The sequence below is a fragment of the Misgurnus anguillicaudatus genome, chromosome 11, assembly GCF_027580225.2.
Source record: "Misgurnus anguillicaudatus chromosome 11, ASM2758022v2, whole genome shotgun sequence".
Lineage (NCBI taxonomy): Eukaryota > Metazoa > Chordata > Actinopteri > Cypriniformes > Cobitidae > Misgurnus > Misgurnus anguillicaudatus.
The window spans coordinates 37,680,895-37,825,073 of NC_073347.2; the positions used below are offsets into that span (position 1 = coordinate 37,680,895).

Consider the following 144,179-nt stretch of genomic DNA (forward strand, 5'->3'; position numbering starts at 1 on the left):
TCACGAGTTTCATCTAAACGTCGACAGCGCCACCAAGTGGTTAAATATTTCAAAGTTGATCTTTTTGTGTATTATTGTTTACAAATTACATTAGGATCTACAGTAGCACTTATAAATCCGTCCAATCAACTCGTAACTACTGTATACTGCACATGGGTTAGTTAAAGTGTGACCGCTCATCCTTATTTTCTAAATAAAACGTCATTTTCCCCCAGATTTTTTTTTATTTCTTTTTAGTCTAAAGCAGGGGTCTTCGACGTTTTTCGGGGCAAGGAGGACCCCTCAGACGAGAGAGGCATGGAGCAGGTCACCCCTGATACTAATTTACAGAGATATTTAAGTAAGCAGTAAGGTACGAGACGCTGATTTATTTTATTAGGCAAAGTTGAGTAAAATACAACTATTGATCAATCAGAATGAAGGACTGGAACTGTTTTATAAATAGAAACAAACCATATTGTCACACAGCCATACTATCTTAAGACAGCTAAGTACATTAGCACAATTATGCTGTTGTTGTACATGCTTCATTTTCTGTGTGTATTTATTTATTTTTGTTAAAGTAGATTTAGTTTCATTATTATTTTAAGGTATTTGCAGTGTAATCCATAACACTTTTCCTCTCAAGGACAATAACGTATAGCCTACTAATACTGCAATACATTTTGATTTTACTGTGAGATAGACAAATACACATTTACCCGAACTTGGGCTTTCAGTTTATATAGATGAGTGATCATGTTAAATGGCACAAAGACTGTCTAATATTCTGGTGGGGTTGTGCTATAATCTGAGGTCCATTGCCTTTCTCGTGGGTCATTATCATCACGAGTTTGAGTAACGCAGGTTTATTTTCTTCAGATCATCATAATATCAGATTCAGGAGAACAAAGTCCGCGCGCATCTCTTTGGGGCAACTTGTGTCGAACTCAGTTCCCCCTATGTTTCCCTTTAGTGTAGTGCTTTTATAGCGTTTTCATCACGTTACATTTAGAAAGATTAAAGATTTGAATTGGCATAATATCATGTATTTTATAATACAATTTATTAAATATTTCATGCATTTGACAGTTTTCTATTAGGGTATTTCTTTTAAAATATAGCCTGTCTTTTTCTTTTTTTCTTCTTTACTGGTTGTTTTAAAAACGTAATGTTTGCATACATAATTAAATAAATATTATACACATATAATATGATTCATACTGTAAAAATAATTGACTTACCATTAAGAACAATACAGATACATTACAGAAATGCACACATATACATCTCAGTAGCCATTAAAACTTTAAATATATAAATAATAAACCCTATAACGTGATAAAAACGCCATAAAAACACTACACTGAAGGGAAAAATAGGGGGAACATAGGGGGAACAGACTTCGACACAACACCGGATTTCAACCCGACTATGAATCTTGAAGCAAGCACAATCACGGCGCGAGTTTCATTGATTTTTAAATGCGAGCGATATTTTTGTCAGAGTTTATAATGCAGACGCGGTGTGAAACTTAGTGGTGTCATTTGCCTGTTAAGTTAGCAATTACAAATCTGAACAGCGTGAAACAGCCGCCCAAGTTCAGAAGATGAGATAACATGTCGCACTGATTCTAAAATAACATTCTGAAAGAAAGACACACATGCCTATAAGATTTACCTGTTTTATGATGCTTTTCTCTCGCCACCGCTGCTTCCTGAGTGGACATTTATCATCTTTAGATATTTTATTTTGGTCTTAACTTGCCCTGAAGGCGGATTCATTAAAGCCTATTCTGCCGCGCACGTGCACAACTTAAAGGGGTCATATGATGAAAATGTTAGCATTGCCACTTTGTAGGTGTAAGCAAAAATAGGTCATTGAAATTTGGCTTTCATTATGATGTCATAAGGATATCTTATTAGAATAATACCGCCTCCTTAATCTGAACTCTCCAACCACTGCACTGCCGTTTAGTGCAGAGAGAAAGAGAGAGAAAAGAAGGACTTGACAGCACAATTGAGTTTGAATTACAACAAACCACCATCATTGTGATCAGTGTTTGCACTTTATCCGCTCATTTGCATTTTAAAAAAACACACCCAAAACGACACATTTTTGCTCAGACCTACGGGGTGGCAGTGCTGACATTTTCATCATGTGACCCCTTTAAAGGGGACATGTAACGTTTTGTACATACCGGTATGTTTAACTTTTTTTTTTAAAATAGCTCGTCTTATAAATAAATATTACTGTTGAGACTATTAATATAATGTGTTTTGGCGGACACCTCACAGACTCTGTGGCGTTGGAGACCCCTGATCTAAAGTGTTTGTTTGTGTGAAGCATGGATTATAAAATCATCTCATTTAAATTTTAGTCTTCTCTTAGCTTCTCAAAGCCAAAGCTTTACAAGTTTGGTAATGGCTGTCACTATAGGGACATGTTGTCCCTTATCATAACATAGATGTAAAAACATAATAACATCATTAAATTGTCATTTCATGGATTAATAAAGAACCCATTTAATAACCAGCTATCACCATTGTTTAAAGTAAATACTACAGTCTATATTTGATCTGTTCTTGTGTTTTTAGTATGCCACGTAAGAAGGAAAAACAACAGATATTCTGTTCAGAATGTAAACAAATATATATATATATTTGATATAATAATATTCTGCAGTTCAAATTGATTGTAATAATTCACTAAAACATTGTTTTTCTTTATACGAAAAATGATGTTGAAGAATGATTTTTATGATATCTTAATAAATGCTGAGAAACTGTTCTCCTGATATGGGGTCAGTTGTGACATCTGACTTTGTATGCATCATATTTAAACATGGAACCGCAGGGTGGTTTAGGTAGCTGACAGATTTCTGTTTACTGCATTAAAATTTTGGCCTTCCAATGCAAACCGTCTTCTAAGAAAGCTCTGAAGGACACAAGAAAAGTGTTGCAACCATTGCCGCTCTCCCATACTGTGATGTCTCGTTTCTCATATCAATATAACAATAGTCAGTACAGATCCACTAATACTGAATCTGAAACCTTATATTAAATGTCTTGTCTTGTAAATCAGATTTTATAGATCTTATTGACAGCTGTCAGTCACTGAATGATCTTTACAGGGAGAAACACACGACATATAGAGCAGCTATATAGCAGTTAGTTCTTTATTAAAATTATAAAAAATAATAACAAACTGTGAAAAAATATAAATAACTCATTTCTTATTTACATGACTAACATTAGATAACTTTGACAGGGAGAAATGCAAAAAGCGGATTATCCATGACACTGGCAGAGAAACATTTGGGTTTCATACAACATTGAAATATGAAGCTAAATTCCAAAAGTCTGTTTGCTCGAATGATTTACAAATAAGAATAAATAAATCTACAACATTACAAAGCAGTGACTGTAATCCAAGCTCAACCTTTAGGTGATGAGGTAGTTTTATTTCACACAAGCCCGCTTTCATTCGACAAACTCGCTTTCATATTTTGATGTTCACATTAAACTCTAACAGGACGCCACAAAACAAACAAACAAAAATAAATACATTCTTCTTAAGATGAGAAACCTGTTCTCACCTAAACTTCATTTCAATTTACTCAACGAGTCTTTGAACCTTCACTTAATCCAGCCACTGGTTGCCATGGCAATATGCCATACTGGGATTACTGTAAATCGGGGACTCGTTTTAGTACATGGATTCTTCAGTAAGCCCATCTGGAAAAAAAGATCAAACCGAATCAGTATATTTACTGCAGTGCACACATGACTTTTATAATGTCCTCAAGCAAAATGTATATATTTTTCATTTATGATATGATGCAATATAAAGTGCTTAATCTGAGATGATGAATTACCTTCCCGGATGTCACCATACAGACAGTGATTGAGTTGATGCAACTCAGAGTTTATTTCACAGCAGTTTTGTGTGTTGACCGCGGACTCCAGAGACCCAAAATGCACCAGTGTGCCCATGGAAAGCGCTTGTACCCGGGAACCTGAGGCCACTGGAAGGCCCTGGACGCCATGCTCTCTCACAGAGACATCATGCAGGACGCCATCTATGACTCTCTCGTCCAAAAGCAGTTCGGGAGCGTGCGGCCAGCAGAGGGCGCCATTCGGTTGAACTGACGTTTGCGTGCCGTACACATCAAAGCTGCTCGCCAGAGAGCATATCTGACGAGCCAGGACGCTGATCTCATCTCGTTCGATCTCATTGTAGTGGAAACATCTCTCTGCGGTGGGCGAGGACTCTGGTGTGAGCGCTCTGACCGGGGATGAGACACTTTCCCGGTATTCTGGGTAAACGCCGGCCCGGTCGTGTGTCTGGTGCAGAAGAAACGAGCCGAGGTCGTCGGGATGAAGAATGCAGTCCGACAGGCCCTCGCACAAGTTCGGCACGGGCCGGTTACCGGGGACCAGGTGAGCGTCGGGCACGCTGGTGTGGAGGTCGCAGGGCGAAGCGGAGTACGGGTGAGACCCCACACTCAATGAGCCGAGAGCGAACGCCCGAGATGAGACATCAGGAGAAGATGGAGAAAAATGATGCAAAGCGGAGGTCCCATCACATATCAGCAGATCTAAAGCATCATAACCTTCAGACAGGAAATCAGAGGAGTGAGATGAAGTCGGGCTGTAAGGGGGGGTGCAGAAAAATGTTGGCTCTTCGGTTCTGCTGTCCCTGTGCGTTACGCTGGGGTGACGGTCGTCCAGTGAGGTCCTCGTGGATTTCCTCCTCGGCTCGTCTCCCGGCGTTTCACGTTCTCTCTGTCTCTTTGGAGAGCGGCGGGTCCCCGGGCCCCACGGCCCCTGTGATAACTGAGCACCGCAAACAGACTGCGACGAGGACATCGACGCGTTGCCATAGAGTTTTTGTTTGAGGTAGATGGCCTCTGTTTCACTGCAGATGAAAAAAGCAAAACAAACGAGAAGATCAGTCACCATCACTAATGCGAAACAGACTTCAACTATTGGATTGGTAAAAGTGACAGTGGACAATGCCAGGAATCAATCTGAAAGGATTACTCACCCGATGATGTAGTTTTTGCAGGCAATCACCTGTTTGCCTACTTCCATATTAGCCCAAATGTAAATCCAGACCCATGAGAGATCTTTACACTGCAGTCTGACAACCATCTGAACATCTGCGTCTCCATCATCTACTACTGAGAAGCAAGAAAGGAACCGCTTGATTAACCCGTAAAGCAAAATGTTTATCCTAAATTAAAAAAAGAAAATCTAATCTATTTTAGTTGACTTACTCAGACTCTTGTGCAAGGTAGCGGTGAGCGTGAGGTCATCAGGGTGCAAAAGGCCGTACCACGATTGACAGATCAGCTCCTGTGCTGAGTAACCCAAGTGGAAGAAGACACTGAGAAAACAACAACATATATTAGTAAAGTTTTCCAAAACACTCAAAAAACCTCATTTCACATAAAACAATGTTGTTTGTAAAACATTGTGATCTTAGTAATACAAGAAGCTGTTTGTACCTGTGAGGAGCGTAAGCGAAGTTCATGTCTGGTTTGTGGAGTGTTTGAAAGTACGTGGAGTCACTGAGAAACTGGAAGTCCCTCCGTCTGTTAACTGTAGGCGTACAGAGACCCACGAACAGAGCGGAGTTTGGCGGTCCGCCCTGGAAACGGCCGCTCACCAACATAGAACAGCAGCTGCCATACTGGAGCCGGAAAGCTTTAGAGGTGACCATCCTGCACACGAAACTCCTCTCTGACAGAGAGAGAGAGAGAATTACAACCCAACATCTACAAACACCACTGAATAATTACATCAAGTGTTCATTTAGATTGCACAGCGAACGGTTATGCACCTTCTGAAACATTGCCGTCGTCTTGCAAAATGACTTTTACACTTTCCACATCTTGAGTGTCAATCATATCGTAGAAAGAGTCTCCCTGAAGCACATCCACCTATGAATCCACACCACACTTTTAAACTTTAAATCTGACATAGAAACTGTCTCACTGATAGTATCAGTAGAAATACTTTAAATGCATGTGTGTGCACATCAGACAGAGCAATCAGTTTCTTACCATTGACAGTCCAAGATACTCAGACACATTTTCTGAAACATAAACCAGTTTCCCATCTTTGGTCAAAGCAACAATAAATCCAGGCAGTGCTTGCAGGATGTCATCGTGGGGTAGAGAAAGATCTCGACTATTCTCACAAACACCTGGAGAGAGAGAGAACGCGCGCGCGTGACTTCACTGACAACAGACCTTCGTTCACGTGTAATTGAAAAGTAAAAAAGAGACGCGAGGTTACCTGTAAACAGCACAGATTTGCGGATGAAGGTGCAGATGATGGACATGGAGTGCAGGTACGACAGACGCTCCTGATCTTCTGCGCAGATGGGAAGCAGCGCGCGCAGACTCCTGATCTCTCCATTGATGTGGTCGCGTCGCGCTTTAGACGCGCCTTTAGTGGACCTGTGTCAGAACATCAGGACATCATTATGCTGAAGACATCAGAGGAAATATCTGCAGCAAGCAGAAACTTTCCATTTTTAGCAAGTTAATATAAAGCAAATAAGGTAAATAAAATGCCATGCAATTACCTCATAGATTTAAGCATTTATTAGAAATGATTTATTCCTGGTGATTGCGCGCTCGCACAGACGCTCTGATCACATTGAGTCTCGAGGCCTTGTGACGCGAGCTTTTATAGTCTCAGTGAATGACAGTCTACGTTGAGCGTTGCGTCACACACACACACACACACACACGCGCGCGCTCATGAAATCTGCGCAGCAAACTCAAACTCTATTTTGTTGTATGTGTATTGTGTATTTTGTTGATATTCTGACTGAAAACGCGCTGAAACTCTGGGGACGCGCGGGACTTTCGCAGCCGACGCTCATTGTCAAAAGTGATCATAATAAACAAAATAAAGTTACATGTGATGTACTAAATGAATATGAAACGAGCCGTCTCTCACCTGTAACTTGAAACGTTTTATTTTATAGCTTACTGTAACTCCTAATCAACTCAAGCTGACAAAAAATAAACCCTCTTCACACGAGCTGCTGTGACGATATGAAATATTTTAGTGCATATCAGCAGACAAACGATGAAGAAATTATGTCTTTCATTTACCCGTTCGGGTTCTTCTGGAAAATCATTACACACATAGGCCAAAATTACTTCTAAATGTGTAAAAGTAGAAATACATTTATAATAATAATAAAAGAAACAACAATTTAAAGACACTTTAATCAATTATGTGAATGAAAGGAAGGCTGGGTCCTATTCTGTGTCAATTGCATTTAAAAGCGTTGTGCAAACACAGTTTATGTGATTTAGTGAGTAAAGAGTTAATTTGCCTCAAAATGTGAAGAATAAAACACAATTTTAACACACAGGAGAAAAAAAACAAGTGAATGTCAGTAATTATCGATTCTGCACTCTGAAAAGTTGTTTGTGGACGAAGCCATATTTGACCCAACAATGATGATACACCTTCAGTCAGATCTCTGTTAATGAAAGATCCCTGATGAAGACCCAGACGGCCACTGAAGCCTCAACTCTGATGGATTCTTCCTCCTCTTATATCCACGCAGGCACAAATAAAGTCTCCATGTCCATCATCTGTATGATCACTAAGATGTCTGTGCTCTTAAAGAAAACTTTTATATGAAAGTCTGTTGAGGGTCATCAGAATAAAGTGGGTCTGTTGGATTTCCTGTGTGCAGCGCGACACTCGTCTGCGGTCCACACTTAACACCGTAGATAACGCATGACTTTATAGCAGCAACTACTGACAGACATGAACAGACGGAGACAAATATCACTGATGAACTAGACGCTCAAAAAGAGAGACAGGATGAGACAACTCTAGCTGGATTAGATGCAATGGTTTTCATACTGAGGTCAAATATAAACGACTCCTTACCGCACATCAGATGCTGCACTTACAAAAAACATCTTTACTTGTGGGTGAAAAGCGTTCATACGGAGATATTTAGCAAATTTTATTTGGCTTCATCAATTCGTGTCATAACAAATCTCAGCATCCTTGCATCACTTTCCTCTTTACAGCTAATAGACGTTCTTCCAATTCTCTTTGAGTTTGATTGAGTCTTTCTCACTTTAGCCATCAGTGAACACTCAGAGATGCAACGGCTCATGTAACAATATTAGGTAGGCTATTATTCGTACGGTTTTAAGGGCTTCCTTCATAAAACACAAGCAGAAAAAAAGTATATAAAGTAAATACTTGCATTGGATCGAATGTGACAATTTGAATGTGAATAATGGTCTCACAAAGGATTGACAGTTAACAAGAATTGCTTTGCTTGTGTTTCTTGAATAAGGCCTTTAATATACAGACGATCCTAACCAAGATTTTATATTTATGGAAAAAAATTAGGAAAAAGTCACAAAATTCCCAGATGTTGTGCATAAAAGATGAGAGAAAAGAACACGAGGTGAATGAGCTGTCAGAGGTGAGAAGAGAAATCATCTTCAGGTAATTTATCACAATCTTTCAGCTTCTTCATCTGATGTCGTAGCGTTTGACTCCGGGGAGCTTCATAAAGCAGCCGCAGGTCAAAACAACCATCAGCTCGTGACACGACATGACTTTTAATGCTCTGTTTAGGTCTGGAGACCCTAGTCTCAGCTTATTGACATCTAACATGCAATCTGTAGTCACTAGCAGCCATTAGCATCCACGTGAAGTTTAAGCTTTCCAACAGGTGGAGTTTGTCCCATCACAATTCTGCCACCATTTAACCTCTGGCTTTCGCAACCTTTCCTAAATAAAACTGCATGAAGGTCACGTCTTCTGAGACATCAGTTATACGGCTAAACGCATTTAAGCCTCGTACGTTATTCTGGCATGAAGACATTGACTTACTTTCTGGTTTACAGCAGGACAAAATAATACAAAATGAAATCATTTATAGAAGACAATCAATCAATGCTGTTTTATATAAATGTTATTTCGTTAGCACCCGACTGTACAGTAAAACACTTTTACAGTTAACATTATCATTTAGACAGTAAGTAAAGTTTTATTCATTTGGAAATCAAATTTTCTATATAATAATTTAAAACCTAATTACATTTCATGTGAAAAGATTCATTTCCAAGCATTTTGATACTGAAATAAAAATAATCATATTCGGAGTTCCAATTTTGAAAATATTGTTTCCTCTGAACACTAAACACGATTCTGGTGACTCACAGTAAATGATAACCTTTTGCCGGCACATACAAACAAATAAAATTGCTAAAAACAAATGAAATCCGCCCAATGAGTTTGTTCTGCAAACACATCTACTCGTGTTACCCGTGGCAGTCTAAAGGATCAACGTCACTGTTCAGTGATGGATTTGCCTGCATTTCAATATCTAGACATTTTTGTAAAAAGACCAAAGATTCTGCAGAATAAGAGAAATCACAAACAGAAAAATCTGACTTCATCTGTCAGTCCTGGATATAAACTGTGTGTGATCTGAACATTCAGACCCATTTCCTTGAAAAGCTGTGAACTACACATGAAACAATATTTAAAGGGAAAAGATCAGAGCTAAACAACAACTGCTCTGAAACAGATAATGAATAAAAACACATTCATATATTTCTGCAGTTGTAAAAGCACCACAGACAAACAAACATTTGCACTCATTGAGATTTGCTGTATTGACCGTGTGTAAAGTGAAGAGGGCTGAAGTTGTGCGTGAACACAAAGAGATTTCTTTCTATTGACTGCAGAGTCAAAAACTTTTATTGTCGGAAAAAAACAAAGAAACATCCAACAAATCTGTTTAAAAAAAGAAAATGTGCCTGATGAACATCAGAAAGTGAAACATTCAACCTTTCCGCTCAACCAAGCTATTTGAACAGAAATCTTATGTTGTTTTATTGTCTTTGCCTTGGACAGGAGCGATGACGCAAGATCGATGAGTAATTACGAAGACTTCATTTCACTTCGATGTCTCATAAAAACATAGTAACACTGATGAATAACTGGACTGAATTAAAACGCGGAGGTCTGTGTCTCTTCAACATGAAACAAGTGCAGTTTCTCTTCAACAATGTCCTTCATCAGCACGAAAATTCGGCTTGGTGAATCCACTGGTGGGCACGCAGACAGAAATGTTTAGATCCAGAATATGCAGGAGATTCTTGCGTGAAGTTTGGTCGTCAGCCGTGAGAGGAGAATATGGGCCGACTGATGGTACTGTTGGTGGTCATGGCCGTCAGCTCCCACCTGATGAACAGAAAACATGTTTTTATGAGATAAATGCACTAAACACATGATGTTGACTCTCTGTAGGAGGGGTGAATGCGTGTTGGTGCAGTAGGAGACTCTGATTCATTAAGATAAGAGCTCACTTGACCATTTGTATCTATTTGTTACTATTAGATTGTCAATCTACTTCCAGCTCTTGCTATAAAAACAACATTCATACTTAAACATCACAATAAACTAGAATAAAGGGTTCCATGTTTTTAGGGACATTTCATAGACGCAATGACTTTTATACTGAACAAAACTACATATTCTAACCCCTAACCTAACACGCACACACGCACGGACACGCACAAACACGCACACACACGCACGCACGCACGCACGCACGCACGCACACACACACACACACAGACACACACACACACAGACACACACACACACACACACACACACACACACACACACACACACAGACAGACAGACAGACAGACAGGGATGTTGGTGTTTGGACTTAACCTGTGTGTTGTATTTTGTCTATGGTGAGAATAATCATTAATTTCACTAATTGTTTGAATTAACGGTCTTACTGATTCTGTGCAGTATTAAGACAACTTGAGAATGATCTGACCTCTCTCTCTCTCTCTCTCTCTCTCTCTCTCTCTCTCTCTATCTCTCTCTCTCTCTCTCTCTCTCGTGTGTGTCTGTGTAACCTGATCTGTAAAGCTGCAAATGAGGGTCAAGGGTTGATGGTCAGATTGTTGTATGTGTCTCTGGTTTCACACTCACTCACTGAGAGTAGCTGTGTGTGTGCGTGTGTGTGTGTGTGTGTGTGTGTGTGTGTGTGTGTGTGTGTGTGTGTGTGTGTGTGTGTGTGTGTGTGTGTGTGACGCTATGATGATGAGAGCTACATTTTTGGAAATGTCCTCACAAAATGTTATTTCTATGCGTGTGTGTGTGTGGGGAGAGAGAGATAGAGAGAGAGAGAGAGAGAGAGATGACCATAGTAAAAATGAAGCAGAAAAAAAGTACTTTTATTTGCACTTTATATGTTTTTGTATTTCTTATGCTCCAACAGGGGTAAACAATGTCTCTGTAAATAATTTTTATTTTAAATTTGTATTCTGACACTGGGCAGGACAATGGTGGATTATGGGATTGAGACGCAGACGAGACTCAAACCTGTTAGCTCGTGCAGGTGCATCCCAGCACTCATTTACTCTTGCACCACAACTCAGACTCTCATTCATCGTCACATTGAGTAAATCTCACCTGATGTCATGTGGAAGTCCGGTCTGCTCCAAACTGTACTGAATCACTGCTAGTTTGCATAAAGTCTTTAAATTAGGACCTTAAAAACAAATCGACACAAAAAAGTCATTCAGTGTGCTTTATAATCGAGCTACAGTCTGTGAAGGTGTAATGAAACATCTAAAGACTTCAGAGGACACAAGTAACACAGACAGCAAGTCAGCAATTCAAATAACAAATTAACACATTTATCAAGCCTGTCTTGTTTTTTTAAATGGAAGCAAAGAAATTGAAAAATTGAAAATATAAATATGTTTAAAAGAAGCACTTTGCACAAAACTGCTGCACATCTGTGTCAAATCGAGTCAAACAACTTCTAGCACCTAGAAACAGATATTTCAGCGCAGGAGCCAGAGTTCCTGTCAATCTTTAGGTCTTGTTTCAGAAACTGTATTTTCAATGTCACCTCACAAGTTCTCAAAGGGGTAAAGATCCGGGGATTGAGTTGGACACCCCATAACTTTAGCTGCATTTTAGCTGAGCATCCTAAACTTTAAAACAAAGCTGCATTTCTTAATATGTTTTCCCCTCTTAAATCAACGTTTTAATCAAACTACACTGTTGCTCTGAGCAATGTATGGAAGGCTTATTTTACTTAGAAATTCAGCAGCAGATATATTTTACAAACTCATTTTTTAATTCATATTTTTTGATCACACCACTTTCAATAAATGAGTCTATAACTCAGAAGAACAAGTGGTGTGAATATCATTACTAATAGCTCTATTGTTATTCTATTACACCAGTGTTTCTCAAAGTGTGGGGCGGGAATAGGATCATTACAAGTGGGGCGTGACAAACAGGAGGAAATTAGGTAATTTTTGTGCCCATCTCTATTAATTCCTTTATTTGAAGCTCAATACGACACATTTTATAAGTCTAACTTATAAAACGGTTAGTTCCAATCCTTGATTCTGATTGGTCAATAGGTGTGCTTTATTCACGATAAAACACTGCTATGACCGCTTCACCCAACGGTTCTATTTAATATCACTGCGCCCTTAGCAACACCCTTAGCAACACATAAACATATAATGAGACAAAGTTTGAGAACAGTTTGTTGTTTTTATTTGAGCTTTCATGTTGTTGTTCGCATTCAGGGGCTATTTTTTCTAGCGGAAGGAATGCTTTTATTGATTTAACTTCATGGAAGTTGCACTAATATTTTTTTTTACTTTAATATTGTGTAGTAACCGTTTTATGAAAGCAATAAGGTACTCGAGGCAACGGCTGAAGGGCGTTGTTAGGCACGACGCGGATACAGCACAGCCTCTCGTACCTTATTGCTTACTTAAAACAACATCAGACTGTGAGGAAAATGTCATGCAGAACCCTAGTGAAGGATCCTACATTAGATCCTCACGTGCAGAATGTTTTTATTATTGTGTTTTTTTATGTTTTATCATTTATTTACATAATCATCATAATCATTTTATAATCATTAGTTATTATCCATTTAATTATTGTTTGATTATTTTATATTATTTTATCATTATCAATTTCATTATTCTCATTTTTATTATTACATTATTGTTTATTAATTCATTTATTCATTATTGTTTTTATTCATTTATTCATTATTATATTTCTGTATTTTATTATATCATTCATTAATTCATTGTATTTCTATATTTTATATGTCTCTTGGTGGTTCAGTTTCACATTTGGGAAGTTTCATAGAGCTGTTCTGTCTGTGTGTAAACAAGATAGATAAAGAGAATGTTTATGAAAGCCCAAGGTCTAAGGGATGATGCAGCTGAGCAAATTTGGATATAACAAGGTGCATGCTGTATTCCTGGGTAGACGGGGGTAGACGGGGTGGACGAGGTTTGAACATTGAGGCATATGCAACTGAAACTAACTGTCATCAATAAAACTCTGTTCTATTTTATCATCTAAAACCTCCGTCTCACGACTCTGTTTACGCCTCTGTTTATGCTCTCTTCTAGCAACAATTGATCAGCCTTGTATCTGACAGATACTTTAACAAAGTAAACTTATATTTTCTGACGTGATCTGGTGTCCGGGGCTGGATCGTTATATTTTTTCTGTGGTGTGGAGACCAGATCTAACACTAGCCTACAAGAATGAATTAAGACAGTGGACCTAATCAAAGAAAAATAAACAGCCGAAAAGAAAGCATGATGACTTTTGTCAGAGACAAAATGCGCACCGAGTTGCTTCATTATTATTTACTTTTGAACAAAGTCTTATTTCATGCAAAGTGATAATACATTTGCATGTTGATTTTCTCTGTTGAAAGGCTTTAATGCTGTTATGTTTTAAAATGTAATGTGATCAAATACATTACAGTTAAACATGCGCACATGGACAAAACCATGAGAAAGCCATTTATGGTGTTTACATGCTACGCGAAATCGGCGTAATGAGCCAAAAACTACCTGTGCAGAACGTTTTTTGCTTACCCTGTTTATGGGCTTTCCCTGATAAAGGAAAACCGTTTTACGTGTTTACATGACCCCACACGTTATCAGTTTATTAAGCATAATCGGCTTAAGACACTAATACATCTGTAAGAAGAAATATTACTAAAATGATAAATGGCCATCCAACATATTTACATATTGCTCTTTACATATTGCCTCACATTCACCCATTCACTCAAACATTCATACACCGACAGCGGTGTCAGCAATGCAAGTTGACCATCCAGCTCATTGGGAGCAGCTGAGGTTAGATGTCATGCTCAAGGACATCTCGACACTTAATCAGGTGGAACCGGGAGATTGAACCACCAACCTTCTGATTTGTAGACAACCTACATGAACCACTAGTAGTAGTGCTATACAAGTTTACCATGATGTCACACTAACCCTAATAAGCGCAGGCCTCCAGCACATAGGAAAGCCTTACATGATCTTCTGTCGCAGATGGGCCGGCATCTGCTAGTAAAAGTGATGCCAACGGCTTACTGCATTTCCCTGCCCTATTTTTTTACCCGCTGAGCTGCTCTGACGACCTACAATCATATCACAAGGAAGTGCTTTATTTGGTGCCTGGCACCTAATGCCGGATGCCCGATTAAGACAGAGAGAGAGAGAGCAAGCAAATAGCATTAATCTTCTCCTGACTTTGAATTTTACTACTTATTTTACCTTATTGTACATTTTTACAAATACCTATTAAACATGTATTTATTTTTTATTATTTTATAGAAGTAGCTGCAGGTCTTTTGAGAACGTTAGGACTGTCTGATTAAGTCAATGAGACTCAATTCAATCTTAATTTACAGGTTAGGGTTGGCACTTTTCACAAAGAGCATTGGTGCAAACTAAGCAGCTTTACATTGTAAAACTGAGAATAAAACATAAAAAGGAATTATTTTTACAATTTCACACTGCAAAAATAATCTCGATCATAAGTTCTAGGAGCGCAGTCACGGCAGAACATTTATATTTTGATGTCGTCCAGTGAGCAGCCAGAAGCGACTGTGACCCGGACAGAAAAGTCAAATGGTGAACAGAAAACCTCAGTGAAGAAAGTAGGTAATCTGACAGATAATCTATTCGTAATCAACTAATAAGATGTAAAATATTTTAAGTACAAATCTATAAGAGATCCAGCACGTGTTATGTATGTATCACAAGAGTCCCTGAAGTCTTTATTGGTCATACTGGTTCATGTCAAAGAGAAGAAAATCTTTTAACGTCTAGAAAGACAGACAGAAAGACAGACAGACATAGACTCTACTTTACTTATTATTTATATAATTATTTCACGTTACGTTACTTCTATCTATTTTCACTGAATGCAAATGTCCATGTCATGTCATGTAAATAAAGCTTTAAAATGTAAAGAATAAAGTAAACTCACTGAAGTCCAGAATGTACAGGTCTGAATGATCCATGAGGTTAAATTCATCGCCCATCCCCTGTTCTGGACACGGGCTGTCAAACACACAATCAGACACGTCAGACAATCCCATAATGCCTCTTTAGTCTCACACAGGAAATAAGGATATAAACTTCCTGTCAATTAAAGTCATGCACTAAAGTACTTAAACACTATGAATGAGACTCATAGAGATGTCAATAGTGTATTAATGATCAGATGCTTTTACAGTACTCTCACAACACCGCTTTAAGATCTTCAAGAAACTCAAGAGCAGCTCAGGTCAGAGCAACGTGCACAAGTACATGTAGATTATTAGAGAAGCAGAGACGACATCTCATGTTTCAATAAACCTAAACGAGCAAAGCTTTAAAACACACACGCACGCACGCACGCGCACAGGTTATCAGGACACACAGTAGAGGAGCAGGAAACAGACCGATCGTGAGCCGAATCTCTCACAAACATCTGTTTCCTGCAGACAACACCTGCACTTAAACAAAGTCACGTGACTTCTTATTCATGCTTTCAGACATATAAAGGTTGCAAACGTCATTACTACAAACACCAGCGTCCAGCGGCTTCACTAATGTCCATTCGCTCGGTGTTGCGACTCGATCCTCCAGTATCACCCTATGACTTCTCTTCTCGAGTGCAGGATGTTGTTCGGACTTTATGTTTCTAATCTTGCTTAAACAAACGGGTTGCTGGTTTAAAGTGAATCAGAGAGGTTTGGGGTCCCGGGGGGCCAGCTGTGGAACTCATTACATCCCCCGACCCCCGCCAGGAGGTCACCCGCCCCGGATTATGCCGAGACCTTTATCAGACCTGCGGTCCGTTACATTAACGTACGCGCTCTCCTATTTATTTACTTTCATTGGCCTCTGCATTGGTCAGAGTTAATGAATCGTGGCCTATGAACCCGCTGGACACTCACAGCAAAGTGGCAGATTTTAAAACCCCCCCCCCCACCCCCCCCCCCCCCCACCCCCCCCCCCCCCCACCCCCCCCCCCCCAGCCCCCCCCCCCCCACCCCACCCCCCCCCCCCCCCCCCCCCCCCCCCCCACCACCCCCCCCCCCCCCCACCCCCCCCCCCCCCCGCCACCCCGCACACCCCCCCCACCCCCCCCCCCCCCCACCCCCCCCCCCCCCCACCCCCCCCCCCCCCCACCCCCCCCCCCCCCCACCCCCCCCCCCCCCCACCCCCCCCCCCCCCCACCCCCCCCCCCCCCCACCCCCCCCCCCCCCCACCCCCCCCCCCCCCCACCCCCCCCCCCCCCCACCCCCCCCCCCCCCCGCCCCCCCCCCCCCCAACGCCCCCCCCCCCCCCCCCCCCCCCCCCCCCCCCCCCCCCCCCCCCCCCCCCCCCCGCCCCCCCCCCCCCCCCCCCCCCCCCACCCCCCCCCCCCCCGCACCCCCCCCCCCCCCCCCCCGACCCCCCCCCCCCCCCGCCCCCCCCCACCCCCCCCATACACCCCCTTTGAAAATTAAGATTTTTCTCCATTTGTTAGTAAATATGAGACCAATTTGCTGTATTTTCACACACCAGTTTTATTAAACATTTATGTTTCTTAACATAAGAATTAAAGTCACTTACCATTTTAAGGATACAAAAAATAACATTTCAATCAAATGAGGTGATGCAAAAATGATCTAATATTTTGTATGGCCTCCATTTTTTTTTTTTTTAAAACAGCACTAATTCTTCTAGACATTGAATAAACAAGTTGACAACATACAGTTACATCTTTAATTCTCCATTCTTGAACAATGACCACTTTCAGATCCTAGATGCTGGATGGAGAATGACGTTCTGCTCGTCTTTTCAGAACTCCCCATACCTCAACCTGGGGAATCACTTTTATCATGTGCTTCTTCTAAAATGAATTAGTGACCTTCGATATTTGTTTTGGGTCACAATCATGTTAAAAGATTGCCCAGTGACCAAGGGCACAGAGTGATGGTAGCATCTTCTCTTTAAATATTTGACAGTACATCTGTGTATTCATGATGCTGTCTATAAAATTAATCTCTCTGACACCTTCATGCAAGCCCGCAGAAGAACAATGCCACCACCATGCTTTACTCCTGGTACCATGCATTTTTCATTGTACTCCTCACCCTTGCCACACCATATAGTTTGGAGCACGTCAGAGCCACAAAGATTAATCTCTGTCTCATTACTCCAAAGTATAGAGAGCTAGAGACCCAATAGTCTTTACCTTTCTCAATATGAGCTCTAGCAAAAGGGTTTTTGTGCATTGGCTTTACCAGTGGCTTTTTTCTATGAATGACAGCCATGCATGCCTCTCCTTTGCACTGTATGTCCGTCGTGTGGTGTCACAGAAAACACCCCAGATTGACTTTCTAATGATTTAGCCAACTGTGCTGAACTTGCATGATGATTTTTTTTAACATCTCTCATCACAAAACATTCTTGACGAAGTGTTAACTTCAGTAAACGTCCTGGACACCGCAAAGAGCTTCTCACAAGTCCATCCTTTTTTAATTTTTGGATCCCTTTCTTGACAGTATTCAAACTTATTAGCAATGGTTAACTAATTATCTTGAAACCTTGACCATTTTGTGCAAAGAAGTTATCTTTATTTCTCATGTCTTGAGACATTTCTTTACCATGCTATTTTGTCACCATTACATGAGAGTGGATTTCTCAATTGCCAGTTATCCTGTGGCCACCTGTGTGATGATTCATTATATTCATCTTTTCCTAGTGAATTCCTGTTCATTTCACTTCATTTAATTTTTTTGCTAACATATTCATCAGGGTGTACTCATTTTTGCATCACCTCATTTGATTTAAATGAGTTATTTTTTATGTCCTAAAGATGGTCAGCGACTTTCATTCAATAAAACTGTTTTGTAATAAAGGGGGTGTACTCATTTATGCTGAGCACAGTATGTGTGAAAAAGTATACTTGGGCCTTAACATTGAATCTACTGAATCAACACTTTCACATAGGATGTAAAGACACTTTGGAAGGCTTTGCGTTCTTAAGCATACTTGGGTCTTATCGTGACAATCATTTCTGGAAAAAAATACATGTTCATTTTAGGCAAAAGCAGACAGAAGGTCTGCAATATGGATTTGATGCATACATTTAGGATGTGAAAGTGATTCGGAATGAAAAAAAAAACACAATAAAGATTGAATCTATAGCCTACATATCATTAAACTGAAAGTACTGCATCACCTGACAGTCGAGACACTGAGGTGTTCCTGTAATGCTGGGTATCTCTCTATTCACTATTAGCATCATTAAAGTCCCTGTAAAGTCAGATATTAAATGTGTTTCAAGTAAATAAAAGGGATCAAAATCTTTGAAAAACGGGCAGGATTCTCTGCTCTCAATCGGTGGGGGCGTGTCTGCTGACATCACTGAAACCACGCCCACTCGTAGGAAAGCTGCCGTCTCTCTATACTTTCGCAATGCTCAATGCTCATGATTGTGTTAGGGGCGGGCCATGCAACAAACTAGATCACTTTCTAATGCATATAGGGGCGGTTTCCCAGACAGGGATTAGACTAGTCCTAGACTAAAAGAAATGTAAGAGCTGTCCAAACTAAAAACAACTTGCACTGACATATCTTAAAATACATTAGTGCCCTATATTTGCCTCATAATGTAATGTTTGAAGTAAGGCATGTTAGTTAAAACTAGCTATATTTCCTAATTAAACTAAGACCTAGTCCAGGCTTGAGATAATCCCTGTCCAGAAAACCACCCCACAGGGATTTATTATAGTCCTAGACTAAAATGCATGTTTGAGCTGGCTTAATTAAAAAAAACATTTTGTACTGACATATCATGTATCAGTGCCATTGTTTTGTCTTAAGATGCACACCAGTATTGTTTTTGGTAAGGTTTGTTTGTAAAAACTACTTGAATGTAAAAAAGCAACTTTAAAAAAATGTTATGCATTATTACATTAAGGCGACGTTTCCCGGACTTTGGGTTTAGATTAATCCAGGATCAGGCCTTAGTTATTTTAGGACATTTAAGAAGTTTTTACAAAAAACCTTACAAAAAACTATACTGGTGTGCATCTTGAAATGAAACAATGGCACTGAAATATGTCAATACAAGGTGTTCTGAAATTAAAGCAGCTCAAACATGCATTTTAGTCTGGGACTAGGATAACCCATGTCCGTGAAACAACCTCTATATGTAATAATATAAAACATAATAATATGAAACGATTATATTTAGAGTAAACATCCCCAAAATAGCCCCTGTAATGCTTTCTTAGACTCATCTCATTATTTATTCAAATACAATCTCCAGTCTCCAGCAGTATGTCTTTCAATACGTTTATATTTTGATTTAGAAGTAGTTCTGTTTATTAAAATTAAATGATGGAGTTTGGCTGTAGTATAATACATACTAGATATAAATCTTATAAGATGGTTATACAGTAAACATTCAGTATTGTAGGTTTAAACATCCTTTGTGATTCCTTCTGCGCAGCTGCGCAATGCTTGCAGTCTTACAATCAAATTTTGGTGCTTTTGTGCCATTACGAGTCTAAAGATGAAGTTCTTATACGATTTTACTCCGCAACCCATCGCCTTTAGCTATTAATGGTGAGTAGTAAACTTTAATAAGTTTGTTTATTGCTATCTGGTACATATTATTATTATTATTGAAGGCCCTTGTTTACATGGTGTATAGGGGTAAGGTATGTGTTTTATTGTAGTTGTAGCTTTGTGTTTTGCCATTTGTTGTAATTAGTGATGGTCTGGCCGATATATCGGGCCAATATTTGCGAGTTTTATGTGTATCGGCATCGGCCGATATCTGGCTGATGTGTTCGCCGATTTTTTCCGGCATTATTTACAGACAGAGTGCTGGAAGCCCGCAAGCGATTGCAGGTCATGTGACTAAAAGCATCCAACCTTTCCATGACAACATCGAAAGCTCGGCCTAACAACTGATCATAGCTGGACAAAGCGAGTTTTTATTTCTCATCTCTCTATATATTTGTAGTAGTAAAGTGCTAGAAATTAATATCCTTTCATATGCTGATAGTTCCTCGTCATTGTGGAGAGTGCAGTTCATGGTTCCATAGCACCCTCACCTGTTTTTACTATTTGTTCAATACAGTTTTTTTAAGTTCAATAAATGTTACTTTTTTAAATTGAGACTTGTAACATTTGGCATCATCTTTTCATTTTTATGATGTAAATTTGGTGAGCAAAAGCAGTATCGGCTTCAAATATCGGCAGCCTGTATCGGTCATCGGCTAAGGCAGATGAATCAAAAATCGATATCGGCACTAAAAAAAAAAAAAAAATCCATATCGGTCGATCCCTAGTTGTAATAATGAACTTGGTCTATTTCAAATGGGTTTTAGTTGTTCAGGCGGTTTCTCACTTCATAAAAAGTGTGCCTTCCAATAAAAATGAAATTGTTTCCTGCTGCTAGGACATATGTGCATAAGATTTTCCTTTCTTGTACACCTGTGTCAATGATGAAAGTAAATCGATCGAGACGTTCTTTAACGTGTCCCAGAACCAATCAGACATCCAAACCAGTTTACTATCAGGTGTCCTGATTGGAGAAGTGTTAATGGTTTGTACTGGGATATTCTCTTTTCAGGTGCGTGGGCTGAGGATCATTAAATGATTTCAGCAGTATGGTTAGCGATGTTGCTCTGTTATCTGTGAGACCGTGTGAGCTGGTTATCCAGCTGTGTGTGTTTGTGTCGAATAGGAGGGTGCGTGAGGTTCTAGGGCGCTCATAAATCAAACCAGTGGCTGAATTTCACGCCTCTCTTTAGCTCAGCACGCTTGTTTGCTCTTCTTTAAGTGCTGTTGAACGGGCCTCCTTGGGTCTGTGCTAGGGGTGGGTGATAAACCGGTAGAAATTTGTCAACTTGTGGAAAATTTCTATTGAGGTTACACATTCACGTCACATTGCTGTGCGCATAGTCACGAAAACGTAATGTTTGTACCAGTATTTAAGTACCGCAGTGATTTTTAGCCATCGAAACAAACAGTCATATATGTGCACGCTGTTTCTGTGTGTGCAAGTTGCGCATCCAGTGCTTATTAAGCTTGTGAGCATTTTTGTAAACAGCTGAAGAAAAATGTATATGTAACAGTAGATTGGTCTTAAAGGGGAAGTTACCTAATTTTGCTCCTATCTGTCACTCATGATTTTGTGAACATCTCTAATTGCTCTTGACTAAATCACTTTTCTACCTTTAATAAGGTATGTAATGTACATTATTATTTAATCACTGACTGTTTATCTTCAGTGGGCTTAATTTTTGTTTGTTTTTGTCTTCTTTTATGCATGTATACGTTTTTTTGTGAGAATTATGAAAATTCAATGGCATTAAAGATTTTAATAACATAAAACCTTATTAAAAGATAAAAATACTCTACCACGATACATATCGTTATCATGATATAAAATGAATCCTATTGTGAAATAAAATTTTGGTAATATCGCCCACCCCAGTCTGTGCCAAACAAACTGAAAGAATTATACGTACACAACACAACATTCTGACAACAGTAGACAAAACACCTATACAAACGTTACAGAATACAATATTTTAATATTTTCTATATTTTGACCTAAAATCCCTTCTGTACACAAATATTAATATAATAAATGTGATTTTTAGAGGGGGCAAAAAATGTTGAAGGAAAAGCAGTCCAGCACACACACAAGATCATCTCATGCTTTACATTTGTGTTGGTAAGGGTTTGAATTGACTTTGCTATTGTCCTACTGAATAATACTGTCAACAGGAGCATCCGAACATTTGAATGGTAACGTACGGGCCCAGCAGGACACCTGTAACATTAGACAGCCTCTCACAGTTCGACACCACCGCCGCCTGATGATGCACCGCAAGAACGGTGATTATGGGATAGCACCATGGTTTCCCACACACCTCCAGGGTTCTGAAGACCCTGCGCTCTCTGGAGCGTTGAGAAGTTTATTGTGCTTCACTAAAGCCATAAATTTACGCTCAACAAATTCCTTCAGTTTAAGTAAATATCATAAACGCTGGAGTAATATCACTGAGGTGTCTGCTCAGCATCAGCTCGCTCTGGACACTATAAATCTGACGACTGTTTCCTGCGAGCGAAGAATACACAAGCGACGTGTCGGCAGTCTGATTCACGATGCTCACCGTGAGCATCACCCAATGTGACCCTGCTGCAAATAAACAACATTAGCTGCCGCGTTGTTTCGCGTGTTTACGTTTGCGATAATCATTAACAGCGGTGACACTCATCTGAGCTCATCTCAACTTTACATTTTCACGCAACATAAATCCAAATGCAAACAGACTGTGTTTAAATGCATCTTACACATAATGCAAAGACACGACCGATAGATGAATAAATAAATAAATAAAGAGCGTGTGTGACATTATAACGACACTGTGATAAACATCAGAGGCAGAAACAGACAAAGAACTCAATTCCACCGATTTCACGCTCGTCTACATGAAACGCTCCTCAAATAAAAGGCGTGAATGAATGAATCTGTTCTGAGGTCAGAGGTCAGCTTTTACTCACCTCACCACACGAGGCGAAAGTCTCGACCCTCGCATTTCCAACCTCACATCACGTGCAGAAATTCACACTAATGTTCATGTACAGACTGAACCGAATCCATGATGAGACGAAACAATTCGACTAACATTAAACCACTGCACAAAACTCTTCATCTGCTCGGGTTAGAACGAGGCTGTGAGCGATCCCTTCTTCAAATAACTCAGGAAATCCTGCTCATACCCCACAGCATCAGGTAAATGAAGGATATTCGTCTTACGCTCGCTCTCCAACATTAACCTGCTTAAGTGCTCAGACACACAAACAAACCTTCAGTGTTATTGTGTCAGGATTCATGCTGTGTAACTGTTATGATTAAATCTATATATACTACTTTCTTATTCTACAAACATTCTGTCTATTGCAATCAGTGACACCATACTGGAAACAAAACATATTTAAATGCATTAAAAAGATTGATAGTCATAGGTTTAAACAAACAAATAAAAAAAAAACAATAAATTGTCAATTTATAGAAATCGTTCCAATAAACCAATTTTATTTTCACTCTAGTGGGTGACTGGAGCGATCACGTAGACACATTTACTGAACGTATAAACTCATGACAGTATATTTCACTTCAGCACAATGAGCAAACTAAAAGTGCATTCATGTGAGAGACTTGTGGTACGGTCAACTGGCTGAGTGGCCGTCTGATTACAAGCTGCAGTTATCTGCCGCTGTGGACCACACCGGCGCAGACTGACGCTTAATCCAGCTGAGCCACTGGACGATTAAAACCCAGCAGGACGTCCGCGATAAGAGCCCCCGCCCCACCTCATTACATTGCTGGCAGGGTATCAGAGCAATCACGGGAGTCTGGAGTCTGCCCCGTATCACCTGGATGTAGCTCAATACTAATGGGCTTCATTTGGAGAATCACTCCTAAGGTACACTTCAGTGAGACGGGCGGCTCAGACGGACTCACATTCATTTGCCCTGATTTTGTGGGAAACACCAGAGCGGATTTAACCCCGGTTAGCAGCGTTAAAGACACATAAAAGTACGACTCTCTTATTAACAGCTTCAAGCACTGACAAACAGCAAAAAACTACAACTGAAAATGTGCAGAAGTTTGTAAATTAAGATAAGATAAACTTTTATTGTCCCGAAGGTAATTTGTTTTGGACACACAATACAGCTGCTGCACAATAACATACTACATTCATACAGTGCAAAGAGAAGGCCAACACTGCCTTACTCACAGTATACATTGAACAACTAAGTTGAACCCCACCCAGTGTTCAACATAACATATGTTGTTACACACACTAGGGATGGGGAAAAAAACTATAACTGTTTACCACTACCTAACTTATGGTTTAGTGCTTTAATGGACAGTGGGACAAAATAATTTTTAAAGCGGTTAAGCCTACATTGAGGGACTCGAAAGCGTCTTCCCGAGGGAAAAAGTCGGTACTCGGAGTGAAGGACGTGAGTAGGATCTGAAATAATTTTTTGAGCCTGTCTAGTAATGGTTTCTTCAAAAAGAGCCTGAAGTGTGGGATGCTGCTTGACCCCCATAATTTCCATGTCTCTCTGTATTAACCGTGTAATCTGGGCATTTAAGTGTACACCAAGGTTTCCCAACCAGGCTGAGATGCCGTATCGTAAAATGCTCTCGATTACAGCATGGTAAAAGAGAAACAACACTTTCTGATTTACACCAAAGACTCTCAACCTTCGAAGAAAGTACAGACACTGTTGGACCCTAATACAAACATTTTCCACCTGAGTATTCCATGTAAGTTTATTATCAATATGAATGCCCAGATATCTGTAAGAATCCACCTGGGCTATATTCTGACCGTTAATGACTACTGGTGAGTGGTCTCCGGTGGATTTAGGGTCAAACACCATCTCCACTGTTTTCTTTGTGTTGATACTAAGGAAATGTTCATCACACCACTGGACAAAATTCTGCACCTCATGTTTATATGTAATAACATCTGATGTTCCAGATATGAGGCCTAAAATAGCTGTATCATCAGAAAATGTTAACATGTAATTGTTATTAGTACTGCCTGTACATTCATTAGTGTATAATGTGAACAAGACTGGAGAACTAACACACCCCTGTGGGGCACCAGTGCTAATGTTCATAGGTTCAGACAGTGACTTATTCACCCTGACCTGCTGACTACGGTTGGTCAAAAATGAGTGGAACCACTTAATAACAAAGCCAGGGATTCACTTTCATCTGCTGCATTTTTTTCAGAAGAATATGAGGCTGTAAGGTGTTAAAGGCTGAACTAAAATCGACCAACAGCAGTCTGGCATATACCCTATAAGAGTATCAAGATGTTTAGCCACTAGGGGCACTAAACTGTTGATTGCATCATCAGTGCCTCTGCGGTGTTTATAAGCGAACTGATACGGATCTAACCGTGGGCCTACTTCCAGTTTTAGTTGGCTTATGATAATTTTTTCCATGCACTTCATCACAACAGAAGTCAAGGCAATAGGTCTAAAGTCATTGTTTTCTTGTGGGCAGGATTTTTTAGGAACCGGAGTAATAATTGCCTTCTTCCATAGAGTTGGTACAGTGAATTAAGTTTTTTTGGCACAGATCCGTAGCCGTCGGTTTCACGCGTGCATGCTGACGAGTAGTGATCTATTCTTACACAGTTCTAGGAAGGTAGCAAAAAAAGTTGTTCTTGAACATACGATTAGCCACAACCTCATCAGACATATCTGAACTTATCTGTAAAAACACTAAATAATTCACTTAAACGTAAAAAGCAAGACACGTTATGATCAGGCTCATCACGTGACGATACACACAGAAACAAGTGTTCATCTGAGGCCTTTCAATCCACCATCTCAGCAAATATCAGAGACAGTTTGACTCCTTGATGCTTAGTAAATTCAGCTCACGTTTTTCAAAGAACAATCAGATCTTACCTGGTTCCTCCAAACAGGATGATGCGATCTCCGACCATACAGCAGCACTGTCGTCTTCTGGGACAAGGACCTTTACCTTTCGGCTCTACCTTCTTCCAGGAGAACGCCTCTGTAACGCAAGACATAATATCATTGGGCAAGAAATAAATATTATTGTGCACTGACAATGACACGCTGACACTCATTTGCCTTCAGTTTGAGCTCTCAGATGCTGAACTCTCATAGGCGCATCTCACCGCTCGCTTCAAATACAATCACACAACATTTTAATGATCAATCTTTCTGCCATCAGTTCAACTGTGAACCGTAATAAAATCATAGAAGACAAGAATTCCAAAACATCAGCCCTGATCACTTATAACAAATAACAAAATGTGACCCTGCCTGAATATGTAATATAATGAACATTCAGTGAAAATATAACATATACTGTATATATATATTTAATCCTGACTGAGTATGGACCTCTCAAAGATTGAAATAAATGAGTGCTCCTAAACTCATTATTAGATTATGAGACGTTAGTCCTATACGAACAGGATTCGTTTTACAGGGGGACCTCTGAGAAGCACAATTTTCTCAGAGGTCCTCTTTGTTTTTAATCCCGTCCGAATCGGCCATGTCTGTGTTTATATCTGACGACCTCTGTAAGAATTCCAGAGCAATTTACCTAATAACTGTTTTTCGCTGAACTCAGAGAAATTTAATCCCATCCGGATGCAATGTCGGTGTTTGCCCGCAATGTCTCTTGAAAATGCGGTTCTTTTAGTGTTTTGGCCAACGTGATCTGCCGTAAGGTCTTACTAATGTGCTTATATTGTAATTCCTGAATCCCATTCATTCAGACATGGATGTTTTTTCCATTCGGTGAAATAAAATAATTAAATCAAGACGAGCTGAATATCAAACACTGTTAAGACTGGCTACTGTTATATCAGTATAAGGTAAACTTAACCTTATTTTGTTCAAATCCAGATGGTAATGTTAATTCATAAAGATAATAAATTGTTATTAATCATTATTTCTTCATTTCTTTGGGTTTATTATAAGCAGACAGTTATATAAAACATGTAGGCTACTCTAGTAGGATTTGTATAAGTTCTTTTAATTTGTTAAACTTCATGTTCTGTAACAATTTTACATTTAAAGCAAAATATCAAACATTACAAACACGCCTATCCAGAGCATGTGATCTTCTGCAACACCCAAACACATGAAACAGACACTCCCATCTCTGGAACAGCCTGAGAATTTTAATCCCGTCCGAATCGGTCCATAAAATCACAGACATGTCGCGAGGGACATATTGAAACTCTAACGGCGTTTGGAAAACTAATCCCGTCCGAATAGTGCTATGCATGGATTTCACATACAGGGTCACAAATGATATACAGAGTAATGGTTACTAAAACAGAACATAAAAATATGATGACCACAAACAAGACAATAGTCACCTGGATTAAACTTCCAAAGGTCATTAAAATGCCGGTCCAGACGAGCATTATAGCCACCGAATATGTACAGTTCACCGTTGTAAGCAACTATCATAAAGAAACAGAAAATTGGACAGAGAATCAGTTCTGTGATTGACATTTCATGTATATATACACACTCACCTAAAGGATTATTAGGAACACCTGTTAAATTTCTCATTAATGCAATTATCTAATCAACCAATCACAGGGCAGTTGCTTTAATGCATTTAGGGGTGTGGTCCTGGTCAAGACAATCTCCTAAACTCCAAACTGAATGTCAGAATGGGAAATACAGGTGATTTAAGCAATTTTGAGCGTGGCATGCTTGGTTGTACCAGACGGGCCGGTCTGAGTATTTCACAATCTGCTCAGTTACTGGGATTTTCACGCACAACCATTTCTAGGGTTTACAAAGAATTTTGTGAAAAGGTAAAAACATCCAGTATGTGGCAGTCCTGTGGGCGAAAATGCCTTGTTGATGCTAGAGGTCAGAGGAGAATGAGCCGACTGATTCAAGCTGATTTGGACTGAAATAACCACTCGTTACAACCAAGGTATGCAGCAAAGCATTTGTGAAGCCACAACACGCATAACCTTGAGGCGGATGAACTACAACAGCAGAAGACCCCACCAAGTACCACTCATTTTCATTACAAATAGGAAAAAGCGGATACAATTAGCTTGAAAAAATGTTGCCTGGTCTGATGAGTCTTGATTTCTGTTGAGACATTCAGATGGTAGAGTCAGAATTTGGCGTAAACTGAATGAGAACATGAATCCTTCATGCCTTGTTACCACTGTGCAGGCTGCTGTAATGGTGTGGGGGATGTTTTCTTGGCACACTTTAGGCCTCTTAGTGCCAATTGGGCATCGTTTAAATGCCACAGCATTGTTTCTGACCATGTTCATTCCTTTATGACCACCATGTACTCATCCTCTGATGGCTACTTCCAGCAGGATAATGCACCATGTCACAAAGCTCAAAACATTTCAAATTGTTTTCTTGAACATGACAATGAGTTCACTGTACTAAAATGGCCCCCACAGTCACCAGATCTCAACCCAATAGAGCATCTTTGGGATGTGGTGGAACGGGAGCTTCATGCCCTGAATGTGCATCCCACCAATCTCCATCAACTGCAAGATGCTATCCTATCAATATGGGCCAACATTTCTAAATAATGCTTTCAGCACCTTGTTGAATCAATGCCATGTAGAACTAAGCAGTTCTAAAGGTGAAAGGGGGTCAAACAAAGTATTAGTATGGTGTTCCTAATAATCCTTTAGGTGAGTGTGTGTGTGTTTGTGTGTGTGTGTGTGTGTGTGTGTGTGTGTGTGTGTGTGTGTGTGTGTATATATATATATATATATTTTTTTTTTTTTTAACTGCACACGTGAGCTGTCAAATGTGTTAAAATAACCACCAGAGCAATGTTTATAATAACTGTGATTTAAGAGGAATAACTGACTGTGGTCCTTTGAATTATTTGAAAATAATGCACACCCATGCTGATAACTACTCTTCGTACTTCATTATTTTTGAATAATTCAACGGTCCGTTGTCAATTATTCCTTACATAGAGTATAAATCAGTAGCCAATACTGGCAATAAAATACTGTTTCAGCTCTAAATGACACCTATCACAGGATTGTATGTAATATTATCACTGAGGGGCAAACTTCCGATCTCTCTGATGAAGCCAATACGGAAGTGACTTTAAACTGCAATATATTGACTGGCCACTAGAGGCTCCAAAAGGGAGTCAATTCCCATAGACCACCATGTTAAAAATGGCCAACTTTACAGTAGTAAATAATATGTTTACAGCCTGCTACAAAAAGTGTTTTTGGTCTATATAGATCATTTTGCCCTTCATGACAACTGTGAGGGGGGTGAATTTTTTGTAACTCATCCATTTAATTTATATTAAGCCTAAACTTCTGTATAATTAAGGGCGTGGCCACTTGAGTGAGGGGTGAACGGCCACTGCTGTCACTAGAATCGATCTAGGCGGGCGTGGTTTCAGCAACCAGCCACCTCAGCTTCACCCATGTCCCGCCTCTTTAACTATTTTCGGTTTTCCGTGAGTGATTCGCAGTGACGTGCGGCCAAGATGGCGACGGCAGGCAACGCCTACTTTAAGCTTCAAAAACGATCTTCACAAATCAATGCGTGACGTCACGGGCACTACGGCCATATTTTTTTGCAGTCTATGATTATCACCCATATGCTGTTTTTACTCTTTGCATGAGTCAGTAACGTAAATGAAAATGTATTAAAGTTTAAACTTAAAGTTTATTTGCCTTAATATTAACACAACACGTGCATTTTAACATAAACAAGAAGTTTTCTGTGTATTGAGGTTAAGAAGCCGTGTGTGCTCTCTTACAGGCCGAGTGGCTTCTTCGCCCCTCGGGCAGCAGCTGGGCCGATGCCGTGTTGAGCCAGCAATTGGTCTCTGTGTCAAAAATTTTGATTTTATTGCAATAGATCTCATTGTTGGAGTGGAAAGGACCAAATCGATCCGCTCTGCCCCCAAACACAAACATCTTGCTGCCGATAATAGTAGCCGAGTGGAAATCTCTCCATCGAGCCGGTGTACCCTACAGAGAGGAACATACAGCAGATGAATTACTCTACCGTATGTTTCACAGGGATTTCAATCAAATGACTTATTGTGACAGAGACCAAAAGAGCTTCAAGTAAAAGTAAAACAGGTCTGGGTGATGATGATACACCTAAAGATATTTGGATTTCTTATATTCAATACATCTGCTAAATGTCTCCAGGTATTATAAGAGTGCTTGTGTGTGTATGTATCCTTGCAAACACAGTCACAGGACTGATGAAGCTCAATTGCGCCCTCTAGGGAGTGCCAACCTTAAACACAAACTGTGACTCGAAGACCACAAATCTGGATTGGGTTATAGTTTTAGCTAAATTTGGGTCGGTATTGACATGTATCATCAGGAAAGAGAGAAAATGGAAAACTTAAACAGCTACTGTTGTATACTAAAAACATCACTATACAAACAAAAGTAATTTAAACCATAATCTAACCAGTGCTTGAAGTGGGGAAAACGTTCCGTTACTTACTTGTGAACCATTGACAGAGATATTAGAGATAAAACCCATAGCGGCAGTTTCCCGGACATTGCTCATCCTAGTCCCAGACTAAAATGCATGTTTCAGCTGCCTTTATTTAAAAACAACTTGCACTGACATATCTTAACATACTGTATATAAGTGCCATTGTTTTGTCTCAAAATGAACACCAGTATTGTTTTTTATAAGATTTGTTTGTAAAATGTCCCAAAATAACTAAGGCCTAGTCCTGCATTTATCTAAACCCTGTTAAGGAAACTGACCCATAGAGATTTAAAACCCTTTCAAATGCAGATTGACCACAAATTATAACTACATCTGGTATAACACCACAGATCATATCAAAAACATGCAGTTTAGTAAGACATAAATAGAGCAGCTTTTAAAGAATCTAATAAAAGTATATAAGATTAACTGAAAAGACATGAATCTTACTCTTGTCAACTTGTATTTTATAGGCTTGATAATGGTTTCTGTGATTTAAGACTACACTGTAAAAAATTTCTGTAGAAATTACAGTATTACTGGGTATTACTGGCAACTAGCTGCCAGTAACTTACTGTACATTTATGTTATTTACGGGCAACAGTTTGTTCAAAGTTAAATGAACATGAAACATTTTCAGTCTTTATCTTCTACAGTAAGTTACTGGCAACCAGCTGCATAATTACAGCAAATTTTTTACAGTGTATGTACTGACAACTGTAGAGAGGGCACTATTGTTGCGCAAAAGTACAAAAGCAGATGATAATGATGCGCGAGCGCGAACCTCTCTCCTCTCGACGGCTTCATTTTCCTTTGCACAAAACTGGACGCGCGCTCTCAGATCCTGTACGCCCCGAGCTTTTTATATGCAGGGAGGTTTCATGGGAGTTGTAGTTCCGTATGTCGCACCACACATCGTAACTACAATAACAAAATTATATTCAACCGGCCAAAGTGGCTAGAAGTAGCAGCTGTCTTACCCACCACCACTGAAATCTACCAGAATTTGTTGACGAGTGTTGATGTCAAGCCCTGCGGACAGTGTTTATTTTATCTGGGTGTTCTGACTGACACGTATCCACGTTTTTGTCCCCTTCTAAAGATCACTGGGCAATCAAATTATAAAGGAACGCTTCTGATAAACAGCTTTTATTTGCGTGATTTGTCCAGAAGATAAATAAAACAGATATTTCACGTACTGCCCCCTCTCTGTAGTGTGATTAATATTAATCACCTATTCACTGACGCTTTGTAAGATGTAAGAAGTGCTGGAACGCAAGAGAAAGTGCAGGTACACTAAAGATAATTATAGAGAAGTGCCGGTACCGCGTACTGGTGAGTACCGGCCCACTTCAAGCACTGAATCTAACTACAGAAATTCCAGTAACGCCAATCATTTGAGTGACCCCAAAGTTGCAGATATTATGATAACATCAGAGATGTGTTGATTTATGCATGGGTCATGATAAAAAAAGATTGGTTCATCTAACAAACAGCAGTCTCACACTGAACTCTTGTAACCGTGAGATGTTGACATCACACACACACACACACACACACACACACACACACACACACACACACAAACACAAACACACACACACACACACAAACACACACAAACACACACACACAAACACACACACACAGTCTCTTACATTAATGCATTTGGCCAACGCTTTTATCCAAAGTGACTTACAGTCCTGTGTGATTCTGTAAATCAAACTCACCCTGGCGTTCACAAGAGACCAGCACATGCTCGTGGTGTCCAGCTTATGAATGTCATTAGAGAAGCAATCCGCCTGAGAACACAAACGTCATGACAATCGGTTAAGTACATTAATGGTTTGTTCATTAATAGCTTATTGCCTTTCAAAAGCAAAAAATAATTCAGTTCGCTGCATGTGACGTTACACACACCAGCTGCTCGTATCCGCCAAAGATGTACATGGCTTTTCCTAAGACGCAGGCCGAGTGCCCGTCTCTGGCACCAGGGACTGTTCCAGATATCTTGGGTGTGAACCATTTGTGGCTATCTGAGACAACAGTGAGATATGGCAAATGTTTATTAACACAGTGATTGCAAAAACTGACATCGTCTCTACATACTAATCAATTTAATTAAAGAACTAGTTGTTGTCAGATATAAAAACAAAATATTACACTTTAAAAGGTAATCCTAGTCAACCCCAGAATAAAAATTTTGTCATTAATTACTCACTCTCGTGTTGCTAAACACACGTAAAACACAAGATAAGATATTGACGCATATGCATGAGTTGACATGCGACACCACATTGTCATGTCATAAACACATACAAGTGAATGGGGGAGGTGTGATTTCTCTGCCAAAAAAGCACAATAGCGCATCGCAGCGACGGACCAAAGTGCTTAATGACCCCTCTAGGCATTAATTATGTCTATGTGTGCGTGGCGCACGAAACAGAACCACAGAAGAGAAGAAAATGTGGGGAAAATGTGTTCTTGTATTGCACTGCAGGCATATGGAGTATTTTAACATTGTCTTTACTGCCTGTCTGGGCCTTGAATGAAAACATTTTCATTCTGGGGTCAACTAATCCTTTAAGCATTGGATCTTATATTATGATGTCTCAGATTTAGATGTCTGGAGCTTCAAAGGACACTTATTGACATCGAAGGCATACAGCTTGTTACACGCCCCCTCCGTGTCGTTACGACCACCCCATATGTAGACGGTATCGTCCACCAGGACCGCAGTGTGCCCGTAGCGCATGTAAGGCACTTCCCGAGCATGCTCTCTGCCTCCGGTCCTTACAGGCGGCAGTTTCGTCCAGCGCAGAGACACTGTCAAAGTACGGCACAGAGTATTAGACGCAATCGTACTGCATACTACAAACAAGCACTGTCAAAAGATATGCATCGACAAACATTAGCAAACTATTACATAATCGTACCATGCTGCATGCTTAATATTATCTTCTGGTTTATTCATCACACTAGAGTGGAAGGTCAACAGAGTTAGCAAACTAAACACAGTAACTCTAACCTGAAAGATTCAAAGCTAAAAATGATCTCTCTTTACCAGGAAAATGACTTTGTCTGCTATTCAAATCAATTCAATTCTGTTGTAAGTGAAGACTTGTACTCCAGCACGAGTCAGACAGAGAGATGAAGATTCAGAAGGTGCTATTAAATCACTTCAGACCGTGGTAAAATACTGCACTCCAAAAATAAGACGTTTTAAAAACCTTGAGATGGAGACCACTGGAAACCTGGCATATCTACTTGTGAAGACAAAACAGCACCTAACATATATAAGTATATATAAATGATCATACCACGGGGCTGTTGAATGCTTTATTCTAATTGGTTGAGAAATGTTTCAAAGGTGTTGATTATTTTTTCTGTAAACCACACACATGACCTAACAAATAAAATTAAAAGAACCACCAATGTCTGTGGTAAGTAACTGTGGTATAAGAGGAATAATTGACCTTGGGTGTGCATTATTTTCCAATAATTCAATGGCCCATTGTCAATTATTCCTTACATATATTACTGGTCAACTTAATGTGCTAGAATAGCAAAGATTAATATGGATAAAAAAGAAATGAACTACAGCACAGATGCATGTCTGTATTCTCCAGTCAGAATTTCATCATCTCCTAGAAGACTCACACACACAATCTGATCCTCAAATCTCTCTCACCTGTGTTAAAGACGTGAACATCTATCTGTCTCAAGGTCTCATAATCTTCCCCCGAGCAATATCCTCCGAAAGAGTAGACCTTGTGCCCGACCGCCACTGCGGCATGATTGACCCTCCGTGGCCCGCCCTCCAGGTGCACCGTCCAGCGTAACATCACACGCTCGGCCACCTCCTCAAACCATCACGCCTGCCACCGCTGACATCACAGAGGCATCAAACCTCAATGATCCAACCCTAAAGAAACAGATCCCAGATCTGTAAGTAGGCTCTCATGTAAAACAGGTGGTCTGATGTTGGTCACACACACACACAGGCGCACACACACACACGACTTGTGGATAATCTGCACAATCAGACAAACTTCATCAAGCTGACTTTATAAATTCAAACAATTATTAAAAGTGTCTCATTTAGATGTGCTTGATTGCACAATATTAGAAGTGTACTAGAGTATAAATATAAAATCATATCTCTGTGGAGACTCACGAGGAATGTGCCAGAATATATTTAGAGGAACAGAACAGCCTGACATCACTGTCTCACATTGCACATCATGGGTTGTGTTTTAAACCTACAGTACTCTGTCTGTCGTCTATCTAGACTGCATTCTGACGTAACATAGGTGCGTTTTCACTCAGACACGACACCCAAAAGTACTGACAGACTCTAGACCAGGGCCATTCAACTCCCACCCTGGAGGGCCGGAGCACCGCACAGCCTAGCTCCAACCCTAATCAAACTTACACACCTGTGATTGTCTAGTGATCATGAAGACCTTGATTAGCTTGCTCAGGTGTGTTTGATCAGGGTTGGAGCTAAAATCTGCAGTGCTCCGGCCCTCCAGGGTAAGAGTTGAATAGCCCTGCTCTAGACAGACAAAACAAAGTCTAAAACAAAGTCATTTCATCTATTAGCATCTTAAAACAGCATTTATCTTGAATTAAACACAGCTGTAGAGATGTCTTAAAACTAAACTAGCGTCCTGAATCTCGAACATTTGTTATTAGCCTACAATAAGTTACACACACAGTCTCTGACTCCTGAACACATTTTATATCCAACAGACAGGTTTCCATGTAATGTAAAAACTTTCATCAGACCTGGAAATCACATTTGTATCTGATATTGACAGGTTTTCCAATTAAGTTAGTGTTAGAACGGTGATATAAAATAAATAAAGCATGAATGTTAAAATAACAAGCTGTCAACACAACACTAACCAGCGGTATAATCCGACTCAACAAACTTGAATTTCACTCATAATAACACCGTGATTCATGTTCAGATTAATAATAATCATCATTTATCTCTTTTTATGTCGAAATGTATTATAGCCGCTCAAGCTAGCCAGGCCTAAATCAAGCTAAACAACATTAGACAGCCGACATTTACAGAACACACATTGTTAAATATCTTGCTAACTATTACAGACAATCAACGGAGAAATAAAAGTATTTAAATAAAGGTTTTAAAAGTGAGTTTAATAATGAGTGTTTATGTTTGACAGAAAAACACTCTCACCTTGTGCTGTGTGCTAATGCTAAAGAAGAGCAGCTCGATCTGGCGCCCTCTGTCGATTCAGCAGCCTCAGAACACACAAATCATACATGACATTACTGTATATCATACATAACATAACTGTATATCATGCATAACATTATATCATACATGACATTACTGTATATCATACATAACATTATATCATACATGACATTACTGTATATCATACATAACATAACTGTATATCATGCATAACATTATATCATACATGACATTACTGTATATCATACATAACATAACTGTATATCATGCATAACATTATATCATACATGACATTACTGTATATCATACATAACATTTTATCATACATGACATTACTGTATATCATACATAACATAACTGTATATCATGCATAACATTATATCATACATCACAATACTGTATATCATACATAACATAACTGTATATCATACATAACATAACTGTATATCATGCATAACATTATATCATACATCACAATACTGTATATCATACATAACATAACTGTATATCATGCATAACATTATATCATACATCACAATACTGTATATCATACATAACATAACTGTATATCATACATAACATTATATCATACATGACATTACTGTATATCATACATAACATAACTGTATATCATGCATAACATTATATCATACATGACATTACTGTATATCATACATAACATAACTGTATATCATGCATAACATTATATCATACATCACAATACTGTATATCATACATAACATAACTGTATATCATGCATAACATTATATCATACATGACAATACTGTATATCATACATAACATTATATCATACATGACATTACTGTATATCATACATAACATAACTGTATACCATGCATAACATTATATCATATATGACAATACTGTATATCATACATAACATAACTGTATATCATGCATAACATTATATCATACATGACACTACTATATATCATACATAACATTATATCATACATGACACTACTATATATCATACATAACATTATATCATACATGACATTACTGTATATCATACATAACATAACTGTATATCATGCATAACATTATATCATACATCACAATACTGTATATCATACATAACATAACTGTATATCATGCATAACATTATGTCATACATGACAATACTGTATATCATACATAACATTATATCATACATGACAATACTATATATCATACATAACATTATATCATACATGACAATACTGTATATCATACATAACATTATATCATACATGACATTACTGTATATCATACATAACATTTATCATATAAAAAAACATTTATCATACATGACATAACTGTATATCATACATAACATTTATCATACATGACAATGACATTACTGTATATCATACATAACATTATATCATACATAACATATATAAACTTGTAATGCCAAAGGATTTGTAGCTTGGCTGTGTACAAATAGTGTAAAAAAGAAAAAAGTAACTAAAATCTTATCATCATTATGCTGCATTCCAGACAACTTGGATTAAGTTAATTCTCCCCCTTTAAACAAATAACGTCTGGATTAAGTAACATTAAAATTATTTAGCAACTTTAAAGACTAATGTTACTAATGGTTTAGTAGCATCAAAACATTTCAAGTATTTAGTAAGATTAAAAGAGTTCTGAAATATCCAAAACACAGCATTTGCTTTTAGTATACTTTTTGGAAATTTTTTTAATTGAAGAATTTTGTATATAAGGTCACAGTTTAATCAATGTTTACATTACATAAATATAACATCTGTACAAACTGTGACATAAACCTGTACATGTAACATGTTTTTGTTAATAGCTTAACCTCCTAAGAGCTTTGGTTTGTCTCTTTTATCAGATTTTTTCCAGCTATTTTGGGGTTAGGAAGAACCAATAAATATAACCAAATATTTTTCTTTAACATGAAGAAGTGACTTGTCAATTTTTGTGTACAACGGGTTCCACTTACACAAAATTAAGTATTATGGTGCAAACAACAAAAACATGGGATGTCTAGAAGTCTTAGGAGGTTAAAGATGCTTTTATCATATTCATTTGCGCGTGACGCCATCGCCGCGTCATCGCGCCGGATGCTGAAACCCAGTCTGCAGGAAGAGCAGAAAGAAAACAAACATAGAAGCTACGCTGTGCACGAGCTGTGTGGAAATAAGCAACAAGCTGATCCAAAACGAGAAAAAACTTTTGCTATAAAGGGGCTGGTAAGAGCGACAAAATGCTTAAAACTGTACCGACAGACAAACTGATAACTTAATAGGGATCTTCAGTGCAACGACGTTTTAAGTTACCGTATTTTGATCAATTTTAAACGATCGGTATTTCGGATACAACATGCGAAAGGCCGACATAACAAACCATTTTATTACCCCATTAGAAACAAAGTGATAATCTATACTAATATATACACAGATTTATTATGTAAGGGATAATGTAGAGGCAGCCGGTAGTTATTGGGAAATAAGCCCCGACAGTGTGATCAGAGAGCCGTGTAATAAATTTATACAACAGTTTATTCTGGTTATGGCATCAGATTGGCTGAGAGCATTTTGCTGAGTTGAGAGCTTGTTTAAAGCAACACTTTGTAGCTTTTTCGATTTCAAAATAATGTCTAAAATTATTTCAGTGGTAGACTCTTAACTGTGCTTTTACGGTACATTCACACAGGGCGTAAGCATTAACGCTTTCCATTGACTTTTAAATGACAGGTTGGGTGTTTTGCGCTTAAAGCCCTGTTTTCAGATGAGATGGAGCGGTTTTGATTGAGGTTTGGACGTGTGATGCTGGCCCGAGAGTTTTCGGGTGTTTGTTGTATCGCCTCCCACCTCTATAGTGGCTGTATGGGTGCACAGGAACAATCCTTCCTAAAATGCATTCAACTTTCGTTTACAAAGACGTGAAACTCAGCGAGTGGTCTTGGATGTTCACTGATATGCTCACACAAAAATCGCTGCAAAAGATGCTTCCCAACAGGTTTTATCGTAGTTTTTGTTCAACTCCATTGACTTGTATTAGATGTGCTGTGAGGTACGGTATTACTCCGCGCTGGGAACTTTGTTTGTATTCTTGCAATCGGCAAAGGCGGATTATCACCACCACCTGGGCTGGAGTGTCTATTATTCAAGCTCTCAGCGGAAGAATGTACGGGTGTGAGGCGTTTGGAAAAATAGGTCCACAAGTTAACAGCGAATGCTAAAACACCTGTTGGAGAGCATCTTTTGCGGCGATTTTTGTGTGAGCATATCAGTGAACACCCCTGACCGCTCGCTGAGTTTCGCGTCTTTGTGGGCGAGGGTTTGGTGCATTTTGGGAAGGATTGTTCCAGTGCACCTGTGGACCCATTGTAGAGGTGGGAGGCCACAGAACAAACACCCAAAAATTCTCGGGCCAGCGTCGTATGTCCAAACTTCAGTCAAAACCGTTCTATTTCATCATAAACAATCTGAGAGCAGGTCTTTGGGTGTAGAATACCCAACTTGTCCCTAAATGGGTGATGTTATGCGTTGCCGGGCTGATTTGTGGATCCGTCGGCGGCGCGTCAGTGCCGTTGCTCGCGGCATTACACCGCCAGCAGTGAGAGCATCAAAGTGGCCGGAAGTCATTCATTTTCAATGAGAGCCGGCGGCGAGCTCTGGCAAATGGCGGCGCGTCATGGACGTTGTGAGCGTCGAGGAGAGTTGCGGTACATTCACACGGGGCGAAAACGTTAACCCTTAACAGAAGGCTTGTCTGAAGCGTGGACAACAGCCAATCACAGTGGCCGCAACCTATGCTCCAGTCTTCCATAAACGTAATTGGCTGGCTCTGCCTAGGTTATTTGCATAAGGCGATCTGATTGGCTGACACACACATTGCTGCTTGAAAAGTTGAGAAATGTTAAACAACTGCCGCGAGCGGCGGCACTGGCGCGGCGCCGACGGATCCACGGTTCAGTTCGGCAACACATTAGCAATATTTGAAAATCAATAATTATTTATTTATTTATTTTTTAAGTTATATTTATATTAGGGCTGCACGATTCATGCTAAAATGTGAATCACGATTTTTCTCCATGGAAATTGAGATCCTGATTCTCTCAAACAATTCTCAAATTTTCAACAAAAAAAAAAACATTTATGCACTCAACAATAACCCTAACAAAAATATGCTACACCGGACTTTTGGTTATAATAAAGTGTCTTCAAAGTCTCTTTTACTTATTTTAGAAGATGAGTAACTTAAAATTTGTTAGCTGTTAAACATAAACAATGTTGACACTAATAAATAAAAGTAATTGTACAAAAAAGCACAGGTGCTATTTATTTTAATCAAACTGATCAACTTTAAAACATTAAAAACACAAAACCAGAACTAAACGATGATACAGAGTAGGGCGGGGCGATATATAACGGAGAATTCTCAGCTGCTTTCAGATGGAGCCGCATTTACTAAACAGAGCCGTAGTTTGCTGACAATCAGGGCAATTTCGCATTAATTATCGAGGACATATCGCCTGCGATAATTAATGCGATATGGCCCAGCTTGTCAGTAAACTACGGCTCTGTTTAGTAAATGCGGCCCCATCTGAAAGCAGCTGATGGCGATTTACTTCTAAACCGGCTTTACTGATGAAACACGCATGAGAATCCTCAGATATATATCGCCCAGCCCTAAAACAGAGTCCGTTTCTTAATCTGAAGGCTACAGCCTTCCGGAGTTCGCATTTCTAAGCTGCATACGTCATCAAGATCTTATTTCAGAATATTAACAATAATAAAGTTGATTATTATTCTTATTTAATCCTAAATTGTTGTAATACGTTTATGACTTGTGAATGTAATGCTCAGTTAAGTTAAACCAGGCTCAATGCGTTTGCAGCTTGCATATGCGACCTACGGAGGCTGCAGCCTTCCATTTGAAAATGGCCAGAGGTAATTTATTTCCTTGCCTTTTTACGGAACCAATATTGTTGTATCGTCACTCTCCCTGTCGCCACCAGGATCTTCCGCTATAGGGCACGTTTTTCCTCTCATTTGTTTGAAAATTGTCGCTCCAAATCCATCAAGTAAATTGATGTGTTTAGGTTTGCCGCTTTGTTCCACGTCACGCGAGTGACAGCCTAACGCCGCAAATGAGGAGAAGAGAGGAGAGAAACGATGAGGTCTGATTGGTGAATGAATAGGGTTTGGTTTTACACTGCGTGAGTGTAAGCAAGTTTAACTGACATAACATCTGGATTGTTATAATGTAAAACGTGAACGCAGTATCTGCATACAGGGAAATACTGTACATGCAAGAGAATCACCGTCTTTTACAAAGAGGATCGCGTGTATGGATGAATCGAGATTGTGATTCTTTTTTCGATTAATCGTGCAGCTCTAATTTATATCTGAATTTATGTCAACCTATAGAATTTCAAACATTAAAATGTCATTAATTAATATGTATTTGTGTACAAATGACATATAAACATATTTTCCTATTTTATTTGCCTGGAAACGCTTGCGTGTCGAGTGAAAAATAGGCGTTGATTCTATTTCTAGCATGCACGTGTTTTAGACGCACGTCTCACGCAGGCAATCTGCATGCTCTAACCTGTTAACATGAGAGCCGAATTAAAAACGGACACGTCACCCATCCAGTGTGTCACCGGCCTAACATAGTGCTGCTTTAACCTCTTGGGCCATACGGTGACTGGATAAGCTGCCACCAGAGCGGACGGTCACACATTCGCCTGCGCACATGCTCTTTTTAAACACTTAGGGGTGGTTTCCCAGACAGGGATTAGCTTAACCCAGGGGGCGTATTACAGAAACGTTCTATCTTAGGTCTTAACTTAAGATATGATGTGTTCAGTTAAGATTTTTCACAAATTCATATTACAGAAGCAAATCTTAAATTAATTTAGGATTCTCATCTTATCTCACCAAATCTTATCTCATCTCTAGTTAGGAAATCCCAAATCGCTTAATCATGTTCGGCTATCAACTGTCATGTCTGTTACCAAGCAACCAGCAATGTGTGAGCTGCTGCTACAGTAAACAAAAGAATTGTCCTTTTAATTTCAATGGGCCAGAAAAATACATTTAATTAAATTCATAGTAATCATAGTCTGTGTTTTTTGTATTAGTGTTTTAGCACATCATCTATCAGTTACAATTCAATTTAAACAATTAGTAAATGTGACTTACAAAAATTAAAAAAATATATTCTTCCTAAGTGCTACGATAATATTGTATATTTCAACATTTGATAGAGACATGACAAGAAATAGATGCTGAGTCAAGTGTGTACTGTATTCACTATAATCCCATCAAGTGTTCACGGATAAGATAACTGTTTTTTAATAATGAGGGATGACAGAAATTGAAAGATCGCTCCACTAGTGAGAAAAATTGTGATTATGTGAATGTGTGAAGGTAAAAAACATTCAAAGAGTAGTCCAAAAACAAACATTGATGTTTTTCATCCTCCACTTTGTTAAAAATGTAATGTCATTCTCCCGCAGCTCTATCATAATGTGATTGTTTCAGCTGGCTCTCATTAAAGTTTTAAGTTAGGACACCTGTGAGGTTACCCTAAAGTTAAGACCGTTTTTAGGATGTTTTGTCAAGTTAGGATGCTTCTGTAATACCACTTTCCTATCTGCAGTTAAGATAAGATAATGCATTTAGGAACATCATTCTGTAATAGCTTTTGTCTTAAATGAGGTCCTAACTGAAATTACCATGGTTACCAAACAGTTAAGATAAGATTTTAAAGTTAGGACTTTTCTGTAATGCGCCCCCAGGACTAGATCTTAGTTTAATTAGGAAATATAACTAGTTTGAACAATCATGTCTTACTAAAAACATTACTTCTGTGCATTTTGAGGCAAAACAAAGGGCACTGATGTATTTTAAGATATGCCACAAGTTGTTTTCTTTTTGGACAGCTCTTGCATTTATTTTAGTCTAGGACTAGTCTAATCTCTGTCCGGGAAACTGCCCCATTGTGTGTTTATTCATGTCACAGACACAGGCCCTCTGAAGTGGCTTGGAACGTGCAGCATTATTTGGTGTGGTGACATGCTCTTTTCTTCTAGTTTATTGGTGGTTGGCAAGCCAACTTTTGGTGCATTACTGCCACCAACTGTACTGGACTGCGGCGTGACAATGAAATATGCTAAAAAATAAACATATAAATAGCTAATTCAAATTCATAAATTGCTATGTTAACCCTATATTCTTGTGAAATTGCCTGTATAGGGTTAGGTCATATTTACTGAAACAGGCTGTTTCTCAATATGCGTTCTTGTCTGTACTTGTCGACTTGTGTAATGTCATCAGTCGCAGCCCAAAATACATTTCCAAGTTCACATCAAATAGCCGGATGTTTTCTTGATCTGCCCATTTTAATGAGGATCAGGAGGTGACTTGTGCAGACTTATGACAGCCAAGTTTCGTGTCAATGGTATGAAGATAAAAACTTGCACAATATTGGAAATATTACTCTTTCTGGTTCATAAAATGTAGTTTTAAGAGCTGTTTACTAGTCAAGAATATAGATTTTTGTTGCGGTTGATGTTTTGTTCCTTGGTTACAGTATGTACCGTCATACTCCCCAGCTCTACTTAAGGACTGTTTGTTTAGTATTTTCTCATTTACTGGAATATTGCCATTACAGGTGTGTGTGTGTTTGCTGTTGTTGAAGCTATGGGCCGCATCTTTCTCGATCACATTGGCGGGACGCGGCTTTTTTCCTGCGCCAACTGTGACACCATCCTGACCAACCGCTCTGAGCTTATCTCTACACGCTTCACAGGTGCCACAGGCAGGGCATTTCTCTTCAACAAGGCATGTTAACAACAACACTGTCTGCTACACGCATGCACAACTTTCTATGGGTATATGTCATAGAATTAGACTTTATTAAAACAATACAATTCTAATCACCAATTAAAGAAAAGTCTTTGCATTTTGTTTAGAAAGAAAGACTTTATGAATTGTTAATTGTGGTTCACAATTGGTTAATTGTTCCAAAGTAGCTGTACATGAATAAAAACAAGAGAAAACTGAAAAATCATAGGACAACCAAGTAGCAAAGTACAGCGGCTAAGATTAAGCCGTACTAGTGAACGGAGTAATAATGTAATGAGTATGTAACGTAATGTAACGTAGTTAATCCAATGTCAGCAAGGGGTTAAAAAAACTCCTTTGAGAAAAACCCTCCAAAAAAGAACTTATTTGTTTATTTTTCCCATAACTACATCTAAATATAGTTTTTGCAATTTTTAGACAAAATTTATCTTTATAATTAAAGGTCACGTTCCTCCTGATCCTATTTTTCAAACTTTAGTTAGTGTGTAATGTTGCTATAATCGCATAAATAATACCTGTAAAATGATCAGTGATGTGAGTAACGCGTTACAAAGTAACGTGTTACTGTAACTGCACTACTTTTAGCAGTAACGAGCATGTAACATGTAAGTATTTTTTTAAATCAAGTAACGCAATTACAATTACTGAAATTTAAATGAGTTCGTTACTCGCGTTACTCTATTTTGTAAAAATTAGACAACATATCTGACGTCGCAGGACCGTAGTTGGCGGCGCAATGATTCATTACACTACATCATAGCTGACAGTGCATTTAGAATGAACATGAAAAATCTAAACAACATACCTTTGTTTAAAAATTGTGCGCAAGTCATAATCCATCCGGACTCATGTTTGTAAATTATCTTCACCAAGCAATCCCGGCATGACATTAACTTGCATTTGTAAGTAATACATCTGAGAAATGTTCATATATTCTTAGATGTTTACATCGGCCTTCATGGAAGAGAACGATCTGCGATTGTTGTTTCCACTAAAATATTCACACTGCGCTGTACACCCGTGTTAAAACTCCATAGTATGTGTGAGCTCGCTTTTAGTTTTAGTTTCAGTCTCACCATATCCGAAAAAACAATCCACTCGCTCTGTGTCCGTCCGACAAAACAATCCACGTAGCCTACTCCATTTTCTGATTAAATATTTTTCTTTAATCTTGTGTTTCATTTAAATCCAACAGAAAACAAACAATATATGACCAAAGAGCGCAGTCCCTGCCGCGAGCTTCACAAGCTGTGTTCCAATTCAAGGGCTGCACCCTACTAAGCATGCGATAAAATGTGAGCACTCGGCCTTTCAAGGCGCTCAGAAGTTCGCGAAGAGAACTGAAATGAGACGGTCTAACCTTCGGAGGACCCATAATTTGCGTCACCTGCTGCACGCGCACCGTGCCTGTCAGCAGGACACAGCGGAGACGTTTCTGACTTATTAAAATAAATATGAAATCAGAAAAATGATAATTTATTTTAGAAAATATGACATGTTGACTCAATTGTCTCCAAGTTTTTAAAGAGACACTACACAATTTTAATACATTATATATTTTTGTAAACATGCAGAATATTTGTCTGAATGATCTAAATGATATACATAAATAAAGTAAGTTTACATATTAAGATAATTTCTAACAAAAATATTCAAAGGTTGAATCTAAAGCAAAATAGGCTCCTACAGTATGTGATATATTAGAGTCTTACGTGTAAAATAGCCCATCCATATTATTTTATTGTTTGACTGTTCAGTACTGTTCATATTTACATTTAAAAAGCAGACATAAAAGTAACTTAAAAGTTACTTTTCTTAGTAACTAATTACTTTTGATATACAGTAACTGGTAGAGTAATTCAGTTACTTTTAAAAGAAGTAACTAGTAACTGTAACTAATTACTAATTTTCAGTAACTTGCCCAACACTGAAAATGATAAAGGTCAAAGTTCACTGTCAGGCGATATATTTTCTTTAGTAGAAGTTCTCTTTCAAAGCCTACAGCGAACGGCCGGTTTGGAGTACAGTCCTCTACTTCCTGCTTTAATGACGTCACTAGAACAGTTTTTTGACTAAACTCCGCCCACAGGAATACGTCAGTCGCCAGCATTGGCTCAAACGGCTCTGCTAAGCTAAGCTGCCATCGAATCACAACACACTAAACAAACTACACAATCAGAACTTGATACGCATTTCTGAAGGAGGGACTTCATAGGATAAGAAAGACATCAGCCTGTTTTTAGGACAGCGAAAACAGCGCTATACAGATAAGTAAATTGTGTGAAAAATACAGCGCTTTTTTACACGTGAAACATGATCACATGTTATATTGTGCACTGTAAACACAATCAAAGCTTCAAAAACACAGAAAGAACGGGACCTTTAAACTCGATCATGAACGTCTGGCCGAGCTGTGAAGTTGGCAAAAGAACATTTTTCCCTAACTATGTAAACATGCTGAAATACGTACAGTAACTTTTATTTTAAAAGGTTTTGTGTTAATGATATGTGTGTTATCATTAGGTGGTGAATCTGCAGTACAGTGAAGTGCAGGATCGCGTGATGCTGACCGGCAGACACATGGTTCGTGATGTGAGCTGTAAAAACTGCAACAGTAAGTTGGGTTGGATCTATGAGTTTGCCACCGAGGACAGTCAGCGCTATAAAGAAGGTCGTGTGATTCTCGAGAGGGCGCTGGTGAGGGAGAGCGAGGGTTTTGAGGAGCACGTGCCCTCCGACGCATCCTGATGGGAGTCCATCTCCAATATCTGGGCTCAACTTTTCTTTTGTCACATCTAGTGAGGCTTTGTAAAGATGTTTTGTCTGTGGATTCCTCCTCAGAAACACGACGTGAGCTACCGGTGTACACGTTAAGTTGTTTCTGGTTCGGCTGCTGGTTAGACGGCACATCCGGGCTTTTACTCAATTTCACAGTCATGTGACTTGTATTAAAACCAATGAGCAAATGCGTCCAGCATTTCAGTCCAAAAGGATTTGTTGTCCTTTCTAGAGTTTCTGACCTGGTGAACACGACCAGATTACCAGCATTTAAACTATTCTTTATTGATAATGTGATCTGTGAAATTGAATATGCAAAATCTTAAGCACACACACGCCCGTGCTTTCAATAATTAAGACAGTGAGGTTGAATCTGATGTGTTATATATATCTGATTTGCAGATCATTTGATCACTTTGTTGAACATCTCAGTTTTTCCAAGAAAATCCATTGTGGACACCAAGTAGTGTCTTAAAACATTTGATAGGACTGTTCAGTTCTAATGTCTGTAAGTGTGTGGTGGGTGGCGAACTGTAATTGTGATTTCAAGACTTCAGTTCAGTGTGACAGTTTGATGGGTCAAAACTTGAATTTTGTATTGATTTAAAGGTAAGTCTTTGTTGCCTTCCCCTTTAGATTCAGTGTGAAACGCTATTTGTTTTGTTATTGTCATTTGGTTGATAATTCTGTTAAAGTACAAACTGCATTTCTCCAGGTGTGCTGAGTTTTTTTGTTGATTAAAGTACAAACTGCAAAAATATGTTATGCTTTCATCAGTTCTTCTTTCATTAAAGATTTCTGTCTTGTCTAATCTCTCTCTCTCTTTCTCTCTGTCTATGTATCCTGCAGAGTGAAAGCTATTGATTGAAGGTTATGGTGAACTTTTAAAATTGTGACGCTGCATTTGTAAACCCAGCTAAAGCTATTTTTTGTGATTCACTGTTTTGTACATAAAGTTATTCTACAACATGTAAAGAACATTCAGTGAAAATATCATCTTTAATATGGACTAAGTAAGATGTCTCTTAGGTTTAATATAAATGGCAGCTGCTCTTCCTTAAACCCACAGCCAATGCAACACCTTCATGACTGATAAATGAACGTACCTGCAAGTGCTTAAATAACTTCACTTCAATTGCATTATTCTCATATAACATATTACTGAGTGCAACACATCAACTGAAATTGATTTACAATAAGTAAGAATTATATGTATATAATTGTTTAGCTCTTAATATTATTTTAATCTTACTTAATAAGCCGATGTTAAATACATAAAATATGAATTTGAAATGAGCAATTAAAAACGACAATATATAGCCTAAGTATATTGATTAAAATGCATAAGAAATGTTTATAAGAAAGATATGTAGAAATCATTTGTTAGTTAAATACTTATTTTATTTGATAAATAAACCTAAATAACATCTGTACACAAAGATATCTGTTTACTGTAGCATCTGATTAAAATATTTCATGAATATTATGTACAATGTAAAGCACGTTTCCTGTTAGGAAAGTATAAAACAGCTTACACAGTTAAAACTTCATTAATTTCCGAAAATATCCAACATTAATATGAAGCTTGGAAAGCATGAATAAAAGCAACAAAGCGATTTCTAAAATGAGGGAGGGGCTACAAATCCAGTTTGCAAAACGGATTGCAAAATAAATTCGTTGGTACGAATTGCAAAAACTATGGGTTAGGTTTACAAATCTGAGAGCACGGATTGTTAACTCGTGTGTACGGTTTATAAACCGAGGGGACGAATTACAAAACCGTGATCAATGATTGTTTTCTTTTTTCCAAGGGGTGACCAGGGGGGCTCCGTAATGTTTGCTTGTCATTTGTTTAAGAATAACAAAAAAACTGCTGTTGCACAACTACAGAAAAATATTTTCTTTTTAAAAGCACATCGCTAAATGATTATTGATTTTTATTAACGTTATATGTTGAATTTGAAAAGCCCTTGATATTTATCACGCATGTTGCACAGTTGCGCTCGTAAGAATGGAGAAGACATGACTGCATCTGCGCAGATGTAAAAAATCAGACTTGATCACCTCCGCTTAAAAAGCTGCGATCTAATCTTGTTTACATGAAATAAATCTGTTCCTGAGCAGATTTAATCTTACGGACCTGTTGCTATGACAGCAACTCCACGATGAGCTTCGAAGAACCAAATAATCCAAGAACAAGAGAAATCAAGCGATGTACCATTATTGACGTGACATCCAGCAGATGTCGCTGTAACCGCGCTAACAGTAACTTGTAACTCCAGTAATCCGCATTAAGTTATACATTTAGATTAGTTAAGAAAGGCATTCATCCCACGCTCTATGTCACATATAATGCTGAAATGCGTTAAATTATATTATTGATTTTACAGTTCCACCCTTTAATACGTTGCCTTCATTTGAACCTTCATTGACGCACGCACTGTAGGCGTGTCAGTCGCGGCGTTGCATGCGGCGGCTGATGATGAAAACGTGTCGCATCTTTAGGACGAAAAAAATCGCAATCGTTTCTGTCAGACGTTTCGTTCTCCTGTACTCGACTGTGCTTCATGTCTTCTACACCCACAGTTAAACTGGTAAGAAATGATTAATGGTTTCTCTCGTTACTTTTTTTATATCGTGATATATAGTTGTGGATCTCACACAAAACACCTCGGGCGCTTTACTGCTATGTTATCACGTACACACTGTTGATATAACTTTAGGCTACAGCCTGTTTGATATTTAGATTAATTTCCCCCACACACACCTACTGATTTAATGACTTTGTGAAGTAGATTGATATAGAACCCCGTTAGTTTGTTAGTTAGTTGTTAGTTCGTCAACATTGGACACCTTTTAACACTAATTCCAGACTAAAATCCATGGTTAAGGTGTCTTTAACTAAAAAAGTTTGCACTAACATGTCATAAAATGATGTTCTCAGCAGGATGGTTACATGTTCCTCAAGCTAAAATATTAACAACACTTAAATATTTACAGTCTGTGCTGCTGGTGCTGACTCTCTATTTCTCTACACATGCATGTATCTTTATCTTAGCAAGCACTTCTTTCTTTCTTTCTTTCTTTCTTTCATTCTTTCTTTCTTTTTTCTTTCTTTCTTTCTTTCTTTCTTTCTTTCTTTCTTTCTTTCTTTCTTTCTTTCTTTCTTTCTTTCTTTCTTTCTTTCTTTCTTTCTTTCTTTCTTGCTGTGTCTTTGTGTTTTAAGAGACTCTCTCTGTGTCAGAGTTATTTAGGGGTGAGCGGGGCACAAACTAACGCAGGGTTAATTGTAACACATACTGTATTTTTTACAGGGCTGATCAATCTATGCTTTTGGTCTTTTTCTCTTACTGTCAGAAGATCTCCTGTGAATTTGTTTTTGTTGATGTTGTTGATGTGGTTTGGTTAAGATATTGAACAAAGAGTGTTTTGAGGCATGGAAGTAAATGTATTCATTTTATGTTTTTTATTTCTGACTTGGGTGTGTAAGTCACCAAATTCAATCTTATATTATTTTAATCTCTGTCTTGTTACCTAAAACATAACAGCATTTTGAAACATGTCAGCAACTCCTAATAAATTATAGCTGGGATTAAAAACATTTTTACACAGCGGGGTTAGTTGTCACACATTAAGTCTCAGGTATACAATGATAATGAAATGAAAACAATGTAAATACTATTCATCAAAATGATAACCGTTAATACAATATCAGGGGAAATAACTCACAATTTGTTTTTTCTACGATCACAAATGCAGAAATAGTTTTAATGTTTTAGTATCCTTACCTTACCGATCTGTTACGTTTTGCTCAAGTCGCGCTGGTAAAGTTGATCCATCAGCTTGGTCATCTGCATTTTCTGGATCAGCTTCGCCTCGTATTGATAAAGTAGTAAAGACGATATTATATCCTGTTGGGAGCTGATCTTTTAAATATGGTAAGCAGTGTTACATTTCTGTCACATTTTTGAGTTACTTGAGTTATTCCAATCGCAATGCATTGGATAGCTGGCCAATCGAAAGACACCGCGCATTCTCAGAATGATGAGTTGTAGAAATCGCCACGTTTTAGGATGTAGGGCAAAGAAGGGCGACAATAATGTATGGTATGTGGAAAATAATCCACGTACCGTACATAAACCACGCAAACACATTGCATTACACCAAATACACAAAAAAAGTTGTTTTTAACAATGCCATAGGGGCTCTTTGTTTTATAGATATTGACATGGTGTATAATGTTTAAAATGTAATACATTTCTCATAATGCCGGGCTCGCAAAATTTGAAAATCTCTGGTAGCCCTTCAGGCAGACACTCCTGAAATGAATTCAAGTAGCCCAAATTAAGAAGACATTACTTTTAATAGCAAATAACACACAAAATAATCAAATTGCAATCATCAATACAAATATTTGCTTCTAACTGAACTGAAATATCAATGTACTTCAGATTCTGAAATATTAACTGAAGTCACAGATAAGAAAATGCCACTCGACATTGTGGGCATAGTGTTCCTCAATTAGTTTTTCCAACGGGCCAAATTTTGCCAATACAAAACCTATAGGGCCACTGACCACTGTGTTTGTTCTGCTATTCTTGTTGTGGTTTTTGATGCTGTTGTTTTTAACAAACAAAAAATCTGTATTTCCCTGCAAGCCAAATGTTCCTGCTCATCTCCACACTGGATATACTCGCAATTTAATATTGCTTCAATGGGTCGCAAAACTCACAGTTTGGATCATACAATGTTTTTTCAGTTACAGATTGGATTATTATAATTGTATTATTATATAATTATAATCATAATTTACAAGAGTCATATGACCCGATTTTATGTTTTCCTTTGTTTTTAGAGTGTTAAAAGATGTCTCTGCACACAAAAGATCTTTAAAGTTGCAAAAATTTAAGTTTCAAATCCAAAGAGATCTTCTTTTTAAAAGTGAAGCCTCATCCAAGCTTACCTAAAACAGCTCGTTCAAACACGCCCATGCAGTTAGACGTCATACTGGTTTGAACATTTGCATAACACCGCCCAAAGATAGAGGGTGTAACTTTCAATTGTGCTGTAGTGTTGTTGTTTTTGCCATGTCGAGTAGAAGCTGTGTTTTCCCCTGCGAAGTTGTTTGCCCTTTTTCGATTGAGTAAACATTAAGAAACCAGGAATTAGGTTTTATTTACAACACAGTTTCAGAACAGTACAATTGTGTGCTGCACAGTTTTTGAAAGGACTACTTTCTAAACACGAGGGAGTACAAGGCAGGATGTACACAAAGGATGTTTCAACTTTGCAACTACATTCTGGTTCTTCTGACTGAAATCCTGTAAGTAGCTGATGTTTTCATATTTAAAGCTATAGGCGGCAACTCTGGAGGATTGAGATGATTTCGAAAGTTTACAATTTTCATGCCCCTCCCACACTACCACCGAGCAACCTCCCATCGAGCTCGTCCTCGTCAGTGTGTGTGTAAGCATACTTAAATTACTTGCATAACACTCAGAAATACAATCAATGGTTGGTAAAGCACAATTGCCTGTCGAAAATAAATGTGGCAAGGTCTGATATTGATCCTGGTTTTATTACGGGCACGGTCACTTTCTATCTTTGTTTCCGTGGTTGTTATGTTCTCCTAGCTCTGGTTGTTAACCGAGGAATAGGGAGTTTGTTAGTGAATGTTCTCTGCGTTTAATCCAACACACCTGTGAATTTCAGGCGGATGCATGTGAAATTGTTATGCACACGACGGGGGATCTGTGGCGTGTGCAGGAACTGTGATTGACAGGCAGATTTTACACAGCCCTGCGCTGATTGGACCAGATGAACCGGGAGCGGTGGATTTTTGCCAACAAAATAACAATAACACGCACTAGGTGGAGGTAGAAGTCGTGCAGTTTTTCTCTCTTAAACAGTCTACCGTAATTCCTCATATAAAGACCGGGGCCTTTATTTACCTAAACTGCCGAAGGTAACAGGCTTTTATTTGAAGCAGGCTTTTATTAGAGACAGGCCTTTATTTTTTAAAAATTCCATCTGTTTGATAATTGTTTTAAATTAGCCGTTGAATTAAAAGTGATAGCGTTTTAGTGGATAGAGATCATTCATTTTTTAACTGTATATTTTTTTCAAGGTTGTTGAAAAGTCCGTCACTAGCATTAAATGAGACCCATCCAATATAGCTACTGCCATCTACTGGCAGCTGTGCATTATGATGAACTTGAATGCATTTAGGAGATAACACCGCGCTCACATTATCCAAACCGTGCCCCCGTGCGATCGTCCCCCCTCCCTACTCCATGCACGTACTCACACTGTACTTTTATCAATCTGAGCTCGGGCGCACTTTCGTCATTTGAATGCATTTGTTTTGAGCAAAGCAGGAGGTAAAGCACTCTCTTAACACTAAAACCCATCGTAATGTTAAGTCTGTGTTTTTTATTCAGAGTCGTATGAAGCCCTCTCACATGCCTATGATATCGCTTGGTGGATCTGTCGCGTGTGCACTGTATTTATTCACTAGCCCTGCTGCGCGCATTAAAAGGTTTAAACGAAGGCAGATGAAGGTGAGTGCTCGCGCTCGCTCCTTTTGAAATGCACTCACACAAGTAAGCTCTCACCTCATTTTCCCCCGGCCTTAATTTGAGACCGGCCTTTATTTGTCCGAGATGACCACGTCCCCGGCCACTATCAGAGGCCCGGCGTTTATTTGAATTCTGGCTTTTATTTGAGGAATTACTGTAATTTATGTTGTTATATCGGAGCATAGTGTCGGTTTCAGTGAATATAAAAATATTGCAGCTTTAGAGAATTTCATACTGACTATTTAAACACGAGTTTTGAGCTGTGACTGGCTGTGACATGCCTGTGTTTTCATATTTAAAAAATTTTTTACTAACGCTTCAAACGCTAGTTTTGAGCAGTGTAGAGTAGCGCTTGTTTGTCGTTTCTACAATCACAAATGCAGACATGGTTTTAATTTTTTAATATCCTTACCTTATCAATCTGTTACGTTCTGCTCACATTGCGCTGGTAAAGCTGATCGATCAGCTTAGTCATCTGTGTTTTCTGGATCAGATTCAGGCTCATATTGATAAGGTAGTAAAGACGCTAGTATCTTCTGTGCGGCTTTTGCTTTGCTTTGGGAGCTCATCTTCAAAATATAGTAAGGAGCGTCACATTTCCAATTATGTAGTTGAGGTATTTGGCCAATCACAACAATCAGTGTTACTAAGTACTATCGTAAGATTTTAATGTTTAAATGTTTGGTTACACTAACTGCACTATTTAAGGTGAAAACGGAATAAAAATACTTTATTCGCCAGTCAATTGATGACCCTAACTCGTTTACAGAAGTGTTTGGTTAGTTCTGTCCACATTGCAGCGCAACCCTTGGAGATTTCAAACTAAAAAAATGGTCTGCAAGGTTTATAAAAGTTTACATTTACGAGGGCCTAAAACTCCAGAGTACGGTGGATGCCAGGCATAACTGTAGCCGTTTTAAAAAAAGAAAATACACGGATGTGTAAACATCCAGTCTAAGACAGATGGGTAAATGTGTATTTATAGTGTGTGTGTGTGTGTGTGTGCACACGCACAGAGACACAAGGTCTAGCTGTATGTTTTAAATTCGATTGATTTAGCAGATGTTTTATCCAAATCAACTTCCATCAGTGGAACAGAACTGAGTGATTTATCCGCTGAACAACTGAAGTGAAGAAAGCAGATCAGATCATCTCTTTTATAACCAGTGGAAACTTTTATTTGCTGCTGTCTGTATATGTGTGCACATATGACTTTATACTTGCCCACAACTCACTTTCAGTTTGACTCACTTTCAGTTTGTGAACCACACACACAAATACGTATTGCAAAGCAAACAAAAAAATGAGCAGCAACAGAACTGTGTCACTGGTGAAAAAGCAACAGAACTGACTTGAGGCTGGACGATATGGCCAAAATTTCTATCACCCATAACCTACAAACTTCTGAACAAATGAATTTGCCAAGTCTATGAAGCCTCCTCCTATAAAACAATATAATATTTTTAAAAAATTGTATAAATTGATGTTTATCTTTAATTTGTATTTAACCTTCATACAAAATGAAATGTAAACTCCCTGTCAAATAAACAGCTTTAATATGAATAAGTTTCACCTGAACATCAGTCAGTGATAAATGCTGTAATGCAAGGCTCTCAAACTAATGGATAATTCTAATAACTAATTCTTCAGTCACAGTATTAACTTTTGTAGTTCCATAGTTTTGATCAATTTGCTGTTATAGTAATATATGGAAAAATATTAATTAATAGCCTAAGGGAAAGTGACCCTTAAACTTTTGATAGTAGGCTGTTTAATGTTACATAAGATATAGGGATGTAACTACAGTTCACAGTACGATATTTTGCGATACAAAAAATGCCACAATGTGTATAATAGCATGGTGGCGGCTCTTTGGAGTGTCATGTGTGTTTGTTGCCAATGTTGCCATCCCATTTAACGCTGCAGTTTTACAAGGACCCAACCCTGTTAACCCTCACGAGGACACTGGCATCCTAAAGAGTACTTTATTTACATGAATTCAAACTATACAGCATTAAAAAGCGTTAAGCGTATTTTTGACCTTTATTTTATTCAGAAAATCCTATAGTGACAGTAGTGTCTTCATTTTTTTCAGGAGTTATGCATTTGCATTTTATTTTTAAGTATGACCCTCATTCGCTGTCATTGAGAAAAATCCTCCTGCATGGTTGTCATGAAAGCACTCATCAACTCATTGTTCATTTTTTTATTAAAAGTGTGCATATTTGGAGAAATATTTATTCCATTTTACATATTTACTTTAAATTTCTGCAGGGATGTGTAGTGTTTAATCCATATTTATTCCAGACGTAGTAGAGATCGCCACTTTACACTTTACAGGCAAAGGAAGATGTTGTGATGTTTTAAAGCATGGAGACTATAAACACGATTGAGATGATATATGGTTTATCTGTGTTCTTCACGCTATGTCGGGTATTTTATAACAATACTGTCTGTATATTTATAATGCTATGCTAATCAAGCATAAATAACATAGAAAACTCTTTTATAGAACTATTTTATCTCATTTTGTGATCAGAAGACACACCAGATCACGCACGGTTGTTCTATTTAGGTAACATTAAGCTTCATTTTGAAAGAAAGGCATTTGATATAAAGAAATGAGGGATTAAAACCCTGAATAGAAATTTGTGCATAATAATAATAATAAAAAACTTTTTTCAATGTAACATTGCTGTACTTTGGGTTTATGTTCAAGACGATTTTCTTTATAAGAATTAGGCTCTGGCTCGGACTTGATTGTATGTGGTTCATTACCTAATGCCAGGACCGGGGCTTGACATGTGTGGCTACATTTACTCTGTTTATCGGACGGGTCACTCGCCTATCTTGGCGCTTCTGACTGCAACAACCCACGCGTTTTTTTAAACGCACACACCCGTACAGGAATATCTGGACCACGGCCAATCAAAGGGAGGGGTCCGCCCTTCACTATCTCTGATTGGGTTATACCACAACATGGACCTAATCTGTGCTTGTTGTTGAACCAGGGGAACTTTCAGAGAGAGAGGCGCACCATTGAGAAATTAGGGCGCATGTGAGCTGACTCTTTTGTCAGTGGTGAAAAGGCAACAGAGCTGACTCTTTTGTCAGTGGTGAAAAAGCAACAGTGCTGACTCTTTTGTCAGTGGTGAAAAGGCAACAGAGCTGATTCTTGTGTCAGTGGTGAAAAGGCAACAGAGCTGACTCTTTTGTCAGTGGTGAAAAAGCAACAGTGCTGACTCTTTTGTCAGTGGTGAAAAAGCAACAGTGCTGACTCTTTTGTCAGTGGTGAAAAGGCTACAGAGCTGATTCTTGTGTCAGTGGTGAAAAGGCAACAGAGCTGATTCTTGTGTCAGTGGTGAAAAGGCAACAGAGCTGACTCTTGTGTCAGTGGTGAAAAGGCAACAGAGCTGACTCTTTTGTCAGTGGTGAAAAGGCAACAGAGCTGACTCTTTTGTCAGTGGTGAAAAAGCAACAGTGCTGACTCTTTTGTCAGTGGTGAAAAGGCAACAGAGCTGACTCTTTTGTCAGTGGTGAAAAAGCAACAGTGCTGACTCTTTTGTCAGTGGTGAAAAGGCTACAGAGCTGATTCTTGTGTCAGTGGTGAAAAGGCAACAGAGCTGATTCTTGTGTCAGTGGTGAAAAGGCAACAGAGCTGACTCTTGTGTCAGTGGTGAAAAGGCAACAGAGCTGACTCTTGTGTCAGTGGTGAAAAGGCAACAGAGCTGACTCTTTTGTCAGTGGTGAAAAGGCAACAGAGCTGACTCTTTTGTCAGTGGTGAAAAGGCAACAGAGCTGACTCTTTTGTCAGTGGTGAAAAAGCAACAGTGCTGACTCTTTTGTCAGTGGTGAAAAGGCAACAGAGCTGATTCTTGTGTCAGTGGTGAAAAGGCAACAGAGCTGACTCTTGTGTCAGTGGTGAAAAGGCAACAGAGCTGACTCTTTTGTCAGTGGTGAAAAGGCAACAGAGCTGACTCTTTTGTCAGTGGTGAAAAAGCAACAGAGCTGATTCTTGTGTCAGTGGTGAAAAGGCAACAGAGCTGATTCTTGTGTCAGTGGTGAAAAGGCAACAGAGCTGATTCTTGTGTCAGTGGTGAAAAGGCAACAGAGCTGATTCTTGTGTCAGTGGTGAAAAGGCAACAGAGATGAGTCTTGTGTCAGTGGTGAAAAGGCAACAGAGCTGATTCTTGTGTCAGTGGTGAAACGGCAACAGAGCTGACTCTTTTGTCAGTGGTGAAAAGGCAACAGAGCTGATTCTTGTGTCAGTGGTGAAAAGGCAACAGAGCTGATTCTTGTGTCAGTGGTGAAAAGGCAACAGAGCTGACTCTTGTGTCAGTGGTGAAAAGGCAACAGAGCTGACTCTTTTGTCAGTGGTGAAAAGGCAACAGAGCTGACTCTTTTGTCAGTGGTGAAAAGGCAACAGAGCTGACTCTTTTGTCAGTGGTGAAAAAGCAACAGTGCTGACTCTTTTGTCAGTGGTGAAAAGGCAACAGAGCTGATTCTTGTGTCAGTGGTGAAAAGGCAACAGAGCTGATTCTTGTGTCAGTGGTGAAAAGGCAACAGAGCTGACTCTTGTGTCAGTGGTGAAAAGGCAACAGAGCTGACTCTTGTGTCAGTGGTGAAAAGGCAACAGACCTGAGTCTTGTGTCAGTGGTGAAAAGGCACCAGAGCTGATTCTTGTGTCAGTGGTGAAAAGGCAACAGAGCTGATTCTTGTGTCAGTGGTGAAAAGGCAACAGAGCTGATTCTTGTGTCAGTGGTGAAAAGGCAACAGAGCTGATTCTTGTGTCAGTGGTGAAAAGGCAACAGAGCTGATTCTTGTGTCAGTGGTGAAAAGGCAACAGAGCTGATTCTTGTGTCAGTGGTGAAAAGGCAACAGAGCTGATTCTTGTGTCAGTGGTGAAAAGGCAACAGAGCTGACTCTTTTGTCAGTGGTGAAAAGGCAACAGAGCTGATTCTTGTGTCAGTGGTGAAAAGGCAACAGAGCTGATTCTTGTGTCAGTGGTGAAAAGGCAACAGAGCTGATTCTTGTGTCAGTGGTGAAAAGGCAACAGAGCTGACTCTTGTGTCAGTGGTGAAAAGGCAACAGAGCTGACTCTTGTGTCAGTGGTGAAAAGGCAACAGAGCTGACTCTTTTGTCAGTGGTGAAAAGGCAACAGAGCTGACTCTTTTGTCAGTGGTGAAAAGGCAACAGAGCTGATTCTTGTGTCAGTGGTGAAAAGGCAACAGAGCTGATTCTTGTGTCAGTGGTGAAAAGGCAACAGAGCTGATTCTTGTGTCAGTGGTGAAAAGGCAACAGAGCTGATTCTTGTGTCAGTGGTGAAAAGGCAACAGAGCAGATTCTTGTGTCAGTGGTGAAAAGGCAACAGAGCAGATTCTTGTGTCAGTGGTGAAAAGGCAACAGAGCTGACTCTTGTGTCAGTGGTGAAAAGGCAACAGAGCTGACTCTTTTGTCAGTGGTGAAAAGGCAACAGAGCTGACTCTTTTGTCAGTGGTGAAAAGGCAACAGAGCTGAGTCTTGTGTCAGTGGTGAAAAGGCAACAGAGCTGATTCTTGTGTCAGTGGTGAAAAGGCAACAGAGCTGATTCTTGTGTCAGTGGTGAAAAGGCAACAGAGCTGATTCTTGTGTCAGTGGTGAAAAGGCAACAGAGCTGATTCTTGTGTCAGTGGTGAAAAGGCAACAGAGCTGATTCTTGTGTCAGTGGTGAAAAGGCAACAGAGCTGATTCTTGTGTCAGTGGTGAAAAGGCAACAGAGCTGACTCTTTTGTCAGTGGTGAAAAGGCAACAGAGCTGATTCTTGTGTCAGTGGTGAAAAGGCAACAGAGCTGATTCTTGTGTCAGTGGTGAAAAGGCAACAGAGCTGATTCTTGTGTCAGTGGTGAAAAGGCAACAGAGCAGATTCTTGTGTCAGTGGTGAAAAGGCAACAGAGCTGATTCTTGTGTCAGTGGTGAAAAGGCAACAGAGCTGATTCTTGTGTCAGTGGTGAAAAGGCAACAGAGCTGACTCTTTTGTCAGTGGTGAAAAAGCAACAGTGCTGACTCTTTTGTCAGTGGTGAAAAAGCATCAGAGCTGATTCTTGTGTCAGTGGTGAAAAGGCAACAGAGCTGACTCTTGTGTCAGTGGTGAAAAGGCAACAGAACTGACTCTTTTGTCATTGGTGAAAAGGTAAAAAACTGATTCTTTTGTCAGTGTTGAAAAGGCAACAGTGCTGACCCTTGTGTCACTGGTAAATAGGCAACAGAACTGACTCTTTTGTCAGTGGTGAAAAGGCAACAGAACTGACTCTTTTGTCATTGGTGAAAAGGCAAAAAAATTGATTCTTTTGTCAGTGTTGAAAAGACAACAGTGCTGACCCTTGTTTTGCTGGTGAAAAGGCAACAGAACTGACTCTTTTGTCATTGGTGAAAAGGCAACAGAACTGACTCTTTTGTCATTGGTGAAAAGGCAAAAAAATTGATTCTTTTGTCAGTGTTGAAAAGACAACAGTGCTGACCCTTGTTTTGCTGGTGAAAAGGCAACAGAGCTGACTCTTGTGTCAGTGGTGAAAAGGCAACAGAGCTGACTCTTGTTTTGTTGCCTACTCCCATCACTGGTAATGGCAAAACAGTCTTTAAAAAACAGCATGAAAAAGAACCGTGTTAAGATTGTGAAATCGTAATTTAGCTTAAACCCTATTGTGATATGATTCCCCCCCATATCGTTCACCCCTAAATAAAAGTACAATATCTCTCTCCGTTGCGCGCACGCACACACAGGGACGGCTATTAGCTATTCCTTTTCAGATATGATATTATACCCAAAACTGCCTCAAAACCACACTTTAGGTGACTTTTCACTGTGGGCCATTTTTTAATAACAGAATTTAAATTTTCTACAAGAAACAACAATCTCATCAGATGTTTACATACAGAGGTGTTAACATGCTGTGTACTAATTGACTTATTTTTTATTCTGCTTGATTCAAGCCAGGTGTAACTGTGGACATTGGCATGCAATAGATCTGCAAAATCAAAACAATGCAAAATCTGCTTCTGTATTTGCCTTCAAATTTCAAGCTGACAATAGCCATTTAACATTTTGTCTAAGGAAATCTGTCTTTTGTTTATCTTATGCAGCCCAGTGGTTTTACCGTGTTGGGAGATGTCTGATGTTATAATCAGCACCACATCTATGGAAGACATACGACTTAGTCCCAGCAAAGACCATCTCACCTTTCAGGTAATGCCCAATCCTCTCTAATAAGTGTCATTGGAGTTAGGCCAGATTTATATATTAGATTAGATTAGATTCAACTTTATTGTCATTGCACGTGAGGTACAGGGCACGAAATGCAGTTAGCATCTAACCAGAAGTGCAATAAAAACAGTAAGTACAGAATATATAAGATCTTCAATATTAGGCATATTAAGATGACTGCTTCTGGTATGATTAATCTTGAAACTTACAGTCATGTTTGAGACAATCATAGCTGCTGTGTTTTTGAATGTTTGAGAACCACTGGTCAAAGATATGCTAACAAAATACTTTTGCCTCTCATTGGAAGGCTATTTTAAAATGCTGAAATGTTCAGCATGTTCTTCTAATGTTATTGTTAAGAGCGCAACGGGCTGCAGTATAAGAGTACCAAACAGCAGAACCTACTTATTCCAAATAATTTCCTAACCACACACACACACACACACACACACACACACACACACACACACACACACACACACACACACACACACACACACACACACATTATCATGTTGTTTACACTGGGCCTGTAGCTCGGATTGTGCTATTGGTTTCCCATGTGTGTCACTCAAGGTCACTGTGCTAAAATACACTATTACTTCATCCAGAATTCAGGTGAAAAGAGACATTTGGACAGTCACACAAAAAAGAATGATGAAACGAGCAAATGACAGATTAGCACACACTGTACAAAATTTGCTGTAATTATGCATCTGGTTGCCAGTAACTTACTGTAGAAGATAAAGATTGAAAATGTTTCATGTTCATTTAACTTTGAACAAACTGTTGCTAGTAAATAACATAAATGTAAAATCTACAGTAAGTTACTGGCAGCTAGTTGCCAGTAATACCCAGTAATACTGTAATTTCTACAGAATTTTTTTACAGTGCACAGATATGTGCGTTGAATCATTAGAGAAAAATAAATGTAATGGTGGGGTGACATTGCATATCGTTTATTGGTCAATCAATCTACATTTATTTTTATAGCTTTTTACAGTGTTACACAAAAACAGAAATAGCAGAACCACAAAAATTTATGTAATGTTAAATTATGTACTTAGTGATTATGTTCTAAAGAAAGATGTCAATAAAGATGTTGGTTTGGATGCAAAGAAAAGCTTATGGTGAAGGTTTATAATTTTATATTGATTTAAGAACTGCCAGGTCTGATTGTGTGGCAAATCAATGATTTGGTCAAGTTACCGATTTCAGCTATAACCAGTGGCAGCCGGAGGAGGCATAAAAGCAAAATATGTGTTTGATGTGTCAGGTGTTGCTCGCCATGTCAAAATATTTGTTTGGTGCATCATGGGAACACATGTGCATTGCATGTCATGTCCAATTACGCGCCTGCTGCACAGGGTTCATGATAAAGGAGTTTGCATACCCCGTAAACCACACCCTCATCTCGGACACTTCTATTTGATGCTGACTCTGAGGTATCTGTGGCTGATGGTCCAAAATGTGATTTTATTTGTTTTGGGTTGATCAAACCAGCAGATTTTGGTCTCATAAATCTATTATTTGTTTCTTTTATTTATGTTTAGTCTCTTTTGTTGCTATTTTTTTGGCGAATGTAAAAGTTAAATTCCATTACTATATAAGAAACAGATTTTCTATTTAATCTTAATGCTGTACTAGAGCACTGTCTCTTTTTACTGGACTGGGTTCTTGTCAGTACTATGAAATAGTACCGACAAGAAATAGACTAACTCTTTTCCCACCAGCGTTTTTTTATGTTAAGTTGCCAGCCAGCGCCAGCATTGTTTATGATTTTCACAAAAGTTTAATGCCTTCCAGAAAATGTTGCTCTTTGAGCTATGGAAATAATTGAGACATGGAAAGTCTTTAAAAAACTGTTTGTTTCATTCATGATCAGTGGAGGAATGATGTGGGGACGAAATGGTGAAGTGATTACTGTTAAGATACTAGTAGAATATATCACGGCAATCAGCCAGTCAGATTTGAGAACCAGAAAGAACTGTTGTGTTATATTTATTTATTTATTTACAGTACTGTACAAAAGGGTTAAGCCATCATCACCAGCTTTGTTGTTTAAGCAAAGTTTTAATGTCCATCTATATTTATTTTTCACGCTTTTTATTAAGATATAAACAGAATATACAGGAAATATGTACACAAAATTAAAACCAAAACTATTCAGTGGTGTCCTATCTGAATGAATACATCTCGTAATACCATCATGATGTCACAGCAATAAAAACACATTAACAGTTTAACTGCAAAGTAAAATGGAAATGATTGTATTTTACACCTCAAGGAATAATAGTCAAATTGTACTTAATTAAAAAGGACACTACAAAATGAGACGCAAACGAATAATATACAGAAGCCGTTTGAAAGGTATTTAAACAAAGTCAAGCTCTTTTTTTGCGTAAGAAATCACATAAATGGTTCTTGAAAAAGCTTACAAAGTGTTTAGAATAATCAAATTTCTTTGTTGACAGTCTATTATTCAAAGACAATGCAAAGAGTTTTTCAAAGGTTTGCTATTAAAAAGTGATATTGACATAATTTACATTTTACAAATATTATTATATATTATAATTTGGACATATGATGCTGGCCCGAGAATTTTCGAGTGTTTGTTGTATCACCTCCCACCTCTAGAATGGTTGCATATGTGCACTGGAACAATCCTTCCTAAAATGCATTAAACTTTCGTTTACAAAGATGTGAAACTCACAGAGTGGTCAGGGGTGTTCACTGATATGCTTACACAAAAATCGCTGCAAAAGTACAGTACATTTACAGAAATATTGTAGTTTTGTGAACCTTAAAATAGCTCTGCGGCCCTCTGATGAAATTTCAATCTTAGAAATGGCCCCAAGCCAGTTTGAGTTTGAGACCCCTGGTTTAAGAGATCCTGCATCTGCCTGCTATTGCTCAAGTGGAAGAGGAGTTTACCCTTAATACTTGACACTTCAGCTTATACTTTTATACAGTTTTTAATACTACATACACATTTCCTGTATTTTCTGCTTGTATTCTAATAAAGAGACTGATATATAATTTTATACAACAGTTCTTTCTGGTCCCGAATCTGATTGGCTAAGAGCTATGCAATATTGTACTGATAACGGCACAGTAACCGCTTCACCTTTCGTATCATTCCGCCTAGGGCTGGGCGATTTGACCTAAAATCAAAACCTCGGTTAATCTAACATTTGACATCGGTTACGATTAATAAACGATTATTTTTTTGCTTCATAGTTCACTGACAAGGTTGGAAAGTTTAGGGCACACCTTAAATCAGCCTGCAATGCAATTATTCACATTTTTCCCAAAATAACTGCATTACTGAAAAATATTAAATAGACTTAACTCTATGCAGATGATGTCATTATGTACAATTGATGAAACTTTCAGAATGGGAAGTTATGAACCAAAGAATCATACAACCCCCATGACTAATTATAGACATAAGATACATACATAATAAGTTGTATCCAGATAGCATATTGTAATGAGATGAGTAGTGCAAAATACATACTTGGACTGTATCCTTTACACGTTTCTTGTATTCAATCCATTTTTTCTTAACTGGGCACTGATGTCTAAGACATTTATTCTCATCTGTAATGCTTTTGGTGTTAATGTAGACTAGAAGTTCTCCCGTTCTCTCTCTCCGTCATCTCTGAAGTGTCTAATTAAACTCACGCGGGCGCGTCTTTTCGCGGTTTTGAGTGAGTGAGATGTGATGACATTACCCGGGCTGCTTAGAGACCCATCGGTAGATTAAACTGAGCGCGTGTGCGGTAAAAACCTGACCGCGCATTCCGTATTTTTGTCACAGGTGCCTGCACATTCGCGAGTACTTCTTAAAAAAAAAGTACTGTGCTTCTTTTGGGCACTAGATGATCCTGCTGCTCTGTTAAACAGTGTTTGAGTTCTCCTCCATGTTTCGCTGTGCCACTGACAGGACGGGGCGGAGTTACGCAACATCACACGCAGCAGTTTGTTTTTAAAGGGAAAGTATTAACAGGATTAAAAACCGAAATAACCGACATGATAAAATAATGTCGGTTAGAGGTTCTGAATTTCGGTTTCGGTTATTTTTCGTTTAATCGCCCAGCCCTAATTCCGCCACCTAGTGAATGGAGGTCCTAAACAGGCTCATCTCTTAATGGAAAAACACAGACGCAATGTTTTTAAACACTCTCCGTGTGTCTTATTAGTTCACTAGCTCGTAAATCAGTTGGTGAATCCCAATCGGAAGTTATTATTCCGTTAAAGATCAGCACTCTTGGATGTTACGTTAAAGTTAATGGGATTAATGTCTTGTCACATCGTGTGGACACTTGGAAAGAGGGATATAAACACTTGTTTTTTCTTCTGGAGCTATATCTCTTATCAGAACGTGAGGTAATCACCGCAGCTTTTAAATGTGGACATTGATCATTTACTTTATCGTGACGTGACTATTAAAACATGTTATGAGAATATCGCCACTGGTATAACGTTATTTATAAGCAGCATGCAAAAACATCTCTCTGACACTTATAAAAAAACGTTTTGTATAGTACTGACAAGAACAAAGTTTAATAATCGAGTGCTCGTATCGCGTTAAGATGAAATGGTAAACCAATAGTAACATTATATAAATATAGCTTTATTAACTTTTACAGCGCGCCAAAACAATAACAACACAAAAGACTCTAAATATGAATAAGAAAACAAGTAATAGTTTCATCATAACACCAAATACTGCTGATTTGATCTCATTTTGACCATCAAAAACAAACAAGGCGAATATCAGAGCCAGGGAATCCCTGTCAGAGATGTAGCCCAGAGAGGGCGGTGGTCAGCGGGGCGAGTGAACACTGATGTCCGCTCATGCTTTGGTTCTCATTCGTACTGAATCTCACTAAGCAAACGTTCAAACAGGCGCTATCTTTACTAATCGACTGCAGATTTAAATATAATAAATATATATTCTCGACTGAACTAATCTTAAAACTACACTTTGTGACCAAGAAACGGTAATATAAAGAAACGCCTATCGGTCCATTGAGTTATTATGAGATTCACAGCAGCCGAAAGTGTTACCTGTCATTCTGGCAGCCCTCAATTCCGTGGCGGAAGAAGTAGTTCTCAAACAAAGAGGCTTTTAAAATTACTCCGTTGTTGTTTTCTAATTTTCGTTTTTCATACATGTGCCGTCGAACTGTTGTATAAAATAGTAATCATATATTTAAGCAATATCGCTTGAGTAGGAGTGTGATATAGCTCTATATCATCACGGTTGTGATTGCCTTCGGCACTCGGCCTACGACTTCGTGCCTCTGGCCTAATCACAGCCGTGATGATATAGAGCTATATCACACTCCTACTCGAGCGATATTGCTTAAATATATGATTACTGTACAATTGCAACAACAAAAAAATCTAATTCTTGCATGGTGGCCTAAGACTTTTGCACAGTATTGTATGTACATAAGAGATATTATGTTTGATTATGCTGTTGCTACAGCATCGCACAATCGGAACACTTAATGTATGAAGGGTTTTGTCTTTTCTCCCCTCAGATTTTTCCGGACCCCTCTGACTTTGAACGCTGCTGTAAGTTGAAAGATCGACTCCCATCCATCGTGGTAGAAGCAACAGAGGGAGATGTGGAGAGTGGGGAGCTCCGCTGGCCTCCAGAGGAGTTTCTTGTGAGCGAAGAAGAAGAAGATGAGGAGCTGCATGATGAAGACGTGCAGAATGTACAAATACAGAACTCTCCACATTAGAGAGCATCGAACTGACTGTGTCTTTTACACAAACGCATGCACAACATAGACCTTTTTTCAGATAGTAAAGTTTTTTATGGGCAGAGTTTAGGTGGAGACTGAAAGACTGCTAACGGATTAACGCTAGCTAGTTAAGTTTTGTAAGTTTGTATGGTAACTCTTTACAATAAGGTTGTATTTGTTAATAGTAAAATGCATAAGCTAACATACAGTAACAATAAGCAATATGGTTTTTCAAAATGTATTAATCTTTGTCAATGTTTGCTTATGCCAACACAATTATTTATGTTTGTTCATGGTGCATTACCGAATTTAAAAAAATACAACTTTGAGAAGTAAATGCTGAAACTACACAAACTAAGGTTAATAAATGAAGTAGAAGTATTGTTACAAATACAACCTTACTGTAAAGTGTTACTGTCTTTAAACAATGACTTTGTTTTATCTGACAAGTACACACACTGTCCAGGACCGCAGATGCTATTTGAAAATTGACATTGGCACTAAAATACACACACTAATTCACAAATGGGATAGATTAAATTACACACACACTTTTAACATTACACACTGAAATAAAAATGCATGGATACACTTAACAGACACATGTCTGGTCTTTTATCCAGACCCAAACCAAAACATATGGGATAGTTTTTTTTAAAACTCATGCACTTCTTGCCTTCAGTGTTTCAAACCTGTGTGTGTGTGTGTGTGTGTGTGTGTGTGTGTGTGTGTGTGTGTGTGTGTGTGTGTGTGTGTGTGTGTGTGTGTGTGTGTCTTTTGTTTCATGATGTGAAAGGTTTCAAATGTTTTGGAGGTATCATTTCATTATTCAGGTTCGGGTTATTTGTACGCGAATGGGGTAAATTTCACTGTATAGTTAGTTTTTGTCTTTACAGTCTCTCTTGACTGACACTGTGTTACAGATGGATGCAGGACAGAGGAACATCTATTGTTTCGAGTGTATTACATGTAGTACAGTCTGAACCAGCCCACAACACCACAGGCCTCTTTGTCTATTGTCTATTTTATCTTCACAATCTAAATGTTAACAGGAAACAAGTCATCTTTGGGTTAGTAATGCAAGATGAAGACACCAAAAGCAAAACTTAATACTTTCCCAATACGTCCGTTGTGAATTGGATGTTCACCCATGCAATGTGATATATTGTGTTTCTCTGAATGTATCTCTCAGTGTTCAGGGTCTGTTACCTGTTTGTGCAGCATTTGTACATCTGACTGTTTAACGCTCAGGGAGGAAAGTGAACCTTTTTTCAGATTTTGTACGCACACCACTTTTTCTCTGTGACTGTGAGAGTTTGTAAATAAAAATGATTATCCAAGTGTTTTCCAGTTGTATGCGTGCATGAAGGTGATGTGGTTAACAAATGGGCTTTAGTGACAATTTTCAAAAACTAGGTGAGTGCTTTTTTTGAGGGTCACAGCGTTATGAGCATTTGTCATCGGACACAGAAAATCTCTAATCTCTTATCCTTTACTGTTACTCTTCAAAAGATGTACTTTTTTAAAAGCTGTTAAATGGCAGGCTGTGACTTCCTACAAGACATTTTGCGTAATGAGCAAGCATGCATACCGATTGCATTGAGCTAACCGCATGTTGCCTTCCTGTCTCCCTAGACAACTTTGAATTTAGCAAACTTCCTCTAAACACAAAATCTAAATGCTGGTTAATCTCTGAGTCGACTTGTTTGACAGGACGTCCTGATGTAATGTTAGTGTTTCTGTAACTGTAAGCATTTACAGCTTACACAGAATTTGTCAGGCATTTCTTACTTTGTAACAGCAACTTTTCTGGAAAAAAACATGTACAGATTTCATGTGATTAGTTGCAAAATACATTCTGCATCTAAGGATACATGAACCACTTTTACTTAATGGTAAAACAATGCAGTCACACACAACATCATGCATGGAAATAAAACTTTTCATGTACTCTTATAGGTCTCTAAAGCCCAGCACGCAAAGGTTGTGATCTAATAAAAACAAACTTGATGAGAGAATTGGCTTGCAGGGTGGGATCTGAGGATGATTCATGTACGCGCACTTGCCGGTGATTTGTAATTTATAAAGGGAACATTGCTTTGTTTTTTAAGTCTTAATATGTTTTAGCGTATGCCATTTTTGTCTTTTGTGCATATGTACACTTTTAGTAAGGATCCTACGCACAGTTTTATAAATGAGACCCCAGGTCTCTTCCAAGAGACTAAACAAATAAGATGAGATTTTGGCCTTTCAACAGTTTTTGCTTGCACAACTGTAGTTGACAGTATATCATTTATTTTACAACAGCAACAGCTGTGAGGCCAGAAGAAGTAGTTGTTCCCTTCTATATTGAAGGGGTTTTATATTCAGCAGTCAACAGACAACCTTTTAAAAAATAATAAATCCTTATATAAGTTTGTGGATTTGCTTGAGCTAGATATAGCTATTGAACATACATAAAATGTGTAGGTAGACATGTAGTGAAACTTTCAGCATTGTCAAATGCTAAAACTAATTGTTCAGATAGAAAGAGCTTAAAAACAAAAACTTTAAAATGACACCAAGACCATGTCTATGGATTCAAGAATAACAAAATACTGGCCATTTGAAACTAGAAAGTCATCACTTTATTTTTTCCCATTGTTTTCCATTTTCCACTTTAACTACTTCAAATTCATTGAAATTTCGTTCACTTGTAGTTTAGCAATTAAACTAAATGTCTATTACAATTTCAAGAATGTTTTTACTCTGCACATTGTCCAAGGAAATCTGAAGTTGCGTCGAGGGGAACCAAACTGACAGCCGCGACAGCTGAGATTATCACGTACTCCAAAAGGGTATTGGAAAAAGCTTGCGTCTGACCTGCAGATATCATTCTGGCTTGGTGGGATATCAGCCAGCGAGTCCTCTGTTTCTGACCTTGTTCTTTTACTACTCATAATCTAAAACAAGGAGGGCATATAGGGCTTGGGCGCCGCGTTGCATTCTGGGACGTCGCAGCCATGTTGGTGGCCTCGCGAATGTAAACATACAGCAAGTTGAACGAGGAGAAGCGGCGGAGTTGGGAGAATTAAAAGAAAGAAAAAAGATGTTAAAATCCGGAAAAGGATGTGGAATTTACTGGGATACGTTAAACAGGGAAGCAGGGACCGGTATGTGGACAAAATCGGAACTATTAACGGTTAGGATCCATATGAAAAAAAGAGTTAATAAATAGCCTTTTAAGATAACAGCGTGGTTGTTGTGAGAGCACGATTTCACGCCAATCTGTAAGCAAAGTCACGTATGACCTAGCTTCACAAGTAGCTTAGTTAATGCAGCAGTTTTTGCTGTCAGCAGAGGGATAGCAACAGAAAGATGAATGTTGAAATTTTCCCGTATTTTGGGCGAGTAAACCGGGACAGTTCCCTTATGTTCAATGTTGACTTAAGCTATATAAATTAATATTCAGATGTTATACTTCACTGTCGTATATATAAATGTCATTTATATGTCATGTATACACATTACTGAGGGGTTGAGGTTAATGTTTGGTTTCCGATATTGAATAAAACATAATGAAGTTTTCTGTAATCTGTCATTTTTAATGTAAATTACTTTTAATGTGTTACTTTATTATTAATACAGCAACGGTTTACCATGGTTGAAAAAATAACGACAAATTAATTAAATTAAGACACACAATTGAGAGAAAGTATGTCTATAAACAGAGCGCAGCATGGAGCGCAGCAGTAAAGGAGGCAACCAACATGGCCGCCACGACAAGTACTGACGTCACGACGCCCAAGCCCTATTAAGTGTTCATTGTATTTTCATTTTAACCGAGCAGCTATGGTTGCGCGTTTCACACACAAACACACACCTCTCCACATTAATTTATCATGAATTCTGTGTAATTAAACCTAAAAAAATAGGATACTAACCAAAAGCACTACTTTTTTTGTATAATTTAATGTTTTTTTTATTAAAATATTGAGTTTTAGAACAGTTTTTTGTCACAAATTTTCAGAGTAGAGCTGTAATCGGGACTTAAAAGTAAAATAAGTCATCTGTAACATTGTAACATCTCATTCTAAATAGGCTTATGCAATACACTATAAATATGCCAATAAAATTATTATTTCTTCACGAATTAAATTAAGATAATACATTCTGAATTAAGATGGGTATTTGGCAATAACGAAATTAAGAGAAAGGCTCCGCGGGATTTGCGTCGGCACTTCTCTCCATTACTGCCAACATTAGTCTATATCCTCTGTCTAAATTATGTATTTAAGACTCGATTCATATTTAGTTATACATTGAAAAACCTACTCACCAAGATTAGGCTACATGTTTTTGATGAGGAAAATCATTAAATCCACTATAAATGAATTCAGCCCGGTCCTGCGCTACTGATAGTGCAACCAGCAGCATTGAACTTGACCGCTCATTTACCTCACAAAGCCGGAGCCCGAGCCCAGCCCGAGCCCATGTAAAATGTTAGAAATGAAGCACGAGCCCGTTGGGTCCCGACGGGTCCCGTTGGGTTCGGGCAAAGATCTTCAGCTCTACTGCAAAGTTTAGCTCCAACCTCGGATGTGAAGAATACTGTGCAATACAATACACTTACACATACACAATACAAACACATAAGGACAGATTTAGCCACATTATCCAAAATACATATTGAAAAGATATGTTTTTAGCTGGGTCTTGAAGGTAGGCAAGAGTACACAGGTTGTAATCAGATTATTTTTAGGAAGCCAATTCATGTGGTAGCTGGGACAATTAAGTTTTGAATACTTGAATACTTTGAATACTATCGGTATTAAATAGTAGTCAAAATTTGATTTAGTATGTAGTGTACCATCTCTGTTAATGCCCTCAAATTTCCATACTTTACCTATAACAAAAACAGTACATACAGGCATAGGAAGCGAATTGGGAAGCAGGGTAATACGCTTAAGAAGTCTGTTCCCATAATCTTGCTCTACTGTGTGCATGCGTGCATGTGCTTTAAGGGCACCTATTCCATTGCTAAAAACAAGGTTATTTTGTGTATTTGGTATAATACAATATGTTTACGTGCATGGCCCCAAAAAAACATTATTTTCCAAATACAGTACATTTTTGCAGCTCCAGATTTCACACCCCTCCTGAACGGCACTAATTTTGTACAAAACTCATGGATCTGTAAAGATCTGTGTTCCTGATTGGCCAGCTAATCTGTATGTTGTGATTGGCCTGAATACTTCTGACGTCAGCTGGAAATGTGATGCTCCTTATCATGTTTGAAAGATTTGCGCACAATGCAATGCTAACAGGAGTTAACTTACAGGCTGAGTCCGAAGTGGGAGGAATGATGATAATGTTGGTCTTCCCTACAATCTACAATCCGTGTGTTTGTTGTAGTCCAAGAAAAGAGATTTACATTGGAGACGATAACTCGTGTCATCGTTTACTACCTTTTGTATATCGTTAACATGAACTAATACACACCCACACACACACACACACACACACACACACCAAAGGAAAAGAAAAACCGTGAATCGGACCATAGGAGCTCTTTAATACCAATAACCAATACAGCTCAGAGCCCCCCCCATGCTGACTCCATTGAGAAAGAGAGAGAGAGTTGCAATAATGGAAGTTCAAAAAGCTTGGCCACCACGTGATTCATGGAGACTTCATTTAGTTCCTGGAAGCTCATAGTGAGCCATTGAAATACATTGAGTTAGAGGCAAAGAGCTTTGCTTTTTCCTAATTAATAGTCAAAAAATGCATTTATTTTGACCAATTTGGTAGGTAGTATTTTTATGTACTTACTTTAACAATTTTTTTTGTGACAAATAGAATCCACTAATATAGGAAAATGTGTGTGGTCAGCTGCTGGTTTGTGCCTTGTTAACATGTTTTACACTGCCTAGACCCTACAACTTTAAAGCTTTAAAATGCATCACACTGTAGTAGGCCTATAATGTTTATGCATGGTTACAATGTACAATTGACTGTGTGCTATGTATATATCTCATACCTGTTTGATTCATAAACATACAAAGATCACGATAAAAATATAGACTCATAAGGCAGTTCTTCATTTAATTTATTATTAATTATTATAATACCCCTGACTCAGTGTGATTTTCTTTTTGTTGTTAATATGAACATCTGATAGGAGATGCCATCTTCATCACTTTTAATTATTTTAATTAGTATTAATCCCAGAACATATTCATATTTATTAATAGAAGTTATTAATAGAAGTTATTTAAATTAACCAACCAGTAGATTCACTTTGCCAAAAAACAAAACATATCCACTATGTACCACCATCACATTAAATAGCCTCTATAATTACACAATAATGGATGAATCTGCATTTAAGAAAAAAAATTACCATTAAAAGGCTGTTGGTGGTTTGTTATGTGTCCTAGCCTGACTGTTTTCTACTAACCATCCCCTAAATGTACTATGATGAGAAATTATCTACTACAAAACATATTAGTGCACAAAGTGATTTGATTCACATGTGATGCTAAAATACAATTTTATTTTTTAACGTCTTAAAACTTTCTTTAAGTTCATCACATTCAGTTTTTTTTCTGAAAATTCCGGAAGCTATTGAGAGGTTTCCACTGGAGTAAACGGAGTTGTTGTCACACTTCTTAAGCACTAGAAACTTTTTGCCAAAACAGAAGATTTGTGTTTGGAATAAGAGTTATGTACGTATGCTGGCGTTTAAAATAGTTCATGTATAAACCTAATAATAATAATTATAATAATAATAATAATAATAATAATAATAAGAGTGGATAAAGTGATGCTTCTTGGTAGTTGTCCGTAATTGGTCAACTCTGCGTCTTGCGTCAGAGGCGGAAGTGAAGGCTAGGATAAGAAAATCATAGCCGCCATCGCAACCGAGTATAGAAACGTTTCTTTCTTGTTTTTGCTTTTCATAATCGATCTGGTCTCATTCAACGGACGTTTCAGGTTGTAATCGATCGACGCGTGCACGCACGTGATGTTTGGATGTTGTCGCGTGAGATCACCCAGCTGATATAACTCTGTTCACGTGTAACTTACAGTGAGTAAATAAATAACACAGACTTAAGTTTCTTTAAAAAGATTTCATGGATGTTGTTGGTGTTGTTATGTTAAAGTCTGTCGTTCAGGCCTTTAATGCGCATACATGACAGCGCGTGTGTTGATTATAATTCACTAGACTAACGTAACATGTTGCTGTATAACCTTTGTTTGATGTTATGCTTGGATATTCTCAGATAAATTTACATTAAATTGTGAAATTAACTCCTAAGAAGAGTTTACATTCAACAGGCATTTGACAATAAAGCAGGGTGTAGGGTTAATTGATGTATATTGACAGATTTGATGTGTATTGTATTGGACACATAATCATTGACAATCTGCTGTTTTATGACAAGGATAAAGGGCATTAATACAATGTACATTATTTTCACCATCATAGTTTACTAATTTATATTTTCAAACCCATAAGCTTTTTTATTCTTTTACTGTAATCGTCCTGTTTTGACATAGATGTGGTTATGTTTCTTGTTGTTTATTTAGGACATTTTGAAATAAAACAAAAATCTACATTCTACAGGTGTGTGAAGATAAGAGGTGATATTAACGGTTTGTGGCTGACACATCTAGGGCTGTGATGATATGGGATTTTTTCTTACCGCGTTGAAGAAAAATCAAATTTTGCGGTTATGTGGTTAACCACACACCAACACCTCGCCGGAAAGCATCGGAAATCAGCAGTCTTCTATTGTTAAAACAACAACTTAAATAGCAATAAAAACATGAAAAGGTACATTTTCTGAAGAAGAAATGTGAAGTGGTGCTTGTCATGGCAAATTTCGAGGGACAAAATGTTACAATAATGCGAAAACGAGTCAAACGAGCCCAGATATCTCCACGATGTTCTGATGCAGAGATATAAAGATTTGTTTATTCCGTGCTAGGGTACTGTATTCAACCCCCATGTCGCACTTAGGGCTGTGTATTGGCAAGAATCTGGTGATACGATTTGTATCCAATGCAAGGGTCACAATACAATTCGATACATTCCTATACTGCAAGCAAGGTGATATACTGTGATATTTCTTATTTTGGGAATAGAATATGATATACTTTTAGGAAAGCTGTCATCAAAAACACACCAAACCGTAGCAACCTGTACAGTGGTGTGATGCCAATAAACTGATCCTGAATGTGAAAAAAACAGAAGAGCTGGTGTTTGATCCCAGAGCAGTCGGGGCCCACGGTTCTGTGGTTATTCATGACACCCCAATTAAACAGGGGCATTCCTATAAGTACCTTGGCATTCACATTGACAATATGCTCACATGGCAGCAGGGCCGGTTCTAGATATTTGGAGGCCCTAGGCAAAATTTATGTTGGAGGCCCCTCACACCCCTCTAATTTTCAGAATAATCTGAGAAATAGTGATGCGCGGGTCGACGTTTTTTCCAACCCGCGGGTCCCGCTTTTATGAAATATTTTGCCTGCCCCGCAACACTGTATCTATTTTTACAACCCGCACCGCCCTGCGCCCGTGACCATTAAAATGGACATACTAGGCATTTGTAATGTAAATAAAAAGAGGCTTTATTTCAGCCTAAGAGTGCTTGGAAACAGCCATTAGATTACATCGCCCTGTAAACTGGCAACAACATACACAAATGAGCCATAGAAACCAGCATGGTCATATTAATATAGAGATAGGATTAGGGATGGGTATTGTTTGGGTTTTTTTCGATACCGGGTTAGGGTTAGCAAATTATCTGAAGAAATGTTATCATATAAAATATAAAATTAGCTGCCGTCAGATCAATTGCGGCATTCACACGCTCCTCTGAGGATCTCATTTTCCAAATTGTTCTTTTAAGTCAGAATATAAAAATAACCTGGACATATATTCTTACAAAATTTGTTCGATTTGTATTATTAGGGATGTGCAGAAGAGGATTTTTTCACATTTTAAACTTATTAACACAGAGCATATTTTAAATGAAAATATATTTGGCAAAGAAGTTTAAAAGTTGGCTATTTAATCTTTAACATTAGATTATTTAATATTTCCATTTATTAATAAAATACATTTTTAAAATGTTTGTTTATTATTACTCTTAACGAAAAACTCAACTCCAATAAAATAGTAGCTCCAATGACAAACTTGCTTATATTGCTTGTTTATTAATAAAACGAATTCGACGGATGGTATCTGCGTTAAAACACAAATTAATGAAAGATTTAATTGACATAATTTTCATTACTACGAATGCTTATTTGTTCATTATTATTTTTTATTAAAACAGAACAACAATAAAATGTAAAATGACTCGCTTATATTAAACCAAACGTTTAACAAAAACGAATAGACGGAAAACATTTTACCCGCCCTATAACATAAATAAATCTAAGATCCTTAGAAAAAAATGATTGGTTTCTGTTTTTTATCAATATACAATAATGTAAAATATGAACAAACTCACCTAAGTTAAGCGAAGAAATCAAACTTGAATCCTCTGTATTATCAAATCTTTCCGACTTTCACATTCACGTGAATTTTGTAAGTGAGGAAATTATTTACACCATATGAGTGCAGTATAATTTAACTAGCGATTGTGCTGTGCTTGTGTGATTATGCTTTTTGCGCTACAGAGAGCAAAATACTTCAGTCAACCGTTCATGCATTAAGAGGCACCGAAATGAGGCACCGAAATCTGTGTTCTGATTCGGTCCGGTAGGTACCGCCCATATAGGCTTCGGTGCCATAATGGCACCGCGTTTCGGTACCCCACCCTAGATAATGATAATGATAAACCAGGGGTGTCCAATACGTCGATTGCAAAGGCAATGCCGGTAGATCGCACATAAGTTAACTGTGTATTCTTATGCTGCTCCATGCCTCCACGAGAAAATTGGCATTATGAGTAATTGTGAAACACGTAAGTCTTTTTGAGTTGCTGTGCCTTCTCATATGTGTTTTTATAAATCTTATGCCTGTCCGCTGCAGCTCAGTCGTGTAAACTTTTGAAATTTACAAGGATGCAATCGCATCGCATTCTTGCCTTCATGCACGAGCTGATGTACGCGCCCAGTGTGTATGCGCGCCGAGGGGCAACCTTCTGATCTCTCTAATGAAGCCAACACGGAAGTGACTTAAACTGCAATTCATCGACTGGCCGCTTGAGGCTGGCTCCAAAAGGGAGTCAATTCACATAGACTCCCATGTTAAAAATGGCCAACTTTACAGTAGAAAATAATATGTTTATAGCCTGGTACAAAAAGTGTTTTTGGCCTATATAGCTAATTTTGCCCTTCATGACAACTGTGAGGGGGGTGAATTTTTTTGTAACTCATCCGTTTAGATTATATTAAACCTTAAACTTCTGCATAATTAAGGGCGTGGCCGCTTGAGTGTTGGTTGAACAGCCACTGCTGTCACTAGACTCGCGCTAGGCGGGCGTGGTTTCACCTCAGCTTTTTCGGTTTTCCGCGAGTAATTCGCGGGGACGCGAGGCCAAGATGGCGACGGCAGGCAACGCCTACTTTAAGCTTCAAAAGCGATCTTCACAAACCAATGGGTGACGTCACGGACACTACGTCCATATTTTTTTATGGTCTATGGTGCGCGAGAGAGAGCGAGCGAACGAGGAGAGAGAGAGAGGCAGCGTTGTGCTGATATATGCTTCTGATACTATTGTAATTTTCTTTCTAGTTTGTTTCACTAAATCTCCGCTATTTTAAACAGTACTCGACATGTGCTCCAGGATTTTTTTTTACTCCTCAAGAATATAGAGTAATGGTTAGGGCTGGGCCGGTTTGGATTTTTTCTTACCGCGGTCGGTAATCAACAAATTCCCGCGGTTTTGCGGTTTATTGGCAAGACAACGATTTAAACATGCATGACTTATTTATGTTCAATAAACAACATGTGCAAATTACTTAGGGAACATGTAAAGTGAATATTATTTCCTTCCACATTTCTTCAATTTCAACATTCAACAACTTGAACAATTAATATTATCAGTTAAAAAAAATGTTAACGCATTGTGCGTGTCCACACGTACGTGCCTACAGACATTTCTCCACTTTTCTATCCTTAATTTATGAATGGCCTGTAAATGACGCAAATTATTGCTGCCCTGATGGTCTGGTAAAATAACCATTTGTATGAGAAATCACTTGTACTGCATATGTGTCCGTGCTTGAGTATAGCTTGGAAGCTGCACGGAGACGCCTGTGTGTGCGCAAAATGACACGGTCTGTCTCGCGCGCGCCCGGTCGGTCCGCGTCTGTCTCGCGCGCGCCCGGTCGGTCCGCGTCTGTCTCGCGCGCGCCCGGTCGGTCCGCGTCTGTCTCGCGCGCGCCCGATCTTACCTGGTAGCCATCTTGAAGTAACTGGTCCATGTGCTTGGTCACTAGGGGTGTAACGGTACGTGTATTCGAACCGGACCGTTTCGGTTCAGGGCTTTCGGCACGGTGCACACGTGCACCGAAAGGCCGAATGCATTGCATTTTGTGTGCGCCTGTGCGGAACATAATACGTGCGTTTCCGCACGAACATATTAAGTGGCGGAAGTCTCCGCGTTCAGCGCAAGTCTTCTGTCAAACATATAACATAATTCGGCCCGCAGAAAGATTTTTATTTACTTAGTTGTATATACGTTTGATTATTGATGTAAACGTTTACGTGTCGTATCTAAAAGCGCATGTTAAACGCGTGTCAACGCGCTGCTTTGTTCTTTCAAAAGTGCGTGAGAGGATGCGCGTCTTTCGTTGCTACGCATTCAAGAGACGCGCTTTCTGTGACAGCGAGAATAAGGAATGCGTGATCAGATTTTTCATCTGCACATCACGTCAATCATATCATTGTGCCAATGCGATCAGCTGGTCGGGACAGAGAAGAGCTGTAACCCGGGCTTACTCAGCTGTCACTCAGCTGCGGAGGGGTTCGTTACAGCTTACATTGACGACACAAGCAAAGATTAGGAGAAACATGCAAAAGATCAAATATGGCTAGGTATGCAACTCACTAATCTCAAAATGAGTGTATAATAAGTATATCATCATGTTGCTTGCTATGCAGTTACACATAGAGCAGTAATATTATTTTTATACAGAGATGGTACATAGCCAATTCAATACTGTGAGTTAAACAATCCAAAATAAATCAAAACAGAACATTTTTGGTGGCAAAAATGTAGGCTAATAGTTCATAAATGTATTCAGGAATTGAATTTGTTAGTTCAAGGTTTTAGTAGAAAAAGTTTAAGAGAAGGTTAAGAAAAGAGTTACCTTCTGTTATAAAATAATGTAAAAAAAAGAACTTTGCAGTAGTATTTTATTTATTATTTTTTCATTTTATATATATTTTATATGTTATATTTTAATAAAAAGTGTTTAAAAAAGTGTAAACAAATTGTAAAAAAAAGTTTATAGTAATAAACAACCTGCAGTTTAATGTTTGCATTTCTCCCTTACTGCACCGAAAATGAACCGAACCGTGGCTTCAAAACCGGGGTTCGCACCGAACCGTGATTTTTGCGTACCGTTACACCCCTATTGGTCACTCAAAATCAAACTTTATTAAAATTCTGTATGTGTGCTTAAACTGTTCTCAAAAAGTGTTGCGGAGGATGAGAACATCAGGCATGGACACATCATTTTCCTAATTTTTCTTCATTATTATTATACATGAATATTCAGTAAATATTTTTTCTGTCATCTAAAGTAGTCTAGCAAAACATCCATTTCTTTTTTTTCCTAATATTTTTGTGTTAATTTGATTAAATGAGAATACCCCCAGGCAGACCGAAGAGGGGGGGAGGATAATCTGCCATTAAGGACGGACCAAACTGTTAATGACCCGGACAATGGCACAAGGACTACGGAAATGGATGCAGTAAGACAGAAGGATGAGGATAACAGAAGATGTAACATCTGTGGCAGAGTATTCAAGAACGAGCGTGGCGTTAAAATTCACCAAGGCAAGACCAAGTGCATAAAGCAGCTGCAGCAACGCGAAGCACCCGGTAGTACCCGGAGATCTATCTCAGAGTATTTCCCAGTCGCTTGTCAGTCGGAAGAGGACTGGAGCCAGGAGGCACACCACAGTGCCACAGGTGGAAGTGCGGAAAAACTTAATTCTTCTCCGAAAAGCAGAATCACTCCGGAAGAAGCAGAGAGAAAAGCGTTGTAAGAGGAAAGCTTTTTTTAACAACCCCTTCCAGTTTACATCTAACATTCTAGGAAAGCCTAAGAATGGGCAGCTAAGGTGTTCCAAAGAGGAGGTGGAGAAGAGTGTGGCGGCAGCACACAGCGACCCCGGTAGAGACATCCCATTGGGGGAATGCCCGTTCCAGCTGTCAAGGCCCATACCACACTTTCCATTTAGTGTGGCAGACTTCACTATGGACGAAGTGAGGTCAGTTGTTAAAAAAGCTCGTGCAGGATCCGCTCCAGGACCATCGGGCACAACGTATAAGATTTATAAAAACTGTCCACTGCTACTGAAGAGGTTAGCCAAGCTCTTACGAACGCTCTGGAAAAAAAGGCAGGAACCTAAGCTCTGGACACTCGCTGAGGGCTGCTTCGTGCCTAAAGGACAGAACTCTACAGGACTCGAAGAATTTAGAGAGATCTCCCTATTGGACGTAGAGGGGAAAATATTCTGGTCCATTGTTGCTAAAAGGCTTACATCGTATCTGCTCAACAACGAGTACATCGACCCTAGTGTCCAAAAAGGAGGAGTTTCAGGATACTCTGGATGCCTGGAACATACAGCAGTGATCAGCCAGATCATCAAAGAAGCAAAGAGAAATAAAAACACACTTGCTGTTGTCTGGCTAGATCTGGCTAAAGCCTACCCAAGTGTACCTCATCAGCTGATACAAAGAGCTTTGGAACACTACCAAGTACCAACAGAGGTTGTCAAGCTGGTGATGTCACACATGGGCTCACTAAAAATGAGGTTTACAGTGGGAGACTTTACCACCAAATGGCAAAGGCTGGAGAAGGGAATCATGGCAGGATGCACTATCTCAGTGGTCCTGTTCGTGGCTGCTATGAATCTTCTTCTGAATGCAGGAGAAACGCAGTGTAGAGGCCCTAGAGCAGAAGACGGCACAAGACATCCTGCCTGTCGGGCTTTTATGGACGATGTGACTGTGATGACCCCGGCAGTTCAGGGAACACAGTGGATCCTGAGTGCACTGGAGAAGATGGCGACATGGGCACGGATGCAATTTAAACCAGAGAAATCCAGGAGCCTTAGTATCCACAAAGGAAAGTTGACCAGAAACACCTTCAGAATCCAAGGCTCAGAGATCCCAGCAATCCAAGACCAAGGAATTCGATGCCTTGGGAAAAACTATGACTACTCCCTGAAGGATACCAGCAACCTCAAAGACACCAAAGTCCAACTAAACATCTGGCTTAAGGCAATTGACACCAGCCAGTTGTTGGGGAGGTTCAAGGTATGGTGCTTTCAGTACGGGATTATACCCAGACTGCAGTGGCCCTTCCTGCTTTATGACTTTCCTATGACACAAGTGGAAGCAATGGAGAGGATGTGCAGCAAGTTTGTGCGGAAATGGCTGGGGGTTCCCCCTTCCTTCAGCTCAGTAAACCTATACAGCAAGACCTCCAAACTCTGTTTGCCTGTTTCATCAGTAGCTGAAGAATATAAGGTCACCAAGGCAAGAGCAGTCAGCACTCTACTTTTGTCCAAGGATAGGAAAGTCCAGCACGCTAGCAAGTTCATTAAGTGCGGCAGGAAATGGAAGCCCCAAGAAGCGGTGTCAGAAGCTGAAGCACACTGGAGACATCAGGAGATTGTCGGAGTGGTCTGCCAGGGCCGCATGGGACTTGGACACTACAGTACCAAGAGGTGGAGCAAGGCCAACACCAAAGGCAAGAGAGAGCTTGTGGCGCAGAGGGTCCGAGAAGCAGAAGAAGAACACCGCCGTGTGAAAGCGGTAGGGCTGGCCTCGCAAGGGCAGTGGATGCAGTGGGATCAGGCTCTTGAGCGATCACTGTCCTGGAAAGAGCTCTGGGAAATCGACCAAGGCAAGTTGGCTTTCTTGCTACGTGCTGTAGCCGACCTCTTGCCAACCCCAAGTAATTTAAAGATCTGGGGCAAGGAAGAAGATCCATCGTGTAAGAACTGTGGAGCAGGGCTTTGCACGCTGAATCATATCTTGACGGCATGCCCCAAATCATTGGGAGACGGCCGATACAGGTGGAGACATGACAAGGTCCTGACAGAAGTCGCCAAATGGGTGGATCTGCAAAGGGTCAAAGCCAACAGCAACCTGGCATCACAGTCTCCAGAATTTATTGATTTCCAGCGTGAAGGCAACCATACTCCCACGGTAAAGGCAACTGCCAAACACCCGCCATCCATTCTACAGCGTGCTTCTGACTGGGAGATGCAAGTGGACCTGGGGAGCAGGTTGGTCTTTCCACAAGACATTGCAGTGACCTCACTCCGTCCGGATCTGGTCCTGATTTCCAGGAATATCAAGACCATCTTCGTAGCGGAACTCACGGTGCCGTGGGAGGACAGGCTAGCTATCTCACATCAACTTAAGAAGGACAAGTACCAGGACTTGATTGATGAAGCTTTTACCAAAGGTTGGCACGCTAACATGTTTCCCATCGAAGTCGGCTGTCGCGGTTTCCCAACAACATCTTTGCGCTATTTCCTGCAGAAAGTTGGCCTGGATCCAAGACATCTGAAAAAAGCCACTAGGGAGATAGCCTTAGCAGCCGAGACAAGCTCAAGATGGCTGTGGCTGAAGAGAGCCCAGAGTTGGAACCCCTCTGCAGGCAAAGGCTAAAAGCTCTTTGCTGCCCCACTCAGGTGAAGCGTACAGGCTAAGGGGCGAAACGCTAGTGAACCTGAGACACCTGCTGACGATGCAGAGGGTTTCCAACAATGTGGACGCTCCACTTCTCATCGTGGAACGATATTCCATATCCAAGTAGCTCTTGCAATTCCTGCTTGTAGCAAAGCATCATTGATGTTTATCTCACCAAATTACAACATAACGCATGTCCAAACACAGCCGGACACATTGTGGTAATGAGAATTTCAGCAGAAAATTAGATAAAATTTACAATTATAAATTCTTATGTTGAAATCACACATTGTGCAAGGTAGAACACAGTATTGTGTTAATTCTGATGCTTTTTAATGTTACTATATTACACATTTTAAAGCTAAAATCATTAGTGCCGTGGTGTTTCAATGGTTTCGTGAGAATCACCCTTATACTTTTTGGCATGTGCTACAAAATTTTAAACCTCTGTAGTACCGGTGCAGTGATTTCTATAGTAACATTTCTATTGACTGAAAATAATGGGGTTGTGCTTAAAGGTGTAGCAGTCTGTGTGAATGCAATTATAGCAATACAAATGTTAATTGTTTAAAAGAAACCAAAAGCAATTGGTTTGTTTCGCGATTTTACATTTCCTTTAAGGAGACCACCAGTTTCAGATTGATGTTAAAAAATTGCTTTGTTTTGTTTTGAAATTGTTATTTTTTGTATTCCATCTGTCAGGTTATGGCAATGGTGTCTGTAAGAGGTCTCTTCTTCATCGTTACTCTGTTCCTGGGCAGCTTTTTTGGCAGCGTGTTTATGTTGGGTCCAGTTTTGCCTGTGATGCTGTTGTCACCTGCGTGGTACCGCTGGATTACTGACCGCATTGTTGCCACCTGGCTCACTCTTCCAGTGGTATGTATCTCATCATCTTCATCCACAGCAGCACTGATTAACTCATGTTCCTCAAACTTTATTATATAGAATTTAGTTTTGTTGTCCTTCCTCTTGATGTGTGTCTGGGTTTAATGGCAGGCATTGTTGGAGCTGGTGTTTGGGGTGAAGGTGGTGATAACAGGTGACGGTTTTGTGCCTGGTGAGCGAAGCGTAATAATAATGAACCATCGCACCAGATTGGATTGGATGTTCCTGTGGTGTTGTCTGCTGAGGTTCAGCTACCTGCGTCTGGAGAAGATCTGCCTTAAAGTGGCGCTGAAGGTTGTGCCTGGATTCGGTGAGCCGAAACTTCATCTCCGGGTGAAATAATGAATGGAGTTGTGTTTTGAATATCCTTAGAGCTTGTTGTGTGTTTGTCTGTCTCTTTCTCTGTGTTTGTGTAGGTTGGGCAATGCAAGTCGCCTCCTTCATCTTTATCCAGCGTCGCTGGGAAGATGACCGCAGTCACATGACCAACATGCTGCAGTATTTCTGCCACATCAAAGAACCGGTACAGCTTCTGCTGTTCCCAGAGGGAACCGACCTCACTGGTGAGATCATCGTCTGTGATGTACAGCTTGAGAGGTCTCTCAAGTGGTTAGGAGTTACCATTAGACCATTTGCGTATTTGCAAACAGAGATTAAGGTTTTTGGCCAGTTCCCACGCAAAGGTTGTGATCTATGAAAAAAAATTTTATGGGAGAATGAGCTTGCAGGGTGGTATCTGAGGATTATTCATGTACGCACACTTGCAGGTGATTTATAAAGGGAACATTGCTTTGTTTTTAAGTCTTAATATTTTTTTTGTTGTATGCCATTTTTGGCTTTTGTGCGTACATAGACTTTTAGTAAGGATCCTATGCACAGTTTTATAAATGAGACCCCTGGGCCCGTATGTACTAAACATTTCAGAAATGTTCTTAAGAATAGTCTTAAGCTATGACTTAAGGGTCAAAAAATTCTTAGTAAGGAGTAGGACCAGTTTGAGAATAGGAGACGTTTATAAAGAAGCTGAAAGCAACTTTCAGTAAAGTGTAAGACTCCTCCTTAAGTGCTGACTTAAGTGCCGCGAACTGAGGACTACAATGATTTCAACCTAAAATGGCCGCCCTTAACCTCTGAATCAGCCAATAGAAAGCCGGCAATGTTATACAGTCACAGCAACATGTGACACCATACATTTATGAATCATGAAGACATTCAAATTATATTAGTATTTAAATATTTATATTAGCTTCACAAAATGTCTAACAATATAACAAATAAGTACATGCATTTATTTTACATGATTTTGCACCATTTTGATTAAGTTTCAACATGTTAATGAAATATACAAAGTAATGCTATTTAAAAAATTAAGACGATGAATCACATCATTTTGATTTTACTCACAAGCTGTTTATAAAGAAAAGACTAAAGTTTGCAAACACTTAGATAAAAAAATACTTTGATGATCAAGCCTGAACAAGATGATCAAGTTAAGTTGTATTTCTCCACTTAAACACAATTGTAATTTATGCCATTTTTGTCACTTTCACCTTTGGCTTGCTCACTGCTAACATTATGTTTTGGGTCAGGGTTGTATACTTTATTAATATAACTTTACAGTTATAGTGTCACATTTTTTATTGTAGATTTTATTTACATTTTATGGTATTTTTTTTACCTTTCATAAACTGTAAAATATAAAAGCGGCTCTACTTACTCGTAACACCTAATATTTAAACATTTTTAACTTTAATTATTTCACTTAAACTGTGAAATTTAAGTTCTTAAAACATGACATCTTTAGGCATTATCAATAATTTGATCCAACTTTAACTTTTTACGCTGTATTATTCAAATTTTTATACATTTAAGTATATACCATTGCTGTCTTAATAATCCCATAAAAATTCTTGGTACTTGGTTTCACTAATATACATCTTATACTGTATATTATACTGTAATATAATATACATTGTATAAAAAACCCTATACTCTTTATATTTCATGTTATATTAATTCCTATCTACTGTCTATATACTACTAACATGTATATATTGTACATTTTTTGCTCTGCAACAATAATTTTTTACAAAGTACTATAGAAATACATTTGAATTGAAGTAATTCTAACACATTTTTTGTTGTAAAGTGCATGATCTCCACCTCTCTGCTGCCCTCTTGTTACTCTTAACTAGGTTAGGAGATCTCTTCAGCTCTCTTAAATAATTTAGGAGCTGAGACCTAGTCTTAACATTTAGGAGGCTTTATAAATCAAACTTATTCTTAAGTCTAGGAATAAGAGTAAAATGACGTCATTCTTAGAATTTCGACACAATTAAGACTAAAATTTTACTCTGAGCGGCTTTATACATACGGGCCCAGGTGTTTAAGGCCCTATAATGACTGCTGGAATGTTAAAAAAATTCTTTGTTAAATAATGTGAAATAAATATGGTAAAAAGGACATTCTAAATGTAACTTGTGCAATGGTGAAACAGTTTGGCAAAATAATTAGGAAAATGAAAAAAAAAGTTTCTATATTTAAAGCTGTATATACTACTAGCCCTGTATGAATTGATAAGAATTTTTTTAGTGGTGTGCTTCAGATTTATCCCTTAATAAAATATGAACAAAAACATACAGTGATTGTGAACTTATGTATTTATTAACTGAAAATACATTTGACATTAATATTATTTATTTATAAATGACTGCAAATGCAGCCACAAATAGAACACCATATTTTAGTTTTCGATTATAACTGTATAGAAAACAGTGCAACAAATAAATCTAGGGATATAAAAATATTATAAAGGAAGAATATTAAAAAAATCAGTACTGTACTGTACTGTACATGTTTTCTCCTAGCATAGTCAATGTTTTAGCAACCACTTACACGAAAGTGTGTTGACCAAAATGTATATTCTCTGTAGATTTACCAGTACAAATCCTTTTAGACCTGTGAATCACTCATGATCTTTTAATAGTTCAATGATTTCTGTTCAGATCCACCAAATTTTTTAAGATGATGCAAAAGTAAGACCCATATTGTATGAGAACTACAACTTTTTCAAGTAGGGTTCCGTTTAACGAAGATCACCCTGCAAACTAATGAACAAACCTGTCTGAGATTGATACCAGTTGGCTAAAAGATATGGGAAATTAAACAAAAAAGCAGTTGCTATCTGTGTTTCATCAATAGATGATGTGCTAACCCCATTCTTTCAGCTCATTTCAATTACTTTTGTCTTTCATCTTTCTACGCAGATAACACTCGTGCCAAGAGTGATGAGTTTGCTGAAAGAAATGGTCTTCCCAACTATAAGTTTGTCCTTCACCCACGTACTACCGGCTTCACCTTCATCGTAGACACACTGCGCAAAGGTCAGAGGTCATTCATTATTTCATTATTAAGTCCTCAATTCATCATTGTCCAAAGAGTTCTGCCATGAATCTGCCATGATTGGGCAGAAGTGAATTAAAATTGAAACGACATACACAGACAACTTAAATAATTAACATGTAACCTGAAATTAATACAGAAATATTTCATAAATATCAAGTTGTTGAGCAATACACAAACAAATCTTTACTTCTAGAGACACCGACTGATGTCAGATCAAGTCACTCAAATGCAGTATTTGTTGGGTGACTCTCTGGTCCACTTTAAATCCAATCGTCCAAACGCATTTTAATAACAGGTTTTAAAATGTTGTGACTGCACTTACTGCCTCCTGAACAAGAGACCACGGGCGGTTGGCTGGTGTCACTACACAATGACCCAAGTCACCACCAGTAGTGACATGCTCATACCTGCCAATAAAATCGTCAAAACGATAAATCGTTCTGGCTCTACTTTAAACTCTTATCTTTTAACTCTGCTTTTACGTGGTATATGACACAGACAGACAAATTATGGTTAACTTGTGATGCAGCATTAAATTTAAGCTTGTTTTTAAAAGGGAAATTCTTAAAAACATGATTTTCTGAGAACGTATTTCATCTAATCTTTGACATGGCCTTACTCATTATTAAAGATATCAAGATGATTTTCATCAAATTTTCTCTCCTTCATATAGAATGATTTAATGTAAAAAGAAGAAAAAAAGTTAATTACTGAAAAATTACTTTAACTGGGTTTTCACAGGTGGGTCACATTTTTTTGCGCATGTGATATGCAGTGTTTCCCATACATAGCTTTTACTTGGGCGGTGCGCCCAGGTAGATTGCGACCCGCCCAGGTAAAAAAAAATCACTTTACGAATTGCCGTATTTTCTGAACTCGACTGGATGACCCGTGTTTTGGAGAGAGCGAGAGAGAGAGAGAGAGAGCGCGCGAGCGAGCGAGAGAGAGCGCGCGAGAGAGATAGAAAGGTGGGGCCGGGTGACCGCGTGAAGATGATGCACACGTCATAAACTCATCATCCAGCGTGGCAAACTGGATCAACTGCAGCACATACTGAGGTAACTGAGCAGCCAGGGAACTACACTGCAACCAAAATGGTCGCATATGCTTATGTGCATATGTGTTTATAGCATCCAAGTTGGCTTCATTTTGCGTGCAAGCACGTTGTGTCTCTCCCGTTGAATGTCCGTTCACGTGCTCTCTGTTTCTCAATGAATTGGGTGCGACGCGAAGCAACCTCAGTGTCACATTTTATCCTTTCATGTTTCTGAACTTGAGCAGAGTTTTACCATTAGAGGTTTTCTTCACTGAGGACGCGGGACCCGTACGGTTCCGGGTTTATATTTTAAATGGTCAGCCGGGTCGGTCCTAGTTCATTACTTCGGGTCCCAAGTCTGATTAACATTGTGTGTAAAACCCGAGTCGATCGGAGAACGGCCGCTAGCGCAAAGCTCGAGTGCTGTTTCAGCGTGCCTCCGGTTTCTCTGGCTCTTGTCACGACCACGCGCCGCTTCATTTTTTCTTTATCCCATTTTTTTATAATCTTACAATTAATAGACCATATCTTTACTAAAATCTAAACAGTTTGCACAGAGATTGTAGCAAAAAGCAGTGCTAATACTGAATGAGCAAAGCTCTAGCTGACTCAGGATATAAAAAACGCAAAGCTGTAATGTAAAGTCGGTCATCGGGACAGCAAGTAGACTTTTAAATCTGAAATAATGAGTGGATTAAGCTTTTTTAATCGGCAAAAGAGAAATAGAAAGCAGAAGCAGTAAAAGTGCCTAACTAATAGAAATTATTAACATTATAACATCAGTCACATTTATAATCTATAGACCTGCACTGTCTATTAATATACTGTACATAGTATTGTATATAATTGAGTTTGATAAAAGGGGTCATCAAATTGCTTCATATATCAGTGCAAAAACATAAAGTGTTTTCGTGGTGCTTTAACAAACAGTGTCAGCTTTGTTTATGGCAAAGAAAGTTTGGGGTGGTTAGATTAATGAACTATAATGTGAAATTAATATTAATGTTTAATAAATCAAAGTATTGTGTTGTGTCACACATTATTAGTTCTTTGTCACATGTATAGTAGACCATTTTTTGTCGGTGGATATAATGATTGCCCTTTTCACCAGCTACCACCACAAGTAAATTTCATATCTGTGGGAAACACTGGATATGTCAAGTGAGTATGATTAGGGCTGAAGTCTACTGGACAGTAGAACATCTGCCTTACTATAGGATATTGGTACTATACATTTAACTGTATGTATGTGTGTATATATGTAGGCCTGTGTGTGTATATGTATTCAATTAAATTTTTTTCAATTCAATTTGATTTATGTAGCGCTTTTCACAATTGTTAATTGTTTCAAAGCAGCTTTACATGAATAGATGTAGGGGAAAACACAGAAAAATCGATAGATAACATAAGAAGCAGAATACAGCGGCTAATAATAAACCGTACAAGCGAGCGTAGTAACAGTATACAGGAAAGTGCTAAGTTAAGCCAATGTTGGCTGACTCTCCATGGGATGAAAAACCCTGTTGGAAAACTCCTAGAAGGAGAAAAACCCTTGAGAGAAATACATATATATTTATACATATATAAACACGATAGGGATATGAAATGGGTAGGCGGATTAAACTGGTTCAGCCGGTGGTCGCTGGTCAGGCACCGGCTGGGCATCACGGTGAAGGACAACCAGTAGATCAGTGGTGTGATAACATCAGGAACTGGGTCTGTTTGTCTCATTGTCCTCAGGGTCGAGGACGAGACAGGGAGAGAAAAACAGAATCCTATTAGCGTAGGGGCCGTTCGCATGTAATGCAAGTGTCATACAGTATTTTTGTTTAAAATCCGCTCCGCTTGGTTCCAGACAGGCTAACTATTGCGGCATAAGTATATTACCCAGATGAGTTATTTGAATGCTTTTTTTCTGGAACTATTGCGGGATAGGTACATTTACTTGACATTTTATGTGAATGCTTTGTTAATGAAGAATGCCCTAAGTTTAGACTTAAAGTGTCTGATTCTCGAACATTATTTGGTAAATCATTCCAGAGCTTAGTGGCTAGATATGAAAAGGATCTACCACCTTTAGACACTTTTGATATTCTAGGTATAATTAATTGGCCAGAATTTTGTGATCGCAGTGTACGTGATGGATTGTATTCTGATAGTAATTCTTTAAAGCTCACGTAACACACGCTGTTTCTGCATTTCTGATGTTAATCTGGAGTACCTATAGAGTAGTATGGCATTCTTTATATCTCTGAAGAGTCTTTAGTTTAATCAGATTTATAAAAGAAAGATTAGCTTTACCGAATCTTTCCGATAACGTACGAAAAAATGAAGAAGGAGGAGTTACTACCGCAGGAGGAGCGAGTACGAGTCATGCAACACTATACAACACTGTTGATTCACTACATGTTCGTGTCATTTATATAATATACACACGCCTATTTCCAACATAAGACAGAAGTCTTACTTACCACGTGTAACTCGTCATGACCCGGTTTTGAAAATCCACAGCATCAAACACACACGCAAAACTCCGCTGCTAATCCGGATAATAAACTATATCCATTGTTTCCATAAGGCTGGATGTCTTCTCCTTACATCCAAAAACACACTTCTTCTTGTGCCATTGTTGACTTTTGAAATTAAACAAAGCTGAGTGGCGTGATAAGCTGTTAGCAAGCTCTAGCGTCTCCCGCTGACTGACGGGTGGGCGGGGTTTTCCGGGGGAAGTTTTCCGGCGGAAGCCCATATAAAGAAGTGATACATATCGAAAACCCCTGAAACGTCAGTTAGAACTGTAATCGAAAAAACTAGCCGAAACTTGTATGAACCCTGGCGAAGTGCATTCGGCACAGAAATACTCTGAAACACGCCCAACTGCGGTTTTGAGACTTTGCCTACGTTTAGCATGAGGAAACAACTCTATAACTGTGTTAATAAGTCAGAATGCTTGAAATACCATTAACCCCCCCCCCCCCCCCCTTTAAGATATGAGGGTGCTAGGCCATTTAAGGCTTTGAAGGTGATTGTTAATATTTTAAATTGTATGCGATATTTAACTGGTAGCCAGTGTAAAGATGCCAGAATTGGACTTATGTGGTCATACTTTTTTGTTCGAGTAAGCTTTCTTGCAGCAGCGTTTTGAACTAGCTGAAGCTTGTTTACCTGATTTGCGTGACATCCCCCAAGTAACGAGTTACAATAGTGTATTCTAGAGTTCATAAAAGCGTGGATAAGCTTCTCTGCATCAGATGTAGACACATACAGCATATTTTTGAGATATTTCTAAGATGGAAGAATGCTGTGCGGCAGACGTTGGAGTTATGACTATCGAAGGATAAATTGCTGTCGAGCACCACACACACCTTCTTAACCGTGGAAGATGGCACCACAGTGCAGCCATCTATGGGCAACTTGTAATCTGACATATTATGTTTGGAGCGATTCGGTTCGATAATTAGTGTCTCTGTCTTATTGGAGTTTAGCATAAGAAAGTTATGTGCCATCCAGTCACTAATATCGCTAATGCAGTCTGTTAGCTTAGAAAACTGATGGGTTTGCTAGGATGTGACGAAATTTAAAGCTGGGTATCATACACATAGCAGCGAAAACTTATGTTATGTTTCCTGATAATGTCTCCTAGAGGTAACGTATAAAATGAGAATTGGATGGGACCTTAAACTGAACCCTGTGGTATGCTGTATTTAACCAGGGCTCTCAAGTTTTATCAAAAGTTTGGAGTGAGATTTCATCTGTTAGGGGAGGAGCCACTTAAATATTTGCAGCAGCGACCCCTCGGCCCCAACCAATTCTCTCAGGTTTTTGGTAGCAGTTAAATTTAATATATTGTTTATAATTGATTAGCACAAATAGAAATTATAACAGTTGGGAAATCTAATTAAAGACAAAGTCATAGAAATTAAATACATTGTTTTATTTCAAAAATACAAATATATAAAAAATTGCCCCAAATGAGCCAACTGAACAGCAACATTGCAGAACTTGCCCTGAGCATACTTACAATACAAGGTGTGTTTGTGTGAGCATGTGTGAGAGAGTACATTTGGTTTATGAATGTTTTATATTGTAAGTGTTTGTTGCATGTTTTGAGGCCTTGATTACAGAGGTAGGCGGCTCCCACTATCTGGCAACCTTTATAGGGGGCTGACCCTTTGGTGCCCAGAATGAAAAAATACTTCTTTGCTTTTTCCCTGACATCTTTTAAACAGATAAATGCAATGATTAATGTATACATTGGCAGGATATAAACATTACTAAAATAAAAGCCAGAGTATAGCTGAATAGCTAAAAAGAGTATGAATAAAGTATAATTTGAAAATAATGAAATAAATGAAAATGAAATATCTTAATATACTAGAATATACACTACAGATTACTGTAGTATAAACTAAAGAATACTAACGTTAGAGTATTTATTACAGTTTATCAGTTCACTACTATAGTTAATACAGAGTATGCTGTAGCAATCATTAACAAAGTGTTGTAAATACTATAATATACTAAAATTTACTATACTATTAGTATGGTTCAAAAACACTATAGTATTTCCTATAATATTTTTCACCTGGGATTGTTTCAGGTAGCCTCTAGTGTTTAGTACTTTCCTAAAGTTAAAGCTAATTCTGATTGCAAAGCAGTTCGATTTTTTTAATCAATAATAATTTACCTCGGCTATATTTCCCAACAACAGTTTTTATTATCTTTGATCACATTTTTGTGATGTCATCCAAGAATCGTAAAATCAAATTGCTATAAAAAAGAATGCGTTACCTACCGCTTTCATCGGATTCTTCTCTTCCAACTGCCACTTCGTCTGTGTGACGTGAGAATCTATGTTGCCTAGTAACGAATGTGCTTGCAGCAGGATCACGAAATTTACCCAGAAACAACAAATTCTGATTTCTGATTGGCTGGTAGGTGACAATTATATCAGGATGTCTAGTGTGACCGTGTCCGCGGCTCGACAGATATGAACTCGGCAGAGAACTTCTCTCCTGTGCCTCGTTCATTAATTGTATAGAGTGGGAAAAGTTTTCTTATTTTTTCAGCGTGAGAAATACAAGGTGTGGCGTGTGAGCGTGTGAACTGACTGAAATGCGTGAGTCTCACGGTGAATGCGTGAGACTTGAGAGCCCTGATTTAACCAAGAATATGATATGACTCTTTCTTATTTACATAAACAAAGTGGTAGCGATTGGTTAGATATGATGTAAACAAGGCTAACGTCTGACCACTGATACCAACATAGTTTTCTAGTCTATTGAGTAAGATTGTGTTATTGTGTGACATGTATGTTTGTATGTATGTATGTACTGTACTGTACTGCCAGTGTTTCCGCTATATACATTCTACCGTGGCGGCCTGCCATGCCTAAAACATCCCCGCCACGCCTGCGGTTGTGGATAGAAGGGATACAGCAAACGAAATCTCGCTGGATGACCACGGTTTTATCCTAATCCTTCAACCAAACCCAACTCTAAACACAAAATTTCACACGATTGTAGGATGTATTTGTATCTCATTTAGCCAGAGCCGCTGTTTTCATCCTAATAATCCTACCTTCAAATCTAATCCTAAACTTTTCGGCATTTGCTGTATCCCTTCTAGACAAAACCCACGGCGGCAGCTCGCAAAAAAGCTACAGAAATGTCCGCTCTGCCAGACTGGCTGTCTTAGAAATAAACTCCTTTCTGGATTCGCGTTAACTCATAAGTATCATAATTTCTTCCATGGGTTTAGTTTAATGAACAAATAGATTTAAATCAACAGAGGATGATTAGGCTACGTCTCTATTTTGAGAAATAATAATAAAATAAATAAGCCTATACGAAATATGTTACACACTTAAATAATTATTAAATTGACAAAACTAATAAAAAAGTATTTGAGTTTCTGTTTTTTTTGCGACGCGCTGACCAAAGCAGCAGAAAGCACGTCATGTTTTTAATGATTTAAAATAAGCACACAGTTTTCTCCTTTTTGTGAGTTTACACAAATAAAAATACATAATTTGAAGTTTCAAATATTGTTTTACTTTTATCTTTATGACTATAAATTTAGGGTAATTTAAGGTGCAAGGTCATCACGCATTTGATGTTCACCGGCGCATATACACGGACGCAGCGCAGGGCTGCGAGAAAAGACATTATTAAACTTTCGATTTAACATATTACGAGTTTTTTGAACATTCATTTGGAATCACTGTACTCATATTATCAACTTATCTGGCCATTAGTTATTCAGAATATAGGCTATAAGCGCAGTAGCGCGCTGCTGACCACTCAGCTGTCAGTCAATCTTCTGTGCTTTAGATCGACACTCACAAAGTTTCACATTAAATGATATGATATTTGTCCAAAAACAAAAGGCTAAATACTGAATACTACTTATATGCGACTGCAAGACATTATAGTCGAATCTGTTTGTAAGGAAACTTACATTATTCCCGTAGAAGAGAAGAACGTTGGTAATAGAAACTTGAGGCAGACGGTGAGACTGTTTTATCTGTTTTCAGACGAAACAGCAGGGTCGGGGTACCCGCGGGTGAACCGCATAATATTTGATGTAACGGGTGTAATAATAGGCTTTTCGCGCGTCATTTGCGTTGTAGATGCAGGTCGGGACTCAATAGACAAGAGTAAAATGCGGGTCTAACATCCAAGACCAAAATTCGACTCGTTTTTAAATGGCCCCGTGCTTTGTGTTTAAGATCTGTCTGAAGACCGTTAAAGGTTTCTATTCAACTGCGCGATTTGTGGTGTGACCGGCTCGGGGTCTTTATGTCAAATGGTCCGGGTGTGAAATAAAATTGCTGCTGATGGATGTTCGGTCAATCACAGCGGTGCGGATTATCAAACAGGACTGTGCGTGAGTTTGCAACAGCTCTGTAACGCTAAACACGAGCACAACTTGCAATGCACACTACATTAAAACTACAATGAAATATCCGAACTACGTACGTAGCTATGTAACGTTTTTTAAGAAAATACATTTTAGATCAAACATAGAAAAGCAGTATGCTATAAATATAAGGAAAAGTAAATGACAACATGAAAATGATAAAAAATACATGTTAGTTTACTGTAGCCTATATTCTACTTTAAAAAAAAATTTTTACATTTATAATCATCATGGGCGCCCCCTGCCGCCACAGCTGAAAAAAATCCTAGAGGAAACACTGACTGCACGTACTGTACATAAACCATATATACACACATACACCCATATAGTCCTTCAGCTAGTGTATGTATAATATATACAAGTGCTGGTCATATAATTCAAATGTCATCAAAAAAGTTGATTTATTTTATTAATTCCGTTCAAGAAGTGAAACTTGTATATTTTATTCATTCATTTCACACAGACTCATATATTTGAAAAGTTTATATGAAAAGTTTTTATTTTGATAATTATAACAAAAATTCAATATCTCACAAAATTAGAATATTGTAAAAAAGGTTACATTTTAAAGACACCTGGTGGTGCCACATTTTAATCAGCAGATTAATTCAAAACACCTGCAAAAGTCTTTAAATGGTCTCTCAGTCTAGATCTGTACGGTTAACCCTAACCCTAATCATGAGGAAGACTGCTCACTTGACATTTGTTCAAAAGATAAACATTAACACCTTGCACAAGGAGGGCAAGAGACAAAAGGTCATTGCAAAAGAGGCTGGCAGTTCACAGAGCTCTGTGTCTAAGCACATTAGTAGAGAGGCGAAGGGAAGGAAAAGATGTGGTAGAAAAAAGTGTACAAACAACAGGGATAACCGCACCCTGGATTGTGAAACAAAACAAATTTAAAAATGTGGGGGAGATTTTAAAAAGAGTGGACTGCAGCTGGAGTCAGTGCTTTAAGAACTACTACACACCACAGACGTATGCAAGGCCTGGTTTTTCAGCCGTTGCATTCCTTGTGCCACTCTTAGTGTCTCACTTCTCCACTGCTGTTGAGTGGTAAAGTTATGTTCTCTGATGAAAGTAAATTAAATGAAAGTAAAGGAAGAGAGGCACACAATCGACGTTGCTTGAGGTCCAGTGTAACGTTTCCAAAGTCAGTGATTGTTTGGGGTGCCATGTCATCTGCTGGTGTTGGTCCACTGTGTTTTCTGAGGTCCAAGGTCAACGCAGTTTTAGAGCACTTCATGCTTCCTGCTGCTGATCAACTTTATGGAGATGCAGATTTCATTTTCCAACAGGACTTGTCACCTGCACACAGTGGCAAAGCTACCAGTACCTGGTTTAAGGACCATGTTATTCCTGTTCTTAAATGGCCAGCAAACTCGCCTGACCTTAACCCCATAGAAAATCTATAGGTTATTGTGAAGAGGAAGATAAGATACGCCAGACCCAACAATGCAGAAGAGCTGAAGGCCACTATCAGAGCAACCTGAGCTCTCATAACACCTGAGCAGTGCCACAGACTAATTGACTCCATGCCATGCCGCATTGCTGCAGTCATTTAGGCAAAAGGAACCCCAACTAAGTATTGAGTGTTGGACATGCTTATACTTTTCATGTTCATACTTTTCAGTTGGCCAAGATTTCTAAAAATTCTTTCTTTGTATTGGTCTTAAGTAATATTCTAATTTTCTGAGATAATAAATGTGGGATATTTCTTAAATGTCAGTTATAATCATGAAAATTATAACAAAAAAATATTGACTGCACACTCACTTGCAAAATAATTTTATTTTAACCAACGTTTCGGCAAATAGCCTTCGTCAAGGTATGTGTTCGTTCAAGGTAAGGCAAGCTTAAATACAGCCCTACACAGGTGCATACAATTATTCTTAATTTGAAACAATCAGTTAATCAAGTTAAAAACCACAGAATCAATTACAAATACATGATGAGAGTAAATACAAGAAAAACAACAGTATACAAACATCACCAACCATGAAATATAAAGCACACTCATAAAAAACAGGTCAGATCAAAGTCAACATTTAGACCATAAGGAACAAGAGTTCTTAATGTATGTATCCAATATGCTTCACGTCTAAGCAGAATTCAATCAAGATCACCACCTCTCCTCGGTAAAGCAACTCGTTCAATTCCTACATATCGTAGGGAGGCAATAGAGTGGTTAAATTCAACAAAATGAGCAGCTAAGGGATAATTCATATTTCTACATCGGATTGTACTGCGATGCTCTGAAATACGTGTTTTCAATTCACGCGATGTTTTGCCAACGTAAGATTTACCGCAGGGACATGTTATGAGGTAGATAACTGCTTTTGTTTTGCAAATTATAATCCCTTTAATAGGAATCGGTGTCCCAGTATGTGGATGTTTAAATGAAGTACAACGATAAGTGTAGCTGCATTGACTACATGAGCCACATCGGTAGTTACCTTCAGGAATTGGTGTTAATGTCATTTGTGTTGTGACAGGTGGAGGAGACAAATACGATCTCACGAGATGATCTTTCAAATTACGTCCGCGCTTGAACACCGTGAGAGGGGGATCCTGAAAAGATTCAAGACTTCTATCAGTTTTTAAAATGTGCCAATGTTTGTTAATTATTTTCTTAATTTGTTCCGATTTTTTAGTATATTTTGTAGTAAAAACCACAGAAAATCTTTTTTGATGTTTTTCTCTCTTTCCTAACAAATCAAGTCGAGATCGTCCCTCAATTTTTTCCTCAGCTATTTGAATTTGCTTCTTAGTATAACCTCTACAGTGAAAAGATTCTTTTAGAACATTAAAATTCCTATTAAGATCGTCTGGTTTGCTGCAAATTCTCTTTATCCGACACATTTGGCTATAAGGTAAACTGTTCTTTAAAGGTAAAGAATGATATGAATCAGCTCTCAGGAAAGTATTACGAGCTTTTAAGGGGTTTTAGGTTTAAGGACCATGTTATTCCTGTTCTTAAATGGCCAGCAAACTCGCCTGACCTTAACCCCATAGAAAATCTATAGGTTATTGTGAAGAGGAAGATAAGATACGCCAGACCCAACAATGCAGAAGAGCTGAAGGCCACTATCAGAGCAACCTGAGCTCTCATAACACCTGAGCAGTGCCACAGACTAATTGACTCCATGCCATGCCGCATTGCTGCAGTCATTCAGGCAAAAGGAACCCCAACTAAGTATTGAGTGTTGTACATGCTTATACTTTTCATGTTCATACTTTTCAGTTGGCCAAGATTTCTAAAAATTCTTTCTTTGTATTGGTCTTAAGTAATATTCTAATTTTCTGAGATAATAAATGTGGGATATTTCTTAAATGTCAGTTATAATCATGAAAATTAAAAGAAATAAACATTTGAAGTATATCAGTCTGTGTGTAATGAATGAATATAGTATACAAGTTTCACTTTTTGAAAGGAATTAGTGAAATAAATCAACTTTTTGATGATATCCTAATTATACGACCAGCACCAGTGTGTGTATGTATGTATGCATGCATGCATGCATGTCATTTATTTGCGTTTTTATAACAAATCTTTGAATAACAATTTATGGATTTTAATGTTTTTCTACTTTTTTCAAATTTATTAATTTCAATCATTTTAATTTTATTATAACCTAAAGATGCTATATGAAATTTTGTAACAGAAAATAGTGGTATTCATCTTGTCACTTTCTTGGTATAGATAACACACTTTTACCGATATTAGTCAAAATGTATTTGTTGCATTTTGGAAGTAAACTCTTCGTGTGTGTGTGTGTGTGTGTGTGTGTGTGTGTGTGTGTGTTTGTGTCGAAATATTACTTCTGCATTTAACTGTAATCCTAGTAAGTAGTGAACACAAACACACACAGACCCGGAGCAGTGGGCAGCTATCACTGCAGAGCACGAGGACAAATTGTGATTATACCTAAAAATTCACTGTCAGCCTCTTAAAATCATATGCATGTTGATTGTTGGAACATGGCCTGTGTTTCCTAAATGTTGATTTTGTTTATGTGATTATTTATATACAGTCATTTTTCTTTTCTCAGGTGGTAACTTGGATGCTGTCCATGACATTACTGTTGCATATCCTCAAAACATCCCGCAGACGGAGCGCCACCTGGTCCTGGGTCTTTTCCCACGCGAAATTCACTTTCATGTGCAACGCTACCCACTGTCGTCTCTGCCCCGATCAGCTGCGCAGCTGCAGTCCTGGTGTCAGGAACGCTGGGCTGAGAAAGAACAGCGTCTGCAAGAGTTTTATCAGGCTTCTCCGCGCGCATTCGACTCCCCTGAAGCTCGTGTGCCTCCGTGTAAGAGCGAGCTGAGAGTATCACTTATTAAAGCTGCGTCACTTCTCTACTGGAGCTTCTTCATCGTTTTGTCTTGTGTGGGGCTGTGCCTCTGGGCTCCCGCACGAGTTTACTTCCTGCTTATGGTGATCTTCTTTCTGGGTCAGCAGCGGATAATGGGCGGAGTTGAGATGATGGAATTGGCATGTCATCGATATTGGATTGGTGACGGTTCAAAGGATGAACAAAGCAATGGAACTGAGGTAAAAAATGAATGAGAAGAGATGCTGGACCACGATTTGCAGTGTGATTGCTTGTTTAACGTTAACAGTGGCGCCTCCTGCTGGCTAAGAGTCGCATCAGAGACACAGAGACTCTGAAAAATAGGAAATAAGGGGTTTACAAAATGTCATTTTCATATATGATCAAAAAACTCATACGCAATTTAGTTTCCAATTACCAATCAAGGGCATACATGTGTCTGTTTGTGGCTTTGAATATGTTGTTCATGACAATTTTGTATAACAACACAAGTAGTAAATGGGTATTACAACATAAACATGCTTTACAAGGACAATTTAAAAAACCCAATGACTTAAAATGCGAGCACGTTTTTATTTTAATCAAAAACGCTAAAGATAAGAGTGAGGTTGAGGGGTGTGGATAGAAAATATTAGCTCACTATGAAAATCATTAGACCTAAAACGCATTTGCCAATATGTGTTTGTATCTGTAAGAATTGTTTTTATATTGTTATTTTACACTCTTTTCTGTTTGTTTCTTTTGTCTGAATTTCATATTTATGTATATTTGGTTAGATTGCTTTTAAAGATTTTTTATTTTCATTTGTTCTTTTAATTATATTTATTTTACTAGTATGCTACAGAAGCATAATTTATTACTACTGTTTGTAAAACAGCAGCAATGCATAGTTTCAGCTTTTTGTTTGTCTTAGACATAAAAAAAAACGCTGCTTTTGAATACATGATTGCTGCGGCTGTTGCATGAGCTGCTGTTACAATGGACGGGCCATTCGCAGTAATCTGTCTGTGATGTCACACGGTCTTTTGGTGATATAAAATTAGCCTGTTCTTCAGTCAAGAGCAAGTTGCTGTGTAAATGCTACATGATTTCTTTGTGTGACTCTTGAGACAATCTACATTACATCAGGACAATGTTGAGTTACCAATATACTACGTTTCTGAATAATGACTCAATTGAATTGTTAAGATTCTTATCCTGCTATCATTTATATCCCTTGTTTTTTCTTCTGTCAATTGTTGTTTTTATTTACATTCCCCTTTTCCCCGTCTGTCTCACGTTTGACCTCCTGTTTTTTGATTTGACATTACTTGTCAAACGCACAGATTCGCAAACTACCAGAACACTAATATTTACATTGGCTGCATGTTCATATCTGTAGGTGTCATAGTAGTAAAACATGTTTAAAGAGCCAATGTAAATGACTTGTACGTAAATGACTGGTGTTCATTAGTATTTGCACTGGTTTTAGAGTTAATCTGGTACATACATTAATTTGACCTGTTCACTGTGATGGAAAACAAAAGGTCTGTATGACTTAACGTCTAAATGGGTCCTGCAGTTTATCTCCAGCTCTTATTAGACACACCTGAGCAGGCTATTCAAGGTCTAAAGTGTCACTTGAAAGACACACTCAGGTGAGGTTTAATCAGGGTTGGGGTTAAACTACAGGACTGACATTTGCCACCACTGTTCTAAATGTAAGAGGAGCTTTGTCTGTTTCACATGTACAGCAATCACTCAGGTATATATTTAGTCACTGAAATTGCACTATTGAGCAGAAAAGAAATTAATCATCGAATAAATCATAGCCTGTAACCATTTACGATGGTATGCCCGTAATAATAGCAAGTAAAACAAGAATAAAAGGTATCTTCAGAAACAGCTAAAGCCAAACTCTAAAAGTGGAAATTTGTTGAAAACAAACAGTAGCATATTAACAAATGGAACACATATAGCCCACATATGTTTATATAATATGCTGTTCATATAAAATTGTTTTACATAGTCAATAAAATATATGACTATATGCCCATTTATCATGTTTATATTAGTTATTGTGTGTTGTCAGAAAATGATGTTATGATTTGAAAGAATAAAGCAAGTAATTGAATTCTTTTAAAATGACTCGCTTATGTCTTCATTTAGTGCATACGTATCATAGTAATATAACGTGTTAATGAATATTTCTCCAATAGTTGTTTCTTTTTATTTGTTTTGCATTGTAACTTTTTTTATAAAAGGCAATGTTAAATCCATTGCTTGTACACAGTAAAATAATATATGCAAATTTTAAAGCAAGTGTATAGTGAATTTGACCTTTTACAGTTTTTCTCGATTGCTAAAACACTATAACCAGGCCTTTGAACTAAAATGTCAAAACCATAACGCCATTTTTCAAAAAGCACAATCATTTTGCTGATCTATTAACACTACTCCCCAGCTTTAACACATGAGTCAGATTTGGTTAACATTTACTTCAAAACTTTAAACACAAATCCTTCTCAGTGCTTATACCATGTGGTCATATGGAAAGCACTAGCATTCAATACTGTTCACTCAAGTTCAATTCAATTCAATTCAATTTTATTTTTATAGCGCTTTTCACAATTGGTGATTGTTTCAAAGCAGCTTTACATTAATATAAGCAGTGGAAAGCACAGAAAAACGACAGATAGCACAAAATAAGAGACGATAGCACAAGCAGCTAAATTTGCTGAGGCTATGATTCATCATTTTAAGCGTGCGTATTGCTAATGTAACGTACAGACGAGGGTGCTAAGTTAAGCCCAAGAGGGCTGCCTCCCCGGGTTGAAAAACCCCCTAGGAGAAAAAAAACCCCCCAGGCTCAGCCGGGGAAGTAAAAAAAAAGTCATAGGAGGGAAAAACCCTTGGGAGATATATTTATATATACATTGAAACGATTAAGGATATATTTATATATACATTGAAACGATTAAGGAGATTAAGGAGATTAGGCGGAGGTTAAGCGGGTTCTGCCGGTGGTTGTTGGTCATGCATCAGCTGGGCATCACGTTGAAGGTCTGCCGGTGGGTCAGAGGTGTGCCGACTTTCACATTTACCGGAACTGGGTCTGTTTGTCTCATTGTCCTCGGAGAGAAGGACGAGACATAAAGAAAGAAAAACAAAACCCAATTAGCGTAGGGGCCATTCATATGTATACACATGTACATATACACAAACATATATCCATATATATCTATATATATCCACACATATCTATACATGCATATATACACACATATATACATACACACACATACACACATATATATATACATATACACACATATACATATAGATACATACATACATACACATATACATACATACATACACACACATGTACATATACGTATTGAAGATACAACGTCATCCTAGTGAAAGACTCTGCACAGTTTGGTTTAAGGAGAACGAGAAAAATGCACGGGACGGCGAATGTTTTGGAAATGGGTGCAGTGACACCCTTTTAAGGACTGAAGTCCCGCCCCCGACTAGTGGGCTTAACACCACAAATCTATATCCATCGTGCTTTATTGAAATCCGGACGAGCAAGGGAGTAAAGGGGAGACGGGGACGTGACTGCGCCAGCCATCTCCCTGATGCCTGTCTGGGCTTCACAGTACTCCCCTACTCGACTCAGAAACCTCAGGAGAAGGGCCGAGCAAGTGATAACATAATGCCATACATAACTTTCAATCACTCCTCTGCGCTTGGCAATTAATGGCCCGATTCGGGGATTTATTGGTGTAGGTTTGAAGTTTTGGCCTTGTATTGTGGTTTGAATGTGCACAGAGTAGCGTTTCTTTTCCTTATATGTAGCCTTTTCTATTTTATACATGACATTTGTTTTTGAAAGTTTATGCCCGGCTCATGGTTTGCCGCACATATGTAAACGAGTAAGGAGAGATTAAACATTTTTCTTAAGAATATTAATAGCATTTACCATGCTTTGAAGTGTTGACGAAAATGAGGATTTAGTTTATTTATTTATTAGGTTGTTCAAGCTATCTACTGTGAGATGAGTACCACTACTAAAACAATTATGTGAATGCCTTGTTAAAGAGAAAAGTTTTAAGTCTAGATTTAAAGGTATCTATTGTGTCTGATTCTCGGACAATGGTTGGCAAATCATTCCAGAGCTTAGGGGCTAAGTAGGAAAAGGATCTTCCACCTTTAGACACTTTTGATATTTTAGGGATAACTAAGAGACCAGAATTTTGCGAACGCAGTGCACGTGATGGATTGTATTCTGATAGTAATTCTCTAAGATATGAGGGTGCTAGGCCATTTAAGGCTTTGTAGGTGATAAGTGATATTTTAAATTGCATGCGATAATTAACTGGTAGCCAGTGTAAAGATGCCAGAATTGGACTTATGTGGTCATACTTCTTAGATCGAGTAAGCAGTCTTGCAGAAGCGTTTTGAACTAGCTGCAGCTTGTTTACCTGATTTGCATGGCATCCCCCAAGTAGTGAGTTACAATAGTCTATTCTAGAGGTCATAAAAGCATGGATAAGCTTCTCTGCGTCAGATGTAGACAGCATGTGGCGAATTTTTGAGATATTTCTAAGATGGAAGAATGCTGTGCGGCAGACGTTGCCGATATGACTATCGAAGGATAAGTTGCTGTCGAACATCACACCTAAGTTCCTAACCGAGGAAGATGGCACCACAGTGCAGCCATCTATGTGCAACTTGTAATCTGACATATTATGTTTGTAGCGATTCGGTTCAATAATAAGCATCTCTGTCTTATTGGAGTTAAGCTTAAGAAAGTTATGTGCCATCCAGTCACTAACATCGCTAATGCAGTCTGCTAGCTTAGAAAACGTGTGGGTTTCGCTGGGATGTGAGGAGATGTAAAGCTGGGTATCATCCGCATAGCAGTGAAAACTTATGTTATGTTTCCTGATAATGTCTCCTAGGGGTAACATATATAACGAGAACAGGATAGGACCTAAAACTGATCCCTGCGGTACACCATATTTGACCAGGGAGTGATATGACTCTTCCTCATTTCCTCATTTCTTATGTTAATGCTGCACGCCATACCTCTAACGTTGTGCTTCATTGTCCTAAGTCAGCACAGCTTAGGCTCAATTAACAAACAATTACCAAGGTGGAAACACTAAGAGTCAAAATTGAACGCACATCAATCAGATCCTTCAATAGATAGATAAAAGGGCCTGAATCAGTTCACTGAGCTTTAGAACAATGGATCCAGAGAGCAATGAAGTAATAAGTCGAGGAGGAAGAGGAGGAGGCAGAGGAAGAGGAGGCGGCGGCAGAAGAGAAGGGAAAGGAGGAGGACATGGTGAAGGAGGAGGAAGAGGAGGCAGAGGAGGAGGCCAAGGTGACCAGCAGTCTCGGATGAAATTTCTAACCCTAACCTAAACATGACTATGAGGGAGGCTGAGCAATGAGTAAAACCTAATTTGAGTCGCTTCACAGTTGCCTCCATCTTCAGAGCCTTCAGGGAGAGAAACAGATAGATGTACTTACAGTAAGACTGCTCTGTACAGTAACTTTAGTGTGCATACAATGTTGGACTATGGTACTAGAAAAAAGAAAGGCATAAAATTGCCTTCCATACAAATAGACATATCAGTAGATGAATGCCAGGGGTGGATCATGCAAGAGGATTTTACCCTCGCTGTTTGGCTAAGACCAATATTCCCTGTGATGTGGATGAGATTCTCTGGCCTGACCCAGAACAAAGACAAGATGTTGAGGAGGAATATTTAAAAAAAAATGTACAGTTGTGCTGCGTAGCACATGAATGAATAAAAATGTGATAATGTTTGATTGTGTCTTTTTGGTCATGTGAAAAGGTTTTTGAGGGGGAGAACCACAAGCAACTTACCAGATTTGGATATATTGTTTTGATATTTATATTTCACCAGTGTGTAATACTATGTTGTAGTGTGTGTGTTTTTGAAAGCGTGTGTGTTGTTTAAGGGAAAAGTTTGGTTTTTCAGTAAGAGTGAATGGTTCTGAGTGTAAAGCTTCATTTTGACCTGAAAATATGATGTTTGGAGTATTGTGTGAGGCGTCATGATATTGTGTTAACTGTTTTGAAAATATTCTATTACATTTTATTTATATAGCGCTTTTCACAATTGGTAATTGTTTCAAAGCAGCTTTACATTAATAGAAGCAGTGGAAAGCACAGAAATGTATATGAGGCATAGTTTCAATAAACGTGTCCAAGCAACCCTGAAAAACTGTAATATTGCAGTCATAACCCTTATATGCATACCTCTGGGCCCATAGTCATAAAGATTCTAAGAGTCCTCTCGGAAAACTAGTAATTTAGCTTAAAAACTTTTACATAGGAGTCTTAGCTTAAGAGCGATTCGGGACTGATCTGAGAGCAAGGAAAAGACAAAAACTTTTATCTTAGTGAGGAGGCGGGGATGACCATGTTGCAATGTGTAACACAATCTTTAGAAAACTGTGATTGGTTGGTTGTCCAAGAAGGATGAAAAAAGTGCTTTGAAGTATAGGATCTATCATTAGCCATCAATTTGAAATTACAGTTATATATTTAAATTAAGAAAATATCTAATTAATATACGTGTTTGTTTGTGTGTGTGTGTGTGTGTGTGTGTGTGTGTGTGTGTGTGTATGTGTATATATATACATACAGTATGTACAACAACTGCAAACACTTAGATAAAAATACGTTGATGATTATGCCTGAACAAGATGATCAAGTTAAGTTGGATTTCACTTAAACACCATTGTAATGTTTGCCATCTTTGTCACTTTCACCTTGTTCACTGCTAACATTGCTAACATCATGTTTTGGGTCACGGTTGTATACTCTGTTACAGTTTTTCTCGGTTGCTTAAACACATTTCTTGAAACTATGCCTCATATTCTCAAATCAGTAAATCCATAAAGTCTCACCCAATACCCCAAACATCCTATTTTCAGGTCAAAATGAAGCTCTACACTCAAAACCATTCACTCTTACTGAAAAACCAAACTTTTCCCTCAGACATCACACACAAGCTTTCAAAAACACACACACTACAACATAGTATTACACACTGGTGCAATATAAATATCAATATCAAAACATTTTGGTTTCGTTTTTAAAGCATCCAGAGATTACAGAAAATAGACTGCAGGACTGCATGTTAAAATAATTATTAAGAGAGATAAAGTTCGGGACCTGATCGATGTTAAAAGAGTTATTAAGAGTGACAAAACTCAAAAGCGATCTTCCTGACACCGAAGTCTGAAGCGCATGCACACAAGTGTGCGACCACGATATATATAGCATAGACATCTAGTTACAGTTTTAAAAATATCTGTTTTGACAAGAATTTACACAGGTATGAGCTATAGGGTGGGTTGCACCAACAAGAATTAGGCCTAAATCTGGTTTAAGTTAAAGCTTATTTAATAATTCCTTTGCACCCAACTTTAAACCGGTTTAAAAATAAACAGGTTTAAATTTAAACTATTATTTTGATCCAGGTTTAATTCTTACAGTAAATCTAGATTATCTTTAATCCTGTTGCTCCATTACTTTAAACTCTGTTTTAAAGCTCAGTGAGTGATTAACTTTAAACTTGCATATGAGGAGGTTTAAATATGTTATTTTACAATTAAATGTCTGGCTAAATGATTAGAAACACATACCACGAGCGTGGTGGCGCTATTCAAAGCTGCGTTTATTATAACGTCTCAACAAAGTAAGTTTGGCGGCTCAAAAAGATTATTAACAGCACCAGTGACAGCTACCGATGCTCGTATGTGCTTCTCCTCTGTCACGCGCGCTCCAGTCAGATGAAGGACAGTGAATGAACGGACACGGTGGCGCTTCATGAGAAATGCGTCGACACATCTTGTTCATTATATCACAATATCTGAGCTTTGCGATATTTCCTGTCACAATATTTCCTGATCTGTTAATTGTTTTAATAGATCGTCAAATGTTTTTTATTTGAATCAGACCTTTAGATTAGCCTACCGGTGTATGTAGGTGATTTATAATACAAAAATTACATTAACTTTGCTTGCATAAGCTGTTTATTTCCTTTTTGAATAACAACGTCAACATTGTTGCTGTTTAATTACACCAGAGAATTCAACATGGCGGACAAAATAAATAGCAGATGAAGGGTTTAAAGTTTTAATCTAAGATTTGTTAATCTGTGTTTAAATTTAAGTAGTGCAACACAACTCAAATTAAAATTAAACTGAGATCAACAAACCCTAGATTAGCTCTAAACTCTGCTTAATTTATTTAATCCTTGTTGGTGTCAACCCACCAATAATCTGTTTTATCTGAAGTGAATATTTGGTTAACTGTTGAGGAAAAGTATCTGTTGTGTAACATTATATTAAACTCTTGCATTAGTATCTTAAAGCGGTCTGTCTCATGTCAAAATTAAACAATAAAAGAAAAACATATGTTTACCATATATTGATATTGTTTTTGCTTTGCGTAAACATGTGTAGTTCTGTCATGTTTTGTCAGATTCCAACAAATCATGCATTGTTTTGAAGTTTTTTAATAGAGAATGTTAAAATATAAATAATTATAATTTTTTGAAAATTTGCTCATCCCAACTCAATTTTCCAGCACAGGTCACATATGATGCAGCAGCAAAGAGAAATGGAGAAGGTCTTCTAAAGGGAAAATCATATATAAAACCATATCTGATGGTTCGGTTGAAAATGTAAACAGGCTGTTGTAAACATACATTTGCATATGACATATACATTGTCCAAATCCATGTTGATTAGAGCATTAAAAACTTGAAAAGTGTTAAATTTAGGTAAATTTAGAACAGATAAAAATGTGAGATTAATTTGCAATTAATCGTGAGTTAACTCATGAAATCATGCGATTAATCTAGATTAAACATTTTAATCTATTGACAGCTCTAATAATAATGCAATATTCGTGGGTCTTGAATCTGATAATGCCAAATGTCTTGTTACCAGTAAAAAGTAGGGGGGGGGGGGGGGCAGGGGGCCCTCTAAAATGATCTTGTCCCAGGCCCAGGCAAGACTGTCAGCTGGTATGTATGTAATTATTTTCATTAATTATGTTTATGTGTATATAATTTTTATTATTATTATTATTATTATTTTCCTTTTTATATCTATATTTTATATATTTATTTTTATTTTCCAATTGTCTTTTTATTATTGTTGTAGTTGTTTTTCATTACTGTATTCTATTTTGTTAGTTTAATTAATTTGGTGGGGGAAAAGTTGTAAACTTGATTGTATAAAGTATTTTATCAAATTTTGGAAAAATTCATTAACAAAGTGCTATAGAAATACATTTGAATTAAAATAATTCCAACACATTCTTTGTTGTAACGTGCATGATCTCCACCTCTCTGCTGCCCTCTTGTTACTCTTAAGTAGGTTAGGAGACCTCTCCAGCGCTCTTAAATAATTTAGGAGCTGAGACCTAGTCTTAACACTTAGGAGGCTTTATAAATCAAACTTATTCTTAAGTCTAGGAATAAGAGTAAAATGACGTCATTCTTAGAATTTTGGCACACTTAAGACTAAAATTTTACTCTGAGCGGCTTTATACATATGGGCCCAGGGCCCTTATGTATAAAGTCGCTCAGAGTAAAATTTTAGTCTTTATTGTGTCAAAATTCTAAGAATGACGTAATTTTACTGACCGGCAGCGCGGTTTAAGTTTGTTTTCTTACCTTCAAAATCTTCCCTTTATCCGCTTCGGTAAAATTGTCCAAAACAAATTGTTCATAAATCCCCAAGAGTCCAAGGAAATGGAATATCAAAGCCTTTTAATCCAAAACGATTTGTTCGCCTCACAATCTTGACACTTTTGACGAATTATAATATAAAAACTGTAAACAATTATTTCACTACCGGACATTTGTTCGACTCTCACTTCTCATTCAAGACTTATAATGCTACATTTGGGTCTCATGTTTGTTGAGCAAAGTGTTATGAATCAAACACGCGCCTTTTTGGAATTTCAGCTGTTTCATAAGAGGTTAAGCACCATGCTCGTGTACGTTTATGGTCATTTGGTTTCTGAAAGGCCACCAATGAACCATATATAAGTCACGTGGTTGTGCTTTTTCCCTTACTGCAATCATGGCAAAGAGAGCGAAAAAGAGGAACTTTACATTCCTGTGAATGAGGTTGAATCCAAGTGAATGAGGTTGAATCCAAGTAAACACATTTTTTGGTTCAGTTAGTGCAGGAGGAATGACTAACAAAATAAAAAAAAAATCTGCATGGACACATGTTACCAGTGTTACCTAAAAATCTAGGACCTAAAGATGTGCGGGTTGGCCACCAGTTGGGTTGGTCAAGTAATTAAAAATAGCATTCTGATTAACGTTAATTGGTGGGTTGCGAGTGGATGCGTTAAACTACTGACAATAGAATATTGTATACATTCTCTAAAATGTGAATGCATTTAAAAGTTCTGGGCATGTGATAATTTACAGGTCTGATGTGCTTCATGTGTATGAAAAACACAATAACTTCAAATACATGTTCGTTTAAAAACATTAATTTACCATATTTTTTCCTGAGAATAAAATTGGCAATAACCAGGGCTGCGTTTCCCGACAACGTTCTCTCTTAGCGCGCTACGAAGACTGTTAAGTTAAACCTTAACTACAGGTTTACCTTGTCTAGGCATGTTTCCCGAATTGTACCTTAAGCGGCATTCTTAAGGTATACTTTCTTACGTACGACGTTACCAGGTGCTGTCCACGGCGATGGTGCTGAATAGGTTGATATCGATTGCTCGACAATCAATTGTTCACTTTATGTAATAGGTACTTCGCTGCGTTATGAGAGAGCGGTGTTATTTATTAAAGAAACATTTCAGAAATAGTTCAAGTTAAATTTATTAAGAATATCAGGGCCCGTATGTATGAAGCCGCTCAGAGTAAAATTTTAGTCTTAACTGTGTCTAGATTCTAGGAATGACGTCATTTTGCTCTTATTCCTAGACTTAGGAATACGTTGGATTTGTAGAGCCTGCTGGGTGTTGGGACTGGGTCTCAGCTCCTAAGTTGTTTGGGAGAGCTGGAGAGGTCTCTTAACCTAGTTAAGAGTAACAAGAGGGCAGCAGAGAGGCAGAGGATCATGCACTTTACAACAAAGAATGTGTTAGAATTACTTTAATTCAAATGTATTTCTATAGCACTTTTGAAAAAAAATTATTGTTACATTGTTGCAGAGCAGAAAATGTACAATATATACATGTTATTAGTATATAGACAGTAGATAGGAATTAATATAACATGAAATATAAAGAGTATAGGGTTTTTTATACAATGTATATTATATTACAGTATAATATACAGTGGATGTATATTAGTAAAAAACATATTCAAGTGCTTGCACAGTACCAATAATTTTTACGGGATTATCAAGACAGCAATGGTATATACTTAAATGGTATATACATTTTAATAATATACACTGTAAAAAGTTAAAGTTGGATCAAATTATTGATAATGCCTAAAAATGTTATGTTTTTTAATTTAAATTTCTCAGTGAATTTCTTAAGTGAAATAATTAAAGTTAAAAATGTTGCCAATTGAAGTAAGTTTTTAAGTAGAGCCGCTTTTACATTTTATTATAGGTAAATAAAATACCATAAAATTTAAATAAAATCTACAATAAAAATCTGAAGTATCTACAAGATTGCAGTGACATCACTACATGTAAAGTGATATTAATAGAGTATACAACCCTGACCAAAAACATAATGTTAGCAATGTTAGCATTGAGCAAGCCAAAGGTGAAAGTTACAAAGATGGCAAAAATTACAATTGTGTTTAAGTGGAGAAATCAAATCAAATCAAATTCAGGCTTGATCATTAAAGTATTTTTTTATCTAAGTGTTTGCAAACTTAGTCTTTTCGTTATAAACAGCTTGTGAGTGAAATCAAAATGATTCATTTTTTAAATAGCATTACGTTTGTATATTTCATTAACATGTTGAAACTTAATGAAAATAGTGCAAAATCGTGTAAAATAAATGCATGTACTTATTTGTAATATTGTTAAACATTTCGTAAAGCAAATATAAATTAAAATATTTAAATACTAATATATTTGTAATGTCTTCATGATTCATAAATGTATGGTGTCACATGGTGCTGTGACTGTACAACATTGCCGGCTTTCTATTGGCTGATTCAGAGGTTAAGGGCGGCCATTTTGTGTTGAAATCATTGTAGTCCTTAGTTTGCGGCACTTAAGTCAGCACTTAAGAATGAGTCTTACACTTTACTGAAAGTTGCTTTCAGCTTCTTTATAAACGTCTCCTATTCCCAGACTGCTCCTTCTCCTTACTAAGAATTTTTTGACACTTAAGTCATAGCTAGCTTAAGAGCATTTCTGATATGTTTTATACATACGGGCCCAGGTAAAAATATTTCAAATTGCAAACAACTAAATATAAACCTTGTATATTTTATTTTATATCAAACCCATGCAAAACTCGCAACTTCATGTCCAAAAGTATAATGCATAACCTGCTCCAATGCATCCATTATTCCTTCACTTTAAAGGATAATTTCCCAATTAATGCGTTGCACAGGGGAATAAGGTGGGTCGTGCAAGTCACCTGGCTTGGCATTACACTTAAAATATATAAAAACAAATTGTTGTTCATTAGTTCACGCGTTTATTGGACAGTGGATGCGCAAGCGGTTTACAATGCGGATAATGCTTAATGGACGCATTTCTGGAGCCGCGCCTGTCTGTTTATCTTAAATACTGTATAACATAAAATATGTGATATATAAATATATATTATGATTGCTTTAGATTTTAGCTTTGATTAGTTTTAATGTTGAAATTTGTGGACCTTATACAAGCAATAATCAAGTGGAGCAGTTTCTTTTGAATGTTTATAAAGAATATGGCATGCAGCTGCCTAACATTAAAAACTTCGATGCAAAGTCGACCTAACATCAATAATATTTAGGAAAATCAACAATTATGATTTTGTGATGAATGTGCTCCCGTGGCATGCGATTTTACCTGATTTGTTTTATTGCGGCTAAAATAGCCGGTAAACTAAAGATTTAACGGATTTGAAATGCACTAAGTAAGATTCGCTGTATAGCTACCTGCCATAGTTTCACCAAGTCCTTCACCCAAAATGTTTTTTTAATAGTTTCTTTAGCCTGTAATAATAGTTTGAAGCTGATGTTCCTTTGGAAAAAATATTAAAAATCTAACAACCATCAGTGTAATAATGTCTAATTATGTGAATGTTTTATTCTTTAAATAAAAAATGCCTAATTTAACACGGAGTGTACTTCAACTTTTTTTAACAGATATTTAGTTATATAGACTGCAATATACACAAGCTTTTATCACAGTCATGGCCCCTAGCGGAGTCAAGTGGGATAAGGTATAGCTAAGAGTGCTCCAGACCAACCTTCCGAACGAACGACTTACAGAAGTGATAGGGGGGAGAATCGGTAAGATATAATTACCAGAGCATGGGATGGGTGCCGAATACGACTTTTCCACCTGACAGTCACCTAGTTAGTCAGCCGCCTTGACTCTGATGTCGGACCTGAACCATGTGTATTACCCATAACACTAGGCGCATCCGAAACAGTGTTTGTAACATTAGCATTAGCGGTCTTACTGTCCTCAACTAGTGTTCAGATGCGTGCTTCTAGTTCTGCAACCTTCTCCGTCAGCCTTACTACTTCATTACACTTAGCACATGTAAAACCCTCTATCCTGACAGAAGAAGCTAAACTGTACATGTGGCAAGTAATGCAGGTTACAAGAACAAGCGGAGTCTTACCGCTTCATTCTGGCCGATGGGGTCTTCGTTCACCTGAACGCGTTCTGTGAAGCTGCATTGTGTCTGGACAATGTTCTCAAATGCTTGTGGAAGTCTGGAGCCAGGTTGATGTGAGGCACGCTACACAGCACGCTGGATCTACGATACCCGGGCAGCAGCTCCTCTGCAGCTTCCCGCTCTGGTGAGCACGGGTCTGAAAAACATACATCGGATGAATCCGCCATTAGATCAGCAGGGAGGGCAGATTCACAGTAAACAGACGGTAAACAAATCTTAACGTTAGCCGGCACCGTTTGGTGATGCTAACAGGCTATATGCTAAGTCTCTAGACTAGTTACATCATCCAAATCATCATCCTGTATATTAGACCCTGTTCCCACAAAACTGCTTAAAGAGGTATTCCCTGTAGTGTCAACCCCGGTTCTAAATATCTTTAACTCATCGCTAGAAATAGGATACGTTCCAACAGCTTTCAAACTAGCAGTTATTAAACCGCTGATTAAAAAACCGCAGCTTGACCAGGGAGAGCTTAATAACTTTAGACCAATCTCAAATCTCCCTTTTCTTTCGAAAATATTAGAAAAGGTAGTGGCAAGCCAGTTACGCACATTCTTGACAAATAATAGTACATATGAAAAGTTCCAATCAGGATTCAGGCCCCACCATAGCACAGAGACAGCGTTGCTTAGAGTTACAAATGACCTCCTATTAACATCCGATCGTGGTGAAATCTCAATTCTTATATTATTAGACCTTAGTGCAGCCTTTGACACAATAGATCATACAATCTTACTCAATAGACTAGAAAACTATGTTGGTATCAGTGGTCAGGCGCTAGCCTGGTTTAGGTCGTATCTAACCAATCGCTATCACTTTGTTTATGTAAACGAGGAAGAGTCATATCACTCCCTGGTTAAATACGGTGTACCGCAGGGTTCGGTTTTAGGTCCTATCCTGTTCTCGTTATACATGTTACCTCTAGGAGACATTATCAGGAAACATAACATAAGTTTTCACTGCTATGCGGATGATACCCAGCTTTACATCTCCTCACATCCCAGCGAAACACACACGTTTTCTAAGCTAACGGACTGCCTTAGCGATGTTAGTGACTGGATGGCACATAACTTTCTTAAGCTGAACTCCAATAAGACAGAGATACTTATTATTGAACCGAATCGCTACAAACATAATATGTCAGATTACACGTTGCACATAGATGGCTGCACTGTGGTGCCATCTTCCACGGTAAGGAACTCAGGTGTGATGTTCGACAGCAACTTATCCTTCGATAGTCATATTGCCAACGTCTGCCGCACAGCATTCTTCCATCTTAGAAATATCTCGAAAATACGCCATATACTGTCTACATCTGACGCAGAGAAGCTTATCCATGCTTTTATGACCTCTAGAATAGACTATTGTAACTCGCTACTCGGGGGATGCCATGCAAATCAAGTAAACAAGCTTCAGCTAGTTCAAAACGCTTCCGCAAGGGTACTTACTCGATCTAAAAAGTATGACCACATAAGCCCAATTCTGGCATCTTTACACTGGCTACCAGTTAAATATCACATACAATTTAAAATATCACTAATCACCTACAAAGCTTTAAATGGCCTAGCACCCTAATATCTTAGAGAATTACTATCAGAATACAATCCATCACGCACACTACGGTCGCAAAATTCTGGTCTCTTGATTATCCCTAGACTATCAAAAGTGTCTAAAAGTGGAAGGTCATTTTCCTACTTAGCCCCTAAGCTCTGGAATGATTTACCAACCGATGTCCGAGAATCAGACACAGTCGATAATTTTAAATCTAGACTTAAAACTTTTCTCTCCAACAAAGCATTCGCATAATTTGTCTAGTAAAAGTACTTAACTCGAAATAGTTATCTGTACGGAACAAAGCACTCGCGGTCATAACACAGACCAACCAAATAAATAAATAAAAACCTTATCTTAACCTATAGTCGGATTGCGATTTTGGAACTTTCGTGTTCTTGTGAATAGTATGCCATACAAACCCGTTTGCCACTGAACCTGCATTAACGACAACAGTGGGGCCTCCAGCCTTAGTCAAACGGGTTGGCACGTATGGTTGGGTTGTGATTTTGGCGCTTTCTTTCTATTGCGAATAGTATGCCATACAGACCCGTTTGCCACTGAACCTGCATTAACGACGACAGTGGGGCCTCCAGCCTTAGTCAAACGGGTTGACACGTATGGTCAGGTTGCGATGTTGGCGTTTTCTCGTGATCTTGTAAATAGTATGCAATATAGACCCGTTTGCCACTGAAACTGCATTAACGACGACAGTGGGGTTACAGGCCTTAGTCAAACGGGTCGACAGGTTTCATTTTCTCTTAAAAATCGGAAGGTGACCCTTAGTTACCATATATACCGTCGCAGTGGGCCCCCAATTTGCAAAATCCTCAACTGTGGATAAAACAATTATGCCTCAATAGTTAGTCTGTCTGAAACTAAGCTGATTAAACCACATCACTGTGTGACACTTGCATTACATGTGAACGGCCCCTACGCTAATATGATTTTGTTTTTCTCTCCCTGTCTCGTCCCTGGGTCCCATTGACCCTGAGGACAATGGGACAAACAGACCCAGTTCCGGTAGATGTGAAAGTCGGCACACCTCTGATCTACTGGTCGTCCTTCAATGTGATGCCCAGCTGATGCCTGACCAACGACCACCGGCAGGACCCGCTTAATATCCGCTTAATCTCTGCTTAATCTCCGCTTAAGCTCCTTATCCGTTTATATGTGTGTATATACATGTATATCTCCCAAGGGTTTTTCCCTCCTAGGACTTTTATTTTTATTTCCTCGGCTAAACAACCCGGGGTTTTTGTTTTTTTTCTCCTAGGGGGTTTTTTACCCCGGGGAGGTAGCCTGCTTTGGCTTAACTTAGCTTCCTCTTCTAGACGTTACATTAGTAATATGCTCGCTCATAATGTCGCGTCATAGCCGCAGCAAATTTGACTGCTTATGCTATTGTGTATTATGTTATGCTTTCTGTCGTTTTTCTGTGCTTTTACTGCTTCTATTAATGTAAAGCTGCTTTGAAAGAATTGAGTATTGTGAAAAGCGCTATATAAATAAAATTGAATTGAATTGAATTGAATTGGGTGTTAGTAGTAATACATTTTTTTGCTTAGTAATACTATACAATAACGTCAAGGTAAAGTATTCCTGAGATAAACTAATAAGTTATATTAAATAGATAGGACCAAGATAGTAAAAGGAGAGGATTTAGATGAAAAACTCGACGGAGCTCCAAGTTTAGATCATGCAGCACCGTTGAACGGAAGATCAGCATTGGACCGAAGATCCATACACTCAACACGCGAACACCTGAAATAGAATGAATAATACAATGTGACCAGTCACGGAAAGTAGGGACACAAGTCAGATCTGGGGCATTTTGAGTTATTCACCGATTCTGAAAGTGCAGTTCTAAGCTTTCCAACGATGTGTAACCCATGGAAATCTGATAAGATTTGGAGAAGTTGTGACTATTTGAATGTAACACATTCAAGAAAGAGAAACCCGAGAAAATAGAGAAAGAAAAGTTAACGCTTTTCCCTGCCGGGAGAGACAATAGGGCTTATTTACATCTCATTTAGCTAAGCCATACTCCCTGTAAAGCCATTTTGAGATACAGATGTTCTAGCATCATATGTAGTATTTTGTGACAGAAGTCCGGATGGCAACATGCAAAAATAAACAGGACTTTTTACCTTTGTGTTGATCACAAGTCAAATCCAGTCTGTTTCAGATGGGTGAATCATCCAATGACCATTTCTGTCCACAAATGCGTATAATCCATGAAATATAGATATGTAGTCTATTGTTTACATAAGATTTTGAATGAACGTCTTATAATAGAATATAATATACAATCTGAGGACTATTTACATCGTAACATGTAAGGGTATATGAGATTACACTCTACGTTCCAGTAAACACATGAACCCGCCTTCAAAGTTTAAATGGAGGTAGTATAATAAATAATACAAACAGCGCTGTCGGAAACGTGACGTCCTTTAGGGATGTAACCAATCGCTCGCTCGTTCCTCCATCAGCCAATGACTTCATGGAAAATATTAATAGTCAAAACATGTAGCCAATTATATAACAAATCCAACAACCTCTGTGTGACTTTTTTGTTTGTATTAGACTTCATGCTGCACTGCAAGAACTAACAGACAGATGACATCAAAGAACAGCGAGAGCGAGTCGAAATTAAACTACTCTGTAAGTTTTCTTGAAGAGCTCTCGCGGTACTTTGACGTCATCCGACTGCGGCGATGCATAAAGTCGAACAAGCTCTCTGACTAAATCTAACATTAAAACATCTTAAACTGTGTTCCGAAGATGAACGAAGGTCTTCCGAGTTTAGAACGACATATGGATGAGCCATTAATTACATTATTTTCATTTTTAGGCAAACTATCCCTATTAAATAGCCACGCTATTCCCTTTGAGGGCGGGGGCAAAAACAACTGCTTATCCAGTATGTAAATATACACAGACAATGACGCCCCCTGCTGCACGCTAGATTCTCCGGAAAAACAAGCAGATTTCAACTGCAAAATGTACGCTTTTAAATATACAAAAACTGCTATCTTAAACATGGAGAGGCTTCTTCGTGATCTCAAGTAACAGATTTTGCAAAAAACAAAAATCATACATTTTGAAAAAAAGTTGTTTACCATTATCTCGAAAGTTGTGCTACCGACTTGTGTCACTTGTCTCTGTTACGAGTCACAAATGTTATACATAATTAAGTTTATTTTGATTAATATCATAAAAATAATCTGTAACTTATTTAAAATGACAAAATATTATTATATTTAAGCATGACCTCTGAAAGCCAATGTTTACATTTGAAATCACCTAAACAAACAACCCCCTACCCAAATAGAATCTGGTCCTTCTTTTGATAGACACACCACACATATACGCAAACCAGGCAACTATGTCGGTTAGTAGACTGTCCCCTTACTGCTGATTGGCTACAAGTGTTTTTTGATAGTTCGCCTGACTCCCTTTTCTATCAGTCTCACACTGTTCAATGCACCCACCGAGAAGACATCAGACATTAATTTTGCTGCCAAGCTTACCCGATTAACATTGAACTCACACCTGTCAACCATGGTGACTGTCAAGGGCATCGGCACACTGAACTTGAAATGGAACAGCTGGTGTTTAACCCATTACTTCCTGATTCATCCGAAAACTCATGTTGAATCTATCAATGAAGTTGTATAGGCCCCATTATCTTCACAACCACCAGGGGGCCTTGTTGAGTGAGAGAACCTTCTGCCAGGCAAGACCATATCAGAAGTCCAGAATAACCAAAGTGGTCGCTCTTCGACCCAGCCCATGACGAGGTCAAACCCTTAACACATTGGGTTTTTTAATCTTCAACTAAAAACATGGAGCATGGTCATCCATTGGAAGCCACACGCCTTTGTTGAAGTGACATTAGTAGTATATATGAGGTACATATATTCACATAAAAATGATTGATGGTGCCCTTTGACCTTAGGGGAGGGGCTAACCTTTTGACCTCAGGGGAGGGGCTGACCTTTTGACCTGCGAGGGAGGGGTGACCTTTGACCGGACCACTCACGTCGTGAACCCTTTGACCTTAGGGGAGGGGCTGACCTTTTGACCTCAGGGGAGGGCTGACCTTTTGACCTGCGAGGGAGGGGTGACCTTTGACCGGACCACCCACGTCGTGAACTTTTGACCTCCGGGGAGGGGCTAACCTTTGACCGGACCTCCCACGTCGTGAACTTTTGAACTGACCGCCCACGTCGCTCTGAACTTTTGAACCGACCGCCCACGTAGCATTGAACTTTTAACCGGACCGCCCACGTCGCGTTGAACTTTTACCCGGTACGCCCACGTCACGTTGACATGTTTACGTCCGGGGTTATCTCCGGGGCGCGTTAAATCATGTCCCCATACGATAAAACAATAAAAACAGTGTTTGCACAAGTGGTCTTCATTAAAACACATTCCATGCTCCCATCATAATTTATATAAGGTGGGGCATAATATGTATAATAAAAGCCGGGAAAATCACAGTTACAACAATCACAAACATGTATAGGAGCATCTAGCTATGGCTACGAAAAAATTTAACTTTTAACATGCATTGAAATTTTAACATGCACCATTTTAGAATGCGTGACATCGTTATAATCTGCCATGCTGGCATTGAAATATTGTGAAATCCTCTCATTCATTAAACACAATTTTTTATATGAAATGATCAAAGAAATTAAGTGTTCTTTCTTTTCTTTTAAACGTCATCCTGGCTTATAAGGCTATATTCATGGTGAGAATAAGCTGTAATTATATAAAGTAAGATTAGAAAAGATTTTTAAAATGAACTTTCTCTAATATTCTTAGCACTATGTATGGATACGACTGATTAAAAAACATGTTCAAAAGTATCAACATAATAAAAAAGGTTTCTCACAGCGGCAGATGAAATACAATCTAAAAGAATAAAGAACAATGAATTCTGTCAAGATGAACATTTTGTAGGATTTTCTCTAGAGAGTATAAATGGATGTGTAATTTTTAAATGTCCTATTCTGCATTTTGTATAGATGACCTGATTTTCAAAACAGAAGTTATGCTATTTCAAATAAACTGTTCAATACAAAGATATGGGGCCCTATCTTGCACCCAGCGCAATTGACTTTGTCAGTGACGCATGTATCATTTCGTATTTTGCACTGGCGCACAGCGGGTTTTTCCCTCCACAGACGCACGTCGGCAAACTAGGGAATGAACTTGCGCTCCCTGGGCGGTTCAGCGCAAAAAAGGAGGCGTGCTCCGGCGCAATCCATCTCTTATGCTATTTTGCAGTTTCAAAAAACAATTGCGCTACTAACCAAAAAAAACTAGTCTAAAGTCAGTGGCGCGTTGCGCGTGGTTCATTATGCTATTTTAAGGGCGCATGCTTGACTATAGCGTGCACAACGCGCATTGCTTATCTAATCTACACAGATGCAACAGTTATTTTTACAAATCATTAATTGTTTCAATAAAAAATATAAGATAAGGGAAATCATTAAATCATAAATTGTTACAATAAAAATATTAACACATGAGATAAGGGAAATCATTGTGGTGAGCATTGTGGTGATAGTTTTTATTTATTTTGTGTGGCAGCGTTAAACAATTATCATGCAAATAACGATTAAAATATTTTCATAAGTTTGTTGTGTGACTGTATTACGTTTATTTTATGTAAATAATAATTAAAATGTTTTCATAAGAAACTTTTATGTATATGAACTTGATTTGTAAGTGTAGGCTACTTTGGGGTTGGACCTTGCGTTTCTTGTGTCCGATTTCAAAGCCCCCAAACCCCTTCAGCTGTGAGGGTGGACGCAGCGATGTCCTCCTGTGTGCCCGGCGTGCCCGATTTATGCTGGCAAGCTTGGGATCCCCCCATCTCCTGACATCATTGTAGTGCTTGGTGCAGCTGATGAGACAATTGCGGCTATTTCCTCTCACGCCTGTTTAACCGCGACGCTGATTCGGGTGGGTTTCTCCCATCCTCATACAAAACAACTTCTCTGTCTTTGACTGCTCTTACAAGAACGTCGGTCTCCTCGCCTGTGAACCGCTCCTGGTGTGCGCCTGGTAAATCAGTCATAATAATAGCAACCCGCCATGGAACTTGCGCCCTTGCGTTTAAAGGGAATGTTGGATAGCGTTCTGATTGGTTTATTTGACGTTACGCCCAAACCACACCTATGAATAATGAACCTACTTCAGACCAACCCCTTATTGATTTGCGCCCGGCGCAAGACTTATTTCTCCCGCCGGGAAAATAGCAACAGCGCCCAAGATCCGCCCACAAAGTCACTTGCGCTCTGCGCTTCGCACTTGCGTTTCAGATCGTTAAAATAGGGCCCCTGGTCTTCTGCCACTTACACAGATCGTAGTCCTTAAAGTTGCATTCCTGAGAGATGCTTCCACTCCGAATCGTGGGTCGTTTTTGCGGTGCCCGTGTGGGGACCGAGATATTTTGTTTTTTAACTCGTAAAGCATGTCCAGTCCTAATGCGATAGCAGGACAGTGTTTATACAAGGGGCCTGCATTAATGCAGCTTGCGTTGCTTTCATCATATTAATAAGTACAGCATAAGAAAAGACAAAAAGACACACATTACAAAACATTACCTGTCTAAAAACTGAGACTTTTAACTTAAGGTTATTAGTATATTAGGTTTAGTATAGTTTTCAGACTTTCAGAAAGAACTCATCAACGTAAAGAATAAAGCACTTATCAATTACATTTATTTTAATCTCAAAAACTCAAGTTTACGTCTAGTATTTATATTATTGCACCTGAAATACAAGTACCTGAGACATGCTCACACTCCTTAGCCAAAACACTAAAATTTTTAGTGCTTTTGTATTTAATATAATATTTAATAATATTTGACAAATTACTCCATACAAGACAATCAAATTATATACATTCAATGAACACAACATACAAAGTCTAACTTCATCACATGCTTTGATGCACTCATTTCTCTGTCTCTGTTGTTCTCAGTTATCAGCTGTCGGCTATGTAAACTGTGTTTTTTATATTGTGTATTAAACTCACACTACTCTTTACCCAGAATAACATGTACTTCTTCCGTGGTGACAAAGCGAGGTACATGATTTCTTCAATTTATATAAACACAAGTAAACTTTTTATTGTAAAATAATCAAATAAAATAGTAAGTCTAAAGACATAGGCTAACTGATGATCCTTACATATGAAATACCCGCACAAAATCATCTAGGTATATTCTTAAAGCGACATTGGTTTTATTACACCATAACATAAGAATAATAAATCAGTATATACTATAAAGATTCACTTTGCTATCATTTCCAACTAATGTTGATTTATTGTGTTGTACTCAAAACATCTGAACTTCAGTCAGCTTTTTGGAGGGCTGAGCATTAATTTACTTTTTAAAGATTCCAACATCTAGTTGATTTTTAACCCTTACCTATACATGTTGCTTGGCTCACTGTAAACCCGGCATGCTTTCCGTTATGTTTACCTTTAAATGACAGAGAATATAATAGAAAAACAAAACAAATTAAAACTGCAAGCAGTGATGGAAGGGCCCTCGCACACCTGACAACGCCACGCCGTGGCATGAGAAGAATTAAAGGGAACAGTAGTAAATAGGCATTTAAGCATGTAAACATAGGTGAACCATTTAAAAGTGTAGTATAATGTGGCACATTTCCTGTTGCTAATTACAAATGACAGCGAGGTAGCATCGTGTAAGATAGCATGAGAGAGAGAGAGTGAGTGAGCGAGTGTGTGTGTGTGTGTATGAGTGACTACATGTAAATATTGGCACGTAGATGTGTTCTGTCCAGGACTCTTATCAATCATGTGAAGTTTGGGACAAATCCGACATTGCATTATCATTGTAAACATGTTACTTCCTGTTACCAGCTGGTGGCGCTATGACCGTAACTGACTATTGGCATCATAAGTGACTATCAGTGATGGGAGTAACGCGTTACTGTAACTCCACTTTTTTTTTAAATCAAGTAACGCAATTACAATTACTGAAATTTAAATGAGTTCGTTACGCGCGTTACTCTATTTTGTAAAAAATAGACAAGACATATCTGACGTCGCAGGACTGTAGTTGGCGGCGCAATGATTCATTACACTTCATCATAGCTGACAGTGCATATAGAATGAACATGAAAAATCTAAACGGGACAACATACCTTTGTTTAAAAATTGTGCGCAAGTCATAATCCATCCGGTCTTATGTTTGTAAATTATCTTCACCAAGCAATCGCAGTATGACATCAACTTGCATTTGTTGTCCACAAAGGTAATAAATCTAAGAAATGATCATATATTCTTAGATGTTTACATCGGCTTCATGGAAGAGAATGATCCGCGATTGTTGTTTCCACTAAAATATTCACACTGCGGTGTACACCCGTGTTAAAACTCCATAGTATGTGTGAGCTCGCTTTTAGTTTTAGTTTCAGTCTCTCCGTATCCGAACAAAAAATCCACTCGCTCTGTGTCCATCTGACAAAACAATCCACTCGCTCTGTGTCCGTCCGACAAAACAATCCACGTAGCCTACTCCGTTTTCTGAATAAATATCTTCCTTTAATCCTGTGTATCATTTAAATCCAACAGAAAACAAACAATATATGACCAAAGAGCGCAGTCCCTGTGGCAAGCTTCACAAGCTGTGTTCCAATTCAAGTGCTGCACCCTACTAAGCATGCAATAAAAGGTGAGCACTTGCCCATTCAAGGCGCTCAGAAGTTCGCGAAGAGAACTGAAATGAGACGGTCTAACCTTCGGAGGACCCATAATTTGCCTCATCTGCTGCACACGCATCGTGCCTGTCAGCAGGACACAGCGGAGACGTTTCTAACTTATTAAAATAAATATGAAATCAGAAAAATTATAATTTATTTTAGAAAATTTGACATGTTGACACAATTGTCTCCAAATTTTTAAAGAGACACTACACAATTTTAACACATTTTATATTTTTGTAAACATGCAGAATATTTGTCTAAATGGTCTTAATGATATACATAAATAAACTAAGTTTAAATATTAAGATAATTTCTAACAAAAATATTCAAAGGTTGAATCTAAAGCAAAATAGGCTCCTACAGTATGTGATATATTAGAGTCTTACGTGTAAAATAGCCCGTCCATATCATTTTACTGTTTGACTGTTCAGTACTGTTCATATTTACATTTAAAAAGCAAACATAAAAGTAACTTAAAAGTTACTTTTCTAAGTAACTAATTACTTTTGATATACAGTAACCGGTAGAGTAATTCAGTTACTTTTAAAAGAAGTAATTAGTAACTGTAACTAATTACTAATTTTTTAGTAACTTGCCCAACACTGGTGACTATTGACATGTAGATGTGTTCAGTCCAGGACTCTTATTAATCATGTGAAGTTAGGGAAAGATCGGACATTGCATAATCAGTGTAAACATGTCACTTCCTGTTGTCAGCTGGTGGCGCTATAACCATAAGTGACTATTGACATGTAGATGTGTTCAGTCCAGGACTCTTATTAATCATGTGAAGTTTGGGACGGATCAGACATTGCATAATCATTGTAAACATGTCACTTCCTGTTGTCAGCTGGTGGCGCTATAACCATAAGTGACTATTGACATGTAGATGTGTTCAGACCAGGACTCTTATTAATCATGTGAAGTTAGGGAAAGATCAGACATTGCATAATCAGTGTAAACATGTCACTTCCTGTTGCCAGCTGGTGGCGCTATGACCATAAGTGACTATTGACATGTAGATGTGTTCACTCCAGGACTCTTATTAATCATGTGAAGTTTGGGACAGATCAGACATTGGATAATCATTGTAAACATGTCACTTCCTGTTGCCAGCTGGTGGCGCTATAACCATAAGTGACTATTGACATGTAGATGTGTTCAGTCCAGGACTCTTATTAATCATGTGAAGTTTGGGACAGATCAGACATTGGATAATCATTGTAAACATGTCACTTCCTGTTGCCAGCTGGTGGCGCTATAACCATAAGTGACTATTGACATGTAGATGTGTTCAGTCCAGGACTCTTCTTAATCGTGTGAAGTTTGGGACAGATCAGACATTGGATAATCATTGTAAACATGTCACTTCCTGTTGCCAGCTGGTGGCGCTATAACCATAAGTGACTATTGACATGTAGATGTGTTCAGTCCAGGACTCTTATTAATCATGTGAAGTTTGGGACAGATCAGACATTGGATAATCATTGTAAACATGTCACTTCCTGTTGCCAGCTGGTGGCGCTATAACCATAAGTGACTATTGACATGTAGATGTGTTCAGTCCAGGACTCTTATTAATCGTGTGAAGTTTGGGACAGATCAGACATTGGATAATCATTGTAAACATGTCACTTCCTGTTGCCAGCTGGTGGCGCTATAACCATACGTGACTATTGACATGTAGATGTGTTCAGTCCAGGACTCTTATTAATCATGTGAAGTTTGGGACAGATCAGACATTGGATAATCATTGTAAACATGTCACTTCCTGTTGCCAGCTGGTGGCGCTATAACCATAAGTGACTATTTACATGTAGATGTGTTCAGGTCATGACTCTTAGCAATCATGTGAAGTTTGGGACAGATCGGACACTGTATGCCTGAGTTCCAGCAACCTGTTTCATAGCGAAACATCAAACTTTGGCTGGCCGAAATAGACACAAATTTTAATATAGAATCAAATCCTTCGCAATTTAGCATCACAAAGGCCTTAAGATGACACTCGCCAAATATGATGATGATCCGACGAAAACTGTAGGAGGAGTTAGTTAAAGTATGACTGCTGGAAATGAGAAAAACTGAGCCAAAATCTGAGAAATAATTCAAAATAGCTGACTTCCTGTCTGATGTAGGGCGTTGCTCCTAGAGACTTTTTTGTAGGGCTTGTAATAATACATGAGCATACCGAAATTCGTACATGTAAGTTAAACACAGTCCAAGGGCTGCTTCATTCAATATTTGAAAGTGGCGCTAAAACATGTTCCTTCAGGTTGCCAGCTGGTGGCGCTATGGCTATAAATGAAAATTGTTATGTAGATGTGTTCAGGTCAGGACTCTTAGCAATCATGTGAAATTTGGGACAGATCGGACACTGTATGCATGAGTTCCAGCAACTTCCTGTTTCATTGGAAAACATCAAACTTTGTCGGGCCAGAACCGACACAAATTTTTACGTAGAGTCAAATCCTTCGCAATTTAGCATCACAAAGGCCTTAAGATGACACTCACCAAATATGAAGATGATCCGACAAAAACTGTAGGAGGAGTTAGTTAAAGTATGACGCCTGGAAATGACAAAAACTGCGCCCAAATCACAAAAATAACTCAGAATAACTGACTTCCTGTTTGGTTTACGGCTTCGCTCCAAGAGACTTTTTTGTAGGTCTTGTCATGCTACAGACGCGTACCGAATTTCGTAATTGTACGTCAAACACAGTCCGAGGGCTGCTTCGTTGAAAATTTGTAGGTGGCGCTATAGAGCCATTTTCTCACGCCTAATTCTAAAGCATACACCACATGTAAATTTTCATCACTCTTGACATCTGTGCAAAATTTCATGAGTTTTCGAGTATGTTTAGGCCCTCTAAAGTCCCGCTGAAGTCGGAGAAAAAGAAAAAAAAAATAATTAAAGCTGCAAGCAGCGATGGAAGGGCCCTCGCACGCATATGCACCGCTACCCTATGGCATTAGTAAAGCAGTAAACCAGGGGGGTATAAATTAAAGTGGGTAAATACAGCTGGATATTCAAAGGGAAACTGGTGTGCCACACCGCCTGTGTGCAGCAGGTGGCGCTATGATGGTACCTGATTATTGTTATATTGACGTGTTCAGGCCGGGACCCTTATCAAACGTGTGAAGTCTGAAGCAGATCGGATAATGTATGCCTGAATTACAACAGCTTCCTGTTTCATGTCAAAACATCTCACTTTGCCAGGCCGCCACGGACACGCACTTCAACGAAAAGTCAAGATCTTCGCAATTTATCACGGCAAAGGGCTTAACATCAGTCTGACCAAATATGATGATGATTTGATTAAATCTCTAAGAGTAGTAAATCACAGCGTAAAACATGGCATTTCCTGCTACCTCTAGGTGGCGCTAGGACTGAAGCTGAATATTGGCATTGAAATGTGTTCAGGTCAAGACTCTTATCAAACATGTGAAGTGTGGGGCAGATTGGACATTGTATGCCTGAGTTAGAACAACTTCCTGTTTCATGGCGAAAACGCTGAATTTTGTCAGGCCGCCACGGACACACCCTCCACTGAAAAGTCAAAAGCTCCGCAATTTAACATCGCAAAGGCCTTTAGATCAGATTGACCAAATATGATGACGATCTGATAAAATCTCTAGGAGGAGTTCGTTAAAGTACGAAGGCTGGAAATGACAAAATTTGCACAGAAATCACAGCGAAAAATCAAAATGGCCGACTTCCTGTGGGGTTTAGAGCTTCGCTCCAAGAGACTTTTTTGTAGGTCTTGGGGTGATACATGATCCTACCAAATTTCGTATCTGTACGTTTTTCGTAGTGGGGGGGCTGTTCTTTTGAAATTTTGCAGGTGGCGCTATTGAGCCATTTCTACACGCCCACTTCTGGCGCCTATGCCACATGTAAATTTTCCCCACTTCTGACGTGTTTGCAAAATTTCATGAGTTTTCGAGTATGTTTAGGCCCTCAAAAATGCGATTCACTTTGGAGAAGAAACGGAATAATAATAATAATAATAATAATAAACGGAGCAAAAACAAGAGGGTCCTCACACTTGTGTGCTCGGGCCCTAATAATAACTCCTTGAAGAACAATAGGGTCCTCACACCCCGGTGTGCTCGGGCCCTAAAAATGTCATCACAGAAAACAGTAACAAACCATCTGGTAAATCGAGTGTTGTAGAACAACGAGTGAAATCTATGTGTTAGTTCGGATAAAAAATACCTCGCTTTATTATATACAGCTCCACAAGGCAAAACAAAGATCTCACGTAGTCCATCATGTTACACCGGCAGTTTGATTATTGTGACCACCGTCTCCTTTAGTGCACTAGGGGCATTATGGGAAATGTAGTCATTTTCACAAGGCGAATCGAACGCTGTATATGTTAAAGGTGCATTGTGTTACTTTTAAAAAAGACAAAAATTCTAAATAATATACATAACTATATTTTCAGTGGTGTATAAGGACCTTACATAATGAACTGAATTGTTTCTATTACCTAAGAACGAGCCATTTTTATCTCCATACACCGCGGGTCCCCTTATACGGAAGTCACAGTCATATCTCTACAGTAGCCCTAAACGTACAAACTGCTCTAAAGAGCGCGTTTCTTCCCTACGTTGTCTCAGAAGATGACATGTTTGTCGTGCGACAGCTACCATATGGGTTTTAAAATTGAAGAGTGAGTTGTCTGTGGCACTTCACAATCTCACCACTAGATACCGCTAAATTCTACACACACCACCTTTATCTGGCTACTGTTTCCAAGATGCATTACGATCTAAGCCATCGCACTGGGAGAGAGAGTACATAGTGAGACATATTATTTACCATTTTATTTGTTGTTGTTGACACAATTTAATGTAAAGTGGAAGATCTTATTAATTTATAAAAAATAACAGCTTAAAGATAACTATTAGGGCTGAAACTAAAAACCCTCATATTAGCTGTGTACATTATGAAACTGATTTTATTTCACCTGTTTTACAAGTTAAGAAAAATTTAAGCGTTCCACATAAGAAGCAAGAATTCCTTTTCCTATGGGTGCATAGAGCGGAGAGGATGATATAGAAAATACTGGGAAAGACCTTTCCCACTGACACTTTAATATTCTTCATAACTCACACCGATGACTATGTGATGAGGGGCGTGTGAATTGCTGTGTTTAGAGGGGACGGGTCAGGATTTTTAGGTTACAAATCAGAGCCTGAAACTAAGAGCTCTCACACCTCAGATACGACGCTCTGGCATGTTCATTTAGCGGCAAATTTGAAGGCTACTTTCAGGAATTCTCCATTAAATTGTTTAAAGCAAAGTTTTTAACACGGCATAGCTCAACTGTGCAGGATTCAAGGAGTTGCAGACGCTATTTTTGAGGACGGTGCAAGCACGACCGGAAGCTTAACAAAATCAGGGAGAGACTTGTGGACGTACATTGTGTAAAGTTGTCTACGACGCTGCGGATTCTTGAAAGGAGAGAACAAATGTCACTTGAGCGTGATCACAAACGCAAGATGCCGTACGCGCGCGGTCCTCCAGTTTTTAAAGAAATGCTTTTAGAACACTGCAGGAGTGAGCTTGTTAATCTTTTTTATGCTGTAATATCTGCAAATGCTGATGTGTGCTTGCCACAAAATTACTGCGAAACTGATGCCGTGCGCGTAACCAACCTCAAGAAAAAAACTGATGTCGTGAAAAGTCTGGACAAATCTTTTGATAAGATGGTTCAAGTGTCTGTTAACGCCGATGAACCGATCAATGTGTTCATCAAAAAAGCCCTAGATGCTATGTATGAATGTGATGATGAGGAGGAGTTTGACATTGCTAACATCCTCCTCATGTCTGCATATGTAATAGATGTATGTGTTGCAGTAGCGACAAAGAAGGACCAAATCAATGTGCGTGAAATTGTTGAAATTGCTGCTGACTTTCTGATCGACAAGGGTCTTGGCACATGCATACACTTTCTATTGTATCTAGACAACATCATAACCTTTGATGATGCTTGAAAACAATGCGAGTTCTTGGGACACCTCGTACACCTGAAAACACATTCGCTTTTTTCACAACCTAATTTTAAACATTTGAACATGGTCTTTTAATTTTTCTTCACCTTCTTTCCATCTATAGGCTGTTTATTTGATAAGTACTTGTTTCAGCTTTTAGAAAGTTCGTGATAAACGTTTGTGTGTAATGTTTCCGCTTCATTCGGTCATTTGGACATGTAGACATCTTGTTCATAAAACGCGTGACACTTGTTATGTTATGTTATGTAAAAATAAAAGTGACTTGCATCAGTATGAAAAGCTAAATACCCATGCATGACCTGACACAAATTTGGTGATTGTGTTATTTAGTGATTTTTACATAGACACGTCAGTTACTTTGCATAAACTATATAACTCTATGAAACTTGTGCTTCAATAACTGAATCACCATTTCAGAACTTATCAGGACCATTTTAAGCACATTACAACATACATTCATTTACTTACCATTCGTAAAACATGCGTAGTTGCAACACTACCATTCAGTTAGACTTTACATTTCTAGACTGTGTTTTTTCTCAAAGGTTGCTTATATTTACAGACAACACACTACACCCAAGTGTATCTTAACAATGGCAAACAGGAATAACAACGTTTGCAAACAAGTGTAGTTAAGCACTTTGATTTTTGACATAATTTACAGAAAGCAACAGTGAACCATCAAAACGTTGCTAGTTTTTAAGTTTCCGAAAGTATAAATTTTTTACTTATCACAGTGGTCCTCGCAAACAAACCAGGAACGTTATTCATCTGAACACTTTCACCAAACTTATGTCTTTGCTGTTTTTAGCTGTATTTATTTAGACAATCTTTTGTTTTCATAGTTTTGATCTGTTCATGTTAAATTTCTTCTGTATATCTTCTAAAGATAAATATGGTCATTGTCCTTGGGTTTTCTCAGATTTCATAAACCTTTGAAACCTTCTTTGTGCCATCAATGTATTTATTACTTATCCATTATTTGCTATACTGTATGTCATATTTTTTAGTTTACACCATTCCTTTTTATAGAAAGTTTCAGAAACTCACATTTACATAGAATTATGATACATTTTACATTTAATTATCTCTAGGAGTGAGTGCTGATTTAACACGGGTAAACTGTTATCATGCCGCAATCCTGAAGGTTTATAAGCCAAACAAGAGCCCTTCAACACCTCACACCATACTGATTTCGTTTAACTGTAAAATGATGTACAGACGAGTTCAAATCGTAAAAACAGTAGTAAGAAAACTAATAATGTTTAACTAGTACAATCGTCACTTATAGTTTTTTCATATGATGATGATATGATGTTTCATCTTTCAGGTGTTTGTTGAAGTATTTTGGCACAACTGTTTATTCCAATCTTTAATCAGCCATACATGACAAAAGTTTTTTGTTTTTGTTTATTTTAGTTTAACTCATCACACTAATTTATGCAAACAGAAATTGTCAGATTTCACGTTTTCAGGATTCAAGTGCACAACACATTGCGATTACTGTCTCAACTCGTTCTCTGATTTATCTAGAATATCTACAAAGTAACGATTGTTAAGATCTTCATGCACAGGGCTTACCCACAGAGTGTTTTGCTCTGGTCTCATAAAAACAACCATTTACACTCAAAACCTATGGCTTCTCTGTCTTAATGTCATCAATTTATTATTTTGTCTACATCATCACCAAAATGTTTCACTATAAGAGTGTGCAAACTGTTTTACTTCGGTCTAGATTTTTATAGAAAGCTTCAGAAAATGTTGGGGTGCTAACATTTACAAGAATGATGAAGCATTTTACCTTTAAATGCTCCAAAGAGTATGCGTTGGTGTACAAGTACAATCTTTGTTGCAACCATCAAGAATATTATGTTCGTAACAAGAATTATATCAAACATATGTTGCGCGTGTTCGAAACGATGATATTGCAGAGAAACTATTCAAAAGAGAACCAACTTTAACTTAAATTTTATATGGCCCCTTGATTTTAAAAAACAGCAAGCTGTACCCAGTGTTTCTAACAAACAGTTACAATCACTTCACAAGCCTAAATGTTTAGAAACATAATCTTTTTGAAGACCTCACACAATAGTGATTTCATCTATCTGGAAAACTTTTAAAAAATATACGCACATGAGCTCAAATAGTAAAAACAGTTGCAAGATATACTATTAATGCTCAACTAGTACATTGTATAAACTGTTAGTTTGTATAAATGACATGTCGCGTTTGTAGGGTTTGTTGACGTATTTTAGACGCAAGTTGTTTATTCTAATCTTTAAACAATTGTGTATGACAAAAGTTTTTCTGACTGAACTGACTTAAGGAACGGTACTGAAATGCTAAAACTAGGTAGATACCACTTCAACACAATATAGATGTTTTTAATCTATTGGTACCGATTATAAATTTGTCCAAACTATTTCAAACATTACTAAGTTGTAGATGTTTGCATCTTAATTTACAAGGTTTTTAACAAACAAACACACGTTCCTGTTTTGTCTTGCTCTGTTCATAGCATTGCAACTACATACTTAGGTACACCGCATTATGTTGAAAGGATTACTAAGTTAAAGCTAAACAGTCTTTATTATGCTGTAGGCGTATGGCGTATATTTTCTATGTAATTGATGAATTTACATATTCAAACATTAAATTTTTCCTATATTTACTGTTTCACGGTGAAGGTTTTAGTAAGTAAATCTAAAACATCAGTGACTTTGTAATTCAGTTTGTTTAGTTTCTATAGGTTATGTAACATTTGTCAAACTCTTTATCGCTTAAGTTATTGTGCAGTAAGTGTTAGATAGTTAGTTAACTTTTTAATTACTTCAGAAAATAATAAAGTACATCTCAGATCCCCTGACAGTTAGCACATCATACATGTTGGTAATCTCTTGAAAATTGTTGCTAGACGATTAAGGGAACAGAGCAACACAGTGAAGTGTGTTTTAGATTTACTTACTAAAACCTTCACCGTGAAACAGTAAATATAGGAAAAATTTAATGTTTGAATATGTAAATTCATCAATTACATAGAAAATATACGCCATACGCCTACAGCATAATAAAGACTGTTTAGCTTTAACTTAGTAATCCTTTCAACATAATGCGGTGTACCTAAGTATGTAGTTGCAATGCTATGAACAGAGCAAGACAAAACAGGAATGTGTGTTTGTTTGTTAAAAACCTTGTAAATTAAGATGCAAACATCTACAACTTAGTAATGTTTGAAATAGTTTGGACAAATTTATAATCGGTACCAATAGATTAAAAACATCTATATTGTGTTGAAGTGGTATCTACCTAGTTTTAGCATTTCAGTACCGTTCCTTAAGTCAGTTCAGTCAGAAAAACTTTTGTCATACACAATTGTTTAAAGATTAGAATAAACAACTTGCGTCTAAAATACGTCAACAAACCCTACAAACGCGACATGTCATTTATACAAACTAACAGTTTATACAATGTACTAGTTGAGCATTAATAGTATATCTTGCAACTGTTTTTACTATTTGAGCTCATGTGCGTATATTTTTTAAAAGTTTTCCAGATAGATGAAATCACTATTGTGTGAGGTCTTCAAAAAGATTATGTTTCTAAACATTTAGGCTTGTGAAGTGATTGTAACTGTTTGTTAGAAACACTGGGTACAGCTTGCTGTTTTTTTTTTTTTTTGTTTGTTTTTTAAATCAAGGGGCCATATAAAATTTACGTTAAAGTTGGTTCTCTTTTGAATAGTTTGTCTGCAATATCATCGTTTATAACACGCGCAACATATGTTTGATATAATTCTTGTTACGAACATAATATTCTTGATGGTTGCAACAAAGATTGTACTTGTACACCAACGCATACTCTTTGGAGCATTTAAAGGTAAAATGCTTCATCATTCTTGTAAATGTTAGCACCCCAACATTTTCTGAAGCTTTCTATAAAAGTCTAGACCGAAGTAAAACAGTTTGCACACTCTTATAGTGAAACATTTTGGTGATGATGTAGAGAAAATAATAAATTGATGACATTAAGACAGAGAAGCCATAGGTTTTGAGTGTAAATGGTTGTTTTTATGAGACCAGAGCAAACACTCTGTGGGTAAGCCCTGTGCATGAAGATCTTAACAATCGTTACTTTGTAGATATTCTAGATAAATCAGAGAACGAGTTGAGACAGTAATCGCAATGTGTTGTGCACTTGAATCCTGAAAACGTGAAATCTGACAATTTCTGTTTGCATAAATTAGTGTGATGAGTTAAACTAAAATAAACAAAAACAAAAAACTTTTGTCATGTATGGCTGATTAAAGATTGGAATAAACAGTTGTGCCAAAATACTTCAACAAACACCTGAAAGATGAAACATCATATCATCATCATATGAAAAAACTATAAGTGACGATTGTGCTAGTTGAACGTTGTTAGTTTTCTTACTACTGTTTTTATGGTTTGAGCTCGTCTGTGCATCATTTTGCAGTTAAACGAAATCAGTATGGTGTGAGGTGTTGAAGGGCTCTTGTTTGGCTTATAAACCTTCAGGATTGCGGCATGATAACAGTTTACCCGTGTTAAATCAGCACTCACTCCTAGAGATAATTAAATGTAAAATGTATCATAATTCTATGTAAATGTGAGTTTCTGAAACTTTCTATAAAAAGGAATGGTGTAAACTAAAAAATATGACATACAGTATAGCAAATAATGGATAAGTAATAAATACATTGATGGCACAAAGAAGGTTTCAAAGGTTTATGAAATCTGAGAAAACCCAAGGACAATGACCATATTTATCTTTAGAAGATATACAGAAGAAATTTAACATGAACAGATCAAAACTATGAAAACAAAAGATTGTCTAAATAAATACAGCTAAAAACAGCAAAGACATAAGTTTGGTGAAAGTGTTCAGATGAATAACGTTCCTGGTTTGTTTGCGAGGACCACTGTGATAAGTAAAAAATTTATACTTTCGGAAACTTAAAAACTAGCAACGTTTTGATGATTCACTGTTGCTTTCTGTAAATTATGTCAAAAATCAAAGTGCTTAACTACACTTGTTTGCAAACGTTGTTATTCCTGTTTGCCATTGTTAAGATACACTTGGGTGTAGTGTGTTGTCTGTAAATATAAGCAACCTTTGAGAAAAAACACAGTCTAGAAATGTAAAGTCTAACTGAATGGTAGTGTTGCAACTACGCATGTTTTACGAATGGTAAATAAATGAATGTATGTTGTAATGTGCTTAAAATGGTCCTGATAAGTTCTGAAATGGTGATTCAGTTATTGAAGCACAAGTTTCATAGAGTTATATAGTTTATGCAAAGTAACTGACGTGTCTATGTAAAAATCACTAAATAACAAAATCACCAAATTTGTGTCAGGTCATGCATGGGTATTTAGCTTTTCATACTGATGCAAGTCACTTTTATTTTTACATAACATAACATAACAAGTGTCACGCTTTTTATGAACAAGATGTCTACATGTCCAAATGACCGAATGAAGCGGAAACATTACACACAAACGTTTATCACGAACTTTCTAAAAGCTGAAACCAGTACTTATCAAATAAACAGCCTATAGATGGAAAGAAGGTGAAGAAAAATTAAAAGACCATGTTCAAATGTTTAAAATTAGGTTGTGAAAAAAGCGAATGTGTTTTCAGGTGTACGAGGTGTCCCAAGAACTCGCATTGTTTTCAAGCATCATCAAAGGTTATGATGTTGTCTAGATACAATAGAAAGTGTATGCATGTGCCAAGACCCTTGTCGATCAGAAAGTCAGCAGCAATTTCAACAATTTCACGCACATTGATTTGGTCCTTCTTTGTCGCTACTGCAACACATACATCTATTACATATGCAGACATGAGGAGGATGTTAGCAATGTCAAACTCCTCCTCATCATCACATTCATACATAGCATCTAGGGCTTTTTTGATGAACACATTGATCGGTTCATCGGCGTTAACAGACACTTGAACCATCTTATCAAAAGATTTGTCCAGACTTTTCACGACATCAGTTTTTTTCTTGAGGTTGGTTACGCGCACGGCATCAGTTTCGCAGTAATTTTGTGGCAAGCACACATCAGCATTTGCAGATATTACAGCATAAAAAAGATTAACAAGCTCACTCCTGCAGTGTTCTAAAAGCATTTCTTTAAAAACTGGAGGACCGCGCGCGTACGGCATCTTGCGTTTGTGATCACGCTCAAGTGACATTTGTTCTCTCCTTTCAAGAATCCGCAGCGTCGTAGACAACTTTACACAATGTACGTCCACAAGTCTCTCCCTGATTTTGTTAAGCTTCCGGTCGTGCTTGCACCGTCCTCAAAAATAGCGTCTGCAACTCCTTGAATCCTGCACAGTTGAGCTATGCCGTGTTAAAAACTTTGCTTTAAACAATTTAATGGAGAATTCCTGAAAGTAGCCTTCAAATTTGCCGCTAAATGAACATGCCAGAGCGTCGTATCTGAGGTGTGAGAGCTCTTAGTTTCAGGCTCTGATTTGTAACCTAAAAATCCTGACCCGTCCCCTCTAAACACAGCAATTCACACGCCCCTCATCACATAGTCATCGGTGTGAGTTATGAAGAATATTAAAGTGTCAGTGGGAAAGGTCTTTCCCAGTATTTTCTATATCATCCTCTCCGCTCTATGCACCCATAGGAAAAGGAATTCTTGCTTCTTATGTGGAACGCTTAAATTTTTCTTAACTTGTAAAACAGGTGAAATAAAATCAGTTTCATAATGTACACAGCTAATATGAGGGTTTTTAGTTTCAGCCCTAATAGTTATCTTTAAGCTGTTATTTTTTATAAATTAATAAGATCTTCCACTTTACATTAAATTGTGTCAACAACAACAAATAAAATGGTAAATAATATGTCTCACTATGTACTCTCTCTCCCAGTGCGATGGCTTAGATCGTAATGCATCTTGGAAACAGTAGCCAGATAAAGGTGGTGTGTGTAGAATTTAGCGGTATCTAGTGGTGAGATTGTGAAGTGCCACAGACAACTCACTCTTCAATTTTAAAACCCATATGGTAGCTGTCGCACGACAAACATGTCATCTTCTGAGACAACGTAGGGAAGAAACGCGCTCTTTAGAGCAGTTTGTACGTTTAGGGCTACTGTAGAGATATGACTGTGACTTCCGTATAAGGGGACCCGCGGTGTATGGAGATAAAAATGGCTCGTTCTTAGGTAATAGAAACAATTCAGTTCATTATGTAAGGTCCTTATACACCACTGAAAATATAGTTATGTATATTATTTAGAATTTTTGTCTTTTTTAAAAGTAACACAATGCACCTTTAACATATACAGCGTTCGATTCGCCTTGTGAAAATGACTACATTTCCCATAATGCCCCTAGTGCACTAAAGGAGACGGTGGTCACAATAATCAAACTGCCGGTGTAACATGATGGACTACGTGAGATCTTTGTTTTGCCTTGTGGAGCTGTATATAATAAAGCGAGGTATTTTTAATCCGAACTAACACATAGATTTCACTCGTTGTTCTACAACACTCGATTTACCAGATGGTTTGTTACTGTTTTCTGTGATGACATTTTTTGTTTTGTTTTTCTATTATATTCTCTGTCATTTAAAGGTAAACATAACGGAAAGCATGCCGGGTTTACAGTGAGCCAAGCAACATGTATAGGTAAGGGTTAAAAATCAACTAGATGTTGGAATCTTTAAAAAGTAAATTAATGCTCAGCCCCCCAAAAAGCTGACTGAAGTTCAGATGTTTTGAGTACAACACAATAAATCAACATTAGTTGGAAATGATAGCAAAGTGAATCTTTATAGTATATACTGATTTATTATTCTTATGTTATGGTGTAATAAAACCAATGTCGCTTTAAGAATATACCTAGATGATTTTGTGCGGGTATTTCATATGTAAGGATCATCAGTTAGCCTATGTCTTTAGACTTACTATTTTATTTGATTATTTTACAATAAAAAGTTTACTTGTGTTTATATAAATTGAAGAAATCATGTACCTCGCTTTGTCACCACGGAAGAAGTACATGTTATTCTGGGTAAAGAGTAGTGTGAGTTTAATACACAATATAAAAAACACAGTTTACATAGCCGACAGCTGATAACTGAGAACAACAGAGACAGAGAAATGAGTGCATCAAAGCATGTGATGAAGTTAGACTTTGTATGTTGTGTTCATTGAATGTATATAATTTGATTGTCTTGTATGGAGTAATTTGTCAAATATTATTAAATATTATATTAAATACAAAAGCACTAAAAATTTTAGTGTTTTGGCTAAGGAGTGTGAGCATGTCTCAGGTACTTGTATTTCAGGTGCAATAATATAAATACTAGACGTAAACTTGAGTTTTTGAGATTAAAATAAATGTAATTGATAAGTGCTTTATTCTTTACGTTGATGAGTTCTTTCTGAAAGTCTGAAAACTATACTAAACCTAATATACTAATAACCTAAAGTTAAAAGTCTCAGTTTTTAGACTGGTAATGTTTTGTAATATGTGTCTTTTTGTCTTTACTTATGCTGTACTTATTAATATGATGAAAGCAACGCAAGCTGCATTAATGCAGACCCCTTGTATAAACACTGTCCTGCTATCGCAGGAGGACTGGACATGCTTTACGAGTTAAAAAACAAAATATCTCGGCCCTCACACGGGCGCTGCCAAAACGATTTACGATTCGGAGTGGAAGCATCTCTCAGGAATGCAACTTTAAGGACTACGATCTGTGTAAGTGGCAGAAGACCATATCTTTGTATTGAACAGTTTATTTGAAAAAAAAACATAACTTCTGTTTTGAAAATCAGTTCATCTATACAAAATGCAGAATAGGACATTTAAAAATTACACATCAATTTTTACTCTCTAGAGAAAATCCTACAAAATGTTCATCTTGACAGAATTCATTGTTCTTTATTCTTTTAGATTGTATTTCATCTGCCGCTGTGAGAAACCTTTTTTATTATGTTGATACTTTTGAACCTGTTTTTTAATCAGTCGTATCCATACATAGTGCTAAGATTATTAAAGAAAGTTCATTTTAAACATCTTTTCTAATCTTACTTTATATAATTACAGCTTATTCTCACCATGAACACAGCCTTATAAGCCAGGATGACGTTTAAAAGAAAAGAAAGAACACTTAATTTCTTTGATCATTTCACATAAAAAATTGTGTTTAATGAAACTAATCAATGAGAGGATTTCACAATATTTCAATGCCAGCATGGCAGACCACAACGATGCCACGCATTCCAAAACGGTGCATGTCAAAACCTCAATGCATGTCAAAAGTCAAATTTTTTCGTTGCCGTAGCTAGATGCTCCATGCTATTTCACCATTCACTCACTGGAGTACCGCGCGAGCTGCATGGCCTATCCATGTTTGTGATTGTCGTAACTCTGATTTCCCTGGCTTTTATTATACATATTATGCCCCACCTTATATAAATTATGATGGGAGCATGGAATGTGTTTTAATGAAGACCACTTGTGTAAACACTGTTTTTAGTGTTTTATCGTAGGAGGACATGATTTAACGCGCCCCGGAGATAACCCCGGACGTAAACATGTCAACGTGACGTGGGCGGTCCGGTTAAAAGTTCAACGTGACGTGGGCGGTCGGTTCAAAAGTTCATCGCGACGTGGGTGGCCCCGGTCAAAAGTTCACGACGTGGGAGGTCCGGTCAAAGGTTAGCCCCTCCCCGGAGGTCAAAGGTTCACGACGTGGGTGGTCCGGTCAAAGGTTAGCCCCTCCCCGGAGGTCAAAGGTTCACGACGTGGGTGGTCCGGTCAAAGGTCACCCCTCCCCGGAGGTCAAAGGTTCACGACGTGGGTGGTCCGGTCAAAGGTCACCCCTCCCTCGCAGGTCAAAGGTCACACCTCCCTCGCAGGTCAAAAGGTCAGCCCCTCCCCTGAGGTCAAAGGACACCATCAATCATTTTTATGTGACAGTATGTCGCCTATATTTACTACTCATGTACCACATAACCGACAGCAACACCAAGACTTCGTGCCACCATACCAGCAGCGGAAAAAACATCCAGTACAGAGAAATGCCCCGATGATGGAACAGATGCCCTCTCCACAACAAAATCCAAACCGATCAGAACGCCCAGAGCAACTGAACTACGCTGCGGCCCTAAAAGGCCAAAACGACACCCAAAGCACCAGTCTAACAGAAATTAAGGACATGCTAAACTTAATCTGCACACGGCTGATGGACAAATAGTGAGTAAAAGACAACAAAATGATCTGCACTATGATAAAGTAATATAGTTATAACAATATGTAAAAGTAGGCTACATACAGTATGTTTACATAATGTTAATTTATATTTAACTGGTTTAAGTCGGGTTGGTTTATTAGAGGAATGTTAAGATTGTTTGTTAAGCAAATGAACCCACTGACAATAACACTGTGGAACATTCAGGGAATACACTCATCCAGTTTTGGAGACAAAACCAAAACCCTGGACTTTAAGAAAAGTGTTTTAGATACAGACATAATAATATTACAAGAAACATGGCGCAGAACTGATAAGGTCACTCTTTGTCCCCCAGGTTATCGTGAAATATCAATATCATCTCAAAAGCATGAAAAAAAATCACATGTGGGAGAGATTCAGGTGGCACAATTATTTGGCACAAGCTTGAAATTGACAAATACATCCAACTAGTCAAAAAAGAAGAATCTCATGTCTGGCTCAAAATTAATAATCAAATCAGTCAAACTACAAAAGATATATTTTTATGTGCTGTTTATATTCCTCCCTCTGAATCTCCTTACTATAATGAAAACATCTTTGAAACCCTCCATAATCAAATTAATCATTTCCAGGCCCTAGGAAGTGTGTTGGTGTGTGGGGATCTTAATGCAAGAACAGGATCCCTACCCGATTACACCACAGACAATGGTAATAATTACATATTTGGACAGAGCTTTCAAGAAAACTATGTCAATTTTTTAAGAAATAACTTTGATACACAAGTCAACAAAAATGGAAAACTTCTACTCGAGCTCTGCCGAAGTCTCGGCATATCCATTATCAATGGCAGAGTAAGAGGAGATTCTCTAGGAAGATACACATACAGTTCATTTCATGGTTGTTCAACAGTTGACTACATGATCACAGATTTAGATTTGTTCTCTTTCAAAGCATTCATAGTCAAACCACTAACACCCATCTCAGATCACAGCCAACTGACTCTATATCTAAAAAGGGAAGAAAACACAAACATACATCCACAACCCAGTAAGCTGCATAACATTAGAAAGAATTACAGATGGTCTCGAAACAGCACTGAAAAATACCTTATTGCTAATGACCACCCCCAAGTGCAATTACTTTTAGATAACTTTATAGAAAACAATTATTCTCCTAATGCTGATGATGTAAATTTAGCTGTAGAAAACATAAATTACATATTTGATTGTTTAGCAACAATATCCAACCTTAAAATCACTAAAAATAAAATTAGTGAGCAAAAACGAGATGACTGGTTTGATTCAGACTGTAAAAGAATAAGAAAAAATTTAAGACAACTTGCAAATCAAAAGCACAGACAACCAGACAGTGCAGATTTGCGTCTCCAATATTGTGAGGAACTTAAAAAATATAAAAATACACTCAGAAAAAAGAAAGAACGTTACACCCAAAATCAGCTTGAAACTATTGAAGAATCAATTCATTCAAAAAGTTTCTGGGACAACTGGAATCTCCTAAATAAAAAGAACCATGAACAAATAACTATACAAAATGGAGACACCTGGAAAAATCACTTTGAACAACTTTATAGCAAAATAAACATGAATACAGAACAAACACAGATATATGAAAAATTAAACCATTTGGAAAAAATAATTGGCAAATATCAAAATCCACTAGACTACCCAATCACTGAAAAAGAGCTAAATGATAAAATACAGAATCTTACAACAAAAAAGGCAAGTGGACTAGATGGCATCCTAAATGAAATGCTTAAAAATATAAATCACAAATTCAAACTGGCCATACTAAAACTATTTAACTTGATTTTAAGTGTTGGATATTTTCCTGACATATGGAATAAGGGACTTATATCTCCCATATTCAAAAGTGGTGACAAATCAGACCCAAATAATTACAGAGGTATATGTGTGAGTAGCAATCTGGGGAAATTGTTCTGTAATATCATCAATACAAGACTCATACATTTCCTTACAGAACACAATGTGCTAAGCAAAAGCCAAATTGGTTTTTTGCCAAATCATAGAACATCAGATCATATCTTCACCCTACATACCCTGATTGATAAATACATTAACCAAAATAAAACCAAAATATTTGCTTGCTTTGTAGACTTCCAAAAAGCCTTTGATTCAATTTGGCATGAAGGCTTACTATCTAAACTTCTAGAATCAGGCATCGGGGGTAATGTATACAACATTATTAAAACAATGTACTCAAACAATCAATGTGCAATTAAAATTGGAAATAAACAAACAGAATTTTTTACTCAAGGAAGGGGGGTAAGACAGGGATGTCCACTATCACCCACCCTCTTCAATATTTACATTAATGAATTGGCAAAACTCCTAGAACAAAGCTCAGCACCTGGTCTCACACTACATGATTCAACCATCAAGTTTCTGCTATTTGCTGATGATCTGGTCTTGCTATCTCCAACTCAAGAGGGTCTACAGCAAAGCCTAGACATTTTGCATAAATTCTGTCACACCTGGGCCCTAAATATTAACACTAAGAAAACTAAAACTTTAACATTCCAGAAAAGACCAGGAAGTCAGAGGAAGACACAAAGAAATTTCACCCTTGGTGCCACCAAAATTGATCACGTTACAAGCTACACATACCTTGGGTTGAAAATAAGTGCAACTGGAAACCTAAAATTGGCCATGAATGAATTGAAAGAGAAAGCAAGAAGGGCCTTTTACACCATCAAAAAATCAATCCAAATTGAAATACCAATTAGAATCTGGCTCAAAATATTCCAATCAGTCATAGAACCTATTGCACTTTATGGCAGTGAAGTGTGGGGTCCTCTCCTGAACCATGAATTTAACAAATGGGACAAAAGCCCGATTGAAGCCTTACATGCTGAGTTCTGTGAGAGTATCCTCCGAGTACAGAGAAACACACCAAATAACGCATGCAGAGCAGAATTGGGCCAATATCCTCTGCTAATGCGCATCCAGAAACGAACCATCAAATTTTGGAAACATCTTAAAATGAGTGACCCCAACTCTTATCATTTTAAAGCCCTTAAAAACCATGAAATGAACATTGACAAAAGTCCACTACTTCAGATGATCCTAAATCTACAAAAACACACTAGCACCACTGACACACACATCAACAAAATTCGGCCCAACCAAATTATAAAAGTACAAAAGGAGAATTACCTGACTTACTGAACTAAATCAACAGGAAAACAAAGTAAACTTGAATGTTATTTGACCCTAAATAGAAATGATACAACAGCAAAATATCTAAGCACAGTGAAAGACTCTAAATTAAGAAGAACAATGACAAGATACAGACTGAGCAATCACACTTTGACTATTGAGAAAGGAAGACATCGACAAAACTGGTTACCCAAAGAGAGCCGCATTTGCCCATACTGTAACCGAGGAGATATAGAGACAGAACAACACTTCCTCATCATCTGTCCTAATTATGAGGAAATCAGACAGAAATTCTACACAAAATTTCAAACAATGTGCACTGACTTCACAAAATTAAACAACAATGCACAACTTCAATATTTATTAGGAGAAAAACAAAATTGTATTTTACTAGCAGCACAATACATTGATGCGTGCCATAAGAAAAGGGAGGAGTCGACCATTCAGTAATGCGCTTACATATATTCACATACTCTTGCACAACACATTGTTCATAGATTTCTATAATGTATTCTTTTTTTTTTTTAGTTTTTAATGCTTTGGCAATACATTGTAACACTTGTCATGCCAATAAAGCAAATTGAAATTGAAATTGAGAGAGAGAGAGAGAGAGAGAGAGAGAGAGAGAGAGAGAGAGAGAGAGAGAGAGAGAGAGAGAGAGAGAGAGAGAGAGAGAGAGAGAAAGAGAGAGAGAGAGAGAGAGAGAGAGAGAGAGAGAGAGAGAGGTGCGGGCATGATTGAACAGGGGAAACGTAAAAACAATACATAATCCGTCATTTTGTTCATATGGGACATCATTCAAACTGCAAAGTGTTTGCTTATATTTTTGTGCAGTAACAATAAAACAAAACATTGTGCTTTTGTCAATCTTTAACTTACAACTGTCATCTTACCAAAAATCACACACACCAAAGCAAAAAATATTCATTCAACCCCATTTAAAAACTGTGTCTGTGGGTTTTCATTTCTTTCATTGACTTTATTGTATATGATAGGTTGTAGTGAGCTCACATTTTCTGCTACAATGAAGACTAAACGGTTGCTACGACTCTAAACGTGCTAATATACAAGACGGTGCTAAATAATTGACCAAATATTAGTTTAATCAAAAAATCCTAGCTTGAACTGTCTGAGTGCAGTTTTTCCTTGTCTTTTTCTGTGTTTAGTATTGTGGAATTGACAAAGACCTGGTGGTTGTTTGTGAAAGCTTTATATACAAAATTTATAGGGCCTAGCCATTTTCATTATTTCACAGCCTTATTATACATCAAAGTATAATATGACATTGACAAAATATTAAATAATTTTAATCTGATAGCCTGACAGTATTGTGGCAGTATCAGGACATACTTGTGTCAGTTGCGAAAGGCAGGATGATGGGCCTATTTGTGAAAAAGTCCAGGGCTGGTTTTTAGCCACAGTCCGTCCCGGTTTAAAGCGAACGAAGTGTGAGCCGTCATTTTTAACCGTCTGTTAAAAAATTACACTGTAAACATTAATTACAGCTTTAACTTGTTTTTAACTTTGCAAATAAAGATATAAGCAGGATAATCCACAGCTAGCCATGCATTTAAGGATTTTAATGCACGACGTAGAGGCGAAGAACCACCCTTATGCTACATATATTTTCAACTTCAAAAACAAATATTTTATAAAATTAACTTGTATTTATTTACCATATATTACAAATACATTTTCTTTCCGTATGGGATAATGTGTGCAGTATGCATAGAACTGTGCTGGTAAAGTGTACAATAAACATTTTGTAAAACTAATAATATAAAAAATAATAACTAATAATATAAACTGCAACATCGGCTGCGCATCGGGTGAAGATCATAAATATTAAAAAAGCGTCTGCTACGATTACAAGTCATCATTCTATATGTGACATTTCAGCACTTGACAGACGGATAGCGAGCGACTAGTAAGTAGCACTTAAAGCACGCTACGTGGAATCGTATTTGAGTCCATCTTTGAGAAACGCACGTGAAAGAATTCGTCAAGTAGCTTCTAGAAAGCGCTCTTAAGTGCTAAGATCAATCGTTATCGGGGAACTCAGCCCAGCCAGTTTTTAGGACCATGAAAACAGCCATATAGACACAAGTTAATTGTGTGAAAATAACAGGTTTTTACACACAAAACAGGGGCGTTGCTAGACAAAACTCTA

At 38.1% G+C, this 144,179-nt stretch overlaps 5 protein-coding genes across 11 annotated transcripts; 3 read left to right on the forward strand and 2 right to left on the reverse strand.

Annotated features, from left to right (window-relative positions):
- Window positions 1-3,139: 3,139 nt before the first annotated feature.
- npas4l (neuronal PAS domain protein 4 like) lies at window positions 3,140-6,732 on the reverse strand. Of its 2 annotated transcripts, none has more exons than XM_055171130.2 (9): window positions 6,577-6,732; window positions 6,285-6,448; window positions 6,050-6,192; window positions 5,827-5,926; window positions 5,492-5,726; window positions 5,261-5,370; window positions 5,029-5,161; window positions 3,857-4,899; window positions 3,140-3,716 (listed from the first exon to the last, which is right to left on the reverse strand). In XM_055171130.2, the coding sequence occupies exons 1-9, from the start codon at window positions 6,591-6,593 to the stop codon at window positions 3,688-3,690; spliced, it is 1,974 nt and encodes a 657-aa protein (XP_055027105.2). In that variant the 5' UTR covers window positions 6,594-6,732; the 3' UTR covers window positions 3,140-3,687. The 2 variants fall into 2 exon arrangements, with proteins under 2 accessions (XP_055027105.2, XP_055027104.2); XM_055171129.2 differs by having other exon boundaries at window positions 5,029-5,164; window positions 6,577-6,731.
- Window positions 6,733-8,900: 2,168 nt separating this feature from the next.
- klhdc3 (kelch domain containing 3) lies at window positions 8,901-35,763 on the reverse strand. 4 transcript variants are annotated; one of them, XM_073873621.1, is made up of 11 exons: window positions 35,661-35,763; window positions 34,140-34,373; window positions 33,094-33,274; window positions 32,369-32,480; window positions 32,179-32,250; window positions 29,748-29,961; window positions 27,337-27,423; window positions 25,883-25,991; window positions 15,363-15,436; window positions 11,490-11,568; window positions 8,901-10,235 (listed from the first exon to the last, which is right to left on the reverse strand). In XM_073873621.1, the coding sequence occupies exons 2-11, from the start codon at window positions 34,291-34,293 to the stop codon at window positions 10,169-10,171; spliced, it is 1,149 nt and encodes a 382-aa protein (XP_073729722.1). In that variant the 5' UTR covers window positions 34,294-34,373; window positions 35,661-35,763; the 3' UTR covers window positions 8,901-10,168. The 4 variants fall into 4 exon arrangements, 3 of the variants coding, with proteins under 3 accessions (XP_073729722.1, XP_073729723.1, XP_073729724.1); XM_073873622.1 differs by lacking the exon at window positions 35,661-35,763 and adding an exon at window positions 34,888-35,012; XM_073873623.1 differs by lacking the exon at window positions 35,661-35,763 and adding an exon at window positions 34,626-34,773.
- Window positions 35,764-37,753: 1,990 nt separating this feature from the next.
- On the forward strand, window positions 37,754-47,126 carry LOC129416044 (protein yippee-like 5). Of its 3 annotated transcripts, none has more exons than XM_055170277.2 (3): window positions 37,754-37,903; window positions 43,344-43,513; window positions 46,061-47,126. In XM_055170277.2, the coding sequence occupies exons 2-3, from the start codon at window positions 43,373-43,375 to the stop codon at window positions 46,283-46,285; spliced, it is 366 nt and encodes a 121-aa protein (XP_055026252.1). In that variant the 5' UTR covers window positions 37,754-37,903; window positions 43,344-43,372; the 3' UTR covers window positions 46,286-47,126. The 3 variants fall into 3 exon arrangements, with proteins under 3 accessions (XP_055026252.1, XP_055026250.2, XP_055026251.1); XM_055170276.2 differs by lacking the exon at window positions 37,754-37,903 and adding an exon at window positions 42,970-43,130; XM_055170275.2 differs by lacking the exon at window positions 43,344-43,513 and having other exon boundaries at window positions 37,760-37,903.
- Window positions 47,127-48,722: 1,596 nt separating this feature from the next.
- lbh (LBH regulator of WNT signaling pathway) lies at window positions 48,723-67,243 on the forward strand. Its single transcript, XM_055170278.2, has 3 exons — window positions 48,723-48,909; window positions 60,013-60,115; window positions 65,689-67,243. Exons 2-3 carry the CDS (start codon window positions 60,038-60,040, stop codon window positions 65,893-65,895), a joined length of 285 nt encoding a protein of 94 aa, XP_055026253.1. The 5' UTR covers window positions 48,723-48,909; window positions 60,013-60,037; the 3' UTR covers window positions 65,896-67,243.
- Window positions 67,244-72,732: 5,489 nt separating this feature from the next.
- On the forward strand, window positions 72,733-100,487 carry lclat1 (lysocardiolipin acyltransferase 1). Its single transcript, XM_055169874.2, has 6 exons — window positions 72,733-72,967; window positions 82,482-82,655; window positions 82,776-82,974; window positions 83,081-83,227; window positions 85,931-86,047; window positions 98,079-100,487. Exons 2-6 carry the CDS (start codon window positions 82,485-82,487, stop codon window positions 98,597-98,599), a joined length of 1,155 nt encoding a protein of 384 aa, XP_055025849.1. The 5' UTR covers window positions 72,733-72,967; window positions 82,482-82,484; the 3' UTR covers window positions 98,600-100,487.
- The last annotated feature ends 43,692 nt before the right edge of the window (window positions 100,488-144,179 follow it).

Excerpts from the sequence above, each read along its gene's own strand:
- lclat1 (XM_055169874.2), top strand. The coding sequence starts at position 82,485 with ATGGCAATGGTGTCTGTAAGAGGTCTCTTCTTCATCGTTACTCTGTTC. Across the intron at positions 83,228-85,930 it reads AGAGGGAACCGACCTCACTG|ATAACACTCGTGCCAAGAGT; the intron begins GTGAGATCATCG and ends CTTTCTACGCAG. Across the intron at positions 86,048-98,078 it reads CGTAGACACACTGCGCAAAG|GTGGTAACTTGGATGCTGTC; the intron begins GTCAGAGGTCAT and ends TTCTTTTCTCAG.
- klhdc3 (XM_073873621.1), bottom strand. The coding sequence starts at position 34,293 with ATGTTACGCTGGACGGTGCACCTGGAGGGCGGGCCACGGAGGGTCAAT. Across the intron at positions 32,481-33,093 it reads TATGCCTTCGATGTCAATAA|CCACAAATGGTTCACACCCA; the intron begins GTGTCCTTTGAA and ends TGTCTCAGATAG. Across the intron at positions 29,962-32,178 it reads GGTCTCTTGTGAACGCCAGG|GGTACACCGGCTCGATGGAG; the intron begins GTGAGTTTGATT and ends TCCTCTCTGTAG.
- lbh (XM_055170278.2), top strand. The coding sequence starts at position 60,038 with ATGTCTGATGTTATAATCAGCACCACATCTATGGAAGACATACGACTT. Across the intron at positions 60,116-65,688 it reads AAGACCATCTCACCTTTCAG|ATTTTTCCGGACCCCTCTGA; the intron begins GTAATGCCCAAT and ends TTCTCCCCTCAG.
- npas4l (XM_055171129.2), bottom strand. Across the intron at positions 5,927-6,049 it reads AGTATCTTGGACTGTCAATG|GTGGATGTGCTTCAGGGAGA; the intron begins GTAAGAAACTGA and ends GTGGATTCATAG. Across the intron at positions 4,900-5,028 it reads TGCAAAAACTACATCATCGG|TGAAACAGAGGCCATCTACC; the intron begins GTGAGTAATCCT and ends TTTCATCTGCAG.
- LOC129416044 (XM_055170276.2), top strand. The coding sequence starts at position 43,106 with ATGACAGCCAAGTTTCGTGTCAATG. Across the intron at positions 43,131-43,343 it reads AGCCAAGTTTCGTGTCAATG|GTGTGTGTGTGTTTGCTGTT; the intron begins GTATGAAGATAA and ends TTGCCATTACAG. Across the intron at positions 43,514-46,060 it reads GGGCATTTCTCTTCAACAAG|GTGGTGAATCTGCAGTACAG; the intron begins GCATGTTAACAA and ends TGTTATCATTAG.